We start from the raw sequence: 144,179 nt of genomic DNA, 5'->3' as shown, positions 1-144,179 counted from the left end.
GGAGCAGTCGGTAAACGGAAGAACATTCAAAACGGGGATTTGGCAGGGGCAGGGTGACAAGTCAAGACAATATTTTTCTGCCTTAACCTTTAACCCTTGTATAACGTGGTCCCCACACACACACACGTGTCGCATGGCTTCATTTCCACAAGCGTGTTTAACCAATACAGCCATCGCGCAGATCGGGTACAGCCCACAGCCTCTTACAAAACCGTCATTTTACACGAATTGGTACTCTTTTCTTCTTGGTTCTTTCAGTAAAGTCACGTAGAAGGGAAATAATAAAATAGTCAAATTTATTTCCCTTCTACGTGACTTTACCGAAAGAACCAAGAAGATGAATCCCTGCAGTCACGAAAGCTTTAAATCGAAATTTGCTACTCTTTTGTTCACTTGCACAAGGTGGCAATTATGTCACCAGCTCTGCATCCTGAAAATGCATGAAGACAAACTGCCGCCAATGCATCGTCACAACCGCGGCCGACGGCCTCGGCAAACCCCACGAGTTGACGAGCGCAGACAACCAACGCCCCCCTTTCACCGCGCGCATCTTCACAGCTCCTCGTCCATCACATCCAAGTAGCGGGATTCAATTATTTTTGGAACGGCAAAAAACCTGCCAACGAAAAGAAACGCATGCGGAAGAGAGTTACGGGTTTAAACAAAACTAACCAAAACAAATCTACGTCTATCTTAGGCCAATATTAAAATGCTGACAAGCACCTAAAATCTCCCTCTCGTTTCTGTCCATCCGGCAGTATGAATGGGGTCACCACCAGTTAGTCGAGATCGGCAGGTCGCCTGTGGTTGGGCAAAGTTGTGGGTACGGCCCCCGCCTCTTCGCCAAGACGTATTTTGCCAGCGTGGAAGAGTAGGCCCAATATCCTCAAGGAGAGGTCCTTAAACCAGCAGTGGCATGAGAATGACAATGTGGGGCTGCGCCTTAAAATACTAAAGCCATCTTCACGCAGAACTTTTCTTTAGTAAGGACTCCAAGTAATGAAATACACGCATGAACAATTATTCTCTTGCCATTGCTTGCTGTGCTAGGGCTTCGAGCAAAACAAAGCAATGTTGACACTGCATATTTTATCAGCGCAGTTAAATGATGGAAAAAATTGTGTCTCTGAAGTCGTGGTTTTATTTTTCTACATCACACCGAGATGTTACATGACGATGCTCAGCCAAGCATGACGTCACCGCAGCTTATAGTGACCCATTTGAAAAGTTCTAGCGAGGTTGCCGCTTGTTAAATATTTGTATAAAGGCAGCGGGCGGGCTTGGTTAACGGTGGCATTGTATTCATGCAAGGATGGAAACTTCACACGTGTTTATGATACATTCACACAAGATGATAAATGCCCCACAAGGGAGGTTCATATGCCATACGGAGTGATCTCCACAAGCCCGGTGGCCAAGGAGAAATCCTTAGAGTGGATGGTGGCACACCGTTCGGTTTGGATATTGGAGGGGAGAGGGCACCTACTGCGTGGCAGCTGTGGGATCTTGCAGGAGGGTAGGGGGGCGGTGGCAAGGCGGAGTCGACAGCTTCAGGTCATGACGGCAATTCGAGCTGTCGCTGCTTTCCAATTACCCTTTAAAGTGTTCCACAGAGGTCCATCGAACGTCTGAATATGCACCCCCTTGCGTGTGAACGTGCCGAAGATTCACCTCGGAAGTTATCAAAATACGTACTTTTAATTTCTCTCTCGTTACTTACAATGTCACGTGATAAGTGACCACAGTAGGAAAAAAAATTGGTCACGTTTGTTGCCTGTTTATATCCAGAGGCAAATTAACCCAACATAGTTTGATAAATGTGTGCGTAAATGGAAGCTGACAGTCAAAAAATAGTGAAGTTCTCAAGTTAGTCTCAACAACCTCACATTCACCTTTCCCGAGGTCCAGTTTCCCTTGCACAGTACTGACCGCAAAATAGAAGATCACTAAAAAATCATCATTAGCGTAGTTGTGGAGAATATGAATAATAAGCAGAAAATACGTATTTCCTTTACAAATCCGTCTCTCCACACAGCAAATTAAAATATTTCTTATGCCGATGGGCTGACCGGGTTGTGTAAGGAACACTTTTATTATTTGTTTTACATCGAAAGACAGATAGGAGAGAGTTTTTTTTGTAAAATTGAATTTGTGTAACGTAAGCCATGTTACGGGTGACTGCATGGGGGGGGTGGGACAAAGCTTGAGTCAACGTATTGCTCTATTGTTGTGCTTGCAGGTTTAAGGCACATACACAGGAGGACCGCACGTTGCGTCTGCCCGCAGCAGGAACCAACCCCTCTCTCTCCGGGTAAACATTTACCCTCGGAGGCAGGCCTCACCTCACGGGCAGGGCGGCCAGCATGATGACTGGGAAGACCATCTTCATGTAGGGTATGGGAGAGAAGCCCACGCCGCACAAGACGGTCAGCTGCAGCAGCTGCAGCCCCGTGAAGTAGTGGATCTTGCGCTGTGGCACGCGGCGCACGTAGTGAGTGGGCGGGTAGGCCGTCTGTGCGGGCACACACACACACACAGTGAGACACACACACACAGTGAGACAGACACACACACACAGGTGGAAAACCGCGTCACATTTCACGGCCGGCAGGTGTGACGATAACTCTGAGTCGGCAAAAATCCACCATTGTGTCGATCCACTTATCGGCTCCTTTATGACTTGCATCCCACTGGGATTTTTGCATACAGCAGCATCACTTTAAGATGTTTCTTGTTCATGTTTTTGTTTGTTGTGGTTGCACCCGATTCAAGAGCCGAATGGCTCACAGGGCTATACCTAAATTAACTGAACTGAACCGATTGGTCCATGTGGATGCCACGACGCGTGTCTCACGCCTGCGCGTGAACTAATCTCGGCAATCCGTCTCCCCGGTGCGGCGTCCTCTCCAGTTCTCCTTTGGCTGCCATTCCGCTAATGTCCATCAGCCGTCAATCTGAACAAAATAACTTTTTTTTTTAACAGCCATGATGTCTCCACTATTTACATGTTTTTTTGGCGTTTGTGTGGTTCCCGATTCAGATGACTCTCCTCCCTCAAGTACCTAAATTATACATTGCAAAGCAAAACGAGGGGTTTCGATGACTCGAATGAAACCACTTTCAGAATGCCACGTTTCCTACAAAATGCTACTTCTGTATTTTTGCAATTATTATAAACGGACCCAAGCCGTATCGAGCCATTATTGGTAGAGCTCAACAATTTATATTTTAGTTCCAGTGCTTCATGGCAGCGCAGCGCTCTGTGAGCTTGGACCCTCTCCACCACAATCCTGCACGCGAACTAATCATCATGCAGGCCCTCGTCAGGATACAAATTCGTACAATAATCACCCTATATCTGTCAACCGTTGCTCTAACTGAAATACAAGTGTGCTATATATCAGTCAGAGAATAATCTGCCCGAGCCGACTTGCGCTACAGGGTTGTCATAAGTTAATTGTTGGTGTAGATTTGTGCGATATTTTCGATGTGCCATGTGACGCAGCTGTTTAAATTTCCTTCAATGGTGCACAATTTCATTTCATTTGTTTTGCATTTGCCATTGTGGTGCCGCAGGGTTTCTCTTGCCAGCGAGACTACCCCGGGTCTCTTCTCGCCCGGTTAAACGAACAAAACCCAACACCCCTCATGCACTCCCTTCCCCTGCGAGGCCAGAGTAAAATGATCGTGAACACAACGCTTGGATTCGCTCGCACTCGAAGGAGACGGGCCCTAGAAAGACGACCACGTGACATTGTGACCGTGTCCGAGGGCAGCCGGGCTAAACGCGTTCCCGTTGCCCTCGCAGCGCGAGCTACAGCGGCTTGCCAAAAGTGGGCACGCGGCCAAGTTCGAGCTAAAAACTTGGCAGTGTCGTAGGGTTGCTGCAGAAATACGGGCCAAGACCAAATACCGGGCTCAGCAAAATTGTTAAGTGGTTACGTGATCGCGAGTCATTTTCACGACGGCACAGTATTCCGCTCCTCGTTCTCGACGAGAGGACGACGACTCGGGAGGAACCGCAGGCGAACGGGAAGAGCTCTGCGGTCCTCGACGTATTAAGCAATTATCAGCCAATTAATGATTGGTTACATGCGAGAGGAAACAGGAGCACTCGCAGAAAACTCACGCACGTGAGAGGGGGGGCGGGGGGGCGGGGGGTGGAAACGCTATCCCATACAGGTGGTACAGGTTTAAATCCACATTTTTCATGAAATAAGTTTCACGACGTTTGTGCGATCCGCCAACCCCCTCCCTCGCCGCCTCCGGTGCCGGATTATAGGCCGCCACAGCCCGGCCGAATGTAAATGTGTCGCACAAGAAACACAAACATTGTAGAGCGTGGTCTTCACTCGTGAGTTGCTGGGAAATTCCTTTTCACCACGATAATCAGTCTGGCCGCGTGTGTGTCATAAACAGGATGTTGTTAGTTTTTGATAATTGTTATAATTGACCATTTCACATCAGTTACAATTGGCCGTTTCCAGCCAGTGGTGATTCACATTAATATGACAATGTACCGAGAAATATCAGCACACGCAATTGATTGCACAGGATTCTGTGCCACTGCACATAAATTACTGTCGGGCACATATCGGACGAGCAGTGCAAGAAGTAATTCAAGTAAATGATGGATCTCGATTTTTTTTCGATTTAAAGCTTTCGTGACTACAGGGATTCATCTTCTTGGTTCTGTCGGTAAAGCAGCCGTCCTCAGCTCAGCTGATGGTTCTGTCGGTAAAGCAGCCGTCCTCAGCTCAGCTGATGGTTCTGTCGGTAAAGCAGCCGTCCTCAGCTCAGCTGAGGACGGCTGCTTGCGTTGTGGCCGAAACGTCGTGAGAATTGTATTTTATTATGATTTATTTGTATTATTTTATTATTTCCCTTCTACGTGACTTTACCGAAAGAACCAAAAAGATGCATCTCGATGCTCATAACTTTGTTCTATGAACATTATTCGAGTCCCTTTGTGCATTTACGTTGTTCTATGTAACATTACAAGCTTATTTTTCAAGGTCTTTCTCTCCTCAATTTCAGATAGCCTATCGGTGACATTGCTGCATTCGCATTATTTCTTTGACTTTATATCAACAACTGCAAATCTAATGTAGAGTTAATCAAACATCCCCTATATAGGGCCCAACATAGGCGTGGTAAATTGTCGGTGCTAGTTCTGGCTACCTTCCCACGTGTGCGGTTTATTGCACCCCTGAATCATTAATTCCAGCTGCATTTTGCATGAAAATAATAATTCATTTTACTACATACGAGCTGTCTATTATGCAACTCAGGACCTGTAACCACACAACTGATGCTCACCACAGAACTTTAATTTTCTATAGAAGATGACTGTATTATTACGTAGGTCTATGAAAAGAAAATTCCCTCTGGTCCATTCTCATTTAGATTATGGACATAATAGACCGTAATTTGAACGAAGGTCATCGTGAATAAGAGCGATGCAAACCGAGGGTTTGTGAATTGATTCACACGAGGTATGGCCGTAACACAATAAGGCTAGAGGATCAGTAAAACTTGACTAGTCTTCCTTTACCATGCTGTACAAATAGATTTTGAATTTTGAAAAGCACAATAGGCTGCATATTATGCATGAAAGCAGCAAAACAAAGGGGGTTGATGATTGACAATTCACAAAAAGGTACCCCCCCCCCAAGCGATAAAGAATAAACAATAACTAATGGCAGACACAATTTAATTATGGAGGAAATTGACACGGATCTTAATAGCAAAAGCTCTCACAAACCAAGGCCTACTTAAAACAGAGAAATAACAAGACCTAACAACAAGATATACAATCTACCCAACTAAGATAGAATAATAACGAATGTCATGATTTTTAGCCCTTTGTCAATCCATTGCTGGATGAAGGCCTTCCCACACCGTCGGTGACGGGAATTGTTTGACCGTACTTCGTTGGTGCACAACGAATGGTTGCCCACGATGACGCAAAATATCACTTGGCACCGACGTTGGCCGTGCCCACCCGCTCCACGCCTACCAACACGTTCATGACAAAATATCGGCGATAAGGAGGGAGGCTGCATATGGGAAGATTGCCAATCATATTTCGTAACTCACACGGCTGCCACGAGGATTTTTTTTAAATGGGGCAGAAGTTGTTTGTCACACTGACAGTCCAAACCATTATTTGTGTTTTATAAAGTCGTTAGTATCTATATGTATTCATATCCATTGTTTCAAATATTATAAAGTACGTTTTTCGGGTTAAAAAGTGTAACTTTTGATGCTATTGGAGCGAATGAAACCTTTTTAATGTGCATTTCCTATCCTTGCTTAATGACCAAATTACTTAACGACCGGTTTTCCTGGAACCAATTACCGTCATCAAGAGAGGTCCTACTGTCCAGTAACACGTAACAAAGTCTGTCGCCGGCTCCGAAATGTGTTGGTAATGTCGTGCGCTCAAAATTATTCCACGAATCGTCATTGTCCGAAATAAATATGGAGGCAAGCCATAGCCACTGCAACTCCGCAAGTGGTAATAAAGTGTTTCACAAAACGACCCCAGAAGGAAATTTTTCACAACCCTTTCAACGTACGCTTTTGAGCCGCGTTACCTCAGAACGTTTGGACAATGACCGAGTAGGGGCGTCATACAAGGGGGGCACTTTAGATGCAAGCGTGCCAAGATCTGCTCTCAACTACAGGAAACGAATCCAGGAAACTCATTTGGTGGTTAAAAACAACATTAATGTTCCAGATTGGGTTTTTTTAGTCTCTGTAAAAAACTAAACCGCAAAATTTAAATCATGCAAATTCGAAACCCTTTGCAATTTATAGAGTTGAACAAACTCACGTATTCTGGAATTCATCAAATGCAGCTATTTTTGTCCTAACACTTCATTTGGCCACATTTTCAGTACCGTACATTAATATATAGTACTGCATGAAGAGGCCGTCACGTGACCCTCCTTCCTGCAACCACAACAACTTGCATTTACGTTGCACCGACAATGTTACAAACATCTCCGAGTGCAGCTTTAATGCGTTTAATCCTGGAGGACCCTCTGTCGGTAACCGTCTATGTGGCACAAGGCCAACAACAGCAACGACCTTCAACCTATCATGTCTCCGACTGGGTTTTCCAATTAAGTACACATTCATTTATTTTTTTCGTATTTGGACCCCGACGCCGGCAGACATGGCTTGCTCATTTTTAACGCCCACAGTGATGCAGTCGGTGCGTATTTTTTTCCCGATTAATACACCTGGCGGTATTAACCGGGGTTGATCAGGGGGTCTTGAAAAATCATACATCTCTCTCTGCAACAAGTGGTCAAACACACCACCGCCGCTCGGCCAATGTAACCCAAGAACCAAACGTGTCATTGCAAAACCCAGCGCATGCCACTTCATTACCTGTTCGGTGAACAGCAGAGCCAGACGCTGGAAGAGCTGGTTTCCATCCAGCGACGTGAGTGCTATGTACAAAAAGATGCCATCCAGCACGGGCCGTGGAATCCACTGCAGTGGCAGGGGTAGCAGAAAAAAAAGTGACAAACCCAGCAGCATGTGCGCTAGGAGCACTGGGACGCGTGTCTCGCGCACGCACACGATGCTGCAAGCGTGCACACACACACACACAAACGCGCACACACACACATGCACAAGGTCACGTGGGCACAGGCTGGCGTGAGCGCACAAGCGTTAGCACGCAAAGACATTCCTTAGAAATGTTAATTTCCAACAGTGGGGTCCTGCTAGTCCTTTGGGGTGCCAGAGCAAACATAACTTGGGGTGCGCGTCACCTGAATACAAAAGCTATAATACAAGCCACATAGCTCAATTACATCACAGTCATGTGACATAATAAACGTAGTAGACTAATTACTATCGTTGATAATAACGTCATTGGAATTGAGCTGTTAATTTGACAATGATCCGAGTTTAAGCCTATATTGGTGAACACCTATTTATTTAAGGGAGCTGCCTTGGCGTGATGGCGAGCACGACTGAACTTGCGATCGTGGGTCGGCCGTTTGATTCCATCTCGGCATTTGAACAATGCGCAAGTTGATGACCCCCGCCCCACCTCTGTCCACCCAGCAGTATAAATGGGTAGACCCCAGTCAATTGGCAGGTCGTGTGTCGGCACGAAAGAGCAGAGCCCAAATACCCTCTACAACTGCCTCTAGTGGAGGCCCTTCCACCAGCAAGTGGCACGAGCAAGCAATTGCAGGGCTGCACTCGTGTCGCTTACACACACACAGTAATAGGCTGGTTTACATCGGCGACGCGTTGCTGAAAGGTGCGACGGCCAATATCGAAATGGCTCAAATCAAGGCGATTTTACAGGGTAGGTAGGTGGAGGTGAAGGCCGAGGCAACGGACACGCGAGAGGACGGACGTTGCTGTCAGCGAAGTGTGGGTTTTGAGGCGACGCAAATCGGGTAGCGGTGTTAATAAAGTGACGACGTATATTTGCGAAAAGGGGTAAAAAAAAAAAAAGGACTTAAATCGGGGTGTTGCTGCATTTTTTTTTTTTAAATAACTCTTTCAATTACTTGGGACCCTAAGCTTTTGCTTAATTAGTTTGTGCCCAGCATCACTGCCGAATGCTGATACTGCTTAAAACTACCCGGGGGAATTCAATCGGGCAAGCTCCATTCCCGTAGTTTGTCGCGTTGGGCATGTGCGGTGCCGTGGGCACGCGGCGGTGTGCATCCCCGTCCGCCCCCGTCCGCTCACGTTTCGTCCACGTGACCGTCCTCCACGCGCTCCTCGACCGTGGCGAGCGCGCGCACGTGCAGCGGAGAGTGCGGGAAGGCGGCGTGCATCCAGGGCAGCCCGAAAAGCGAGAAGGTGGCGTTGAGTACGGCCACCAGGAGCAGGTCCCAGTGGTACGACGTGCCCTTCTTCAGCCTGCCGTGGCAACGACGCGCAGCCGACTGTTAAATGGTCCCTGCCTGCGAGCGGTCTCTACGTAGAGGCGACGAGCGTTCGTCATTAAAGTTTATTTTATTTCTCAGCCGACGCTTTCGTTGGAGCTCGTTGACAGTTTTTTGGTGTGGTTTCACGCATGTGCCCATTTTGCATTCGGTAGACAGTGCCAGTGCCTTGGGGTTAAGGAGGTTTCTGATTCTACGTATTATCTAGGTGCGCAACTGCAAACCCACGCACGTCTTGGCTTAAGGCCACCAGAGTCGACGATTTATTTCATCCAGAAGCACCACTATATATCATTGTGACATGTTCACGGGCACCGCACGCGCACATCAAGAGAACAAGTATCGCCCGTGGGCACGACGAGGGCAAACCTGTTGTGCGGTGCGTTGGTGAGCGAGGCGGCCATCGTGTGCTCCATGAAGAAAAGGATTGAGAGCAGGAAGCCGATGCCCATTGCGCTGCAGATAGAGCCCACTGTTAGGAGACTAAGTGGCGCCAGCGCAAAGTAGCTCCCACTCGGAGTGTAGCTGAACTTGAGCCCTGTCACTGCAACACAGGCAACAGGAGGCGGGCGGGGGGGGGCAGACATTACCAACACATTTCGGAGCCGGCGACAGACTTTGTTACGTGTTACTGTACAGTAGGACCTCTCTTGATGACGGTAATTGGTTCCAGAAAAAAACGGTCGTTAAGTAATTTGGTCATTAAGTGAGCATAGGAAATACAAATTAAAAGTTTTAATTCCCTCCGAAACCATCAAAAGTTCCACTTTTTAACCCGAAAAACGTACTTTATAATAATTAAATGGATATTAATACATATAGATACTCACGATATTATAAAACACAAAATTAAAAAGAAACATGGTTAATCAATACATTAATTAATATTTACTGGACCTACAAGAGCCAGTCGTTAACAGGGGAATGGTCGGTAAGCGAACACATTGGGCTCTATGGAAGCGATTAGTCGTCAACAGGGGTGGTCGTTAAGAAGGCTTCTGCTGCATACTTATGTTGAACCTCTTTTCGCACCTGGACGTAGCCAACCATGCCAATCGGAGGTTAGCGCGGTTGTCCACGCACTAACCCAGCGAGACGTTCGTTTTATTCCCAGCCACGGCCAACTTCGAGAGATATCTTAGCTGGCCCTGGGGCCTTCACCTTCGCCGACCCACACTGACGAATGTGGTGAAGTATGTTCAAACAACCCCCGTTTTGGACACGGTTTAGGGCGGCCTTCATTTCACAGTGCTGTCAAGTATTATTTAAAAAATGTTTGATTATAGCTGGATACAACATCCTAATTTGATTAATTATCGGAGTGTGGTGATGTTTTTGTTGTTGTCTACCCAACATAGAAATGTAACTGCACCTCCGATTAGCATGGTTGGCTACATACGACGCTAAAGAAGTTCAACGTACACACGTAATTAATAGGGGCAACACGCTTGGCCAAGCATTTATTGCCATGAAACTGAGGACCCTCTGTTTGTACGCAGTTTTACACCGTAGCCACGGCTGATCTAACACGATTTACACCTTCATCGCGACGGAGCATATTGCACTAAGTGATCAACCGTGAATTTAAATGGAGTTGACTGTGAAGTAGATTGCGTAATCAAGGCATTCAACGGAAGGGAATGGTAAATCTTCTATAGTTTAACACCACTTAAGAGCGGTGATATTCCGTCAAGCCGAACACTGTGAACGAAACCTATGCTGGCTTATATTTGGTGTCAGTGGTAATGTGTTAGCATGCCCGACATACATCCCAAGCCTTTGCAGGCTTCAAGCATTTGCAGGCTTGAGATGTATGTACGTACGTTTAACTTCTTTCGTGCCGTACATAGCCAACCGTGCTAATCGGAGGTTGCAGGGATGTGTGGACCACTCGGCAAGTAATGTAAAGTCAAACACGAACACATTTCTGCCATTACAGGTGTTAATGTTCACATCCAAATACTGAACTGCAGTGCACAATGGTTAACTTGTGTCTGACAAGCGGTGGCCTCGTATAATATGATACGTTTAAAATAGTCATGATGAAGACAGACAGTGCAGCTGCTTCCTGTTAATGCAAATGTACCACTGGTGCTCTACGTTACAAACAGAACGGGTTTTTTTTTTTAAAACTTAGACAACTGCTATATGAGCCACCGCGTTATTATCCTACCCACGAGGTTCGGTAGAGTCGTCTATGTCTGTGCATACCAAACGACTCTACGTGAAAAACGAAAACTCTACAGAGGAAATGCCTGAAACACGTGAGCGGAGCCGTACGGTCAATGTCTCGGAACACGTAGGAGCCCAGGAAGGAGAAGGCGATGACGGAGAGGGGCATGGCGCAGTCGGACAGGATCTCCCGCGCTTGCAGGTGCAGATATGGCCTGCAGCAAGGAGTTATAAATATAGTATGTTTCACGTCAAGGCAGGGTTGTCAAAAGGAAATTTGCCTCAAGCTTTTGTAACACCACAAAATATGTACAAAATTGATTTGAAGCTTTTGTGACTGCAGAAATTCATGACTCTCTGGTTCTTTCGGTAAAGTCACGCGGGTAGAAAATAATAATACAAGAAAACACAACGTTTCGGTCGCAACACAAGCGTCCGTCTTTAGGTGAGAAAAAATGATCTGCTGTTGTGGCTTTAATTAGGCACGGGAGGGGGTTGGGAAGGGACGGGGAAAGAGTTTGGCTGTAGAAGTTCACAGGGGAGAGGAGTGGAGGGTTTGTGGCGTGCAGGGACGGGTCGGGCTGGAGAAATTATTCCATTTTATTTGCTAATTTCTTTTACTTGCTAATTACTCCAGCCCCACCCGTCCATGCACGCCACAAACCCTCCACTCCTCTCCCCTGTGAACTCCCCACGGCCAAACTCCTTCCCCCCCCCCCCCCGTGCCTATATAGAGCCACAACAGCAGATCATTATTCCTCACCTGAAGACGGACGCTTGTGTTGCGACCGAAACGTCGTGTTTTATTTTATATTTTTTCTATATACGTGACTTGACCGAAAGAACCAGAGAGTATGTACAACATTGTAGGGTCACACTTTTAACAATACATGGGCATAACTGCAGATACACAAGCCACTTCTCGTCAGGGTACCATTTATGGCCAAATCACTTCTGAAAAATAGATAGCTCAGTGGGCCTTACCTAGTAAAATAGTTTAGTTTAGTTTAATGACAGATCTGTAGCCATGGAACGGAATGCACACAATATTACATCCATGGAGGAGATGAAACAATGAAATCAGGTCGTGCGCAGGTGCTGGATGGCTTAGAACATCGCAGGATTGTGAGAGTTTGTGGCATTTTGGGGAGGCCTTCATCCAACAGAGGATTGATCATGGCTGGTGCTGATGATCTTGACAATCGATTACCACTCCACCACTGACTGCTAATGAACAACCAAGGATGTCCACTTACCAAACTACTACAAACTAAATCACACAGCGTGGAGAGCCATCTCATAGTTGTGACGTGTGTTTCGTCGAACCAACGAATGCCAAAAGTCCACCGCACTCTCGCGGGCCTCGGGGGCATTGCACAACTTTGCAGGGGCCACGTCATGGGAGAGATGGGGGGGGCACCGAGAGATGGGGGGGGGGGTTGCTCACCGCTTGCGGAATTGGTAAAGAGTGCTCCCAAGCCACACGGTGCCCAGCATGAGGAGCAGGGCCAGCAGGGCCACGTCACGGCTGCCCTTGGGGCCGCCCGAGTCCACCCCGGCGGCGCCTTCCCAGCTGCCATCGCTTGTGTTGTTCCCCGCAGAGCCGCAGCCTCCCGGCTCCCCGGGCAGATAGTTCTGCTTGAAGACTTCACGGACACGCGGACGACCAGGAGACAGCGGGAGCTTTGGTCGGGAAAGCCGTATCGAAAAGGGTCGCCCTCGTTACGCGCAGAGCGCTTGCCACGACTGAACCACGATGGTAACCTTGCCGATCTCGTCAAGGAGCATAAACCATCATGCGGACTGCAGTCATCAGCAGTCATCAGCAGTCATCAGCAGTCATCATCAGCAGCAGCAGCAGCAGCAGCGGCGGCTTTTGGCCGGCCGTCGAACAAAGACGGTCACCGCATCGCGCGCTTTCAGATGCGCTTCTGCGGCCGTCTGGAACGTTCTTCCTTCCAATATTAGGCCACTGGAGCTGTGCACTTTTAAATCTAGATTGAAAACTCACTTCTTTAGAACTGCCTTTCGGTGTTTAGTTTGTCGTCGTCCCCAGCACCTCCGATTAGCATCGTTGGTTATGTACGGTGTGAAAGAACTTGAACATACATCGACAGCAGCACCTGCGCTTAGCGGGTCTGCTCTTGCTACACTCGTGTGTCATTACAGACGTTTCAGAACGGTTTCGGGCAGAAATGCAACAGTCGCTTATAATGTGAATTTATAAATCATTACCACAGTGATAAAATGAAAATATACGTTAAAACCAACTTTGCAATGTTAAATTAGTACTGAATAATTGACCTTATGGTTCTCCAAATTTTGTCAGCTTTTTTGTGTTTACCATTACAAAAACGTGGAAATTAAGGCAAGTATTGAACTCAAAGCGTGCGATGAGAAAGAACAGATATTATGACTCGCATTCCTAAAATATGTCCATCAGCGGCACACGTGAAAAACGGCGAGCAAAATGAAATGCACTGTGGGCGGCAATCAAGATCACTGCACGAGAATATATAATCTAGGTTGTGATGCGAACGCTCGTGCTCACGGAGTGCGGAAGATTAGTTGCCTATCTGTTCTGCTGTCGTATGTGTTTTTTTTTTAAGTACCGTATTACAATCAATGCAATTGTAAAAATAAAAAAACAGAATCAGACCGACACACGACCGCCGCCTCAAGTGCATGCAAACGGGAGAGGTTGGAGCAAAAAAAGAAATTACAAATTATTTTAGCAAGCGAACTCGTTGTAACCGCATTAACGTAAAAGATCATTTAATTCCTAAACTCTTTGTAAGCCTACACACATGTATTACCAGTCCGTAGCTTTGTTTTTGTACACGCTACATTTCTTAGAAAATGTATATCTGCTACAGCTTTTTAAGCACCTCCGATTAGGATGGATGGCTACGTGCGGTGCAAAAGTTCAACATGCGTACGTACACTGTTTTCCATGACGGTTTTGTTTTTTAATGTGGATGTGCAATTGTAGTCGGGCAATAGAACACAACGTACTCTTAATGATATCCTTGATTGCGTCCACCACAAAGGCGATGGAGATGAAGAGTGCAAATATCTCTTCAATAGATCTGCAAGAGAGCCAACACGTTTGCATTATTATACGACAGAAAGAATATACAACCACAATACGCTATGAAGCATATGTGCTCTGATATTGTGGGTGTGATTGATATGTTCCCAACACCAGTGGTTTAAAAATTTCTGAAAATGACCTTGTCCTTGGGCACCAATTGCTACTCAAATTTACCCACCAACAGGGCCAGCAATCTAAAATTGTTTTGAAGGTCGGACAGCTGCAAATTCAAAGTCCTATATTTCTCGACAGATTTCATATTTATATTTGATATATATTCAAATGTAAGCTCTTCGGTCATGCTTCAGCTGAACACGTACCAGGAAATGTCCAGGGCGTTGTGGGAAAAAAAAGTTAAGATTTTTTTTTTTTTAAATCACAGAAATGACGTCCTTCTCTAAGACTCACCGCTTGGAGAGGTGCAGGCGTGTGCTCATGTGCAGCAGGGCGTAGAGTGTCAGGAAGAAGCTGTTCCAGAGGCCGATGCAGGCGTAGTACGCGTGAAAGTCCAGTTCAAACTCATCGCAAATTGTCCGGATCGCTGCATCAAATACGGCCAAGGGGGAAACGCAAAGTACAATTGTCTCTCAAAGGACACCCCCCAAGGGACAACTCGTGTCACTATAACACGTAGGCTTTCGTGACCAATATTATCCATAACAATTATTATTATCCATATTAGCCTTAAGAGGTTTTTTTGGGTGAGATTTACGCCATCCAACCCAAAAACCTCTATTACCGTTTCGCTATTTTGATTGCGATTATGCAATTTTTTTTTCAAAAACTCGGCCGTTTTTACATCAAAATTGGTATCCATTCCACATTTGCGCAATTCGCTTGGACCGTAATTCCACAACGGCAACAAAGGCAGCCCCCCCCACTTCCGCCCTTCCTCAAAGGGGAGCCGCTAGGGTGGCCCGTCGTGGGCAGGACGAGAGTGGGTTTAGGATGGAGCCAATTCGTGCTGAAAAGGTCTATACTCAATTGTGGAAGGTTTCAACCATCATGCGTAATCGCATCAAAGGGTGAGAGGGTAGCGATGGCCCATTCCGCCTTAAGTCACGTGCATGTTAGTTGCCTCTGTTCCACTACACGTTGCGAAATGTTTGCATTACATTCAAAAAGGGCATTATTTGCTGCTCAAATCAGGGCAGAAACAAGCACGAACAAAAAGCGATGACGAATGTGAAGACAATTATGATGATGATGCTCATTTACCCGGCTAGGACTTCTATGCAAATTAAAATCGAGCGAATAGTGGGGACATTGTCAAATGATGCAAATTCGTGACCATGACGCCAGCACATAAATGGTCTTACTCTTGCGAATTACATCACAGGACCGATAACATGGCCACTGTGAAGCAGACTGCGTGCGTATCTTTACAGTTAATACAGACGCAGCATAAAATGAGGGCAGCCGCTGGATTCGAACCGTGAACATTGGCGACAATCGGCGAACGGGCTTCTGCTCGACCATGTCAATGCCTCGTCATCTGATAAAACGACAACAATAATGTTGAAGAAGAAGGTTATGATCAGGATGATGGTGATTATGTTGAGAATGGTGATGCGTAGAATGACGATGATGATGTCGCTGTTACTGCTGTTGCTGCTACGCCGGGAGAGAAGCGGTTGACCTTTGGATTATAAATGCAGTGGGCTCACCATTACAATAAAAGTTGTTTTGGGTTGTTAAACCCGCCACCACCTGACAGCTAATTAGTCAGGTTAACCTTTCTTTGTTGCTCTATCTTGTTGCTCTAACCAGGGCAGAAACTGCTCACCGTACGAATTGTCTGTCGGGTGGTGGCGGGTTTAACACCACATTTATATTTACGCGATCGAACCCAAAAACAATCTCCATTGCGGATAAATATTGGCCGCAAAAGCCCACCATGTGCTAAACTCACCATTACAACAACACGGCGGCATCCGAATGATTCAGACTCACCATATATGTACAGGGCGAGCGGCGCAGTGGTGAGCAGAACAATGAGAGGCTGTCCCGACAGAACCGCAAACAGCACTCCTCCCATGCTCTGCGCCACGAGTGTCTTCTGGACGTCTGTGGGAGACAAGGGAACGGCCAGACACATCCCCAAGGAGGAGGAGGGCAGTGGTTCGTCTCTAATGAACGTGGCAAGGTCAAAGAACAAGTCAGAAAAGGGCACGCTGAGATGGTGTTGGCCATGGATAATAGGTGCAGTGGGCAAAACCTCATCAAATGAATGTGCTGAAATAGGGAACCACCGTGCCGTCCAGTTTAAAAGTCGCTCCGGAATGTACGATGCACCCCCAATTGTGCCAATGGAGTTCAGCTAATCTGGTCAAAGACAAATATCCCTCTCGTATGGCCTCAACAGACTGTTGGGGCAAGTGTTTTCAGGGAGCAATTTTGAAGGCCGGCTCGCCACACGAGGAGGTGGGTGGGTGGCCAGAACCACGCTCGTCTATCTTCGTCTCCCCCTAGTGGCGATGTTTACACACCGCACCAAGCACTTATTTGAGGTCGAGTCGGCCTACGGGAGGCCTAGGACCGGTCCAATTTTCGCCACTGTTATTGGTTGTTTGAGGTCGCCGGGTTGGTAGCGCAGTGCACTAACCGTTGCCCCACAGCTCCACACTAATATGGTCACACACACACACAAACACTGGAGAAGATGTACTACGTACTTATGCTTGTGGTCTGGAGAATACGGTAGTGGAATAAGGTGTCAATCCCCAAGTGGTTCCATAGAGATATCTGTTACATCAACCCCTTCGATTTTACATCCAGATGACAAATTAATGCTACAATAGCAAACCTCGGCAAGTATTACCAACAAGTATTTGCCTCTTCATATTGCGCTGCATAAATGCATGCTGATCTAATACATTATTCACGACTGTAATATAAACGTTCACTGTACAATTTAATCTGCAGATTTGTAGAATTTTTTAACACGTCCTCCAAATAAATTATTACAGAATTATTTTGTACCCATACACCATAATACCAAACCAGTTTTTTTGTAATTGAAAAGCCTGAAACATGTATGTACGGATAAAACGTATTACACACAGTACGTAGCCAACCCGTGCAAATTGGAGGTATGGGGGACGAACAACAAAACCAAACACAAAAAGCTATTCTAAAAAAACTAGTTTTTAATCTAGATGATGTAAAAGTGCATGGCGCCAGTGCGCGATGCAGTGACCATCTTCGTTCGATTACCGTGCAAACCTGCCAAGATGCGGCGATAGATTATTCATGTTTTACACGTGCACACAATACTGCCTCTCTCGCTCCCCGTTGCTCGCCAGCACGGCGATGCGGCCTACCGATCGCTCCTCTCGTGTTGATGTCGTTGAGCGATCCGAACGCGATGGAGGGTAGCAGGCAGGCGAAGTACAGGAAAATCATGGCGATGATGTACTTTCCAATGCACCGGTTTCTAAGAATCCCTGTCAAATACAAGGTTTGCAAGGTTTATAAACTGTACTACCTCGTGCGTTCAAAGTATATTCTTCATTCGAATGCATTTACACCTGAGATTTTGTTTTGTTTTACATACAGAGCAAACAGAGTCGTTTGACACCTCAACATGATGCACCGGCATAGGGCTAAAGCATGGAAAGACCTATTAGACCTCACCCATTAGTTAGCCGGCTCATCATTAGCCCGAAGCTGGAACCGCACTATACGGAGAAAAAAAATATAACGGCGCAATGCCCAGGATTACTTTCATTTGTGTCTACATGCGACGTGACATCATCGTACCAATTCCATCCCACTTCACCAATTGTCCCTGCAGCTGCGAGATCCATAACGAATGGTGTCATCGCAATAGTTGCACCGAGCTTCTTTGCAAAACCAGAAATCCCATGGCTGCAGTGCTGCCTAACACCGTGGCCATAATCTACAGACCTGGCTCAGAGAAAATTTTTGCAGATGCACGAATTCTCCCATGAAGAGAACATGTGACGGGCAAGGTTAGTGGGGTTTTTTTTTTAAACGTCACATTTTCCATCATCTCATCCCTGCACAATAGCGGCGTGATCCGTAACTTAAAAAAAAACAGAATTTTCTCGCACGTCTCTATCATCGAGTAAAATTTATAAAATGTGCTCAAAGGCAAGATGGTGGATTTCTCCACAATTCTGCTGTCGCCTGACGATGCTGGTTGTAATTACCGGCGAAACGACACGGTACTCGAATTGTAAATGTTGTGGGTTTACTCTCCAACACACCGATGTGCTGAACTAGTAACTCACCCGGTAAGTTTTGTTTAAGTGACAAACCTGATTGGCCGTCGGGTGGTGGGCGGGCTTAACGACACATTTATATTTACGCGATCCAACCCAAAAAAAACCCACCCCTCGACTATAGTGCATACCTGTCCGCCAGCACTTGAGGCAATTTCTTGATGGCTCACAGATGGCAATAAAGCCAATGTGTTCATGAGCCAGTGCGGACCTTTTCAGTCATGGCAGTGCACCATGGGGAGCAGGGGGCTGTTGGCCTTCTATTTGGCACTAAAACTCCATGACGGCAATAGAGGCGGTGGACGGGGGTAGGAGGAATTAATTGAATTGTATGAATGCGCATGTTTTATGGTTTGAAAACCCTGTTAAATACATTTTGAAAATAGTGGTGCCACCCACGCTTTGAGCAATGTCCCCGGCTATGGAAACGGATTTTCTCCAGGTAATTGGCTCTCTCTTACAAAGCGAAATACTCACAAATGGAAATGGCCAAACATCGCAATGCAGAACCCTCATGAAAGCGTCCAGCTCGGCGAGGCTTTCTCGAGGGTGGTTTGCCAATCTGATTAACGGCATTATTCTGCAGAAAACTCCGCGTCCATGTGGGCAATCATGGATAAAGACTTGCTGCTCGAGCTTATTGTGCCATGCTATAATCACTCGTCATCGTCACCTCGACCACTAGCATCATCACCCCCAGCACTAGCATTAGCATCATCACCATCACCATCATTACCAAAAGCATCACCATCATCATTATCATCAATTATCAATCCACTATTTGACGAAGATTCCCCCCCCAATGCTGTCAGTCCCTCAGACTTTGCAATGCTAAAAATCTATCTCGTTCCCGTTAACTGATCTAATCCCTCCATCACAGCAGTTTTCATCCTCGGAACATTTTCTTCATCGCCAAATGCTACACAAACCGAACCGCTGGGGACTTAGTCCACGCACGGCACGACAGCGAGCTCGAGCTAAGTTTTTCAGAGTGCAGCAAGACTGCACATCAATGGCATAACCATCAATCATCTATCACTCCATCAGTATCAACCCATTGCCATCAACTCCATCACCACCATTATTGCGCCCGTGTAATTGCAGGCCATGTTACGGCGATAAATAAGTAGTCGTTATTATTCATGGTGGAAGGCTGCGGATGAACGCCGAGTAAGAAGAGGATTTGTTTGTGCCACTCCCATCCATTCAAAAGCCACGGGAACAAAAGTTTCCGGCAACGGCAATTTTTGCGCATGGCGGACCCAAGCCAAAAAAACCTCTATTACGGATAACAGGATTACCTTATAACAGCAGCAATCTGTCTGCGGATAATAGGAATGTCCGCAGAGAGATTCTGGCCACGTTTAACGGGGGGTGTGCAGATTAAGAGAGAGGAGAGCTTGCGCTCTAGTACGAATCCCTACCCAGGCTCACCGGGGCGGTGACCTGGGAAACTCACCGTCCGTGAAGTCTGAGGAGTAGTATGGCAGCCTGCGACGGATGTCTTCCCAAATCCCCATTCCAGGAATAGTGCACACAATACTCCTCTCAGTCTGTGCACACACGGAAAGGACACGTGGTACACGTTAGTTTGTTGTCCTTCCCCCACACCTCCGATTAGCATGGGTGGCTGCGTAGGGTGCGAAAGAAGTTGAACATACATCAAGCACAAACTTATATTGCGTCTCCGACATCTAAGTCAGTGCCAGAGTTAAAGCGAACTGGGACGCCAAATGGTGCATAAAGATTGTTTGCTACCATCAACATTTCCTTATTTTATCTAATGGCCGTTTGCTAAAACATTCGTCCAAATTGTATATTTATTTTATGAACACACTTTTCATAATGTTGCATTAACTTTGACATGTTTTTTCACAGCTGTCTGCCAACAAACCTTCAACCCAACCAAAAACAGCATTGGGAAATCAAACGTACTAAAACACAGATGATCATATGCAGTTTTGCAAAGAAAACCACATTTATATTTGTTTCTACGTGAAAAATCACACTAAGGCAAACAGAAATTATATTTTAATTTTGGAGAATGGTCTGGGATAGATATACAAGTAAATTAGGTTTTGTGCAGCATTTATTCACCAACAGTCTTCATCTCTGCCAGGTGGCATAATCCCAATAAATAACATTAATATAACACCGCACTGCCATGCATGACCAGGAATTGGAAACGCCTCTCCACCCTGTAAACAGCCATTGCAAGGCATAGCATGTTGATAATTAACATTGGAACGAGCAACATGTGGACTTTTTTTGTTAACGCACCACACACTCACTCTTGTGAGTATTATGGAGTGGGGGAGGGGTAAGAACATCGCGTATATGGATCAAATATGGCTCCTAGCTTGGCCTGTGGCAAGGAAGTAACTCGAATCGTATGCATGGGCTGGAAGTAGCCATACCTGTCGACCCCTTATCAGTGTGTACCTTATTATGCATGGATCACCCTGCATATCAACATTGAACCTCTCTGCGGTTGCGAGAACATTTGCATATTTGCATCCTTGTGTGTGTGCTGGAACGCGTGTAACTTTGGTTCAGCGCCACGTGAGATGTAGTCACCCTTACCAGTAGCTTGGACGCAGGATTTCACGACCCGCATTACCGCTGCTCATACAAATGTTGCAGCGTTGTTCAAGTATGCGTGTAGGGAAACTGATGTGTGATCGCGTGACGCATTTACATGCCAAGCAATGTTCTGAAGTCGCAATGAATGGTTGCCGTCTGGCCGTGTGAGTAACATGACTGTCAACCCCTGATCAGTGCCTAACCTTATTAGACCAATTCAGACCATATTTGTCACCCTGTTCCCCTTATAAATCTCAACGTCCATCCTACAATGTCCCATCGCAAGGGAGAAACAAACAAATAGACTTTTTTTGCCCGTATTGAAACGGCTGTACGCCGTATGGACCTGAAAACTCAATTCCCCTGTACGAGAGAATACGGCTAAACCGTGTGGGTTGACTGCTGAGTAGCTCATGGGATCAAAAAACCACAAGGGGCGCAAGAGAGCAAGGATGGCACCAGACGACAAAAAAGTAGCCGAAACAGCACACAAGTGGACAGACGATCGCACCGAAAACTTGCTCATGTCTGGGAGCAAGTTTGTCCAATTAAAGCCACTTTAACAGGCGCCAAATGATAAATGTGCACTTGGTTTAACACTTTTTTCTCACATCCGGAAAGGAAAAGTGGCAAGTTTCACAACGTAACGTGCCGTTGTTGGAGACTTGCAGTGGTGCTGCTGCCATCTTTGGGTTAAAGTAATTAACTGCTGATTCACCGAAATGGGCTTTTCAATGTCATTAAGATTTCCCCCACCCAAAGCGATCACATTAATCGTTCTCTCCCCAACATGCCAAAAAATACATATTATATGTCTTCTACGGACGACTGTCGTTCCTCCGTCGTTGGTACGATCAACTTCAAGATTCAGGAGGTGACAAATCAACCATCCTCTCACTCGTCATTCCATCAGCAGGTTTGTGCAATTCCTATAAGAATATTTACACGCAGACCTAGGTTGGCATAATGAGCATGTGCACCGACCTGAAGAAATTAAAGGGAAATACAACCCAAAAAGCACAAATTATGTGCATTGGTACCTCCCATGTCCCCCGAGTAGTCCAAAGTGAGCCCGAAAGCTTTGTTCGTAGACAAAAAGAACCTTGAAAGTTATAATCATTAAAGCACTCGAGTGACATCACTGCAATATCACTCCCATACATTTTCAGAACATCAATGAAGTGACATCACAAGGTCACACAACGATGGCATATTGGAGCGTAACTTTGAAAGTTTTTTTCTCTTCTCATTACCGGCGATTCAAATATTTGGTCAGGCATATAGGGAAAACGTTTACAATATATATTTTGTTGGCTTGCACCTTCCTTTGTTTGCAAGTATGTTAAACTTCTTTCGCACCGTACGTAGCCAACCGTGTTATTAGCTTCCGAAAGCACGTGATGCGCTTTCAGATGCTATATACACTACACCACTAACACTCTTGGCTCACCACCGAACAAAGATGGTCACTGCGTTACGCGGGTAGCTTCCTCGGTCACCTTACCGAGGACTTGCTGGAATCCTCTTGTTCCTGGAGAGATGGGCTGCCATCGGGCTGATCCGACTGCAAGGTTGCTTTGGGTCGCTCAAGCACGGGCGTGGGAATCCTGGAGTCTCCCTCCTCGTGCTGCGCCGTGAGGTCGTGTCGCCGGAGAAGGAGGGCGTGCTTGAACTCTTCGGGCGAGCGAGCCTCAATAAGTCGCTGACGGAACCCAATGTCCACGAAGATGGTTGCGAAAGTGCGGCCCACCTCAGTCGCCGTCTTGGTGCTTTTCTGCATTCAGACAGCCGCAAATAAAAATGTGCACTTCGTGCATACGCGACAACACAATTACAGGCCACAGGGCTTTTGTGAAACCGTCACGCGTACATTCGCCGACGCATTCGGAGAGAACTGCCGAATTTCTGTGCAAAGTTTACTAAACTAAGATGGCAGATTCACGACGGTGAGCTCAAAACCAAGCGTCGACGAAAAAGACATCCTCCGAAGCTCCTAGACAACAGCTCTCATGTTTCATAAAGCCTGCTGCTGAATACACACGCGCACGCGCGCGCAGCTGCACGCAACTAATGGATACAGGGCGAAATGGATTAATTCAATTTGTCCAGGGTTTATTTTGTATTGAGCAGCGCAATCCTGTTTTTTTCAGATTACTGCAGAACAAACAAACCCCTGGCTTCACAGTAAGAAAGCAAAACACCATAGAGAAGAAGACGACAAAAAGCATGAGTAACTTAACAACTGGTAGAATTTATATCCACTATAAACATTGCATGCGATTCGACAACAAGGCCATAGTCTGGTGTAAAAAAAAAAAATTGATGTGGCCAACCTACCGACTTTGGTGGGGCAAGAACCAGGATAACAAAGCGCACTTCACAGCAGTTCTCTCCCCAGTTCTGTGCCCTTTCCAGTCGAGCGATGCACACTTCCCGGTGCTGCAGCGTCATCTCTGTGCACCTTCAAAAAGCAGAAGCGCAAAAATTCCCGCCCGTCAAGATCGCACACACGGGGGCGACCCGTTCAGTCTTGTGTTATGAGAATAATGGCAGCGGGCTTTGTTGACCAGACTCCTGAGGCTTCAGGGAAATGTGCAAGTTTTTTTTTTGAGGCCACAGTAACTTCAGGAGGCCTAACAGGGCCTTGGCGTACACCTATTTGGGCGACTTCACATCCGTGGCAGGCCGGAAAATTAATGCCGTGTGCTCGACCAAATAACTGCTAAATTAGTCCACCAGCAGTTCTCCACATTAACCTTGTGCCTCGTTGTTAAAACTGTGCGCGAAAGCGCGCACGCACGCAAAAAGAGACATGTCGACATTCACCGCAGCATGGCAAGAGCGGAACGCAGTGAACTAGGATAAGAGGCTTCCTCAAGGCTAATAACCATGTTGTATATGTATATAGTATTCCTATAATGCATAACGAGCAGCTAATCTGTCCATTTATAGGTATGTGTTTTTGTCCAAAGAACCCCTCCTGGACCTCTCTACCAAATTCAAATAAACGAGGTGTCCGTAGAATGTTCGTGTTAGGCAGGTTATGTGAACAGTGCCAATATACTTTTTTTCTACTACGAATATGATCATTCAGTTTGGTAGTCATAGAAATGCTTGTCCACTCAATCGTTTACGATAGCGTGGTGTATAATGTTAGCCCCACAGCCCCATTTCAAAATCACTGGTAGGAACCTCCTGGTTACACCAGCCCACAGGGGATTATTGTGTCCGTCCGTCCGTCGTGCATCCAAAAAAGGGAGGGGTGGGGCTGGGTGGGGAGGGCGGGGAGGGGCTGGGTGGGGGGGCTGGTCACCCCGTGGTGCCCTTATAAAACTCAACGTTTAACCTACTCACGCCGGCTTGTGCCCGCCCTCACAGGCGGGCATATTTGCGGAATACACCACGCCGCCGTTGACCCTGGCCACTGACCGAACAACCCAACGTTCCTACCAACTCCCTCCGCAGGAATGTGTTATACTCCAAAAATTGGTGAGGGCCAGGTGTGTTGATTGTTGGTGAATGGTGTCAGGTGTATCACATCACCCCCATCCATAGCACAGGCTGCCCCCGTGAGCATGCAATGATATATACAGTACTGTGCACATATATACCATATTCGATTTTGACTTGTTTGCATTTGTTCACAAGGGCAAGAAACATTCAGCCTCGAGCCGTTTCACAAGAATGACCCGCGGAGAACCTTTGTAAAAACAAATAAAGTTACAGGAGAGAATACATCATAACGATGCAGACAACGAGGAGCAAACACATTGAAGAAGAACCGCATTCAAGTTATGCGCCACTCAAGTCTAAATAAGTTTTCTGATTCTGAAGTAACACGTCAGGCGATGCACATCAACACCGAAGCACCAAGCCGCGCCAACCTCCGTTAACCGCGTGTGCAGGGGACGTAGAGCGCATCAGAAATGCAACACCGACTCGCGCGCCCTTCGCTCACCACATGTGGAGGAACAGGGACGTATTACATCACGGGAGGGATTTAAAATGGGCCGGGGGAGGAGTTGGTGCCGAAACTGCGGAGTGAGCTCGTTCCTAAAGTGAGGGGCGGCAGCGTGAAATTAAAAATTTTCCCCCACCGGTGTTCGGACTCACTCTGGGTACACTCAGCAGAAGTCGAGAGGCAGTTAAGGCAGAGTGACAAGGCCCGGAGTGAAATGCAGTCACGGAGGTAATTATTAACGGATTTGTATCTTGGGGAGTATTTTTTTTTGAGGATGGCACAGGTGGAACAAGCGTTTCAGGACGGTCTCTGAGGCCGGTCTGTAGATTACTTCACAGGAGTCAAACACAGAGAATGGTAGCTTTGACAATGTCCAGTCAGAGACAGAGCGGAATATCAAATGGTTGTTTCTGGAGAGAAATATTTTTTTTATTTTTCTTAAAAATATGTTCTATACGAGCCTGAAAAGAGATTTCGTAATCAAGGATAACATCCATATATATTAAATTGTAAAAAAAAATATTTTGCTGAGAGTGCAAAGACAATTTAAAGTGGAGAAAGGGGGGGCAGGTGTGCGTCGACTCCAAAACAACATTCATTTCGTTTTATTTGCGTTGCGGACAAGTCTAAAGGACGGCCAACTCTAATGACAGGGATTCAAAAACCCTGTTGGAGTTGGCATCAATGATCGTGCAAAGGTTTATATCCGAGTGGATCAGAAATTTTCTTAGGGCGTTGACACAGAGTCAGAACAAAGTGGGGCCCAGGACATTGCCTCGAGGTGAAACACCCTTCACGCGACGGCAGTTTTATCAGATGAAATGTTGTCCACAGAAACAAGCTGAAAATGGTTAGATAGACGTAACAAGAGACCAAAGATTATTGCCAGGTTGGAGAAGTTGAAGCAGGCCAATCTACCGAGTTAGGATGCCGTGGTATACAGTATGAACAGCTTTAGAGAGGCCCAGGAAGAGAATGATGGCCCACGCTGCTCATCATCAAGACTGCTGGAGCCAAAGTCGAGGGCAGAGCACACCGCCAAAGTCACGCTGTAATTTTTCACGAAAGCCAAAATTGTTTGGTATGCAGCGGATTGTTTGATCGGACGTAGTGGATGATTTGCACTGCGAGTAAATAACCTCTCAAAACATGTTGATGAGAGGGGAAAGGAGTGAAATGGGGGCGATGGTTGTTTGGATCGTCTGTGGCAACCCCCCCCGCCCCCCATTTGCGGAGAGGGGGGCAAACAAATTCATAGGGAACATTGGCTTCCTCCAAGACAGAAGAGGTGTCAAGCGAAGAATTTTGGTTAAACGTGTCCGAATCGGGAGATAAGGGAGGAATTTGAATTCCCCGAAACCCTCCAAGGTTGCTAAATGCTGAAGGCTGGGAGGCTGCATATCAGGAGCGGGGCTGGGTTGGTACGAGCTGTTGAAGATATGGCCAGCAGAGGCAGATGTTGCGAGTCTATTCTCTCGTGATAAGCAGCGCTGTCTCGTGTTGTGCCTGCTCCCCGACTCACAGCACGCAGAGCCACGACTGCTGGTAGTGAAGGCCCGATGGGTTGACCGTTACAGCCTGGATTGTCTCAGAGAGCAGGTGCACTGTGCAGGAATAGTCACACACACAGAACATCACAACGTTAACACCACAACACTCGTTAAGTTGTATTTTGGTCCTCTGATGCATTTCAGGGTTGTACCGCGTGTTGTTCGGCACTGTATGCATATTGGACTTTTTTCACCCTGTACATAGCCAACTATGTTAACCGTCAGACGTTTCGCTCCAAGGGCTGGGGATTTCAGTTCACCATTTCTCGAAGAAGCTCCCAATTACCAGTTCTTCAGGTCGCTGAAGAAGCTCCCACCACATTAAGCGAAATGTCAGACATCATGCAGAACATCAAGCGGTGAAACGTGAACGCACATCGAAAAGCAGCGACGCAGCACAACTAAAAAAAAACCTGCACACGTGATTTGATTTTAATCTGTGGCATGAAAATAACCTGCAAGCAGTGCTTACTCATTATCCCTTACATATGCATATTATTGATAAATATATGCCAAATGTCAACATCCCCTGCACTTGCATGTGTAAAAATGCTTTCATGGCTCATTAAAAAGATAACCAGTGTACTTAATAAAAAATATAGGTTACTAAAGAATTTAATTGGGGACTGTATTAAGTGCATTAACCGTGGTATAGGATCACATTTATGAAAACGAAAGTATACAACGTGAAAACGTTATGCCAAATCGAGATGACACACCCAAAATAAACCCTGAAAAATGCTGCGATTATCTTTCAAGAGCCTTCGTAATATGTTTTGTAAAACACACATTATCCATCTTTCGACGACACATTTCAAGTTGATGACAATTACAGTAGAAGTTTGTTTTATGTATTCACTACGGCTCATTTGGGGTGATTGCACCACAATGTGAAATATATATTTTTTAATGTTAACATCCTTCTCTGCATCGAAAAGGCAGAGGCTACTTCAATTCACATGCTCATATTTTGTTTCACTCATTACACAACTCCTAAGAGTATCAGGTAACCGTCAGACCTACTTCTGTTGGCACTACTCTTGAGCATCACCGAAACGAAACCAACACCACTTTAGTATGTACAGTACAGATATGGGCATCCCCGCACCTCCGTTTGGCGCGGTTGGCTACGTACGGTGCAAAAGAAGTTCAACATGAATACGTGTGTACAACGTACTACTACTAATTTATGAATGTAATCGGTCTTGATAAAAAAGTGGGGGAATTAGCTATGGTCATGTGGTAAAAATCGATGGTGACATCTTTTCTTAATTCAATTTCCAAGATAAAACGTTGAGATTAATATACAAGGGGATTCTGGTAATGTGACATTGATACATTTTATCCGGGTAAACGTTACAACACGAGCATAGATAACCAATGACTAATGTGCACCAAATTAAGGTTTAATTCAGACATTGTAAACATAACGAAATAATCGTATCAGATATTACCGTGTTATTATATTTAAAAGTAAAATATTGCTTTAAAATTAAGTGTGCGTACGCAAGTTAAGGGTGGATACATCTTAAAAAGGTGTAATAATATGCTTAGCAATGGTAATTTAAACACGAGAATTGATTCCGTCGTATTAGGACTCTAACCGGTTACAATCTGACGGTGCTCGGTAAAATAACTTCTGGGACCCAAGAAAAACTTGACAAAGGCGGTCTCGAGAGGGGGAGAGATATATTCCTTGATCTGAGAACTTTGGAGCAAGTTGCATAAATCAGGTTATGTTCAGAAAGAGAGGCCATTAGTCTCGTAAACCTTATGGATAAAAACTAACTTGCCATACATGTTGCAATTATATTCACCAAATTAGGCAAGAGAGCAGATATCTTGCTGGACTATTCTACATTAGCTCTGCAAAAGCATAAAAACAACGGGAGATTAATAACGTCCTGGACATTTGTACAAGAAACCAAGTTTGAAGCTGCACGTTTTAACCAGATTGTCAATGTGATGTTCACTACCTAAACATCTTTCCTTAGATCTACATTCTTGTAGATGCGCACCGTTTATAAACAAACTTAAGTCACAGGACCGAATATTTAAGTTCAATTTCGAGTACTAATTCTAGGCAATTTGAGAATTCCTTTGTTTTTTTTACATTGTTAGAAAATTCTAAAATATGAATGTAATTTATATTGCAGCTGCGAAATCAACGTCAAAGCACTGCACAACATGCGTCCAATTGCAATGTACGTTGATGAAGTGGAGACCAAATAGCAGCAGACCATTTCAACTCAACCACGTGTTCATTTATTGCACAGCTGACAAGCAAGCCACTTGGGCATTTTCCTCCAGGCAGCATTCAATTCCAACACAAACAGAAGCCACCAACCAGTTCCATGAAGAGAAGCCTGGGCCATGTCCGTGAAAAGCGCTCGCTTGAGGAGGGAGCAGTGTGCATCGCGGAGCTCGGCGCACGCGCTATCTTCCAGCACGCTCTCCAGCATGTGGCACAGTGTCGACTCCAACGATCGCGACGGAAGATCGAGCAGCACGGCCGCCTGGCTAAGGAAGCGGTCCACGTCCCGACCTGCGCGGACTTCTTCCGAAAAGTTTTTGATTTTCACGCTCTGCGGACCACAGGCATTTGGGTAGCGAGCATTAGATTAGAGCACGCCACGCAAGTAGAATTGATAGATTTCTGGTGCGCTCCACAGAACGTATTGCTTCTTATTCTTAGTGTGCAATTTCAATTTTTTTGGTCCTAATTGCTTTCCGTTCCACGCCAATCCCAGGTCCACGCCGCATTTCCGGATATCCTACTCGACATTTATCCACCTTTTCCTAGTGCAGGGGTCGGCAACCTACGGCTCCGGAGCCGCATGCGGCTCTTTACGGGCTGCTTCTTGACGATGTGTACGTATGTACAGTATGTACTCAGATGCATTGCGGCTCTTGAAATACTGAATTTTGTACCGAATTGGAAAGAAATGGCTCTTCTTGTTATTTTGGTTGCCGACCCCTGTCCTAGTGCTTCCCTATCTTTTAACTCCTTGTTCTGCACTCTCTTACAAATGTAAATCTGCATTTCTCCTCCCCACATGTAAAACCATCTCAATTAATACTTCATTTTCTCTGTAATGGGTACCACTTACACCGAGGTATCCCTTATTGCATTATGGTCTCGATTATTGCCGACAACTACTTAATGAAAATCATGGGCAAATTATATAACAGATACTGAACATGTATGGATGTATGTCGAACTTCTTTTGCACAGTACGTAGTGAACCGTGCTAATCGGAGGTGCGGGGAAAGAAAACAAACTAAACAAAAAACACGTATACTTCACATATTAGGTTATTAAATAATGTAATGTAAAGGCCTGCTGTTGTGCAGACTGTTAGCTGCACCTACAATGCGTTTCACTTGAGAAAACACTTCTGGATTCAAGGCAACCAATCAATGTCTTTATGCAGTACTTACAAACAGAAGAAGCATTGTGTTTTGCATGCATGGTATTTTAGTAATATAGGTTATGGACCATGCCTAGTGACAATTGATTTCATTTATAGACCCAAACAACTTGTAATGCACACGGTATTCGCTACATCTAGAGGAGAGAGAAGACTCCAAGGAGGCGCAAAGAACCACAGGCGTGCGGGGAAGGCAGCGGCGCAGTGAGCCGGTGCCAACAATTGCCCAAGTTCTGCGGTCCTCAATATATGAAGGTGTTATCGGCCAATTAACAAGTGTTTAGACGTGCGAGGAAACCAGAGGACCTGGAGAATACCCACACACGCGCGCGAGGGGGAAACACTCGATCCCATACAGACGGAACAGGCGGAGCCCCACGTTCCCCGTACCGCAATCGACTGGCGAGACAGGGTACGGAGTCTTGACGCTCGCGGGAAGGGATTTTCACATCAAAGCAGGTGGTGTTAAGATGTTCAAACAGCAAATAGAAACCTTTTGCAAGGAATCATGTCTGCATTAACCACACGTAGTTGTGGTGAACATGCAAACAAACATGCTCTGCTAATATATGGATTGTCCTTGAAACTGATTGGTCTACACTAGAGACAGCCTTATTTAGGGCCTAGTCTTATCAGTGTAAACATCTTAACAACTGATTTATTGCCAGAAAGGGTAAAACCTATTCTTATTTTTTCATACTTTGATACTGGAAAAAAAAGGTCCCATTTTGATTTTCACATCATTTGTGCGATCAACAAACTCTTGCTTTCACAGTGCTGGGGTCACAGGCGCACACAACGACCAATGCCCAAAAATTGGTGTTTATAAATGAGCTGATATTTGGATTTATTTAACTGGAGTACTATTCTATATATTGCAACCACTACTCATACCAATTATGTGCATGAGAAGGTACAGTACCTTTCTGGAAGTGCACAGGAGAGATACATCTTCGGCTTCTATAAATACACACAAACAATATACAGTATCACATTACAATTCCATAAAACGATGTTGCATACATGTGCACACTTGCTGCTTTGCCCTTGTGTATGTTGCCTGAATGCAGGAGCAAACATGGTAAACTGGCCAGGAGGAGAATTCCAACTGCTGGCTTGCATGATGCAATAATTTACTTGGGAGAATTGATCACAATTGACCAAATCATCAGATTCCATGGAAGAACTCGACTGAATGAAGTGGGGCAGGAAAATGCTCCACTCTTTCAACCGTCGGGCCAGGAAAAACGAATCCGCGACCTGCGCAGTGCAAGTCCAGAGTGCCAACCATTACATCACGGCAGCATCTGTAGTCAACTAAAAAAAAATGTGTCTACATACGTGGCGCCATTCTGGCACAAATCTGCCACAGAAAGTGCCGTCATCACATTAATACACAACATAAAAAGTGAAACTTCCATTATAATGTTACATATATATACACACACTATCTATGATTGTAATATGGCATAGGGAAAATAAATTTTTTTAAAAATCATAATCTTTATTTATCCTGGAGAAATCCGATGAGCTATGAAGCTCTTTTCCACAGATGTCCAGTAGGGGCAGGTGAGAATACAACAAACAATACAAAAAAACAATACAAAATGTGTGCCGGCTGAACGCGGCTACAAATTGCTCGAGCGTCGTTAAAAGTACTGACCAGTCGACTGGCTGAGGTCAAGCGGGTTCGGACACAGGACGGTGAAGCTGATGCTCGGACGAGCACCACCAACAGTGATGCTGATGCTGGGCCGACCGCCGCCAGTACGCCGGGTGACCTCTTTCCTCTCCGGCTCCTCTTCGGGGATGCACGGGCCCATGAACTCGTTCTCCAGCTCCATCTCTACGGTGTCTACGACGCGCGAGCAGAAACAACACCGGCGGATTGTTATTTGTGCGCGCTTCTACGTATTCACGCAACGCTTTTCTCTCCATTCCCATTCGTGGAATTTGTGCGTGGAATATACGCTGCGGCACTGTACACATGAAAACGTACGGTCGATGTGGTATCACAGCTTCAGTGTTTCCTGTTGGGGAATTGGTGGTGTAAGTGGTGCGCTATGAGCCAAGTAAGAGGAGTTCAATTCCTGGCTATTGATAACAGGTCCCATATCTCCACTCAGCATCTCCTTAACCGAACCGCATTGACTTGTATGGTGAAGTATGGTCAAACAACCCCCAGAAATGACGTGTGGAGTCCTTCATCCAGCAGTAGATTTAAACAAAGCCAAGTTAACTTCAGATGACTCTTTATAAGATGAAAGCTTACGTTGTATTTGTTATCTAGACGGGTTAACAATGAGACATCTGTAAACCTTCGTAGTAAATATTTTCAAACTGCAGATCTTGCAGTGAGCAATAAATACATTTTCACGCGTACCAAATCAACACAAGCGTACAATGTATAATTCCATACTCGAAAGTACTTGTCAGCATGGTATTATGGATCCATATACCGCTGGGAGACATCAAGACAGAGCCTGAATGCTTGCCATGGGAATCTGTGTACTCGGATGCATCAACACATATTAGAAAAATACAGTGCTTGTACGTAACAATCAATACTGTGTACGATGTTTAAATAATGGAGCTCAAAACAGAATCTACGCTTAACTGCAATTTGTTTTACTGAGATAACGATGTAATACGTATTTCTACAGCAATAGGAAACTATTATACTCTCGACAGTCATTAAAATTGAAACTAAATAAGCAGTGCTTAAATTGATAGGCCAAGATCTTTGCAAAAAGGTGTGTGTTCAACGAGTATGGCGTTTCGCAAAAATAAAACGGACACATGAACACATCTGGACGTTTTTAAATATCGCCACCGCTTCCCCCCCCCCCCCCTCATCATAGCAGAAATTAACCTATTCACTTTCCAGTCGTGAGCAAAACCTGCAATTCGTGGATTAATGCAGGACCGCGTCTTCGCCTGTAATCCCCCGTACACCGCGGAGGATGGAAAACACGTTACTGGCGGACAGACCGCGATCCGTGCACGAGGCTGATGCTGGAGAGGCTGCTGAGCAGAACTGCCGGGATGCTTTGATTTTTTTGAATAATTAATTTAAAGACATGCTTTTTTTTGTTCATGTATGTGCTATAAAGAAGGGTCATCGGCCCTAAGGTCGCTCATTATACATGTTTCATTGTTCGAGTGTTATTTGACGCAGGTGTTAAGAGTTGATTTTGTCACTATGATATGGCTCGTGGTGGAGAATGGGAGAAGTGGTGAGTGTGGTGGAGGGGAGGGGTGGTGGGAAGTCGTGGTAGATGTGGAGGTAAGGGGTGGTGGGTTGAAGAGTGATGGAGGGGAGGAGTGGTGGATGTGGAGTGGTGGATTAGGAGGGGAGGGGAGGGTTGGTGGGTGTGGAGGGGAGGGTTGGTGGGTGTGGAGGGGAGGGGTGGTGGGGTGTAGTAGGGGGCTCGCCTACGAGGCAGATGCCCTCCAACATCAACGGAGAAGCGACACTCACAATAAGCAGAGTGCCCGGCAGATAAAATTCAGCAAGTTGGCTCAGTAATGAGCACAGATGGTGGTGCATCTCAGTCAACCCATGGCGCCTGGGTCTGCCCCTTGACCTGCACCTAGCATGGCACAGCATGGATTTTTCTCCGGGTCCTCCGGTTTGTATCGCCACATTTAGAATCAACATCACGTGTTTAGAGTATTTGGCTGCAATGCATTTCCACGTGATGAACCACTTCGTAGAGCTATAATTGTGGCCGGGTCGCATTTGCAAAAGAGCTGTATAGCTTAGTGTGCCTTATCTGGTGAAATACAAAGTTTAGCATGGCACTTCGCGTGTCCTCAAAGTGCACTTTGCCTGGCACAAACTCCGTGGTGACGTCACCGCCAACGAGTGGCGATCAGCGGCTGTGTTAAGTGTTAAGGAGTTGTGAAGGATAAAACCCCGAATAACAAGGGCAGCAATTTTTTTCCCAATTCTGTAGAATAAAAAAACTAAACTGAAAGGTTTCAAGAGCGGCAATGCACTGTGGGTCCTTGATAAACGCCAGTGACGAAGCCCTTGCAGAGGTTGATGACCTCTGGGTAAGACGAACCCTCAAACGGACACAGGGGCATAAGTCAAGTGCAGGGCAATGTCATTCTTTATTTCCTATTATTGTGGGGAAGAGTTCAAATCTGAAAGTTTTTTTTTTAAATATCCAAATTATCGATATGTAGATCCGTTCAAAAACTGTGTATAAACACAACGCAACCTCTAATAGTTTAATAACCTAGATTTGAAATTTTAGTGACTGCAGGGATCCATACTCTTTGGTTCTTTCGGTAAAGTCACCGTGGGTAGAAAATAAAATAAATCACGACGTTCCGATCGCAACACAAGCGACCGTCATTATTTAATTTATTTTATACTTTACCGAAAGAACCAAAGAGTATAGTTTAATAACCTTAATTCGCATCAGTACACCCTTATAACGAGGTTCAACTTTGCATCCTTATCAAGGTTAATCTTTAAAAATGTATGAAGGTAAACTCGACATATACATGTAGATATGGAGGAATGGGGATATTGCACACGGAAATTATGCAGAAGCTAATCAAGTAAGTAATAACATGACTTGCACTTTAAAATGTGTGGACAAAAGCTGACCATTTTCTTGACCGATATTTAAAGTGAAATATTTCACCGATTTTGTCGACGAGACGAGGGTGATAACGAAAACTTATTAACAATTGACATTTCAAATCAACGTCCTATTTCTCAACGTGTACACTAGGAAGGGTTGTTTACCCCCCCCTACTTAAAATATTCCTGCCTGTGAAAAGATATGCAAAGTACAGTACAGGAAATAAACCACAGTACAGTACGAAACTTTTCATTGTAGCTTTCTGATAAGTGAACACAAACGGGTCACACACACAATCAACGACTGCACACACTGCTAGTATTGCTCAGCACCTATACGACGATTTCCCGTCATGTCACGCAATGCAAACCACGTAATTTTCTACGTTTCAAAAAACACAAGAAATATGCTTTTAAATGTTTGCAAAAGTCGCTTGCTTGCCGGCTGTTAATTCATCTCGAACGCGTGTCAACACCATGTGCATCTTGGCCTAAAACGTGTAAAAACTTACAGACCGCCAATCTACACATTGCTCAATAGAGTACCCTACAGCATCTAATCTTTTCCGACAACTTGCGCACACGACGGGGGTTATAAACTTCGGGGTCAAGGGAGACCACCACCACGGGCGGCGCCACACATACAATTGTGTGTTATTTTTAATCAGTCTGGCTACCGTTAAATACTGCGCAATGAATTAGTTACGGCATTGAGTCGAACCGAAGCCGAGACGATAACCTATCTGGGGCTCCGCTTAACTCCTGCCACTGTGGGTGACTCACGAGCAAAACGCCGTCCACGTTAAACAAGTTAACATTCTTAGACGTTAATTAAGTGGGCACTCAACTAAGCCACTTAAAAAGCGGTGGGCCTGTTGTTGTTCGAGACAAATTTGATGCTGATTGCACAAAAATATACAATTGCCTTGTTCATGCCTTTCCAAGTCCCTTGAGGTCACATTGGCCGTTTATAATAACACGAACTTATTTAATTGGATTAAAGGCACGCTTCTCATTTCGTTTTCGGTTTTATAAAGCAAACGTTGAGCTAAGCTGCTCCAATCTGTGGCATTCCTACCTCCCGTTGATTGTGTTTTTAAATTTAAGCATATTTAATATCCGGTACTGTTAATTACACACTATTTTCCCCTACAATAACTCGACTGTATACGCTTTCACAGTTATGTTTCGTTACAGTTAGTTCGATAAACACGCGTATCATTTGAATACATCTACAATGTACAGGACTGTGCAGCATAAAATGTTTTTTTTAAAGTCACAAACCGTACACTGCTTAACATGAACACCAGCATCGCTTCACTTCGCTAAAGCACGGAACGTCTGGTCAACACGTTGGTCCCAACGGTCCCAGCCATATACCAACGGCTTGTTTCTTCCTCGTGTGTACATTCTCATGGCTGTGCAACATTGAATTATATGAAGCCCAGATTTGAAGCTTTCGTGACTGCAAGTATTCATATAGTCTTAGGTTATTTCGGTAAAGTCACGTAGGTAAAAAATTTTAAATTAAATTTAAAAAAATATATTTTTATTTTTTTACCTACGTGACTTTATCGAAAAAATCTAAGAATATATGAAGCCCCCCTTTTAGTACGGATTATACGCCCGTTGCAATGCGTTTATGACGGTGTGTACCGTCAAATTGTCCATTTGTTAAATGCGTTATCCTGTTGTTCAAAGTTGACGAATATGCAATCAGCAAGTGAGCATCTTGTGGGTCTAATTCTGCAAGGCACATGACCAAGACCCAAATGGAAGCACTATGTCCATGCGTTTGGTTAGCGTATAAGATGACCATTATTGTGTTCGGATGGAATGATCTTGATGAGAAATTTACATACATGTGATAAGTAACTAAGGGGTCTGTACACACTTTTGTAAAGTGTTTATTACCATTTTTTAAGAATAACGATTTGAAGCATCGTTCCACAAAGGATATTATGCGACACGTTTAGTACCGTGTAAAATGCATTTTACCCTGAGAACTCAGAATATCTTTATGAATTTGTTCTACGTCATCTTAATAGATGCATGTTGGAGTATATATTTGAATAATTATTTAACTTCCTTTGGGTTCGGGTTGCACAAGCCAGCCGTGGCATTTGATATATATTATATTAAATTGTTATTTTTGCAAAGACAATACTGTACTGTATATCTGGGGTATCCATACATTGAGACTGCATATCAACATATATTTAGATGTTTGCACAGGTTATACCAATGAAAATTGTATGTCTTACAGACTACTTCTGGAGTAATAGATAAGTTAACAAGTTTCTCAGATAATATAATCAAGGCAAGTGTACGCTTCGTCTTCTATAACGACTGGGCCTCTCTATGTATGTATATATATATAAATCACTCTTCCAATTATAAGTATGAGACACTTTATATAATAATCCCATGATCTCGTCAACTGGATACTTGTGTAAACTTTCTATCCTCTGCCCTGTCCTTCATTGGAATCGTGGTGAAAGTAAACGACACTGCGGTCGACATTTCCTATCCACATCGGCCACTTGAACACCGCGACTAAATCACCCAACACAATGGGACACGCCAAGAACTCATCACATCTCAGATGCCACCGTCGGGCAGAGAGAGCCTTGCTACCCACTGGAATTGGACGACCACCAAAATCTTGGCAAGGCGCTGTAGGAGTATCAACAAAGTTGAGCGTCGCCCCTTCACAAGAGTTCAGTGTCCCCCCCATTTGATCGAGTTGCTTCCACGTTAAGCTCACGACCACTCATTCGTGTCAAAAACAAAATAGAACCCAATGAACGACCGTCATGCAAAAATGTCCCGAAATGCTGCGAGGCTTGTCCTGGTGTGTAGTTAATCAACGTCACTATTTTTTGTTAATATAAAACAACACAATGATAAACACCAAAAAGCGTAAGAAAAACAAACCACCGATACGCTATACACGATCAATCAATCGCTCCAACGGAAGAAGAGAGAAGAAAAACAAATCCGCAAGCAATTGTCGCCTTCGCCAACAAACAAATCACATAAGTTGCCCACAACAAAAAGGACGCTCGTTACCTGCGGCGGACCCGTCGGAGGAGGAGGAAGCCGTGGACTTGTGCTCGTCGGAGCTCCCACGACGAGGAGGAGGGATACTCGTATGGGGACTCATCAGTGCACCCACAACAATCACCCACAGCCCGTGCAGTCGTCAATTCGTGGTGGTGACAGCGGTGGTGGCCTCGCCAACCGGGGGACGGACGGACGCGTTTCACGTGGAATCTCTATCGACCACACCAACCCACGTCGTTCCTCTACCCGCTGTGTTATACACACACACACTTCACTTATATATATAGGGCTGCATGTATGGATCGCCGACCTAGAGTCATCAAGTGGTCTCGCACATTTGCTCCTCCCGTAAGCCGTAACCTTTGGCCACGCACAGATGATTCATGCGACGTTTTAAGGCGCTCACCCACCCCCCCACACACCACCACACACTTGCAGCAACCACGAGGTACAATATATATTAGTGCGCGCAAAACAGACGCATTCGTGGTGTTGTAATATCATAAATGCACGAAGATTGTAAAGTGTCGTGGTGATGGTGGTAGTGGCACCCGTTTAGTTTTTACTTCAATGGCCAGCGCTTGTGGATGGGGGCGATTGCGAATTAAACATTTGGACGCAACTCGCCTCGATTCGAACTCCTAACTAATGTGGCAAAGCGTGCGACAAACTCACCTTTCATCTCTCCGTATCTCTCCGTCTCTCACACTGCCACCAACTTAGTCTGGCTTCGTGTGGTAGTTGCTGCACGAGGAGAGGGCCACGCGTATTTATAACTTAACCTCCATGCGATTGCTTCTGTGCCAAATGCCTCGTACAATTAATTCTGCATTACCGCATTGCATGGGTTTGTGTATGCGCGCGTGTGTGTGAAGCGATATTGTTCATTGGGTTTGTGTGTTGGTGGTGGTGGGGGGGGAACTTGACTTATTAAATACAAGTGGGGCTAACAAAAAAAAACCCCATTACGATTAAACGAGATTATTAAATCAAGGAGTTATTTAATTTGAATGCGATTAGGTAAACTATTATTATTGCTAGCGCCACTCCCATCCGATAACCATTGATGGGGCTTAATTGGTGTTTGTGAATTTGATGTTGACGCTGCCTCACGTCGTCTGCACAACGGTGTCGTAGTAGAATAATAAAACCATTGCGGTCACCAAAACTCAAACATTGCCACCCACGCCTTGTGGAAGCCTCTCATCCGAAAAACGGACTTCATCTTCGTGGTGTGTTCTGCTCTGCATGTGCTTTTGCCCATCGTCTCTGCCCTTTCCAAAACTTCCAGAAAATCCCGAGCTCTTTGTGGTTGTCCTGTTCACAGGCGAGCTCCACACTTTTGCTATCCCTCCGGCGTGGACGCAACGTGGAAACGAAACCACGACGCTGTTATTTGACCTCGCACTTTACAAACGGGGGTGTGTTTACAGAGTCATCGGCGTATATAGAAGACATCACACACTCGAACAAAGGCGACCGTGGAGAAAACGACGTCGCAATTGGTGTTCGAAGCCTCTCCTCCGAGTGTCTCACCGCAAAGTCTCGACAAACTCATCATTTTCGCGTAAGATGTTGGGAGCTCCTTGCTATCACGACACACAACTCTCACTCGGCTCACCCGTCGTGAAGAGGATCATCGTTGGAGACTCGCCGAAGCGGATTGCCTCCACTCGAATGGATTCGCCGCACTTGCAGAACGGCAACACGCCACCCCACCGACCACGAGGACAATGCCCTCAACCTCCCCGCTGCGTGTGGACAACGAGAGTCGCGTTTCTTTATTTAGCTCTTTAATTTTTTTTTGGAGACTGGCCAGACGTGTTGAGCGAGTGGTGGGCGAGCCGGGGCCCTGGTGACTGTTACCCACCCTTCGCCCCACCAATACGCAGGGGGGCCCACCCAATCGCAAATTAGCCCGACTGCACAATGCGTACAAAAGGTGGTAGAATGCGGATGGAATTTCAACTTGCCCAGGGAGAGAGAGATAGGAGAGTGCCACCCACCCCGACTTCTCCAGGAATCGAACCCGGATGTGTTAAGCACCGGCACGCAGCCTCTTGAGACACAAAGATGCAATTGTGCTTGGCCCCGCTGACCAAAGTAATAAAAAATAAACTTATTGCTGGTGCAGTGCGCAGTCAACTGCCCTATGCCATGCGTTAAATAACAACCTCGATATTCTTGGTTCTTTCGGTAAAGTCACGTACAAGGGAAAGAATAATCAAAACTTTACCGAAAGAACCAAGATTATGAATCCCTGCAGTCACGAAAGCTTTAAATCAAAACAACCTCGATGTTTTCTGAATGAAACTCGTGAAACAATGATGGTGATGATAGTAATCATCAGTATCGTTGACGAGAATATATTTTCTAATGATTACTTTGGGTCATGTATAATTTCGCGTCCTAATTGGGAACAACATCGAGTAAGGGGGAGGGTAACATGCCTGTACGATCAGCAGCAGTTCAACCAGCATTGATTCAAGTAAACCTCACTAATTAATGAGTAGATACTTGAGTGTCGAATTTGTTAACAATGTTTGCTGAAATTATGCAAGATGTGTTTTGTATGCCATGATTTTCTTGGTATATGTGGTCAGACAGATATGTGAAGGAGATATTGATTATTATTGGAAATAATAAAATAATAAAAATATAAAACAGTAAAAATTCTCACGACGTTTTGACTGCAACAACAAGCAATCATCATCAGATGTGAAATCCACGGCAATAAAATACAGTCGAAACGTCGTGAGAATTTTTATTGTTTTATGTTATTGTTATTTTATTATTTCCCTTCTACGTGACTTTACCGAAAGAACCAATAATAGGAATCCCTGCAGTCACGAAAGCTTTAAATCAAGAGATATCGCTTGTTGATGACAATGGTATAATCGTCAACGTTTCAAAGGGTTCTGTATTACTGTTCATGCAATAGGATATGGATAATCACTGCAAAAGCGTACATTTATTTAGCACATTTACATTTAAATGACGTTTACCAGAACACGTCTATTTATTAATGTCCCAAATACTCGAGGAGGAATTCTGGCATAATTATTTTTTCTGGAGTTTGTGAGAGAGAAAAGAGTTAGCTGTGGAATATTGTAAACTACATATTTTATTTTATGCATCGGCTTTCACGACCATTTTGATAGACAATTAGCTTATTTTGGGTTAGATCGTGTTAAACTTTGATTATGAGTTTAACTTAGATTATTTATAACTTAGATTATAAGTTTAACATTGCAATGTAAAGCGCCTTGGAAAAGGATCTGTATGAATCCGAATTAGAATACAATTATACCACACGATGTAATTCACAATAAACGAAATATATGTCAAACTACATTTTTTTACATTTATTGACATGCCATCTACAGAGGGGCGATTAAATCAGTTCTTGTGCAGGCAGGTGCTGGGTGGATTACGAACATCGCAGGGCCATGAGAGAGGTCAAGTGGCTTGGAGAGGCCTTCATTAATCCAGCAGTAAATTGGTCATGGCTAATGAACATCTCGATTTAAAGCTTTCGTGACTGCAGGGATTCATCTTCTTGGTTTTTTCGGTAAAGTCACGTAGAAGGGAAATAAAAAAATAAAAAAATAATTCTCACGACGTTTCGGCCACAACGCAAGCAGCCGTCCTCAGGTGAAGAACAGCGTCTTTCCGACAGACCTGTTCTTCACCTGAGGACGGCTGCTTACATTGTGGCCGAAACGTCGTGAGAATTATTTTATTATGTTTTATTTTTCATTATTTCCCTTTTACGTGACTTTACCGAAAGAACCAAGAAGACTAATGAACATCGTTTGGCAAACCGATTGCGACACGGCGTTTAATGAGATAGGCAGATTTTTCACGGGTCACACTTTCTTGAAGGCTGAAGCTATGACCAAGGGGACAAGTATTTGTTAAGCTACTTCATAATGCACAAAGTTCAGACTTGGCCACGACATCATGAACTTGTAATTGACGCACGAGCTAAATTAAAGTGTGCCAAGTTCACACAATTTTTGCTTTGCTCAATGGAAGTGAATGGATTTGCATATACTTTGCATATGATTTACATATATTGTCATTTGTGTTTAACTCAAGACCGTAACAGGTGAAGGTGCAGCCCTCAAAGTTCTTACTCACGCCACTGCTGTCGGTAGGGACTCGACTAGAGGGAGCTCAAGATTGAAAACTGCTTTTGTGTGCTTAGTTCGTTGCCTTTCCCCCGCACCTCCGATTAGCACGGTCGGATGCGTACGGTGCGAAAGAAGTTCAACATACATACACAAGATAGTTCTTCGAGAGCTCCCCCTCTCGTAGAGGCCCTCTACAGCGCCCCCCCTGGAGGGTATGGTGTCCTCCTCTGTGCCACACTGACCTAGACGTCTTGCAACACGTGGCAGTACCCACACTTCACCCCACCAAACGCGACCTGTCGCTCGACTAACTGTGGTGTACCCACGTGCACTGCCGCTGAGTGGACAGAGGTAGTGGGATTAATGAACCTATCCACTGTTTTGTGTTTTGTAAAGAGATAAAACCACCAACCACCGGCATATGAAGTCCAGTTTGAGAACCGTTACACCACACGGCAACATTCCGAAATAGATCACAGTGTTGTGCAGTAAATTGTAATACAAAAGACGTAAGTAACAGGGATCGCACGCGTCTCTTTAAGGACTGCTCCGTGAACTTATTTATCCGGGACCGTCTCGGATTCCCCACATTGCATTGCGGCTTTTGAAATACAGTATTGAGGTTTTATTTATTTTTTACCGAATTCGAAAAGAAAAATACTCTTGTCATTTTGGTTGCTTACCCCAAGACTAAATCAAGCAGGGGTGGAGCGGTGGCACAAATGTTGGAGCACCGCACTATGAGCCTGGCAACCTTAGTTCGATACTCTGCCATGTGGTATAAGAATCCACCATGTGGGATAACAATCCACCATGAGCTCCCCCGACTTAACCAGCTCTCACTGACCAGCGTGGTGAAGTATGGTCAAACATCAATCCCCATTACCGACAACGGGCATGGGAAACGCCTTCATCAGCGGTGGATTGTGACAAATGTCTGTACAAAAAGCAAGCATATGTGTATGAATTGCATGCTTAAAATAGGATTTAAACTGTACCTTTTTTTAAAGAGCTCAGCTCTGGGAGATGGGTGGCTATGTAACCCATCCCTTCTCATCAGCAGGCTGGCCTGTGTTTGTGGCTCAGGTTACATCACGTAACCGATGCAATGTATGACCGAGCAGTCAGCTAAGGCTTGTAAACAGAGGGCAGGCGAATTTGTGTGTTATCTTGTTCCTTTACTGCACAGTACGTGAAGTAAGAGTATATTTAAACATTTCCACGGGATAATATTGTTATGAGAATCAAGTATTAAATACTATGTTGTATATACAATCTCCCCTAGCCTGAACCCAATTCATTACCTTTTCCCCACTATCGCTTTTACCCACTCACGAAGGCTAAAAATCCCTCTTTGTTGGAAGTACTATGACATTTAATTTACATGACCGTAAGTTTTTTCATGTCCATGTGATTTACCACTTTCCGTGTAGCCCACATCACAATGCAAACTCGGCCACACACCCACTTGTCTGGATAATTATCGGTGCAGATATCGGTGCTCTTCTGCACACATAAGATCCGGTAGCAAATTGCAGGAGGTTATGGAAAATAGACATTTAACATTAAGCTGACGTAAGCCTCACATCTCACCGTACAAGTCGCGGTTCAGTGGTTATTCAACACACTTTGCTTCCCATGAACGAAAATTGGCCAATCGTTACGTACAGAATCGTTCTGGAATAGACTTGGTTAAGCTTTGGAGTCATAATTTATCCACTGCTGGATGAAGGAATCCTCAGGCCAGGGCCGGCCCGAGGCATAAGCGAACTAAGCGGCTGCTTGGGGCCCCCTGGCCACCAGGGGGCCCCCGAATCGTTTTTTTTTTTACAATTAAATAACTTAAACAAGTGATATAAATGAATTAATGAATGAATGAATAAATGATTAAAGACAAGAAAATTCTGTCGACAACTGCTGCTTTGTCACGGCTCACGGATGTCACGGCTCATTGACAATTCGCGTGGGCGCGGGCGCGGGCGCGGGCAGGTGCGCGCAATTGTACGTCTATTTTGGTTTTATTTAAAAGATTGCACATTTAATGCACATTTGCAAATAATTTATTTAATATGTTTTTTGTGACCGTTTGTATTCAGAAGTTTTAATAAAAGAGTGAAGTATTTTAAGTGTTGTTTTTATTTTTTATTAATACATAACCTCACTGTATTCGTTTATAATATTCGCTATAACATTATAGTGTGACATTTGTGTCAATAATCTTCTAGCACAGATGAGTCTGCGTGGTGGGAGGGGGGCCCCCAAATCAAATTCTGCTTAGGGCCCCCAAGAGGCTCGGGCCGGCACTGCCTCAGGCAATCAACATCCCCTCATAGTCCCACGATGTAACACTACATCGAGCTCATTGACAGGCATGTCTGATCTTGATTTGAAGCTTTCGTGACTGCAGGAATCCATACTCTTTGGCTCTTTCGGTAAAGTCACGTAGGTATAAAATAAAAGAAATCACGACGTTTCGACCATCATCAGGTGGAACAGATACAGCAGCAGAACTGCTGACATAGGAGAAAGAGCTGCTGCAACAAGAGTTTATATCGGATTTTGGTGGGCTCAACCCAAGGGTAAGTGGGCGGAGCTAGAAAAGGAATTTGTAGGTAAATGTGAATGTGAGAGATTAGCATGTCAATGTGAGACGGTCCCAGACACCAAAGGTAGCGTGGATCCTCCTGTGGTTGGGCCACCTCACAGATATTTAACCTGGTGATGTACTCAGAGAGTCTTAACTAACAGCTGAAATAGGCAGGTAGGATGGAAACATCACAGTCAGTTAAGACTTTACCTGGTAAATAACGTCCTTCCAATGATTACTCAGATTGTATCCATCTTCTCGGTTGAAGTTGTGTCTGTGTTTATATATCTGGCATGTTTGCCTCCTTTGACTGCTACTCCATCATTAGTCTTGACCACCTGTCATTATTCCTCGAAAGTTGGGTGCCGATAAGACGTTTTGTTGGGCGTCTAGGCTAACAAACAGCCTTACAGAACGGGCTTCATGATGTAACATCATGTCAGCAGCACGGCAATGAAAACTAATGTTATGGTCGCATTCAACAAAAAAATAATTAAAGGTAAATTAATTAAGGCACAATTTACACGGTATTAAAAGTTGTTTTTAAATTAATCAATACTCCAAACACAACATTTTATATTGCATTAGTTATATACCAGAGACTTGTGACATCTTTCCGCTTATAAAATATTTTATGAGGACTACAAATACATTGCTTCACATTTTCTTACATACGTTTTTCATAAATCCTTAGCCAAGTGCATGCTTTAAAACATGTGTCCGTGTATATTTAAGATGGTTTCCCACACTTCATGTTAGAACATTTGGATGTAGCCGAGAGCAATGATTTTGCAGCCAGATTACAACACACAGTGAGCAAAAATAAAGTGTACTATTTAATACGTCAAATAGAACTCATTTGTGGTCACCGCAAATCACAGAATAGAGAGAAAGTGAGACGTAGTCTGCTTATAATCAGCACCATTATCCAAGGCCGCGTTTCACAGAGAACGTGTCAAAGTCTGTCACACCCATGCATTTTGCACCAAGGCCTTTCCTTCTCTGTGCCAAAGCCACTAATGGCACCGCACCTCGTCGATGCTTTATACCAGGGGTGGGGAACGTCCGGCCCACGGGCCGTATGAAGCCCCCGAAATCATTTGGTGTGGCCCTGTCAAGGCAACCGCAGGTGGGACTCGAAATTCAATAAATCTAGGAGCAAACCTGGAAAAGCAGTTGCGAGTAGCAACATCATCAATAGCAGCTAACATCACACGCCTCGCCATAGAGAAGCAGTTCCAGTCATCACGTTAGGGGTGAGTTAATTAAATGCTTGACCAAATATACCCTCCACCGCATCTCGCAGCGGCTGCAATGTGGACATGCAGCCGCTTCAAAACTCTCCCTCAACACCTGGTTCTTATAGGTCTCTCTCTCTCTCTCGGTCGCTGGACTCTTGGGAGACCACTCCAATGCCAGTCTCGGTAACCGAGACAGGCATTGGAGTAACCGAGACAGGCACGTACGTCCTACCCAGCGCAACCATTTCTGCCTAACCAAGATGCCCGTGTGACAGACCGGCGCACTACCGGTGGCGGGATGTTAACTACCTCGCCTGGTATGCAGAAGATCGTGGGCCTGATCTGATGCCTGCATGTCTCTCTCTCTCTCTGTGGTCGCGCAAATTTTTTTACTTCCGGTCCTCCGGTTTTCCCCTTCCAGATGTAGAGAGCATTTGGCTGCGATAAATGTCCCCACGAGATAAGCCACTTCGTTGAGACATCATTTTTGGCCAGGTCGTTTCTGGAAAAGAGCCACATAGCTCGGCGGGCTGTATACGGTAAAATAAAACATCGTTTATAATTTTACAGTGTTTACTTTGTTGCGCTGGGTGAGGCGCACTCAAATTTTAATGAGACTGTGGAAACATTTTTTGGCGTGGTGTGAACTTGGACGACCTCTGCGCCGTCCACAGCGAGTTCAGGAGCCGCAGGCTCATGGAGGAGAGGGCTTCTGTTATTCTGTTGACGGCAACTTCAATGTCAACTTGATCTCCCGGAGAACGTCGATGTCCAAGCTGAGCTCCAGCGAGACAGAGCAAGGTGAAGACGAGACGTACATTGGTGCTAAGCTGCAGGTGCCTCCATGCGCTGTGTACAAATAGAAGGTGACTCGGCTCCATCGGGAGCAAGGAAGATGGGGAGGTGCGGACGGAGAACCAGGCGGATACCGGAATGGTTCTAGTGAGCAATGCGTGCTCTGTGAACGAGGCAGTTCACACCATCGGTGATTTCCAGTTCTCAAGACAGCGCTCGGTCTGACGATAACAACACCACCAACACCACTACCGAGGCCAACTCCACGGCTGAGAGATTTCAGTCGTGGTTCTAAACATCGCCGTTCAGTGACCACGACGCGGGAACGGGGCAGAACCCCCCCCCCCACCACCACCTTTTCTGCGACAATCTCAACCACTCACTCCGCTCATAGATGCACATTCAAGCAAACATCTCGATTGGGGGGCGGGGGCTGTTGGACTCAATCGCTTTCTTGAAAACTGCATTTGACATTCAATAATAACAACGAATGCGAGCATTTCCAGGAGTGTTCCAGTGTGTATTTCCCACCCGTGTTTGTTTAATAAATTCAGCTCCTTTTTATTTTTTAATGAAAAAAACGATTTGGGGGATGAAGGTTAGGTTAGGGTTGGCTGGAAGTGCTGAGAAGGGGGGGGGGGGGTGAATATGTCTTTGGTGTGGGTGGAGATGAGAGAGAGTGCACATCGGGTTTTCGTTCTTTGAGGTCTAATTGGTGTTTTGGATCGGGTGGGGAAGTTGTAGTGGGTTTGAGATCAACGCTATCCATATGTTTGAAAGTTGGCAATCCTCTTCCTTGTCTTATAGTTGAGATATATTCATAACTTCTCGATGGAAGCATGTCGGTCGAATGTATCACGGCGGATGGTTCTGGATGTTTTTTTCTCTTTTGCAATGTTTAACGAATGATGTAAGGACAATTTAATGTTATCTTGAATGGGTCGTAAAAAGGGTTATCCCTGCTTCTAAATTGCATACTTCAATAAGGCTTGAAGAGTTTACCTTCTCAGGCCTATCAGTACAGCAGCTGCATTGTCTGCCCGTACCACAACCCACATTTATTGAGACTGCATGCGTTGTACTATGGCTTTACTGCTGCCGTATATATCCACATTCGAGCGTTATCTCTTCCAAATGATTTGGGGCTTGATTTTAGCCGGATCTGTCAGGGTCGTTGACCCGGAATTTCTTTCACCACCGGCACACCACGTCAAGTATACTGCCACGATGGTTGTGGCTGCTACTCACAGCCTTTTCCGATCTATCAGCGAGATGGAAAATATTCAGAATGAAATTAAGCCCTGATAAATGTAAAAATAAGACCACATTAGGAGCTGCTACTTATGTAACTAATATATCAGAGTGCTGCATACCATTTGCACTATAAGCACGCTTGCAAATGTCATTTAAATATTAAGCTCGTATAAATGTTGCTAAATTCATAGCTGTATGCTGGTTTATCGACTACAAAAATTCGTAAAACTCTCAACAATCTGGGCTGCAATGTAGACAGAAGATGCCATTCTGGGCTGCAATGTAGACAGAAGATGCCAATCCAGCAAGCAGGGTTTGTGAACCAATCTGTGCAGTCCTTGAACGTCATACCCACCCAAGCGTGGTGAGTCTTCTCACAGTACTACAGTCTCTTCCCACATCCAAATCACGCTGTAAAAAAAAACTAAAGCAATTGGTGATACATCTCAACACGGAGGTCCTCTGAAAAACATATACGACTCAATGAGGTCTTCATTATTATTATAATGCGGTAATTCTAAAAGCAGTACAACGCATTAGAATAACACAAGCGAATAATCATAACTTAAACAGCTATAATTGCGTTTCATGCCATGTGTGTAACACTGGGCATGTTATGTACAACATGGAACGACGGGAGGAGCGCGTGTAAGAGCACGTGTTTTAGCTAATGATGTCTAAAAACTATATGCTGATGACCTGGTAATTTCAGCTCGTTCTGAGAATGAAATGGAGACTGCTGCTGAACCTGGAGCGTGTCACGAAAGAGTTCAATCCTCACCGCTAGCCGCACCAGAAAACAACACCTCCCTGGGCACTTTGTCATAGAATAACTCCACCCGCTCGACTCTCTCTCTCTGACTACATGTTGTTCGGTTGTGCAGAGGTAGGGACATCGAATGAAACATCTCAATATGTCAAACACTCGATTTTATTGTCTCACGAAAATATCGGTGTGCACTGAAATATCGGAATGAAACGTCGATGCTTTTATATTTTTTAAATGAACTATTTACCAAAAAAATTGCGATGTAAGCGCATTCAAAGGTAATGTTCATTATCAAAGGAAATAATGAATAGCAAAAAATATCAGAAAACCAAGAGGCACAAGGCAATTGATACAGGGTCCACACTCATTCAACAGAAAATGTGCGTCTGCCTTCCAGAACGTGGTCTTTGAACCTATCAACAGCATGTAATGTTTAACACTTTCGCGACCAATATCATTCATAATGTAGTTTTTTTGGGTTAGATCGCGTACATATAAATGTGTCATTAAACCCACACAGCCAATCCACATTGTGGATTTGCTCTCCAACACACCGGTGTGCTGTACTAGTAACGAGTTGGCATGTTCTGTTTACGTGACAAACCTTACTGATTGACTCTATCGGGTGGTGGCGGGTTTAACAACACATTTTTAACGACACATTTATATTGACGCGATCTAACACAAAAACAACCTATATTATTAGGCATGTATTAAGCATGCACTGTACTTACCAACGACGTTTGGAGAGGGATCAGTTTTTAGGTGGCCAACAACCAACGGGATATTTCGTTTAATTTGCCTTTTTTTATCCCAATGTGAAAAACTCAACAACGAAATAAAAACCCCTATGTACGTTACCGATGCTATCGGAGGGCTCAAGATCGATGTGAAAAAGATCGATTCATCAGAACCAAAACATCAAAACTTACCGCCGATGTATCGATGATTTCCCTATCCCTAGCAGAGCGTGGAGGAGTTCTCGTACCTGGGGCCAGGTGCTCATGGTCAGCTTTGGTTTGACATCAGAGCTTTTTGAACTGGCGTTCTTTTCATGGCCTGTACATTGCCGCGTGGAGACTACCTGATCTGTCTCTCCACACGAAGCACCAGTTCCCAACCACAATCTTGCCCTCTATTCCCTGAATGCAAATCATGGACACCTTTAGACTTTATAGGGACACGTACGCTGACGTGACATACTTGGGCTGGCCTACCCATGATTCATCCATCCTGGGTTTAACCGAACTGGATTCTGTGAGCTCACAGATCCTTCAGAGACCTGGACATCGTTCCATCGGTGAGCTCCTCCGCCAGGCGAAGATGCAGTTATGTGTAAAACCCCGCATGCCCATTCAAGTAGCTCGTTTGGCCGGAGGGGGGGGGACGCGGACACAACGCTGCATTGAGATGGGCTGATGGAGTACGGGGGGTGTTGGAATGTGTTTGAGAGAGTGTCAGTGAACGTTTGACGAGAGTGTATGTTATTTGTGAGTGTGAACGTGTTTGATTGAGAGCGCGTGTGAGAGGGAGTGAGATGAGTGTGGGTTTTTTTTTTGAGTCGGCGTGAGAGTGAGATGGTGTGTTTGTGAACGAGAGGGTGAGAGAGAATGTTTGGGTGTGAGTCGGAGAGCGTGTTTTTAGTGAGAGTGGGAATGCATTTGTTCATGAGTGTGTGCGTGTGTGCATATTTTTGAGTTTAAGTGGAGAGTTAACACGCTGCACTACGAACCCGTCGACCCGCGTTCGATTCCCGCTCACGGCCAATACCAGTGACGATTATCTGAACCGGTCCTGGACCTCCTCCCCTAGGTCGACTCAGCCTCAAATTAGTACCTGGTGCGGTGTGTAAACAACGTCACTGGGGAGACAAAGGCGGCCGGGCGTGGTGCTGGCCACCCACTCCTTTGGTGTGCCGTGTCCGCCTTCATAGGTGCTCGCTATAAGCACTTGCCCCAAACGTGTGTTAAGGCTACACGGGGGATGTTTGTCTTTTGTATGTGTGAGTGACATAAGTGCGAGCGCGCATGCGTTTGTGTCTATGCATGAGCCAGAGTGAGTCGTGTGTGAGTGTGAGTAGTGAGTGAGTGCGAGTAGTGAGTGAGTGCGAGCCGAGTGTGAGTAGTGAGTGAGTGTGAGCCGTGTGTGGGCCGTGTGTGAGTAGTGAGTGAGTGTGAGCCGTGTGTGAGTGTGAGTAGTGAGTGAGTGCGAGCCGTGTGTGAGTAGTGTGTGAGCCGTGTGAGTGTGTGAGCTGTGAGTGTGAACCGTGTGTGAGTGTGAGTACTGAGTGTGAGTGAGTAGTGAGTGATTGCAGTGAGTAGTGAGTGAGTAGTAGTGAGTAAGTAGTAGTGAGTAATGAGTGATGAGTGAGTGTGAGTAGTAGTGAGTATTGAGTGTGAGTAGTAGTGAGTGTGAGTAGTGAGTAAGTAGTAGTGAGTCGTGAGTGACCGCTTCGTGTCGATGTCCCCACACACCCCCCCGAGTTGCAGTTCACGCGCGAGCCCACGAGTGGCGTCAGAGCGAGTGTGAGTGTGGGAGTGTGAGTAGTGAGTGAGTAGTGAGTAGCGAGTGGGTGTGGGAGTGTGAGTGGGTGGGGGAGTGTGAGTGGTGGTAGCGAGTGGGTGTGGGAGTGTGAGTGGTGGTAGCGAGTGGGGGGGGGAGTGTGAGTGGTGGTAGTGAGTGGGTGGGGGAGTGTGAGTGGGTGGGGGAGTGTGAGTGGGTGTGAGTAGTGAGTAGCGAGTGGGTGTGGGAGTGTGAGTGGTGGTAGCGAGTGGGGGGGGAGTGTGAGTGGTGGTAGCGAGTGGGTGGGGGAGTGTGAGTGGGTGGGGGAGTGTGAGTGGGTGTGAGTAGTGAGTGTGTGAGTGGTCGTAGCGAGTGTGAGTGGTCGTAGCGAGTGTGAGTGGTCGTAGCGAGTGGGTGGGGGAGTGTGAGTGGGTGTGAGTAGTGAGTGTGTGAGTGTGAGTGGTCGTAGCGAGTGTGAGTGGTCGTAGCGAGTGGATGTATGTGAGTGGTCGTAGCGAGTGAGTGTGAGTGGTGGTAGCGAGTGGGTGGGGGGGGGAGCCCCTCTCGCTCCGAGCTGCCACACGGGGCCAGGAGGAGGAGGAAGAGGAGGAGGGAGGAGAAGACGACGCGTGACGCGTGCGGCGTTCACGCCAAACATCCACATCGGCGCCATCCAACATTGACCGTCACCGACAAGGGAGAGAGACAGGGAGAGGGGCAGGCAGGGAGGGAGGGAGGAAGGGAGGCTGATTGTTCTTCTACTCCAGTACCACCAACCACCACCGCCGCCACTACCAGCCACACTTTTAGCTGCCCCCGGGGTAAGTGTCACGCGTAGATTTGGTGGCGGTTGGAAGCAGCTTTTGGTGGAAGTCGCCTCTCTTCCTTACCCCCCTCCTCCTCCTCCTTCCTTCCACCCCGCACTCATCTCCCCCCTCTCTCTTGCAGGGAGCGAGCGAGCGAGGAGTCGTGGTGGGTGTTGTTGTTGTGTACGCGTCGCCTTATCCGCTCCTCTCTACTCTCGCCATGCGTGTTGTTGGTGTTGTTGTGTTCAACTGGAGACCGATGGATGGACGTCACCCCCCCCCGTGTCGACCATCGTCCGTGTTCGCACGGAGTGGATCTGTTTGATCTCCTCGCTGTGTCTCTCTCCCATCTCATCTCGGGGTTGCACGAACGCGGCTTTGGCAGTCGCCAGCGCTGCAACATTTTGTTGTGCGCGTTGGAACGCGGCGGTGGTGGGGGGGGGTGACGTGGGTCACGCATGACGCAAGCGGATAAGGATGTGCGCACACGTGTTACTGTACGTGCGCACGTGTGTGTTAGTACACACACGTGTTACTGTACAAGCGCACGTGTGTGTTAGTACACACACACGTGTTACTGTACGTGCGCACGTGTGTGTTAGTACACACACGTGTTACTGTACGTGCGCACGTGTGTGTTAGTACACACACGTGTTACTGTACGTGCGCACGTGTGTGTTAGTACACACACACGTGCTACTGTACGTGCGCACGTGTGTGTTAGTACACACACGTGTTACTGTACGTGCGCGCACGTGTGTTAGTACACACGTGCGCACACACACGTGTACACACACAGACACACGTGCACACACACAGACACACGTGTACACACACGGACGGCGGACCGCGTGTTCTGTTCCTCCTAGACGCGCGTTTCGCATCTAGGCCGCAGTTCAACGCTTCCGTGTGCAACACAACAACAGCAGCAGCACACAGACACACACAGACACTAGTGTACACAGACACACGTGTACACACACACACAGAGACACACGTGTACACACACAGTGTACACAGACACACGTGTGCACACAGACACACGTGTACACACACACGCAGTGTACAGGGTGCGGGCAGGGCCAGCGTGACAGCTACTGCTGCTACTACTGCTGCTGCTGCTGTTGTTGTTTACTACTGCTACTGCTGTTGTTTACTGCTGCTGCTACTGCTGCTGTTACTACTGCTGCTGCTACTACTACTGCTCCTACTACTGCTGCTGCTACTACTGCTGCTGCTACTACTGCTGCTCCTACTACTGCTGCTGCTGCTACTACTGCTGCTGCTGCTACTACTGCTGCTGCTACTACTGCTACTACTGCTACTGCTGCTACTGCTGCTCCTACTACTGCTGCTACTGCTACTACTGCTGCTGCTGCTACTACTGCTACTACTGCTGCTGCTACTACTGCTGCTGCTACTACTGCTGCTCCTACTACTACTGCTGCTGCTACTACTGCTGCTGCTGCTACTACTGCTGCTGCTACTACTGCTGCTACTGCTACTGCTGCTACTGCTACTACTGCTGCTGCTGCTACTACTGCTGCTGCTTCTACTGCTGTTACTACTGCTGCTGCTACTGCTCCTACTACTGCTGCTGCTACTACTGCTGCTGCTACTACTGCTGCTACTACTACTGCTGCTACTGCTACTACTGCTGCTGCTGCTACTACTACTGCTGCTACTGCTACTACTGCTGCTGCTGCTGCTACTACTACTGCTGCTGCTACTACTGCTACTGCTGTTGTTTGCTGCTGTTGTTGTTGCAACTGCTGTTGCTAGTGCCGCTGTTGTTGTTTACTGCTGCTACTGCTGCTGTTGTTGCTACTGTTGCTGTTTGCTGCTAATGCTCTTGCTGCTGCTGCTGTTGTTGCAACTGTTGCAACTGTCATTGCTTAGTCCCGCTGTTTCTGCTGTTACTGCCGATGCACAGTGGGTGCGCGGTGCTTCTAAAGGCTGTATATGATATACTCACAGACACTTCAACAGCAGTGTTAAAGGGATGGCGTGAACACGAAAGAGTGCTGCCTTCATGTTTCTCTTCTTCTGCGGGTCATGGTAGTTCGTGGGGTAGTACAGCAGCGGAGAGAGACTGACGCCACGCCGTGCACGCGAGGTGTCCTTCCCACCACGTGAACTCTGACCTGGAAAAGCCCTCTGGCGCCGCGGCTGAACAGAGCGTTACATTGGGGCATCGAACACACCTGGACCATGTCCCGCCGCCTTCTTCTCCACGCAAGGAGAGATTTCGATTTTATTTTGAAGCATTCGCTTCACCAGGATGGGCCCAATCACATTGTCCTGCGGAGGGAGCTGGTAGGAACGTTGGGTTGCTCGGTCAATGGCCAGGGTCAACGGCGGCGTGGTGTATTCCGCACATATGCCCGACTGTGAGGGCGGGCACAAGCCGGCGTGAGTAGGTTAAACGTTGAGTTTTATAAGGGCACCACGGGGTGACCAGCCCCTCCCCACCCAGCCCCACCCTCCCCACCCAGCCCCACCCCACCCAGCCCCACCCCACCCAGCCCCTCACTCCTCACCCAGCCCTTCCCTGCACGACGGACGGACGGGCACAATAATCCCCTGTGGGCTGGTGTAACCAGGAGGTTCCTACTACTTGACTCTTATTTCAGGAATGTCCCGCGGCTGTACGGATGTCACACGGTGCAGTAAAGACTAAGATATACCATTCGGATCGGCCACAAACACCTTTTGTAAACATACATTCTTTACTTCCCCGGCTGTCTATAGAGTACAAGGTGAGTCCCGAATGGATAGCAGCACGACTTTAAACTCGCAGTGTCTTCTTGGTTCTTTCGGTAAAGTCACGTAGAAGTCAGACTCTGTCTTCTCGACAGACCTGTTCTTCACCTGAGGACGGCTGCTTGCGTTGTGGCCGAAACGTCGTGAGAATTATTTTATTATGTTTTATTATTTTATTACTTCCCTTCTACGTGACTTTACCGAAAGAACCAAGAAGATGAATCCCTGCAGTGACGAAAGCTTTACATCGAATTTTACTTGCAGTGTCGTTCGTATCGGATCATATTCACCAGTCACATCCCTCCCGTCGCAGACACACGGAATGAGCCGTTTCATTATTGAGGCGTTCAAGCCCAAGTTTGGAAGTCGCTGGATGAACACAAATTCATCGCTTTCACCGCCGGAGAAATCCGACGGCCAGAGAGACGCGAACGTGAGAATGGCAGACGACGTCTTGCCTCGTGTACTTTATGAGCTTTTTTTTGCTCGTCCAAGGACGACGGGTGTATATTGTAGTAAATCTGAAATATTCAATAGAAAAATTGTTCAGCTCATTATTATTAATGAGGTCGGGGGGGGGGGGGTTGCCCCATGTGGAGTGACGTCACCCGCTAATGGTTATTGGGGAGGGCTGCAGCATGTGGAGTGACGTCACCCGCTAATGGTTATTGGGGAGGGCTGCGGTATGTGGAGTGACGTCACCCGCTCATGGTTATTGTGGAGGGGAGGGGTGCGGCATGTGGAGTGACGTCACCCGCTAATGGTTATTGGGGAGGGGTGCGGCATGTGGAGTGACGTCACCCGCTCATGATTATTAATGAGGGGAGGGGTGCGGCATGTGGAGTGCGTGACCTTGTGCGTTCGTGTAAATTTACACGCGACCATGAATATTAATGAGGGGGGTGGGTCTCTTTTGCAGTAACGTCATGCACGGATGTAGCACTGTGCCGCGTAGATTAATTTTTTGCCGTCACTTTCTGTAAAGTAAAGTCATATTTGAAGCGACTTTGCGTAATAAATTATTTAATTCAGCTCGACCTTTCTCTGCGTTAGTGTAAAAATCCACCCGCTCATGAATATTAATGAGGAGGAGGTGTGATCCACGTGGAGTGACGTCACGCGCGGGGGGGGGTGGGTCTCGTGTGGAGTGACGTCACGCGCGGGACGGACAGACATTTCTGGGTGATTATCGTAGGTAATACTGTTTGAAGGAATTAGGAATTAATGATCGCGTGTGTGTCCTCCCATCTCCGTGCCAACCTGGGAGTGAGCTACAGGGCAGGAGGAGCAAGTGCAGTTATCTTCTTGGTTCTTTCGGTAAAGTCACGTAGAAGGGAAATCATAAAATAATTAAAATAAAACATAATAAAATAATTCTCACGACGTTTCGGCCACAACGCAAGCAGCCGTCCTCAGGTGAAGACCAGGTCTGTCGGGGAGACAGCGTCTGAAAGACTTCACCTGAGGACGGCTGCTTGCGTTGTGGCCGAAACGTCGTGAGAATTATTTTATTACGTTTTATTTGTATTATTTTATTACTTCCCTTCTACGTGACTTTACCGAAAGAACCAAGAAGATGAATCCCTGCAGTCACGAAAGCTTTAAATGGAAAAGTGCAGTCATGTCTTGGGGAATTTCGAAGTCACTGCCAGCAAGTATTCTCTTGAGCCACAGATAACGATTTAAATTTATCTCGCGGCTAATGGAAAACTCAAGACGCGTTATGGAAAAGATGAGAGAGTTGTGGAGTTATAAATTGTAAAACGGATTCGTATAACCCGAGAATACATTGGTATATGCGCGATGAAAAAGAGCCATTGCACGAAACGTCACCTATTTGTATATCCATCCTTTTAAAGGCCACATTATATTTTTGTTCATATTGAATAATTGACAGCCCTTGTCAATCCACTGCTGGATGAGGGTCACTCAACAACATCTCGATTTCAGGGGTTGTTTTACTATCACCACGCAGTGCTGATTGGTGACGGGAGTGCAGAAGCAGGCTTCTGTTCAGACTATACTTGCCACTGATGTCAGCTGTTGCCATAAATCGAACTCGGGTAGCCGGGTTCATAGCCGAGTGTGCTCACCACTGCGCCACCACTCCACCCCAAAATAGTATACAGCATGCCGTAATAAAACAACTGTAATAAACAACAACAAGCGAATCACGGGCGTATTCTTATCATATTAAAACAAAATACAGCTTCGGGATTCGAACTCGTAAAACACAACAAATGAAACGCGTTGCAGGGGCGGCTTAAAAATAAAATGTCACTCCTCGGGTTAAGAATAGTGAATGTTTCTGATGCTCGGAATTCTTGTGGCTGAACTTGGGGCTCCAAAAACGGGGCACAGGTGTGATCTTTGACACTACCACTCTCGAGAGATGTTTTAGGATCAATTACAGCGGATCGAATCTAAATGTACGCCACTTTCCCACTCTTGGCGATGGGTGACTTTATCATTATCACGTGGGTACGACTGCCTTCTTGGGAAGAAATCACGGACCTGGCAATGATGGCATGACATATGTAATTATATAAATACGAAATTTTGTAATAACATTTTTTTATTATGTTTTTTATTTTTTATTTTATTATTTCCATTCTACGTGACTTTACCGAAAGAACTAAGAAAAAGTAACAGATAGGGCTCATATCACGTGATCTCACGTAATATTCAGGACGCTGCCACGGCATCGTTAAGTGGCTCTCCGAACTGGCTCTTGGACGTTCTCCTTAATAAGTACGCACATGTCCTGGAAAAGTGACTGGTAGGGCTGACGCAAGTCATCTGCTTCGGTGTGACTCATCAGCATTGGTGCTAGTAATCATGCTGCTCTGCACAGCGCAGTCTTTCGTGAGTTTAACACGTAGTAGGGCTTTTGCGACCAATATCCACAATATAGATTTTTTTTTGGGGTCAGATCGCAGAAATATAAATGTGGCGTTAAACCTGCCACCACCCGACACAGCCAATTAGGAAGGTTTTTGCACTTAAACAAAACGTGCCAATTCGTTACTAGGTCAGCACACCGCTTGTGTGTTGGAGAGTAAACCCGCAACATTTACAATCCGAGTACCGTGACGTTTCGTCAGTAATTACAACCAGACTCATCAGGCGACAGCCAGAGTTGTGGAGAAATCCTGTTTCATTCGTGCTCGTGCCGTACGGATCTCCGTACGCGATGTCGGGTCGGACCGCGCGTCGTTCGGCATGATGCCCGACGTTTCGCTGCGCGCGCTGGGAACCTCTACGATTAGATTTCCTCGAGCAGCTCCAAACACGTGGAGCAAACCGTCAAGACATCTCGCCGAACAACACGGAAACGCATTGGAGAGCGAGCTACGTCACTTCTCCTTCCCACCACCTGACCGCCCGCCCGCCCGCCCGCCCACACGCTCCCCTAATTGTGCCGGACGTGCGCCGATGTGAGGATATTGACGTTTTACGCTTAAACGATTCGGGCTGAACTTTGAGCAGCTTGCAGGCGTCACTTTTTCCACTGAATGAATTTCCAACGATTGGATCAAAAAGTGGCAATTTCCTCATTCATACATAAACGTAACAAGTAAAGAAAAATTCCACACTCGGAGCTGCCTCTGCTGTGGGAAATTTACGTGCCGATTTATTAATGAAATAACACGAGGTGTCGTTAAAGCACTTCTACACAATGTGGAAGTTCTCCAAAAATGCTGCTGGTGAGCTTCGGTAAAGAACCATTGTGAAAAAAAAAATTGCATTCGGTATTACTGAAGAAATTGGCATGGGCGTAGAGTTGGAGGTCTTTGGCAAAACTTTGTTGTTGCACGGTGGAGCCAGTGCCATGTCACGGTACCCACCGAGTGCTGAACCAGCAAGCGGATATTTATAATTACGTAAAAACGTTCTTTTACAGAGACCCCAGGAAATTCATTTTACTGGAAATTAAATTGTTACTTATGAAAAATGAACACTGCTGGGTTAACGTTTAAGTGGATTAGAGGAAATGTGCAACAAACAAAAAAAGCGGACATCTGACTTGCGATGCTTTCCACATGCTTACAGGTAATTCGTCTGCAAATTAACCGCGTTAACCAACCTGCACTTCTCTCCATTGTCCCACAGGTTTTGGCATCCAGCTGTCCCTCTGGTCTCCTGCAGAGGTGAAAATGAGATTTCCCAATATCAGCAACAGCTAAGTATTGAACGGGGGAGCAGATATCTCAAGGAAGTGCGTGGAAAAAAAGATAATTTCCTCGTCACCCCCTCTTTAATTCGTTGTTGCTGTCGTCACCACTGGCAACACATTTATTTATTTTATAAGACTCCCACGACACCTGGGCTCCGGCATTGCATGGTGGCGGTGGCGATGGCGACGGCGACGGTGCGGCGAGCGCGCGCCCGGGACCTGAACCCGTTCGTGACGTGCTCCCTGTGCCGCGGATACCTCATCAAGCCGACGGCCGTCACCGAGTGTCTGCACACCTGTGAGTGCCGCGTGACCAAGGCCGGCAGCGGCCCCACCGCGTCTCCCCACCGCGTCTCCCCACCACGTCTCCTCCCTACCGCGTCTCCCCACCGCGTCTCCCCACCGCGTCTCCCCACCGCGTCTCCCCACCGCGTCTCCCCACCGCGTCTCCCCACCGTGTCTCCCCACCACGACTCCGCCGGGAATGGTCACGCAACGACTGGGAGGGACCGACTGCCAGCCCGTGTTCGCTCGCTCAGCATTCACTTACTTGTTTCACTTTGGTCGGTCTTGGTCGAGTCGACGACAACCTGGACGTAGTAGCGCAGCTAACCATCGAGCATTTTAGTCATTCGTTGGTTTGGTCAAGCGCTGTTAGCGAGAACCCATTAAGGTCTGTACGGCCGCAAGGAGAGGGCGGTTTGGCCGGCACCACGATCTCCCCATTCCTGTTGTTTATACACCGCGCGCTGGGAATCGAACCCAGGTTCGCCAGGTCGGTAGCGCAGCTAACCACTGCGCAACAGCTCCCTACCCCCCCCCCCCCCCCGCGACCAAAGCGCGTGTGCTTATGGCAAATAACGATGCCCCCCTCTCCCGGTCTCGTCCCCAGTCTGCAAGAGCTGCATTGTGCAGCACTTTGAAGAGAGCAACGAGTGCCCCAAGTGTGGCATCCAGGTGCACGAGACCAACCCTCTGGAAATGTTGAGGTCAGAAAACACGCGCCCGCGTTGGCGTGCCTCTCGCCTTGGTGGAGCCGCTCCAGCTTGGTGCCGCGTTGGCGTCGTTCCGTCTCCAGCCGAGAGGCGTGCCGTCACACGCCGTCACACGCCTGCCTGCCTGCCTGACTGCCTCGGGATGATTTTAGACCGTGCCCGTCATATTCCGTCCAGGAGCGGTGTTTGCCTTTTTACGGTTACTGATCGATAAGCCGGCTAATTTTTTTAGGTTTCCCTCAGTTGATGATTACTAGATTGTTTGCATTCACAGCGAACCTTCAAAGAGGGCCGTCCGAATTGAAATGTGATAAATAATATTCCCGCGCGCTGTAACTCTACTGCTTTCATCAAGGTGTCCCTACGCCACCGTGGGTGTTGTGTGACCTTACTTCGCTGTGCTTGCTGCTAAAGGGTTGTGAGGGGCCGCAGGACTGGTACAGATATCAATCGTCACTAGCTGGTACTGATATAAATCGTCACTAATGTTAGCTGTGGTCTGGATTCGTAATGTGGTGTGCTAACCACAGTTACAACCCATGAGTAAAATAAATGTGCTCACACAATAAAAATGGACGGAATATCACAGACAAGCAAGGCTCAGTTGCTGTACCAGCATGTGGTGGGATGCTGTTTATTTAAAAGTTCTTCGTTTGATTGACTTCAGGCAGGACAAGACTTTGGAGGAAATCATCTTCAAACTTATCCCTGGCCTGAGAGAGTGTAAGTTGAAAATCATCTCAATATACCCACGTGTCATTTAAAATGTCCAGTATTTTCTGAAAGCGATAAGTTACGTGGAGTTGAGTAAATTAGTTAAAATATACGTGTGATCCATAACTTATATATTTTTTTCAGGTGAAGAAAAGCGAGAACGTGACTTTTGGAACGCGCAGAGAAATCAAGAATACCGGAACGGTAAATATTCCTGCAATCACCACCATTTATCTTTTCGAAATGAAGGAAAAAATACAAATACTGCGAGATTATCGTCGTGTTTTTAATGGCTGAGCAGTGGGCACTTTTAAGTGAATATTGACATTCCTGAGACACCTAAGTGGCCAATGTTAATAGTGGGGTGACCTCTCTGTGAAGGCATGGGGTGAAGACCCTAGCTGCAGCAGGTGAAAACAGTGGCAGCTTTGGGGGGCGATGGAGATGATGCCCCCCCCCACTCCTGAGACCCTGAAAATGTGTTTCATTGACATTTACCGTGAAAAACAGTAAATACAATAATAGGGTTCTCCCCCTTTTTTGGCAACAAAACTGAAACCTTTTTACAAGGATTCATGTCTGCATTAACCACAATACCTGCAGTCAAATGCAAACAAAAAAGCCCTCATTACTTTGATATTGCATTGTCTTTGAGCTGTACGCCTTTTGGCGTCCTCTGGTCGAGCACCAATTGGGTCGAGGCTCAAAAGAAAGCCGTCCCTTGGTGAGGACCAACCAGTTTCAAGGATAATGCATATATTATCATAGTGTGTTTTTTGTTTGCATTTGACTGCAGGTATTGTGGTTAATGCAGACATGAATCCTTGTAAAAAGGTTTCAGTTTTGTTGCCAAAAAAAGGGGGAAAACCCTATTATATTTTGGTACTGGCAAAGGAGGTCCAATGATGATGATGAAACAGTAAATACGTTGATTGTTTTTATTTTATCAATGTGGGCCCCATTTAAAAACCATGAAATTTTGGGACCGCCACCCCCCTTCCCCCACCACCGCCTGGGAAGTTTCTAGAGCCGCCTCTGTGCAAACCATTTCCACCACGGCGCTTCGTACGATGAAGTCAAACAATGTTGGAGCAAAAGATAGTAATGTTAACGAATGGGCGTCGCAGCCTTTCTTCGATATACACAGCGGGAGATCGAGCGGATTTGCACGAGCAGGCCAAATCACTGCTCGTACCGTTTTGCGTTTTACTCTCGTTTAAAGTTTGGTCGACGCGGTGCTCCGTCATGCCGCCCATTAGTTTTCGTACGCCGCCCCTTCACCCTCCGGGGCGATTGACTCATCTGGTGTAAACTCAGTTGCGCCGAGCAGCAAGTGAATGCTGGTGGTGGTCGAATGAAACGAGTGAGCCGGCGGTGTTTCAGGTTTCTCGCTGTAATAGGGCCCGCTCTGTGCCGCCCTTGCAGATGAAGAGAACAGGCCCAAGAGGCTAAAGCTGGAGGACGACAGTCCGTGTGGAAACGGAGACTTCCACCGGAGCGACCCGCAGATCGCCATTTTCCTCGACTGCCTACGCAGCAACGGGCAAGGGGGCGACACTGCTGTCGAGGTGACGCCACCCATTGCAGCCCCCAGCTTTGAGAGGAATTATCTTACTCTTTTGGTTTTTTCGGTAAAGTCACGTAGGTAAAACAATAAAATAAAATAAATGAAAACAACTAAATTAAATCACGACGTTTCGGAGGCAACACAAGCCTCCCTCATCAGGTGCCGAAAGGCACAGCAAAGTTATTTTGAGGGAGGCTTGTGTTGCCTCCGAAACGTCGTGATTTAATTTAGTTGTTTTCATTTATTTTATTTTATTAATTGTTTTACCTACGTGACTTTACCGAAAAAACCAAAGAGTATGGATCCTTGCAGTAACGAAAGCTTCAAATCTAGAAGGAATTATCTTGTCTTCTCGGTTTTCCCATTTGCTTTTGTTGTTGTTGTTGGAGTAACTTCTGTTTTAATTGAAGTCGAACTTAGGCACGGAACAATTGACTCCCCCCCCAAATGGGCTTCCAAATTGAGTTCAGAATGCACTTCTTTATTTTTGGCCTTCATTTGCAATGTTTCTTATTTTTTGATGCAAGTTTTGCAATTGCGTTTGCTTCCTGAGCCTCAATGTATCATTCGCAATGTGTTTGCTTGGAATCTTCATCGAGTTTACGAAAAATCTCCCTGCTTCTGCCCACTGAGCAGTATAAATGGGTAAACCCAGTGACCTCATCGACGAGAGAGACATTACATTTCGATTTAAAGCTTTCGTGACTGCAGGGATTCATCTTCTTAATTTATTACTTCCCTTCTACGTGACTTTACCGAAAGAACCAAGAAGAAAGAGACATTAAGACGCAAACCACTGTTTCAGAAGTACTGTCCGAACACAGTGGAGATTTGGCATTTGCTGTTGACAGTTTGTGAAATCTCCAGTATTCTCCTAATGGCCGCCACTCGTTTGTGTGCATAGAGCCTGATGAAGCGCTTCATAAAATGCTCCAAGCGGGTGACTGTGGGGACCATCAAAAAGTTCCTGAGTTTCAAACTAAAACTTCCCAGCAATTACGAGGCAAGTGACACCGCACTCGAACGAAACGCAACGCGGCGCTCACACCAGGCCACAAGTACGGGCCTCTTTACACCGCACGGGCGCGAGGCCGGATTGAACAGAGCGAGAACGGTGGGTGACGTGTGTGCGTGTGCCTTAGCTGGACGTCCTGTGCAACGGAGAGATCATGGGAAAAGACCACACTATGGAGTTCATCTACAGAACCCGGTGGAGAATTAAAGAAGGCGACGTGAGTAGCGGCACTGCCCATGCCGTGACGTGATGAACGTCACGTTTTGCTTCGCAGCGCCGTCACCGTTTGAAATGTAATCGCGCTTCTCGCAAACCAGGTGACTTCTCAGCAGCCTCGATTGCGATTCATACTCGAATAAAGTTAGAATGCGGTACAATAATGGTTGTATAAAGGTGTTCTGGATTTTTTATAGAGATGTCGGATAGAATGACTGATCAAGTGTGCATCTCTGTAATTCCTAATTTATAATGTGTTACAGTGAAGAATGTAATTTTTTGTACGTTTATTTTTCATAGTCGTACCGTATTTATCATACAGACATATGACCAGCGTTGGATATTTTCATTAGTCTAGATTGAGTATTCATTGCAGCACAATTAGCCAAAACAAGCATGGTTAACAACATAAGCCGCGTGTGTATTCAATACCATCGTATACCAACAGCTGGTATTTGTGATGAAGGCAAAGCTCATATTTTTCCTGCATTTCATTAATTCATGAAGTAACCTCGCCATTGCTTTGGTTGTTCTATATTTTAACCCCAATGTTTGTTTGTCTTCTTACAGTCCTTCCCGATGATCTTGCAGTATCGCCCAAAAGTCGACTTCAGCTACATGTGAACAGTTTTTAACAGAAGTATACCTTTTTGCACTAAGAATTGAATGTACGGGATTCCAAAAGCTAGAGTGGTCAGTAAAAAAAAAACCTGCATGATGTTATATATTTGCTATTCTAGAGAGTATATAAGTTTTCATAGCTGGCTAATAAGAAACGAGGCTGGAACTTATGTAGCACGACAAAGGTCAGTTTAAGTTCATATTTTAAATAGTAAAGAGACGAGACATTAGCACTTACATTGAGCCCAGTATCCTTCGGTGGCTGCCGCCATGCTCCCTTCTTTTGAACCAACTCCGCTCTGTGCTCACCGCCTGCCAGTATTTCTTACAAACAACTAGACTGCGTGCTTCTCAAGGGCCTAGGTCGCGTCGCGTGACATGGGACCCCTCCACCCTACGGTGCGTCCTCCGGTGAAACGACGTCGGTGCGAATTCCAATCAAATCCCAGAATGCATTTGAGTGCGGTGGTCGACCCACGTCTCGTTGCGGGACGATGTTTTTTTGTTTGTTAGCAATGTTTGGCTCCCAATGATGACCATCTGCTGTTTGGTCCTCCCTCTGAAGGAGCACATGGGTGGCATTACAATGAGATGACGAAGTGAAGACCTGTGTCCCGACGTGGTTGGAGCAGAGAGAGAGAGAAACTCTTCTTCTGTTGCGGCATTGTGCATCTAGGCGTTTGTGCACGGGGTGGGAAACGTGCCGTAGCGTGGATAAGGAAGAAATAGCCGGGCCGCCACAATCCAGGAGTTTAAAACTCTTTTCGGTGAACAAAAGTCCAGGAATGACTTGGACCACCCTTGTACTTTCACCGGGAATACACTTTTGAGAATCCCATTTAAATTCTGAGTTAGATCTCGTAGCAGATAGCAACGAAAAAAATTTGCTCTATTTACAATTTACAAAATCGAGAGTCGTTAATCAAGTAAATCATGCTGTGCTGTTTAAGACGTAAATACTAGACGTTATAATAAAATAATGAAAGTTAAATAAAAAAAGGTATGAAATGTCAAAAGGCATAAAATTGTTGTAATATTAAGTGCCCAGAAATAAGTTATTTCGTAACAAAAATAACGATATATTTGTTTTACCTGATGTTAACGTTTTACTGTCAAAGACACGAACTGGTTCAGTCTCATTTTGGGATCTTATTGATTGCACTCGGACGATGCGCGGTCAGCTCTGGGGCCCCAGGACAGATTTGACAAATGTGCTGTTCGCAGAGAGACGTCACTGACTTGAAAGCACGGGAGCAAGATAGCTAAATCAGGTTACGTGCAGAGATATGGAGGCACTTTGCTCCGTGAACCTTTATGGATAAAAACGTAACCAGTGGAATTCGATGAATTTCCATGAAAAAGTGTATCTCACATGTTGCAAGGGTGTTCTCTAAATGGCTATTCGAGGACACATCTTGCTGCACTTTTATAGACAGGAAGCAGGTGAGTTAGTACATTGAAAGTACATTGGAAGGTGTTTTATAGGCAATAGTTGCATACTCAATTGTGAGTAAAATTATTTGAACAGTTGACGCCACGTGTGAAGGAAAGGCAAAGCACTTGATTCTATAGAACCCAAGATCAAGCCTGCACTTTTTAACAAGATTGTCAATGTAATGTTGAGGGTCGGGATACAGATACCTGTAGGTATGATCCATTTTTATAAAAACGTGTTTATAGGAAAGAGTAAATAGAATATCAATTTTAGACTTGTTGCAAAAAACAATCTTGTGTAAACCAGTCAAACCTAATATATTTTTGCAGCTCAGTAAATCAATAGGCCATTAAATACAATATTTTGCCCCGTACATAATATCGAGTTTGAAAACATTTGGCAATACTTTGAAAAGTATCAGAGATAAGTGATATAGACACTAAATAGTGGTTCTAAAAATGTAACAATCTGAGATACCCTTTTATGGACAGGTGCTCAGACTTGACCACATCAATGACTTCAAGTGCGTCATGGGCCATAGCATCAAATACCTTGAAGTCAACAAGTTGCTGCTCGCAATCATCACCTCTCGTCCACGAGAGAGGACGTTGAGCCAGGGTGTGGCTCCTTGCCTCCCTCTCGTGCCGCTCACGGAGCGGCGAAACCCACGTGGGGTAACGCAGCCCGTGACACCGCGGGGGGGTAGAGTCCTCGTGTCTGTGAGCCTCAGCCGGAATAAACACCGGGGCCCAGCTCGATACAAAACACCTCGTCCCAGCAGAGAAGCCCTCGTCGTGGGAGGGCCGCGTGTGCACGCTGGCACCACGAGGCACGAGTGACGCAACAGGTGGCGGGGGGCACATGACCTCGGCCAGCGCCAACGACTGAAATTTGGCTACGAAATATTTCACCGAATAAAAAAAATGTTACGGGTAGCGGAGGGGGAGTTGGACCTATGCATTGAGAACAATAAAGGATATTTGGGTAGGGCGGGAAGGCGCGTGATCACCAGGTTTGTATCGAGCTTTGTGCCACTCACACGCCGAGAGGTGCAATGCAGAGGTCGCCGGTTCGATCTCCTGCCCACTGCAGTTGAAACGATGGCCAAATGTTTTCAATCCTCACGCCTCTATCCACCCTGCAGTGTATATTTGGGTACAGCATCGTCAAGGTGGGCGGCGGGGGGCGGGGGGGGGGTGAAGTGTGAGTCTACTCCCACATCTTCCAAGAATTCTGGTCAGTGTGGAAGAATAGGCCAAAACACGCTCTCAAAGGGAGCTGTCCAGCACGCGTGGAGAGGCCCTGCCACCAGCAGCAGCAGCGGCAACAGCGGCAGCGGGAGCAGTACGTTGCAGAGGTGTGGACTCGAGTCATGTGACTTGGACTCGAGTCAGACTCGAGTCATGAATTTGATGACTTGCGACTCGACTTGGACTTGCATAACAATGACTTTGTCCCACCTCTGGTACGTTGCGTGGCCGCCCCTTTAACTTTCACCTCTCGTGCCCTGAGGAAGCGTGCTTGTTCTCAGAGGATTCATGGCAGTGTCAAGACGCGGAGCGGAGTCCATCAGAAGGGAGTGGAGCATGTCGAAGGGCGCTGTGAAGAATATATCGGGCTGCGAGGCGTAATGGCATTAGTCATGATTTATAAAGGCAGGCATGGCGGATTGGTTTACACGACATCTTAGTTTTGCCACTTATCAACGATGTTTTAAAACTACATTCCTTCGTGTTAAACAATATATACTGTAAGCATACATGAATAATTTTCTGCCGGTTGCATTCCCCCCCCCCCCCCATTCATCGCACTTAAGACGAGCAGAGCAACATCTTGAAAGCAGATTCAGCACCGGAGCAGTGCAGATCTTCGAATCGTCGCCTGTTTCGCAGGTGTCTTATCTGTCGGGCACGCGATGGCATCTACCTATGACCGTGAGGAAGATACTACAGGTGTAATGATGCATTTCGATTCATAGGTAAATAGATTCTTGAGGCTCAAACGTCGAGAATCAATGTTTTCTGATTCATGGAAAAATTATACGCACTCATTTAAGCTAATGGAGGAAACCAGAACTGTCCAAGCCAATCATAAAGAGAGAAAAAAACCGATACCATCTGAGACGGTGGAATTGGATCGCATCCCTGACTTGCGTCGAATCGCCGCAACCCCAAGAGAGAATCGCGGCGATCTTGCCGGCGGTGCTGAAGTGGCTGATGAAAGCCAACTTCTCTAAGTTAACTTGTTTTTTTTCTTGATTTTGGCCAAAAAAACGAAACAAACCTAAAAACACTGGCACATGGAATGTTAAATCCACCAGGATTTCAGCACAGAGAACGTTCACGCGTGGACGTCACGTGTGAATCCTCCAGCAGCGGGGGCAGCGTAGCCTAAAAGGTTGTCAAAGGATGCGGCGGTTGTATGCGCCACCAAATACTCTCTATTCACGGAATGCTGGAGCGTGCCCCGTGTTCATCACCGCACAAACAAAAAATGAAGTGACGAGCACTTACGCGTAGGAGAAGGAAAAAAAACACAATGCTCTCATTTTGAAGCGACACCGTTGTTCATTTTAATGAAAGTAATTATTGTGTGTGTGTACGTAACATTAAATTAAATGTCTACTGCCTCAACCAGCACCCATCGGACACGGGGCAGAGCAGTGGCGTGTCCTCTGCCCCGTGTTTCCGTGACGAAAAGCCAGAGTTGCCACTCTTCTTTAGTTTTGGAAACATCGAGCTCTGCCACAATTTCCGTCGACAAGTCGTCTCGCATTGCCTTCCGGAGTGTTAAAGATGAACTTAATTTTTCGTACTGTTAATTTATGTATATTTTTTGTTGTTTTGTAACATGACTTGCAAGTTAGGTGCTGTACGGGATTGAAATTGTTCATGGAAACATCCACTGTTTGAATTCGAGTATACAATAAACAACGTGGTATACAGACGAGTGTGTTTACCTATTCACTTCCTATTTCACGTGCACTTGAACAACTGGAATAAGAGCAGGCACATGGAAGAACAGTTATGAAGGTAATTGGTAAAAATACTAAGCATCAACACAAATCACAACACAGAACAGTTTCATTTAAGCCATAGTAGTCGTTTTATATCGTTTGTATTTGTGACATTTATAGTTTTGCTCTAAACGTTTACAATTCTTTACCAAAATGTGCGTATCTGTTTCTTTAAATAATAGGTATTCAATACTTGAGATTTTTTATTTTACAAAAGTGTGTGAAATATATTCAGGTACCAAAAATAAATGGAAGAGCCCATTACACGAGGTTGCAATGTTATTCGTTTTTTCTCCAGTGCAAACAAAAAAATATAGCAATCGTTTTCACAGTCTTCGAAAACCTTCGCTGCCACACAGCATGTGTGCAATTAGAACTGGCTAAAAGCAAACGTCATGACTGTTGCAACCGGGTCTCAAGAGAACCCCATCCTTGTCCCGACACAACACACAAAGATGAATTCACAGCATTGCTTCGTGTCGAGCCAGCCATGTCATCGAGTGATCTCGTGGCGAGGGAAGAACCGATGCCCGACCCAATCGATGCCGGCCACTGTCGAAGAGTCGTGACGGTAACATCAAATGAGTTGTGTTTTTTTTGTACACACACTCTTCTCTGGAACGTACGGTACACACCGTTTCAAGTGTTAGGAGATGGCCCCCCTCTACCCGAGGTTCTTTGTGTCGATGGAAGCGGGGAGCATTGCAGAGCTACAAGATCAGGTTCAGGAACAAAGGTTATCTCTCAATAAAAGACTGCACGTTTTCCATCACTACTGGCAAGGGAACAAAGTTCACTAATAAGTCATCGCTCGAGGGATGTAAAGGTACAGTATTTTGAGAATGTTATTCAAAACTTAAACGAATTAAAGTTGGGCAATGTTTAATTTCAATAATTGCACAATTAGTATTTTGCAAGTATATCTACAAAACCTCAACTAACCATCCCTATGTTTAGCAATAAAAAAAAACTGGCCCAATCAATGATGTGGCTACAATCGGGTGACAGTCTTAATCTCAGCTTATTTTACATCCCATCCATATTATTCCAATAGCTTCTAGAAATTATTTAACAATTCTAAGGCATGTTTGAAATGGACAATTTGCCACTCTGTTTAGAAGTATTGCTAATAAAAAATATTCAGGCGCTCTTAAAATATTTTGTCGAGCATTTCCATCACCGACATGGACATGGAGTTAGGTCATGGTCTGAGGATTAAAATATGGACATCTTCACGTGCCATGCTTGTGGGATTATAAACCTACTAAAATCTATGGATGACCATAAATAAGTTATGCGTAGATAACTTCCAATAAAATTAAGGACTTCGTATTTAACGATAACGTTTACAGAAATATGCAGTGCGTTAAACGAAGATCATAGGCAATTGTTTAGACTAATTTTGAAGACATTCATAAATCCCGCAAATGAGATATGAGCCAGAGGCTAAAAATGCACTTTCGCAGAAATAGTAGTTTTGACCATTCTTCATAAGGCAACACCACTGCTTATATAACCATCGCTTCCTGTCCATGGCTTAAATGTAAGCTGCTGTATGCATGCAGTGCTGGATTCATAAGGCTTACATCATTTTTGGTACCGTTTTCGTTCATCAGAGATGATCCGTACAATGTACTTAACTGCGCGGCACAACGCCAAATGTATTAAACTCTTACGCAGTTGACTTTTTTTTATTCACATTTTAGTGACCAGTGTTATACAATTTGTTTGCAGTCAGTTTATAACAGATACGCTGCGTAAAGAAGATACTTTGGCACATCGTTCAAAGGAGAATGTACTTTAATACGGCCAATGATTTTCCGTTTTACAAAACATTTAAATAATTTCGTATGGTCTCTATATCCGAGTATCCTACCTATATGAACGCCCCACTTTGCCGTTCAATATATCACTTAAATGGGCCTCTTGCACTCACATTCCATAGCCGCCAGCCTCCCAGGTATGTACTTGTTCCCAGCCTAGCGCGTGTATATAAACAGTCTGATGGTTACATTGATCAATCGTCTGCTGTCTAGTTCCTTTCAAACACACATATAATGAAGGTTGTATCTGACCTGGACGCAAGGCTATTGCTAAAGTCCACGCATGCGCTTCATATTTTGACTCGATCAGTAAAAGCTGCCCTTTAAAATGTTCAGTCTTTATTTAAAGTGTATTTACGACTGATGTTCTGCATATCCTTCCATTTTAACAGCAGCCAGTCGGCATCTGACTGCAGAATAACGTGAGCATCACAAATTGAGCATCTGTGCAGCAATGGGATAGATTCTTGTCGCCGATTTTCCAAAACCTTCCATTCTTTTTTAGCACTGCGTTTGCGAACGAAAAATTATACCACGAGCATTTGTTTTGGCCCATCCGTTGCGATGGCACTTGCAGAGTAAATTATGGCTGTTCTTCTTATGGACACTTAACGCATCGTCCATTTCACCATTCAGGTACATCGAAAGTCACAACAGTAGCCGACGCGGTCGTCGTAAGGCGAAATTGCGCTCGTATTTGTAACTACTTAACCGCCATTCGCATCGCGGAATTTCCTTTGTGTGCGTACCTGCCTGTTCGTTAATAGCACTTAAAAAGGAAAATCTGCGTAATATTATTCAGTAGTAGGTTACATACGCTCATCTAGTTGAGTGCAGCAGCAGCAGCACCATTTATTCTCAACACGAGGCTGGGTGTGGGGCTATGATAGGATAGACACAAATGCCACATGGCCCTCTGCAGGGTCCAGTATTTAACAGGACCAAGCCTATCTTTTTTGAATATCGCCTGCATCATTAAACACCATTTCGAGATAACTTATTAAAATACATTTTTTTTCCACAGACAAAATCAGTTTTGCCTATATCAATACAGAAAATGATTGGCCTTGGAAACTGAGCAATTACAGCCACACAACTAAATACCCACATATTGATCTAAGAGCATGTGCCTATTAGTGTAAGCGTACGCACCATATGCCGTGGCTAGGATTCGGCGTCACGTGCTACCTTAGAACTCACCTGGGGAACCTAAAGGGAACCCCACACTGCTTCACAGCTATCCACTACTGCGACACTAGAGAAAGGCAAAACGTGCACACATTTCACCCAGGATGTGGGAAAGTTTGCGACACGGTAGCAATGCCCTTCCCCCCCACCGCAGCGTTTTCAGAAGTGCGAGAAAGGTTTCCAAGCACACTGACAGTGGTTTGGAGGGAATCGGCTAACACCGTGGAGTTTGCACTTCCAACAAACGTCAGGCCAACGAATGAACGTTCTACCTTCTAAACGGCGTTGTAAAATGAAACGGCAGCCTCCTAAAACGCAGTTGTATTGTATGTTACAGAAAGAATAGGTCTTTGTAAATTTAAATCCGATTAAACGCCGTTTTAAATAGATCGTTTAAACATTTGAATTGAATGTAGAGTACCTACTACGACTGTACTGAGTTCCACATTGCTATCTGGCATGCATTGTTGGTGTACTAATAATACATTTTGCTCTCGGTATAATTTATAATGCTGTATAGCTATTTACACGTGTAATATTCCACAAGTGTGTTCTTTAGTTTCCTGCCTCACGGCAGGTTTACTTGCGCAAATATAAATTTATATTTCTATATGAGGTTATGATGACGTCTAAATTTGTTAAAATATGGGAATCGTATATATTGATAGCCCATTGTGCTATTGTTTGCTTAACCTGTATGCAAAGTAGCTAAAGTGGCGAGATGTTAACTCCCTCGCCTGATATGCAGGTCGTGGGTTTGAGCCCGACCCTGACGTCTGTATATTTGGAGTTTGCATATTCTCCTTGTGGTCGCGTGGATTCTTCTCTGGGTCCTCCGGTTTTCCCCTCCACATTTAGGAACATGCGTTTAGAGTATATTTTACTACTATAAAATTCCACACGATAAGCCACTTCGCTGAGGTGTAATTTGTGGCCAGGTCGCTTCTGAAAAAGAGCTGTATAGCTCAGTGGGCCTTTGTCTGGCAAAATAAAAAGTTTAGTTTAAAAGTTTCATGGCCCATTGTGATGTTGTTTGCTTAACCTGCATGCAAAGTATCTAAAGTACAATTAACCCATGTATTATGACAAAACTCAAGTGGATTTTACTTCTGAAATAATGCAGCTGGGTTCACCTCGGTGCAGTTTGAACTCAACATTTAACTCATGGGCAACTAGCAATGCCGGCTTACTCTTTAATTGCACGTACACTTGTGTGTGTGTGGAGGCGGTGACATAGCCGAGCAGTTTGCAAACTTGTTGCAAAGGTTGCCGGTTCGAAGAGCAGCGGCTGCCCTGGTTAATACTGATGCTGTATTAATAAAACATATATATGCGCCGTCCGCTTCTCAACGGGCTTGAAAGATGCCGCAGTTGTTATTAAAAAAAAGTCAAGTAGAGTTTGGTGGCGTCAGCGTACACATTTTGCCAAATTTGATAATTATTCGCAAACAACCTCAGGGTGAAGCTACTGAACAACGTTTCCTCCTCCTGTAAAACTAAACGCAGACTATAATCGTCAGTTTAGTTTATAGCCTTCGTAATTATAGCCTCACGCCATAAGAATGGCACAAACACCCAAATATGCTCGCGTTGCGATTGGTTAACGTCAACGAATGTACTTTTGAAGGCATAACACAATCAACGTGTACATGTGATAATTTTATAGGGGGAGACAAATGATGGACGTAACCACAGTGATTACGTGAATGTGCACAAGAAAACTGCAACATTTTCCCAATGGGGTGCGTGCTTTCGTGAAAGGAAAAGATAAAATGAAAATAAAAATAAAAATCCCATCTCAGTAAGAATGAACAATATATCTGTGCAAATCACTGCACACTGTTGACAGTGCTGGCTTTTTTTTCTGTTGAAAACAAAATGGTTCCCAAAAACCTCTCTATTTTGGGAAATTATACGTTTGTAGCTTTTCAAGGATGGGCGATGTACTTTAGAACAAATTTGCATTCGGCAGCAAAAAAACCCAAGGGCAAAGCATCACTTACTGAACATATCAATTATTGCCGAGTTACAATGTAAAAGATTGAAAGTTGCCCATTAAGAAGGACCTTATCTGGAAGAACATTTAACAAAAGAGATTCCGTGTCAAATCGAACAAGGTCTGAACAATCAAGACGCCGCAATATCCTCGGACGGGATCCTCGTTGCCTGTGCGCGAGCGCTCGCACGGAGGTGGAATCCCTTCACGCTTCGAAGAGATCATGGTGAGCGACTCTCTGCAGCTGCGCGTTGTACTTGTTTATTTCCGCATTCAGCCTCTCCAGGTGCTCGTCTATGAAAGTTTCCATCACTGCATTAACAGGAGACAAAACTGTCGAGGAAAACAACACACGTTCACACATCAGTACTATTGCACGTCCACTTACCCAACCTTGTGTGTGTGTGTGTGTGCGGGGAGCGGTAGCGCAGCAGTTGGCGAACTGCTGCGCTACGAACTCACGAGACCCGAGTTTAATTCCCGCTTGCGAGCAATAACAGCAAAGAATATTTGAACTGGTCCTGGGCCTTCCATAGGTCGACTCAGCCCTAAATAAGTATCTGGTGTGTTGTGTAAACATAAACACCAGCGAGACAAATGCTCTATGGTGAATCTTTGTCTTTGCAGTCACTACCGCCTTATGCAAATTCAAAACATTCTCACTCTTGTACATTCACAAGAGGCAGTTTGGTGTAAAGGTTTTGAATGTTTACACGGTTAACTTGGGTGTATGGCCCACGATCATTTAAGTCGAGCAAGCAGGACAAGGGAAATGCCGAATGTAACTGGAGTCAAGGTGGGGGTGGTTAATTAAGCATTCTATTAATTTTCCTGTTGCTAATGTTGCCGTAGGCTTCATTTCATACATGATGGAGTTATTCTCACATTATACTCTTAGGTTTTTTCGGTAATAATATTATTATTTCTATTATTTTTATTACTTATTTTTCTTTTTTTACCTACGTGACTTTACCGAAAAAACCTAAGAGTATGAATCCTTGCAGTCACGAAAGCTTCAAATCTAGGATTCTCACATTACACTGATTATTAAAGCTCTTGCTGTCACCAATAACTCAGTATGATTATACACATCGACAATATTCCTTGCTCTGTCGTTCTACTTTATTGTTGTACGTGTTTTGATTTTTGCAATATTTTTGGCGACCCAGGTTACGCTTCCAAAACGAGACTCTATCCTGGTCTCTTGAGTTCTCAATAATAAACCTGAAAATTGAACAGCTTACAAATAGCCAGACGAACACATCGCTGCACAACCGTAAAGCATTCTGACAGACACACACACGTACAGACATCAGCTAACAATATCCCGGAAGCTGTTTTTTTTTACACCCCCCCCCGTCCCCAACATCAGACGTGTAAAACGAATGCTCAAAAGGATACAAGGGTGTTGATTGCTTTTCTCTCCAAAGAAGTTAATGAATTGCATTCCATTGTAAAAGTAGCCTGGTGGCAAGGGCTCCAGGTGTCTTGTGGCCTGCGAAATATAGTACCAGACACGGCCAGAATGAAGTTTCAATGGATTAGCACTCCCCACTTGCAGTCTGCTGCAGTGTGGTTCAGTGTTGTTCGTTATCTTATTTAATATACACCTCCGATTAGCTCGTTTGGCTACGTACAGTGCGAAAGAAGTGCATACATACGCACATTTGTATGCTTATTTGTTCTTTTTTGCCTTGCGTGTACAGTTTTACACGTACATAGTGTGCATGTAGACACAGTGCTGGTGTGTAAAATCACCACATACACAAAGGTCCTGTATTTAAACAGGTGAAACCCCATTTAGAGTGATAATCGTATATACACAAGAGCTGAATGTAATAACTTAAAAAGGCAATATTTTATTACTATTTTGCTGAAGGTAATTTTCATATTTAGGGATTGGGATATTACTCTTTCACAAAACAGCCTACGTGTGTAATTAACATAACATGGTCTTTAACATCCACTTAGCGATTTATTAATTGCTCACAGAGGTCAAATGTTAGCGACAGGAAACCGAAAAGTCAACCGCGTGAAAATTGGCTCGATGGCCTGCAGTCTGACAGCCCGGTGACTCAACTGCCCCGTATCTGCGTGGCGTAGTTATTATTATTGGTGGAATTAATTATCTGCTTTAGAAATATTCAGACCAAAAATATCTCTGTGCGTAAATAACCCTTGGGCAGAACATGCTTCCTTGAAATTAAAAACTGTAATTAGCCATGGCGCCTTAGCAATTGAGGCCGCTAACTATAAAGCTGTAATTTTGGACAGGAGCATAGTTGAACATTTCAGCTCCTCCACGCTGTGCCACAATGCCACTGTTGTATCAATAACACGCAACGCGGTTGTCTGCGCTGCTGGCTGCATTAACGTTGGCATCCCAAATAAAATGTGACGGTAAACATTATGACATTGATCTGCTGTGCATGATCACAGTGTGGAGTAGCGATTGGTTGAGTCTGGAGGTAAGTAGCGTTATGCCTTGGGTGGCAATGCTGTTCAAAGAAACTCACGTGAATGCTCATCATCTCCTTCTGGGTCAGCGATTCTTTTGTCTTTAGAATTTTGGTTTTTGTTATCTGGCAACAAAGTGCAAACAGTCGAGACAATTGATCAAACGTCAACGGCAATCTTTCGATTTGAGTTATCTAAAGTTTACAAAAGCGTAGTTTGTTTGGTTAAAGCATGCATTGCTTTTCATGTCAAGAATACAAGCCTTTCATGTTTAATATCTTAATCAACATGTTAATATAGAGTAAACCATATCCCCAGATAGTAGTAGCAGTTGTCACACTATGCAAGCAGCAATAGTGGGGTAGCTTCCACCCCACCATCAAAGACTAAGATCCCCGGTGTAGCCTTAACACAATTTTGGGGCAAGTGCTGTGAGCAAGCACCTATGAAGGCCGGCACGGGCACAGGAGGAGGTGGGTGGCCAGCACCATGCCCGGCCGTCTTTGTCTCCCTATTGGCAATGTTTAGACATCGCACCAGGTACTCATTTGCGGCCGAGTTGACCCAGGTAAGGCCCGGGACAGTTCAGATAATCGTCACTGGTGTTGGCCGTGAGCGGGAATCGGTACTCGGGTTGCCGGGGGATTCTCACCGAGCGCTGTGCCACGCTAACCACTGCGCCACCGCCTCCTCCCCTCGACACCACACACACACACACATCCCTCCCCAATGGCACGTGCATATTGTTGTGTGCTTTTGAAACAAAGCTTGTGCGACATGCTGGACTATTGTAAAATACCCCAGTGGTTACTGTGAAGAGTTGTGAATTAATCTGTTCAAGTCTCATCTCCATAAAAGGTGTGCTGCGCGAAGGGTTATTATATATCCGTAGTGCGAGACCATTTGCGATCGATGTACAAGAACCACACGGGCACATTCAATCCCGCCAGCACAGAACAAGCGAATTATCCCCGTGGAAATGTGGAGAATTACAAGCGGTACTTCATAAAATAGTCCCCACCACATTTACGCCTCCATGCTGAACAGCAAAATCCTTTGGCCCAACGTGTCACCATTTATTACACGGTCCAACGCTCATCGAAACAAAACGGTTACGCCGACGGCTTCACGGCGGCACTGGCGAGGGACGCGCCGCTCGGTGTGGCACCTGCTTGGCCGAGCGCCGGAGCCAGTCCTTCAGGTATTCCTCTCTCAATCCGCAGCCCGTGAACACCAGGTGGTACCGTCCTTCCGGGTGCATTGCTGTGCCATCGGCAGACTGCCCGTCGCCGCCCACGAGGCCACCGCTGCCCCTCGGGGTGGGTGGGGGCCGTGGGACGGGGCCTTCCTGCGTCGCCGTCAGCGTCAGCGAATTGTTGGCCAGGGTGATGTGGCTCACCTCCACCATCTTGGGCGAGTCTGGGATTGACAAACCGAGGAGGATCAGGCAAGGCCGAAGTACAATGCAGCAGGATGAAGGATGCCATTCTCTGCGTATAAACCGAGGAGAGTCAAGCAAGACTCAAGATAAAAGCGTGTTGACGGATGCCTTGGCTTTTTGCGGGAAAGGCCTTTGTACGAGGCTCCAAGGCAGATTTTAATGAGCAATAATGTGGTTTCATTCTCAACATTTGAACTCGCGTGGATGTCTGCATAATTGCCAACTATATTTTACAACCAACTGCTTTGTGGAGTTGCAACATTCACACTGTGGGCACTGCAAATGTTTAGATAGGCCTCAAGACGAGATTGAATGTTTTTAGTATTCTAAAAGCAAACTCATCTAGTCCAGAAGGCATTGTGCAGCTGCACAAGATGTTAAATGTCATTTTGCCAAAAAATGTTAGAGTGAACATAAGGAGCGAGAGAACGAAAGCATTACCTGAAAACTTCAGCCGGCCTTGTATGCTGTAGATGTTCCCACAAAAAGGGCTTGAAGACAGCATGCCTTTCAGGGCTGTTGAAGACATGCATAATAGGCCTGTTCACACTACGAAGTGCACTTTGTGCACTACACACATGAATACAACATTTGCTGCACACGGCCACATTAGAGTGGCGCTGACATTTTAATTCATACGAAAGTCACCTTAAAGAGGTTCGCATTTGCTCTGAGAAACAAAACTACGCAGCATTAGTGATGGGTAAAGAATTAAGCTTTTTATATCTCAGTACTCTGACAATGACCACTCTTAAATATACTTAACCATCAAGAAAGCGTTGCGTTGACTTTTCAGTCAACAAGAGCAGCAATGACCCTCGTAAATGGCTCCGTTTTGCACGACCCCATTCCCCAGAATGAACACCATAGGTTGAGGTTTTTACAGAGGTAATTTTTTTTATGGCTGTCAGAGTGCGTTGTAAAACACCTGCATCAAATTTGTATTTACTTCGTAAAGATGCGGGGCTGGCTCTCCCGCCTGTGAGTAAGAATACATATTCGTAATAATTCCCAGTCCTCTTTGTTACTCTACTGCTGGATGAAGGCCTCCTCGTGCTGTGTCGGTCACTGGGGATGCTTCACCATACTTCACCACGCTGGTCTCACAGTATGGGTTGCTGTAGGTGGGGGGGGGGGGCCCAGTACCTGGTTCACATAGAACTCTCCGCCCACATTAGCGCAGGGCCAAGTGAGGTCGCTGAGTTCATAATTGCGGTGCACGTTAACCGTTACGCGACTGCATGTCCGGTTAACAGCGCACACACAAGCACCACCTCGCAAAGTCACCGTTTAATAGCTTGGCTCGCCACGTAAGCAGTGGTGCCGTGGTGGCCAGATGTTAACTACCTCACCTGGTATACAGGAGGTTGTGGGTTCGATCCCGACCCTCGTGCCTGCTGTATATTTGCAGTTTGCATGTTCTCCCTGTGGTCGCGTGGGTTTTTTTCTGGGTCCCCCGGTTTTGCCCTCCACATTTTCGAAACGTGCGTTTAAGAGCATTTGACTGCTATAAATTTTGCGCGATGATAAGCCACTTTGCTGAGCTATCATTTGTGATGGCGTGGTCACTTCCGAAAAACATCTTGTACATCACAGTGGTGGGGCCCTTACCTGGTAAAATAAAAAATATTTTAAAAGTAAGCGGTGCACACCTTTGCATTGACCGATGAACAGTGGTTTCTCCAGGGGACGGTTGAAGCGAACAGAGATCTGCTGCATGGCAGGGCACGCCGCACCCGAGCTAAACATGCCACTTGCCCTGCCGACGGAGGAAACAAAAAGTAAACAGTTAAAACTGTAAACGCACACAGTGCGTATAAATACTCTGTATAGGGAATGTATGAACTGAGTACCTCATTACAACCGTCAAGCTGGCAGTTGAAACAAAAATTCTATAGATGCTGTATGAAGTCTTTATATCGCATTATAAATGACCCAATAAAGCTAGGTTTTACATGCAAGAATAATGGAACGGTTAATGTTGTTGCACTCCCGTGTAACTGCACTTGCAGAGTAAAAAAAATCTGATAATAAAAGGCAAAAATGCTGAGTTCTCCACAATTGAACAAATGTATCCGTTGATGCTTCATTGACAGTGCCGCACAAGCATAGTTAACGAAAGAACTCGCATTCGTCAATGTGATCATTTGTATGCTACAAAAAAGGGCCATTGCCTGAAACATCGCCTCTGATGAATTTGCTGAGATTTAGTTTTCCATAGACATCCACGAGTTGAAATTATGTAACCCATTGGAACTAGGCGGCTTTTATTCAAGGCAGACCTGGATCCCAAAAGTAAAACGGGACACGTTGATTTTAAAATGAAGTCAAATAATTGAACCTAATTATATTTGAAAGTTACTTCAATTGGTTTCATTATTTAAACGGTATGGATGTGCATGCTGACAGGGACAGCCCACCAAAACTAAATCCTGTTTTTCATGGGAGACCCAGATTCAGAGCAAATGTGACAATTCAACTTATAGCGATTATCGTGGTATGAAGTCGCACTGATTACACGCGACCCCGTAACAGCACGTCGCAGGTACACCTTCTCCCTCCTCGCAGAGACGTAAAAGCTCAACTCCTCTTCTCATCTGTTTTAGAGTTTTCCGACTTACATTTCTGCTTTTCCATAAAAGCCATGAATGCTATAATTCTGTTCATCATCTCTTAGCAGGCTCTAATCTTTAGAGGTCATATTACTTACATGCAAATCCATACATGCGTATGCCTCCCAGTGATACGTCTTGTGCAAACTCATTTTAAAACACACGTAAAGTCAGCGTACACTCACGTGCCCATTTTTCCAAAGGAGAGGAATGCGACAAGAGGTTTGTTAATCATACATTTAATGCGGTTGCTGTCATGGTTTATGTTTTACGAACTCGCTCAAGCCACCGGGGAACTCTCACGTGCTCGCTTACGAATGCACTCACCATACGTGCGGATCGCAAACACTCGTCTCTCTCTGCTTCCTGCCTCGCACTGCCCGACTCTAGAGATTTTTATCTAGCTGCAGCCTGTACAAATGTTTCTGGTACGTGTCGTGACGGATATTTCAAGATCTGACCCAGTCCGTCCAGTGATCGCCGAGCCACATTGGCTTGAAGTTACCGAACAAATACGTGATAAGGTCACACTCATTACACACAACGTGCTTGCCGCAAATGATCCACAATAGAGCTTGCTGATCTTGTCAAGGAGCATAAACCATCACGCAAACTCCGGTCTTCCTCACAGCAGCGGTTTTTGGCTGGCCATCGAACAAAGACGGTCACCGCATCGCGCGCTTTTGGACGCGCTTCTGCGGCCGTCTGGAACGCTCTTCCTGACGACATTAGGAAGCCACTGGAGCTATGCACTTTTAAATCTAGAATAAAAACTCATTTATTTAGAGCTGCTTTTTGTGTTTAGTTTATTGTCCTTCCCCTGCACCTCCAATTAGCACGGTTGGCAACGTACGGTGTGAAAGAAGTTCAATATACATATATACATACATTTTCTCCCATTCGTCTCTTTTTGCCAATTCCCCAATTGTCAATTCATGAAGTGTCATCAACTCATGTCTATTACACACTCAACGCTGTTGTTGCCAGCCCTTTGGGGTTTTGGCGCCTGTGCTCAACAAGTGCACTTAAAAAAAAACCACACAAAGTAGTGCTAAAAAAGGCGCCAAATAATTTGTTGAATTATACGAGAGCAGCCACGGGGGACGTGCTGGCTTCTGAATGATGACACGCACCTGTCTAGGAATGAATTATTTTGACACTCATCTATGGTGAGCGGACAATCGATTGTAACTCACCAGCCCGGAGTGAGCAAGTGACGAGCACGAACCATGGCCGCATCATTGAAGCTGTTCTCAGACAAAATCATCTCAATGTCCTCGTTCCTGTTCACAAACAAGACGCGACGTGTGAATCCCTGCCAACACACAGGCGTTATTAACCATGGAAATAACATGTCAACGAGATTTAACTACACATATTTGGACCATCTTATTTGACAGGCACTATTCTACTTTACCGAGTGTTGACATCCCCAGCGTTTAACAGCAACTCTCCTTTTTGTATTTGGATTGTCAACCAACACCGGGTAAAAACAACATGTTGCACCTATTGTTCTTTTTTAGCCCCGCCCACCCCCCCAACACGTTCCATTCATTGGCTACCACATTCAGATAAGCCCCTCCCCCCTCCTCCCCCCTTAACTTGTATTTAAGAGCTTGTCTCTTGGAAATTTGCCTCACTTGATACAGCAAATCTAGCTGTGACGGTCCCACCTGATGACGGAGACTTGTGTTGCCTCCGAAACGTCGTGATTTTTTATTTTATTTCTATTATTATTTCTATTATTCTTACTTTTATTATTTATTTTTACCTACGTGACTTTACCGAAAAAACCTAAGAGTACACAGGTGGGCACACCATCAACAACTTTTATCCGGTACTTTTACACACGCTATACAGGTGTGTGTGTATATATATCTTGACTTAAAGCTTTCGTGACTGCAGGAATTCATATTCTTTGGGTCTTTCGGTAAAGTCACGTAGATAGGTTAAAAAAAGTTACAAAAAACTAGGATGTTTCGATGGCAACACAAGCGATCGAAACGTCGTAGATTTTTGTAAAAATATTTTACCTATCTACGTGACTTCACCGAAAGACCCAAAGAATATGTATATATATAGTTTGTACATGTAGTTACACCCAGAGAAATCAACCAGTGTATTTGGGGTTTTTGGTTTGATAGAAATAGGAGAGGCGAAACAATAGCTGCATTGCAAATGTAAAAGGCAACGGTGCAGCCCTGCCATGCTCACGCCACTGATGGCCGAAGGGCCTCCACTAGACGGTATTTGGCCTACTCTTCCATGCTGGCACAGGTGAGAAAATCCATCATACGTGACCTGCTTATCAAACGGTTAGAACTAGGAATATTACCACCATAACTACATAGTGATTGGTAAAGGTTGCTAAATAATAAATAATAATAGAAATTACATTCTGTACCCAAATTTGGAAGAAGTATTTTTTTGACTTCTTCAGAAATGCAGTCATATACCATTGCACAACCTCAAAGGAAAAACATAATTTGGTGATGCTGCTGCATTGGCAGTGGTGCACAAAAGCACACACAACAACAACAATTTAAACACACGCTTGTGAGCAAATCAGCCTGAAAGGATTAAAGTATATATAAAATCGGCGACATTTTGGGCAATGGTCCTTCTGTTACTTCCCGTATTACATGTTGTGGTCATGCCAGGGGCCATGCAGGCAGAATTAACATGAACAATTTTTGTTTCATAATAACCAAACTGTCCGACGGGATCAGGCTGTTTATTAGCCACTTCTGCTGTGGCATCAGGCTTGCATTGCCTACTTGCGGGTGCAATTGCCATTATTAAATGTTAAAACGCATGATAATGAACTCCTCTGTGCCCAGACAATCCAGCTTAGCAACATGTGAAGTAGCAAAACACAGGGCTGTCACCAAATTACGTCACGCACAAGTTCAACTGCGCTGACGGGCAAACAACCGCAATTGCTATAGAATCTTCAGCAATGGCTTCAATTTAAAAAAGTGGTTACTGCTTAAAAGGTTTAAACTTTATTGGGTTGACCCTAATTCAGACTATTATAAAATGAGTCATTGCCATTTGCAGTTCAGCCTCGACAATCACTTCAAAGCCGATGCTGAAAGGAAAACATAAAAACATTGCGTTGGGCGTTAATCATCCACAGACAATATCCGAGCTTCTCTAGGGCATATGATATATATAATGAAAATATTTCAACTAAACGTGTAAATAAAGGAGGAAAGAGGAGGGTCAAATCTAAATACCCGTGCTGAATCTCACCCACCGCTATAAACACAAGCGATTGGAAAAAATACCGGTGCCAAAACTAGAAACGCAAGCGGCAAACCCTTCGTGTGTACGAACTGTACTACAGGAACATCTCCAAAAACCCCAGAACACAACCGTACCCTCCCCACCAAAGTAAGGGAAAAGCTAACGAACAACAACAATCGTCATCTGGAGCAAAACCTCTCGGCAGCAAGAAACAAAGATGGCCGAATTCCGTCAAAAAAACACAAAACGACCTTTCAGTTGAGAAGAACGTTCACCCTTTAGTCAACGAGCTGTAAATTAAAAACCCCCCCTACTAAAGAGCCCTTCTCGGTACCTGCTGACATTGCCGTTCTCTGCCTGGATGAGTGCGGCGCTGGGGTTGACCAGGCGTATCAGCTCCTTGAGCTGCTTGACGCGTGGGTGCTGCTTCTCGTGGTTGGGGCCCGTCAGCACCACGTTACTGGCCCAGCCTGCACGTCCAGATCACCGCAAAGTCAAAGCGACACCCGCCACGTCGTATTACTTGTGCATCGCCTTATTGAGAAGCCAGTCCGTTTCCGAGTCAAAACACCGACAAGTAACTTGCAACGAGATTTGTTGAACTGCAATACAGACAGACCAAGGCCTCTGTTGCCGTATTCTGTTTTGCCCAACTTTGCTTTGACTCACGACATCAGTGATGGGCTGGAGTGAAGGTTGCAGACATCACGTGGCCCACTCTGTCTAATGCCATCCATCAATGCGGTGACTGAACATCGATTGGCAACTCAACTCGGTGATTCTAAAACCTCTACTTTACCGCGGCGTTTTGTTTGCATCATGCCATCCTTAAATTATATTTGTATATTTGTATTTTGCATTAAAATTGCACTGCTTTGTGAAAGAGGGATGGACTTAAGAAATTATTTAAGGTGTAGCTGTATTGTCATTTGCAAACGACACCAATGAAGTTGCAACCAAGGAATGGGCCTGGACGACAGATCTGAAGTGATTTAGATTACATGAGCAACTTGAGCTACTTCGTGCAATGGTTAAATCAGGAGAGGCCGACATGTAAAACATTTTTATCGCACTTTTATTAAGCAAGTATACGATGCATTCTGTTAATAGGTATGTTATCCACCGCAGGTCAGGGTCAGCAATTGTCCTCAAAACTATAAACTGAAACTAAACTGTTTTTTTATTTTACCAGGTAAGGCCCACTGAGCAATATCACTCTATTTCAGAAGCGACCTGGCTTTCACAAATGATTGCTCAACGAAATGGCCGGTCATGTGGAAATGTATATATAGCAGCCCAAATATTCGAAACGCACATTGATTCTAAATGTGGAGGGAAAAACCAGAGGACCCGGAGAAAAATCCGCGCGACCACGGGGAGAACATGCGAACTCCAAATATACAGCAGGCGTCAGGGCCGGAATCGAACCCAAGACCTCCTGTATACAAGGCGAGGTAGTTAACATCACAGCACTGTGGCGCCACGAAATAATACCTTTGAAAGGAAACACAAACTCGAGCTACTTTTCAAAGATTCAAAATCCCCTGGGATTCCCTGGCCCCCAGCCGACGAGCTTCACTCTCAATCATTTCCCGCATGGGACAGGTATTGGAACAGCAACGCTGACATCTTGCAAATTACGTGTTCTGGTTTATTGGCAGTATGACGTAAAATACAGAGTGTTGACTGCACTATACGGAATTTAAACGCTGACATCTTGCAAATGACGCGTTATAGTTTAACGCCAGTAAAATGACATAAAAAGCTGACCTTGTGCGCACTGCTCGAGTAGTTTTGGAAAGGTGAGGCTGTTCAATACACAGAGACACACACACACACCGTTTGAGCATTCTGAGCAGTTGTTATGCACATCTTTTATTGAAACGCTAAAAAGTTAATTTTGATTTCCATCTGTTGACAATGCGCAAGTAGTCCAATTACTCATTTGAAACATGTTTTCCCACTGGATCAAATCAGTATATGACAGGAAAAAAAACCCCTTAGAATATACTGAATAAAAACTGATATAATTACTGAGCCAATAATATCAATATTCGAATACAAATTTAGAGTTTTACAATAAAGTCCCCCAATCATTACTGGGTGGCAAAAGAGTTCTAACTCTTGGACTGTTGAACCTGTGAAAGTGGCCCAGCAGTAAACGTGTCGCCCATGTCAGCTGCATCGCAAACCTCTGCGGTCTTTTTGCCTGCCACATTTATTTGAACTAAATTGTGTTTCACACATCTCCCTTAGTGTTGTAGTTATTAAGACGCAAATTACTAAATACACTTCAGTAGTCGGTGCCACTTGCTGTACTTCATCGACTCTGACATAATTGACATCACAATATAATGTTTTGTTCATAAAGAACAGCAGAGGCAACGTTCACCTGACCAAGTCCAGTTTCTTACTTGTTTGGTGAAATTGATATTTTATAAGGTCTCTTGCGATCGAATGCAAACTATTCAGTATTGCTAACTTTACATAATTGTGAAGACAACCATAACTTGGCGACACGGGCTGTTAGCTCCATTCGATTGCCGTCGCTAGTTTAAAAATGACTCAACTGCAGTATTCCACAGTCAAATGTGGTGCTGGTAACAATAGAGAAAATAACTTTGACACCAAGTGCCCTTTTTTTAGGGTCGATCAGAGGAACGAGAAGGTGCATGACCGACGGCACACTGACAATTGCCACCCTGTGGGTGTGGAGGCTAAAAACATTACACAATTTTTCTAAATTTCGATTTAAAGCTTTCGTGACTGCAGGGATTCATCTTCTTGGTTCTTTTGGTAAAGTCACGTAGAATGGAAATAATAAAATAATAAAAATAAAAGATAATAAAATAATTCTGACGACGTTTCGGCTACAACGCAAGCAGAAGACGGCTGCTTGCGTTGTAGCCGAAACGTCGTGAGAATTATTTTATTTTGTTTTATTTTTATTATTTTATTACTTCCCTTCTACGTGACTTTACCGAAAGAACCAAGAAGACTATTTTTCTATTTAAAGCTTTCGTGACTGCAGGGATTCATCTTCTTGGTTCTTTCGGTAAAGTCACGTAGAAGGAAAATAATAAAATAATAAAAATAAAACATAATAAAATAATTCTCACGACGTTTCGGCTACAACGCAAGCAGCCGTCCTCACCTGAGGACGACCTCACCTGAGGACGGCTGCTTGCGTTGTAGCCGAAACGTCGTGAGAATTATTTTATTATGTTTTATTTTTAACATTTTATTATTTTCCTTCTACGTGACTTTACCGAAAGAACCAAGAAGATGAACATTACACTACATTCAACATGTGCCACTCAAGGTAGAGAATAACAGTTGTATTTTAGGGATTACAGCAGCGGCAACATTCACCTGTTAAGTACATTTTGGCATTGTGATTAAAGGTGATTATCTTTTAACCGAATTCAATTAAGAGTTAAATTCTAGCTATTTATTAAATAGTTGCACATTTAGCCACATCACAACTGTCATAATTTAGGTGTCTAGTGAAATTAAATCCATGTGTAACATTTGTATAGTGCATATTTTTTTAAACATTATATGTAAATACTGTTCATGTATGTTCATGTTGTGATGAGCACGTCAGCACCTGCTCCGAGTCGGGTACTGTAGTCCACTCGTAAGATAAACATTTCTCAGGTCAAGGAAGCTGTTTACATTTCGTTTCATCAGTACTGCTTCCTTTGGAGCAAAACACTAAAACATATAACCCTTTGGAAAAACCAGGGCAGTAAATATAAGTGGGGGTAGTTGTCTACGGCAGGGGTCCCCAACCCCCGGGCCGTGGACCCGTACCGGTCCGTGTCCTGTTAGGAACCGGGCCGCACAGCAGCAGGAGGTGAGAGCGGTGAATCGGCGCGTGGCCCGCCCCCATTAGTTTATTATTGACCACTTCTGTCCGCGCCTCTTTCCCGCACTGCGCACTTGTCTCAGTCACAGTTTTGGTAAGCCCACAAGCTCTAGCCCCGAGCCAAAATGAGTCAAAAACAAACGTCGCTGGAGAGTTTCTTTGAAAAGGGGGAAAGACCCAATGATGAACCCCCGCCCCCCGGTCCGTGAAAAAATCGTCTTCCACGAAACCAGCCCCATGTGCCAAAAAGGTTGGGGACCGCCGGTGTACGGTATTCCAACGAACCAAGCACGGTCAAAATACCACGCGAGTTTCCGTAATGAGGGACCCGATTGCTTCAGCCAGTCACCTGAATGGTCTACAGTAAAGCCCAACGGTTATATATATAATCAGGATGGCACGACTCAGCACAGTAGCGTCTGTTGTATGTATGTTGAACTTCTTTCGCACCGCACGTAGCCAACTGTGCCAATCTGATGTGCCTCTTGACACGAGTAGAGAATTTTCAAGAAGAATTAAAATGCCGGATATCGTGAAACTTGCGTATGAATGCGCCTTACAATGGTGTGCTCATGCTGGTTGCAATAAATGCTCTAATACACACAACACGTGTTTAACTAAACAAATAAAAATGGGTTTTAAACTATACAAATTCAAATTCCAGAAAGATGGTATATATGTGTCTCAATTATTGCCTCATCAGGTTGTGTGCTATTTAGCTCTGCACATTTTCGTTGTACCTGAACAATCATGAACAGAAATCATTAATTTGTAGTCATTTAATAATAATGATGATGGGTAATTCTTCAATTTGACAAGTTTGTACCATAACCGGATTGTTTTACCAATTATCGAGAATAATGTAAACAGGCCATTTCAAATCAGGCTACTGGACAATTACAAAACTATTTAAACGTGCCACCTAAGCTACAAATAGATTAACTGCAAAAAAAGAATGCTTAGGGTAATGAGTATAGGGGAAATGTTTGATCTATAACATCAAAGCCTTTAGTTGCAACGAATGAAACAATCAAAACATCGATATTTAAACAAACTTTGGCCATCTTTCATTGTCATGTTGATAAAGGTGCTCGTGTGCCTTTAGTTGTAACGAATGGAACAATCAATATCAACATCGATGTGAAAGCAAACTTTGGCCATCTTTCACTGTCGTGTTGATAAAGGTGCTCGTGTTTGCAGGTGGGCGCATCGACTCTGTGGTTAGTTCCACCACCAGGAGGCTGTGAGTGGCGTACATACCTGTGCTCCACACATGCAGCCAGAGGGTTAACGCAAGCTGTTATGGCTCCAATTACAAAGTGCGACTTGACACTGGGATCTGGGTGAGTCCTAATTGCCTGGACCACATCCACAACATCTGCAAAGCTGTTAAAAGATTAAAATAGAAGAGAGTGAGTCATACAATCGTCGTATGTATGTAAGTGTGTGTGTGGATACAAATGCATAGAGGGGAGCAGTGGCGCGCAGTGGTTAGGGATTCCCGCTCACAACCTACACCAGTGACGATTACCTGAACCGGTCCTGGGTCTCCTCTAGGTCGACTCAACTTCAAATGAGTTACTGGTGCGATGTGTAAACATCGCCATAAGGGAGACAAAGGTGGCCAGGCGTGGTGCTACTTGACTTTACCGAAAGACCCAAGAATATGAACTCCGACTGCTACTTTTCATGTTAAACGCACAACGTTAACAAGAGCTGTTCATTTTATTGTTTAAGTTTTTACAGGGCATTATATATTTTATAACCCGACTTTACATTAACCAAACTGCTCCTTATGAACGTGGTTTAAATGCCGCACGATTTGCCGTTACAATATAACATACACACCAAGTCCTCGGTGTTGCGTGGACATATATATAGAATATAGAATATTATATATTACATATATATAGAATACTAAGCATGTAATTATGTCCTACATGCCCTCCCTCAATGCAGAATGGCAATGCAGGAGTGCAGCTCAGATTGTGATTAGCGAATTTTAAAATACCGCTCAATGGCATGCTTTGCATAGGGCTAATGCAATCTAAAAATACGTATTTACGTTTCATATTAATGTACAATTCTTACACAAGGTAAGCAAGCCGTGCGAATTGGGGAGAGCAATTAAAATGTCATCATCATCATTAGCCATGTTTATCCACTCCTGATGGCCTCCCCACACACCACCTTGCAATGCCACAGCCCACACTAATTCAACTTGGTAAGAAATTCTTACACAAAATGATTACGCAACTGCTGAAAGAAGCGATTCTCTGTAAACGCTTCCACTGTGTACAAGGCATACCCCCAACATTAATGCCTCCTGTTTCATTTCCCTGTATTTTTTTTTCAATCAACTCCTGAAATATTTCTGATGATCATTCGTGGATAGGTCGTGAAAAACGTGGCTCTTTTTCAAAACATAATTTTCATGCATTCGTGGCAATGTGCATCTAGGAGCACGGCAGAAAGATTCATCCTGCAATCGTTTGTGAAACAGCATTCCTTTACCGCCGTGTAATGAGATCGAAATGTGGAACGTGCCGTTCATCCTTCAAATGGATGAACAGATGGATGGTCGAATGGTTTCAGATCCTCGGCTGCAAGGTGGACGGGGCAGCTGCAGCAGAGTGCTTGAGAACTGGGCACTGGCCACTGGTGTTCTCAGGACTTTTGTGCGCGGTGGCATTGTTTTGGAAAAGGGCTTCTGCCAATTCTAATTGTTGACGACAATTCAATAAAAATGTTGAGATAAAAACAAGGAGGAAGCATAAACCTGTTGGAGTATCCCTTACGCCAGTGGTTCTTAACCTGGGGTGCACGCACCTCCTGGGGATGCGTGATGCCCTTTCTGGGGGTGCGAGATGTGGCCATATTATTTAGAAGGTAAATCATCGAAACACATATTCAGCACGGGCACGTAAGTGCAACTACTTTGTTGCAAAAAACCCTGTGTATTTATTAACATTATAAAACAAATTACGACTGAGAACCACAAGGGTGCAACGCTGCAGTAAAGGTTAAGAACCACTTGCCTTACGCCATCGCTGTGACACATGGCTCGGCTCAATTTGGGTGAGGCCCTTTTTTCAAATGGCGACCCAGCCAAAACACACGTAGCTGACTTATCAAATACACGCCTAAAGCCCACAACAACAAAAAATCCTTCCAATAAGAATTGCACACAATCATCGTGGTCATAGATTTACATCAACTTGGCCAAAACACACGTAGCTGACTTATCAAATACACGCCTAAAGCCCACAACAACAAAAAAACCTTCCAATACGAATTGCACACAATCATCGTGATCACAGATTTACGTCAACTTACTCAACAGTCGCCAATCAACACAATACTTTATCAGAGTGCGATTGCATTGCATCTGGTCACAAGTTGCTGTGCCCTTTATACATCACGTGGCCCAGGGATTACTCAGGGAGCTGCGGTAAAGTACTACACTCAAACCCCTAGTTGCTGGACTTTGCACTTAGCCACACCAAAATTGTCACATAAAACAAATAGTACATGAATTTCCTTTTTGTCAAAATAACAAAATAATTTACACACTGTTTAGTTTGGAAAATATGAAACACATAACGCATAATAAAATGTAATCCGTGTTCGTGTGTATAATATATAAATAATATAGATGCCCATCACCTGAGTGATTGCTTTACGAGGTGCCCATTGCAATGATTATTTATTTGTATTTATCACTACACTTGTTTACCTGCGAGAGCCTCACAGTCTCTTGTTCAGGAGTGTCCTGCAAGGTTTTCACAGGCAGGGAGCTGCTGTATGTGAACCCAATCGAGCAATTTGCAGGAATTTTTTCTTTAAATGGGATGTATGGCCACTACCAGTTACATTGTATGTTCTTTTTTTAGCTATGGGAGGAAACCGCAGAACCCCACTGGAAACCCACGCAGAACAGGGGGGTGAGACAGAGAACATACACAAAAAGAGAACATGTCACACTGGACATCTGTGTAAAAGGGCTTCAGTGCTCATCAGATTCCTCCAGCCTCAATAAAAGACTCTGCTTCTGACATACTCCACACAGGCACCCGAGTCGCGAATCGAAACCAGGCCCTTTTTTGCCGTGACGCGCGAGTGTGACCGATGACGCGCTAGTGTGACCAACGTGCCATCTTGCCGCAACGAGAGGGCGCGGTGTGTGCGCGCGAGCGTCTCCGTCGCTTCAGAAGCAGCAATTACCCCGGAGTGAGCATGAGGATGCGCAGCTTCTTCCTGGTGATGAGCGCGTGGCGGGGGCTGCGGTAGAGGTGCGACTGGAGGACTCCGCTCAAGTAGCGCTGCAGCGCCGCAGCGTTCGGCTCGGCGCCGCTCTCCGTAGCGTTGTGGAGCACGGCCCATCTGCACGACAACGTGACGCCGCTCGTTGTGAGCTCTGGGAGAAGCTCGTGGCACGAAGGGGGGGGGGGGGGGGGGGTGGAGGACGGACTTTGGGAATTCTAAAACGACTAAACTATTTTAAAATGTTACCAGGTATGGCCCACTGAGCTATACAGCTCTTTTTCAGAAGTGACCTGGCCACAAAAGATATCTCAACGAAGTGGCTTATCACGTGGAAATGTAGAGCGGCCAAATACTTGAAACGCATGCCGATTCTTAATGTGGAGGGAAAAACCGGAGGACACGGAGAAAAATCCACGCGACCACGGGGAGAACACACGAACTCCAAATACGTAGGCGTCAGGGTCGGGATAGAATCCACGACCTCCTGCAACCCCGGCGAGGGAATTAACATCTCGTAACCGCGCCGCAAGCAATTCCATTGTTTTACACTGGCATCATCATGAGCAGCCATGATCAACCCACAACCGGATGAATGCCTCCCCAAGCTGTGGTACTCTTTCACGATCATGATGTGATGTTACAATCCACCCAGCACCTGCACACGAACTGATTTCATTGCTTCATCTATACAGTGGATGTCCTCTCTAGCGCGTTCCCTCCCTTGGCTACTACTCAACATGTTGATACTGCAACGAGCCCACGGCGATTGCCACTTAATCACGTATGCTGTTTTGCACCATGGAAACTTGTTTTGCCCTATTTAACCCTCTAAATAATACAGCGAGGTGTGACGTGAAATTTTCGCGTGAACAAAATAACACCTAAAGACACTTAACCATCCAAAAAATGCTCCTTTTGCTAATTCCTGAAGCAATTGATTTATATAAAAAAAAACAGACGCATGGATACTTCAAAGCATCACTTTACTTGTACTTCATATGGCAATGTGAGCTTTCGGCCTTAATTTGATTATTTCGATTAACTTTGGCTGATGCTGTGGTGCACGCTTGTAATCAAATTAATAAGCGAAATGCTCGAGTTGATGGATTGCTTGCAGATGAAAGGGTCTATTTCTACAAAAGAGAATCCTCTTTTGCATAGACAAGAACGCAACATTCTTACGGAATGCAGTAGCAAAACTTTTTTTTAAGCCGCCTCTGCAAACCCTTACGAATTACATAAAAATACAACATCCACTTAAGAGTTATTTATTCATCTCATCAGATATATGAATCATGTCATTGTGATGTTAATTATTTGCGGCGGTGACAATGTTTTACAACAAATTATTGAGGCAAACACAAATGTTAGAGATTCCTTGCTCCATTTTCTACCGTGCCATATATCAGTGCATGTATGTGTAGTGACATGGAATGGGTCACTATGGCGCGTAGAGCTGCTTGCTGGCTGTTGCAGCAGCCCTCTCTGCCAGCAAGTCACGTGATAAGCCGGAGAGATGGAAGTGGGGCAAAGGTGACAGAGGGGGCACGTGGGGTAAAGCCGAGAACCTTCGGATAGGTTCTAAAAGGGGGGCTCGGTGGATAAACGGGGGACCCCGAGCGAAGGTTCGTGGCTGTTGTTTGGAGTGGAACCCGTCGTGCTGCGGAGGTCTCCGTCAGCGTCTTCACCTTCTCAGCGTCGTTGGTCAGGCAGCCTGTTAGCTGTCCTGACCAGAGTGTCGTTATTCCCTGTGCCAGTGAAGGCTATAATAAACTGCCTCCTACTATTAGTGTCTCGGAGTGACTCACTACATATGTATGTATGCATTTTGAACTTCTTTCGCACCGTACAGAGGTGCATGGCATATGCAGCGACTGCCCGTCGCCATACAAACATGGAATTTCAACCACTAGCTCAGGGCTGCCAGCGGAAGATGAGTACGGGCAAGTCCTCGACTTGCGAACGTAATTAGTTCCTGGGTCCCGTTCGTAAATGCGGGTGTTCGTAAGCTCGGGTGTGTTTGAAGTCGAGCACTGCATGTACTACCCTTCCCTCGTTGCCCAGGATGGGGAGGAGACGGTAACCTTCTCACGTGTTTCCTTAAACACAACTAATACCTTTCGATTTATAAAGCTTTCGTGACTGCAGGGATTCATATTCTTGGTTCTTTCGGTAAAGTCGCGTAGAAGGGAAATAATAATATGGTATACAACTAATACCGTCAACTAGGCGAAATGGACGTCGTTAATTTGTACTCAGATATGATCGGTAGAGCTAAATGCCGGGAAAAAAAATCCCTTTTTTAAAGGCCAAAAACCGATCGGACAAGGTCTTTGAGTGTAACCAACTAAATATCGAAGGACTCACAAGCTATCAACGTGAGTCATCATGAAGCCCTCTCATGGCCAGCAGACCTTGGCATTGGCATTTAGCTTCTGAAGGTACAGCATTGCCATACTGAAAGAATAGAATTTGACCAGGTAAAATATTTGGATTTGTGCTGGAACAATCACACACACTGCAAAATTCAGTGTGGAGCTAAAACAATCATAATGATCATTCACCGCATGCCACGCAGCGCAAGATGCACAGACAAAGTTGAGTGCATAATGCACCCAATGGTCAGCAGACACGGACTGGTGTTCACCCCCCCCCCCCCAACACCCCATCAGCCGGTAGATTCTAAAACACAGGGAAGACTCTACGCAACGCAGGGAGACATCGATGCCGACACATGGACAAACGCTCTTCACCGCACGTTTCACTGCACTACCGATGCTTCTTTCCAAGCACATGACTCGCTTTCAAATCCACTGGAGGCTTGTGAAGGCATCGCCGTAATTGATTGTCTTTTCACAAGGGATGCGGACGCTGTAGCCGCACCGCGTTACAATGAAGCCCTATTTTTGGTTCACCGTGACATTTTGATTAATTATTTCATTGCACAGACAACTACAGGGGGGAAAGTGTCACGCTTCATGCGCAGGATACAAACTGTGGATTATTTCACTCCCACGATTTTCTATTTTTAGACACACACACAAGTATGTTTTGGCTCATTAATTTTAAGCATGGAAAAAATGTATCAAATAAAATCTTTCACATTGACTCACTTTTACTTCACAGAAAATGCGAATACATCTTTACAAGCTGAACTTTTGCATGAATGAATACGTTTTTGTTGTGTACAACAACAATACTACAGATTGTAATGCCATTTCAAGTGTGTCAACACAAGCTGTTCATCGCAATTCTCTATGGGGGAATGTGATCTGCAATTCTCTTTGAAGGATAGAGCACATGGCAGAAGCAATACTTCTCCAGCTGATGCACCTTGTACCCGAATGGGAGTAGGCAAGCTACCTTTGAGCCAGCTGTGCTCCGAGTGAGCAGCACGACCAACAGCAGCAGGCTCTACGATGGTTTGCAACATTTAAAACACAAGAAAAATGTAAAACTCTCTTTGGTTGACGACAGTCCACAATGCAAATATATACAACAGCACCTTGAATTGCATTGGTTAATTGGCAAGCGATGCACACGGTGCATCATGCATCGAGCTTTCTAGGGCCCCGTGTACATCGCTTGCCAATTAAACCAATGACATTCAAGGTGTTGTATTTATCATTGCAAGCAGAACTACACTGCAAGTTACATCATCCGAGACCAATTCACCAGGTTCAACAACCTGTCAGTACAGCACAAACCAGGTGACTGCACATGCTACGGTTATTATTGGAACACTTAAACGTCACTAACAAAACAAAGCAAATGGAACAGCATTCTAGTTTCCCTGGAAGATGTTTTAAAAATGCTTATCTCACATATGTACATTGAACTTCTTTCGCACCGTACGTAGCCAACCATGTTAATCAGAGGAGCAGGGGAAGGACAACAAACTAAACAGGAAAAGCAGTTCTAAAAAAAAGAGTTTTCAAACTACATTTACAAGTGCATAGCTCCAGTGGCTTCCTAATATCGGAGGGAAGAGCATTCGAGATAGCTGCAGAAGCGCATCTGAAAGCGCTCGACGCAGTGACCGTCTTTGTTCGAAACTATTTCAACTGCATTTGGTGTTGAATTGGCATGAAACGTCGGGTGTAGGTGTACATGTGGCTGCCTGTACCTATCATGCTCCTTGCTGAGGTTGACAAGAGTAGCACAGAGGCGCTCCCGATGGCTGCCGGGCAGGCCCGTGATGATTGTGATCACCATCTAAGAGGAAACGCCACTCAACGCATACGACGGTCCACTCTTCAGAATTCATTCATTTATCACCTCTCTCTGCGTTCCATCTTAAAACCACTTCCCATGATGAAACTACGTGCCATCCAATTACGAGCTCCCGAGTTAGAATTTATGTACGTAATCAGAATGTACAGGGGAAAGCATGTGGGTTGAAAGTGAGCCCTCGTTTCACGCAGTACTCTTAAATATAAAGTCGCATTTGGACGCTTGTGAATAAATGGAAACTACAAAATACTAAAATAAGTAGAAACAACTTTTAATCATTCATGTGTGACGCATTTGAAGGACTCAGTCATGTTGCTCTAGTTACCCTTTAGCTTTTGTACATGCATTCTGTGTTTGAATGAAATGCTTCAAATTCAAAACACTAACCTTCCCATGGAGGTCTTCGTTGGCTTGATTTTCATTCTCCGATGGATTTATCAGCAATTTGAAATGGCTGGACAGGATGGCGTCCATCAGCACACTGCTAACTTCAAAGTGCTTTAGGAACCTTTGCACAAAAGCACACGCGTAAGAACATTCACACAACGGGCCATGCAAACATAACCCAAGGCCTTGCAGGATAACTACTCAAATGTCATGCTTATGTTTAATAGCTCTACAGTTTCGATTTAAAGATTTCGTGACTGCAGGGATTCATATTCTTGGTTCTTTCGGTAAAGTCACGTAGAAGGGAAATAATAAAATAATATTAATATAAAACAATAAAATTCTCACGACGTTTCGACTGCAACACAAGCAATCGTCATCAGGTGCGAAATCCACAGCAAGAACATTTTCTGGATTTCACACCTGCTGATGATTCCTTGTGTTGCAGTCGAAACGTCGTGAGAATTTTATTGGGTAATATTTTTATTATTTTATTATTTCCCTTCTAGGTTACTTTACCGAAAGAACCAAGAATATATATAGCTCCACAGTTCTGGTTAGTTTCCTGTGTTTTGAAGAATTACTGACAGATGAGACCGAACTATATAGCGGTTTAAAGGTTAGTGAACACTTGCACATTCACAATTTTAATATTAATTGCTAAACCATAAGAACACTGCACATTATGAGTACATCAACGTTCTGACCTGCCCCTGCTGGAAATCTGTGAAAAGAGCTTTATCACTCATCAGATTCCTCCAGTATAAATAATTATTCTGATTTTGATTCTGAGCAACTAAACTGACTTTTCAGACCGGATCATTCGGCGCTGTTATGAATGCAAAAAAGACAATTGTAATCGAGGCTAACGACAGAAGGTGGCCGAGTGGTTCAAGGGCTCAAGAGGGCGGTGGTGATGGCACTGCTGGAAACGAGCTGGAGCTTGAATGCAGGCGGCCATTCACGATTGAACCGGGTTCTCAAAGTTAGCGAGTTCGTAATCAGAATTCCGCTGGGGTCACATGCAACAAACGATGCTTGCAGAGAATTAAAACGTGGCCCGCGAGTGTGCGTTGGCTATTGCATGTGACGTTGAGAAGTAGTTCTGCAATGCGATCTTCCATTGGCATTCTATGAGCCGGGGGCGATGATGCACTGCTTCAAGCTGCGAGAATTCAAAATGGAAACCTTCATCCAATGACAACATTGATAGCATCACTCGAACATAACTGGAGGAAAAGGCAAACAAAGGTGAGACACGTTCAGGATAGGAGGTATGAAACGAATCTTTGCCGTACTTTTCAAAATGAGGCAATGACGTGTATATCGATGGCCGACCAGTCCCCACTGAGTCCACGCACGTGGATGCACGCTTTGTCTCCAGGGCAGTATACCTGGACAATACGAGCAGGAATAATTACACGCTTAGGCCGAGATCACTCGTAACCTCAACCAGGTCCCTCGTACAATCAATATTTCATTCCCGCCTCTTGCGTTCTCACGTGGTGAAATACATCTTGAAACTTGTATTGTTAAAAAAAGTTAACTTTCGAGTTTGCCGGCAGACAATTCATCATGTAAGGACAACAACCACTTCCCCATGAGACATTTTGACATTGCCTATTCATAAAAATGACATTAGTTTGTATCGGTTTTCATTTTTAAACAGCCCGTGTACACACAGACACATCCATCAACGGGGACTTAAAATTTAAGAATTTGTAGCAATCTCAAGTTTTCTTCACGGTGTCATTACCAACAAAAGGGTCTATCAACATTGAGCTTTCAGTAAAAAAACATAATCCATTTTATCACTGACCCAAGTTCCATTCCATTTCCTGTGACCAAACTGTAAACATGCAAGGCGAATCTGATAAGAAGACCCACCATGTTACACAATTGGCATATAAATGACAACGTGTGGTCTTGCTGAACTAAATCAAAAACTGTCAGTGACCAGCACACTTCACGATACGGACCACCAGGAGTGTGACAAACACAGCCTCAACTGAGGGTAAAATCAACAAAATAAAAAGCATGCATATGGATGGATTCAGTGACGCTTTGCCTAAGTTATTGGAGATAACAACGATACGTATAAGTAACACAACGAGATGACGTCGTCACAAGTAGTGACGTCATCGCACGTAATAATACCCTTACCAGCAAAGCTAATCCTTTTCACGCTGGTTTTTCTGACGAAGTTTTAGGCAACCCTTTGATCAAATTTTTTATAGGATACGTCTCGAACAACAACAGCACTTTACACTAAAAATGTTGCCGAAATTGGATCTTCTTTGCACGAGTTATCACGACCATAGTTGGAAAGCATTAGACACCCCCAAACATACGGAAAAATTGTAACTGGGGGCGTTTTTAACAACGCGAAATCTTGAAACACAAACATTTACTGTTGCGCACTCACTTAAAACTCCCTTGAAAAAACTCCCATAAAAACTGACTGCTGGCTTTGTTGCAAAACAATGTAAGGTGTTGACTCAATCAGCTCGTTTGTATTTTATTAAAGGGCACCATATTTGGCAGTGCAGGGAGGCTGGCGTAACATCAAGTGGTTTACAATGCAATTCCTCTCAAAAAATATTTTATTTCATGAAAGAGAAAGGGTACGCAAAGGTGATGTTTGATGACGACTTACAGCTGGGCGTACTCTGAGATTTCTTGCTGGCTGATCATTTTCAGCGCCACACCAAACGCTTCTGCCTGATTTCGCCAAGATGAGAGCACCTTTACACATCATACGCACAACACACAACACCTCCATCAACACTGCGTTCATCACCTTCCATCTAGAACATTCCATCTCATTTGTTCAATTGCGTTTGATTGCTGCATATTTACTACGCGCAGATAACGCCCAGATTAAACCCGCAATCAAGTCGTTTATTACAATTTACGAGCTGATTAAAACTATCACGTCACCTTGCGGCAGTGTCTGACTTGGGATGATTAATCACGAGTACATTTGGTTCTATCCGATTAAATGTCTTTTTGTACGAGTTTATTTGCTTTGTATGCAAATTACATTGCACCATTAGGTTTACAGGCAAATTACAATTGCCGTCACTTGAAGACAAATACTTTACGTGCGTCAATGATTAGCTCTTACTGCTGCTGTTTGACGTCATTTGTGATCCATCAAACAACGCACTGGGCTGTATAGCCATTCCTACAGTCTCTAAAGTGCAATAAAACTTAATAAAAACTAATGAACTTATCAAGGTAAGCCTCGCAAACGATAACGAAGTTGTATCTTCAGCAATCGAAACGGCGGCGCCATGTGAATTAAGCTGCGTTCAAAACGCCACTGCAATGTCACTCGATGATTCTCTTTCGTAAAATGTATAATGTTGACCAATGTAAAACCAAGTCATAATAAAACTAGCAGAGGACGCTTTACTGTTAGAATAACCTGAACCTCTTTAAGAGGCTACTTGGTCGCAAGCCAGTGACACAAACACGGGAGGTTTAGACAAACATAAACACACACACACACACCTCTCTGTAGAATGTCTTGTAGGCTGTTGACTTGGGCATAAGGCCAAAGGCCAAGCTGAATGTGGAGCACGACAGGTGGAAGGGCAGAAACGGCAGCAGTGACCTCTGGTACTCAATCACCACCATGGCCACCACACTGCAGGAATCCTGCGGCGATTGTGCACACGCCGATAACAACCCGAGTTAAAGAGGACACTTCATCAGGTTACCCAAAACGAGGATGCCGGCCGATATAATTATGTGCCGAGCACGCCTCGCGCTACGTTAGGGTTCAATGTAATAGCCGCACGAATATTCGTGTGTGTTTGTGGGGGGGGGAGATAAAAAAAACCCTCGTTCTTTTCAGAGAATGCCATTCGTTGAGGAGTCATCGTGCCCCCACGGTATACCACAGACCTAGCAATCAGTGACCTCGACATCGCCTTGACCCCTTGTAAATGTGTCGTCAACGGATATGCGCAACAACTCCAAACTGCAGAAAGGGTTTTTTTCCTCTTCTATGCAGGCGACAATTGAATTAATCGTGAAACGTATGACCTGTATATCCATCAAGGTCACGAAGCAACTCTTGTTGGGTGCTATGAAGGGCCATTGCCCGGGATGTCGACCAGTATTTAATTGTTTTAAGGCACTGTTATGGATCAATGTGTTGATTGAGAGTTATACTGGTAGGAACCTCCTGGTTACACCAGCTCACAAGGGATAATTGTGTCCATCGTACAGGGAGGGGCTAGGTGGGGAGGGAGGGGCTGGGTGGGGAGGGGAGGGTGGGGAGGGAAGGGTGGGGAGGGTGGGGAGGGGCTGGGTGGGGGGTGGTAGGGGTGAGGAGATGTTGGTCACCCTGTGGTGCCCTTATAAAACTCAACGTTTAACCTACTCACGCCGGCTTGTGCCCACCCTCACAGTTGGGCATATTTGCGGAATACACCACGCCGCCGTTGACCCTGGTCATTGACCGAGCAACCCAACGTTCCTACCAGCTCCCTCCGCAGGAATGTGTTTCTAAGCACTCTTGGGCTAAAAAGAGCCAGTCGTTAGTGAATGGGGCAGATGGAGTTTTAGAAGGGAAGGCAAACTAAACTATATTTCATTGGCACCGTTTAGTATGTAAAAAGGTTACCGGTTAGTTTAAGATAAATTCGATGTGGTACTTACTCCATCGTAGAACTTGATAGCCGTCATGTGGCTCATGGGAAGAATCACGCTGCCATACTTGCGGTGCACAAACAGAATGCCACTGGACAGCAGGGTCAGTTTGCCTGCAACAACAAAGTGCAGCATTTATAAACGGATTATGCTCAGTTAACGACAGCAACCAACACACATCTCATCCTTTTCACCGAATGACACTATAGGACTTTATATTCGAAAACAGACCAAGAACATGTTTTACCCTTCACTGCACGTCGTGAGAATTTTTTTTTAATTGCTTTATTTTATTTTATTATTTCCCTTCTACATGACTTTACCGACCAAGAAGATGCAATTTGTATTGTCGCGATAAGTACCGATGGGTATCATGACTCCACCTTTGGAAGTGTGTATATACAGTGAGACTTTGTTATCCGTGACCCGATTATCCGTGAATTTGTTTAATCAAGGGTCTAAAAACCTGGTTCTCTATTCAAACTATCCGGGTGGCATGGCAATTCAAAGATGCGTGGTCCAGACCACGGTTGAATGGAGTTATTCAGAAAATACTTCCAATTATCCGGGGTCGGGACCACAGATAAATTGAGTTGTGTGGAAAATTCTTCCAAATATGGGTGAAAATAACGATGCAGTGCTTTCTGCACTTAGGGGTGGTCTCTTCTAACGCGATGGCAAGCAAGTTCCCATCCCATACCCACGTCAGGAGAGGTCCTGCAGGCCTGGTAGCCGTGACCTCGTTCTGTGGCGTAAACTTGATATCACAGAATGCCCTCGAAGGTCCCCACGCCCTTGCCTGTTGGCCACGCCCCATTCGATGACATTTTTGTCCACACGTCACGGGTGGGCGGAGCTCTTATCCGGCATTATCCGTGGTCACGCCCCCCCCCGGATATTTGGAACTGGGGTACCCATCTTTAGATTTGAAGCTTTCTTGACTGCAAGGATGCATACTCTTAGTTATTTCGGTAAAGTCACGTAGCTAAAAAATGAAATAAAAATTAATAAAAAAAATAAAATCACGACGTTTCGGAGGCAACACAAGCTTCCGTCTTCAGGTGAAACTGTCACAGCAAAAAATCTGTATTGATACAGACGGAAGCTTGTGTTGCCTCCGAAACGTCGTGATTTAATTTTTTTTTTATTTTAATTTAATTTTTTAGCTACGTGACTTTACCGAAAGAACTAAGAGTATAGGTACCCATCTTCCCCGTCCACCCCCATTACGCACAGATAAACGGAGTTTGAGTGCATAAGTGGAGGGTAAAACACGCCGCGCCTATACACCAAACACAACAAGTCAAGAAAGCAGCGTAGATCTACATGGACATATATCTACGTATAGATCTACCGTGGCATGGGTGAATGAAACAAACAATAAAATGTCACAGAGCAAAGCTATGAGACTCCTCACGGAATGCAGCAACGTCACGTGGTTATGTAATGCTGGTGTTGGGCGGCAATGAAGTGAGTGGCTCCTTTGTACCTTCCTCGGGGCTGCTGAAAGGGCTGCTGCAATGGATGTAAGCCAGATCCGGGCCAGCAATCCGCTTCCCAAGCAGCCCGCATCCGTCACCCTTCAATCGGCGTTCATCAAACAACAACTATCACATGCCAAGCAATATAAATGCAACCAATTGCAACGACGATGCAGCACAAATCCAAACACTTTGTGACAAACAGCTCTCTTTTGAAATAAGCGTACGGAAATATTCTCCCGGATGATGAACCAAATAGCTATGAAGGCTACCACAGCACACGAGGTGGTGGCCAACACCACACCGCCTCTATCTCCCCTGTGCTAACGTATACACACCGCACCAGGTACTCATTTGAGGCTGGGTGGATCTAGGGGAGGCCCAGAACTAGTTCAGATAATGGTCACCGGTGTTGGCCGCGAGCGGGAATCGAAGAAGTCGGGTTGCCGGGTTGGCCGTACAGCGCGCCAACCGCTGCGTTAGTTCTGTTACAGAGCGCACACACGTGCCGAGTTAACCGGCACGTTGAGCTTCCGCCGTCTCATCGTCCGTTCCGTCTCGTAAGCTCCGCGATCGGCCTCAAGGGGCCTTCGCTCACCAAGCCCCATCCCTCGAACCAGACGGCAAGACGAATATCGCAGTTCCCAGCGTCTGGAATTCACACGATACTCTCTTATCGCTGCCCACATCGGTTTCGAACACTTGTCAGAATCTCAAGACTTTGATCTTTCTTTCATGTACTCGCACGCGGCGCCTCTGTATATCCTCTTCAAGTTCAATTTGTGCGTGTTGCAAGTTTTAGAAATGGAATGGAAACGAAGTCATTAAGCGGCAAGACTGCATCACTTTCCACTTAATAAGATGCCTTTCAAGATGCCTTTTAATAATCTACAATAAAGCAAAAAGACAACTCACTTTAATCATTTCTTGTGCCTTTTCAGACAGAATTACTCCAGCTTCTTCAACCTGGCAATAAAAAGGTTCATTCTTTAGAATGCATATTTCCTCCAAAAATATATAATTATAAAGTTCACAAGTTGTCAATATGAAATCGCATGCCAATATCACATCCTATAAAGCCAATATGCACGATGTGACACGGTTGGCAATGTACAGTGCGAAATAAGTTTAACGTACATAGAACCAAACGTATAATAATCTTAAACGACAGTATACATCATGAAACTCAAAAATAGTTTAATATTTTGGCAAGAACAAGATATGAATGGTGAACTGTGATTAACGCGCAAATGCAAATATTATTACAAAAGCTGATTAATGTTGAGCGGATGATGGCAAATGTCTCATCCTTTCATTGAGCATTCCATAACAAATTTCGATTTAAAGCTTTCGTGACTGCAGGGATTCATATTCTTGGTTCTTTCGGTAAAGTCACGTAGAAGGGAAATAAAAGTTTTATTTGTATTATTTCCCTTCTATGTGACTTTACCGAAAGAACCAAGAATATCATTCCATAACAGTTCACTTTAGGTGGTGGCCTCTTGGTGGGGTACATACGTTACAGATGACTCTTAGTGGGGGGGGGGGGGGGTCTAATTATAGACTCTACTTACGAGCCAGGAGGTATAGCGGGGGATGTTTGCGGTGAGGATCGCGCATTTACCATCTACACACAGACTCCCATCTATACACTCACACAGCGGGGACGCACAGAGAACACACAATGCTAATTAGGATGAAGAACTTAAAGTGTATAACTTCTAAGGTAAGATTGCAACAGCAGAACAAAAATCCTGAAATATAACATCATTTAAAAGCATGCATTGTAGCTTTGTCCATTTCAAACATTTTGCCAGAGTGATTTAGCCATCATCTTACAGGGCATGCAGATATAGTATATTGTATCGGGCTTCTCCCCTTGTCCCACAGAACCTGAGAAGAGACCCTATATCACAACCGTTGAGCAGAGTTTTCAGCAGTTAATGCCCCTGACACAAACCCTCCATGCGGCTATTTTTAAATTAGTCCAAGCCAAACTCTGGATTTTTTGTCAAGTTACAGTCTGAGAATTTTATTCAGTCTGCGGACATGAAGAGTTAATTCCGTCAGTATTCTGTTATTTTGGCCATGAAATAAGATCCACAGACTAAAAGTTGACTGCAGTTCCACACGGTGCCATCGACGAGACCAGGGATCGGCAACCTTTCAAAGGAAGGAGGAGGGTCATTGTTTTGTTTTTGTCATTGACTAAAATAGTTCGAGAGCCGCATCACACGCTGAGCTACTTGTACACGTGCACAAACATGGCCGGTACACAGCATATGACAAACACATTCTGACTGAAATAAACAAACTAAGTGATGGACTAAACTGAGCCTATTTCTTCCCCCCCCCCCTTAGTTATTCTTTAACAAATACAGTTTGACTCTTGACTTTGACTGCAGGAATTCATATTCTTTGGGTCTTTCGGTAAAGCCACGTAGATAGAAAAATAATAAAATTATCACGATGTTTCGATCACAACACAAGGAATTGTCATCAGGTGACAAAAAATATAGGTCGGAGAGCTGCCGAGGCAGGACGAATGCTTGTGTTGCGATTGAAACGTCGTGATAATTTTATTATTTTTCTATCTACGTGGCTTTAGCGAAAGACCCAAAGAATATACAGTTTGACTGTTGTACTTTTTGTTGTCACCAAGACATTCCATAGTGAATCCATTCCTTGCAATATTGAATAAATTACCTTTACGTTAATTTGTGTTGAAAATTTTAGTTAAAAAAACGGCTGCTCGCAAGGGGTTGCAGCCAAAGAGGCACTGCATGGGACCGGACCCCCGACTCGCTCAGTTCTCCATCGCCCCCTCCAGCCCTTTGACACCGCGACACTCTTGCTCACCACGCCCCTATTGTAGGAAGGAGTTGAGCGTCCGTCTGTGTGTGTGTGTGCGATTCCTGCTCACGGCCAACACCGGTGACAATTATCTGAACCGGTCCCGGGGCTCCCCTAGGTCGACTCAGCCTCAAATGAGTACCTGGTGCGGTGTGTAAACATCGCCACTGGGTAGACAAAGGCGGTCGGGCGTGGTGCTGGCCATCCACCCCCTCGTATACCGCTCCGGCCTTCATAGGTGCTCGCTAACAGCACTTGCCCCTACAGTCTGTTAAGGCTATATGGGGGATCTTTGTCTTTGTGTGCGTTCGTGTGTGTGTGTGTGCTTGCGCATCGCATCTCCCAACCCCTCCACCCTTGCTCACCTGCAGCCTGCACTGGCACTCGCGAGTCCAGGAAGGACTCTGAGAAAGCCACGGAGCCTAAGATACTGGGCCGTCCCTCCTCCAGGTCCGGGATGTCATACACCAGTAGGCTTGCCTGCACGAACAAAACATAGAATGAAGATCCTCCACCCCGTATAGCCTTCACAGACAATTGGGGCAAGTGCTGTTTTAACGAGCACTTGCATGAACACAAACACACCTCGTATGTATTTGATGGGGATAATTCCCTAATTCAACTCATTGCAACTGTTAACAAGAGGTGATGTTTTTCGGGTAGCCAGATTGTAATGCTAGCACAGTGTTAGTGGCAGATGAATGTTCAGCATGTCATAATACCATGCTCACGTCAGAAATATTAATTGACCAAATCACCAAAGCTCTTCTTCACAACTCCCAGTCTTAATCGGCAACTCCCAGTCGATTAAGATAAGCAGATGTTCAACATTAGAATGTGCTATTTGTTACAGAAAGTTTTTCTTTCGCTCTGTGCTATTTTTTTATGATCATAGATGGCTTTGGAATTTTTTCATCAATTGCCAACTTTATAATTGGAGGTGACATCAACACAGAGACTCAAACCTATTATCTGAGGAGCCGGATGAGTGTTCTGATGTGAAATAATCCCACTCAGATACACAGGCGATCTATTTAATCATAAAAAAATATACAGATGTTAAATTTGATACACACAAAAACACATTCATAAGTAGATAAATGCAAAAAAAACATTCTGCAAAAACACTGCCTTCAAAAAGGAAAAATAAAACACATTCCTGCGGAGGGAGCTGGTAGGAACGTTGGGTTACTCGGTCAATTGCCAGGGTCAACGGCGGCGTGGTGTATTCCGCAAATATGGCCGACTGTGAGGGCGGGCACAAGCCGGCGTGAGTAGGTTAAACGTTGAGTTTTATAAGGGCACCACGGGGTGACCAGCCCCTCCCCACCCAGCCCCACCCTCCCACCCAGCTCCACCCTCACCACCCAGCCCCTCCCCACCCTCCCCTCTTCACCCAGCCCCACCCTCCCATTTTTGGATGCACGACGGACGGACACAATAATCCCCTGTGGGCTGGTGTAATCAGGAGGTTCCTACCAGTATAACTATAATAGCCATTGTTTCGGGCAATGGCCCTTCTTAAGAGCACACAAATATGTCGCTTTTCAGAACTGTCAACCCACTGCTCGATGAGGATTGTTTGGTCATACTTCACTACGCTGCTCAGTGCGGGTTGGTGAAAGGAGAGGGGGAGGGAGGAGGGGTGGTGTAGCGGCATTGGTTCAGATACCATCCACCACGGATGTTGGCTGTGGTCAAGAATTGAACTTGGGTTGCTGGGTTCCTAGTACAGTGTGCTAAATGCACTGCCAAAGAAGTGGTAGTGGTGATGCTGTGTTGGCAGTGGTGCACAAAGCACAGTTAACAAAAGCTTACACTTCTCAACAACACTGATTCTTTCCCTATTAAGTCAGTGTTGTTGAGAAGTGTATTGAACTCTTATAAAAATTCATGGTAATAATTGTAAAAAAAAATCTAAATAAATCCAGCATCACGTGACTTTGTCCTGTTGGCATCGGTAACCTTTGAGTGCAGTATACATAAACGTAAGAATAAATAAAAAACAATCCCTATATGCTTACAGTTTTCACGTGAAATCTACAAGCATCTTCATCCATAGAAAATACCCTGCAAAAATGGTACACATGAATGTAAAAGCAAAATTAAAAAACACATACAAAATTAACCCAAAGGTTATTCGGCAGTCATACATGTTTTCTTTAAATGGACTTCACTCCAAACATAACATGCGACAAGGCGTGAAAAACTAAAGAAATAAAAACATCGGGAAAAGTGAAACACACTAATGTAAGTAAAGGCTACTCCAGCATGCAGGTCACATAGGGGCACTATAGTGTTGAGATGTTAACTACCTCGCCTGGTATAGAGGAGGTCGTGGGTTCAATACCAACCCTGAGGCCTGCTGTACATTTGGAGTTTGCATGTTCTCCCTGTGGCCGTGTGGATTTTTCTCTGGGTCCTCCGGTTTTTCTCTCCACATTTAGAATCAACATGTATTTAGAGTATTTGGCTGCTATAAATTTTCACATGATAAGCTACTTCGTTGGGCTATCATTGGTGTCAGCCAGGTAGTTTCTGAAAAATAGCTATTATAGCTCAGTGGGCCTTACTTGGTAAAATAAAAAACAGTTTTTTAGTTTATTTCAACATTCAGACCGTGTTGTATAGGCACAAAAGTATGGCAGTCACGCCACTCATTGTGTCCCAACTAATGTATTACATCACATTAGCAGTCATATTATGAAATCACGCACTCGTTATATTGTCCCCTTTGGAGTCTGACGGATAACTTTACACTTGTAAAAAAAAGCAACGACAGTAATTAAAAGGGTGGGTAGTCTTACCTCCCCTGGAGGTTTACTGGCTGAATGGTGAATGACAATACAGATCTGTAACAACAACAAAAACCCACACACGTAGGCGCAAATGTGTTCAAGTGTTGAAACATCAACGCACGTCTAACCATTTAAATGCAATCTGATGATGCTGGCATCTTGACGTGAAGGGGGCGGATGTGCAGTTACCTCAAGGTGGTTTTGTAGTTCGAAAGGTCGTACTTGTCGAGGCATGAGAAGAACAGCTGCTCAACTGTTGCCTTGGTCTTGCGTAAAAAAGCAAAATACGCACATGGGGAAGAGAAAGACAAATTAGTATCATCACGAAAGCTTCAAATCTAGACTCATCATTCCATTTAAACGGTAGCACCACATGTTTAGAAGAGTTCATGAGAATATCATTTAAGTAACAGTGTGACTTATTCTCTTGGAATTCAGGCACGAGGTGACATGCAATGGCCTACTGCTGTCGGAAAATGCCTCGAAACAAACAAGACTCCTAGTAATAATGCCCACCCCATACTGGGCAAACACCTAAACAGGCATCCCTGTTCAGTATACAGGCATGCAGGCTTCTTTGCAGCATTTCACAATAGTTTACTTACTAAATAATGCAATTTAAAAGCAACCATGCCCTTAATTCAGATGCTTTTTAACAAATGCACTTCAGTAGTTGCAACGAACCGATGCCAGGTAAATAAACGTACTATTACGTAAGGACACCAATGTTAAAAAAATTAATATTCCACAATCACCTGCCTTGTTCAGCTGTTGAAAATATCCACTTTGGCAATCACTTCAAGGCCAAACTCAGATCGCTGCCACGCCTGGGTTATGTAACAGTGGTTTCTTCCAGAGAGGTCTGACCAATTATGCTTTCTGTCCTAATATATATGTTAAAACCGGTCTATGTCAAAACATGTCTAATGATCACATTGTTTTGGCAACGTTGGAGACATTACATAACCTCAGGTGACATGTAGATCGCACGTAACATGTAACATCAGTGATAAACACATAATGCATATATGTACATACACATCAAAGCACAGAAGTATAGTGAAAATGTGTAGTGCAGTATTATAAATAAAATAAAATCAATAACAGCTAAATAAATACTGACTTAATGGTACAGCATTGTCTGTTGATCGCCAAACAGTATCACTGCAGTCCTTCAACCAGTGGGCCTATGAGATAAAACTATTTAAACTCTTTTGTATTTTACCACTGAACCATGTAGCCCTTTTTCAGAAGCGAAATACTCTAATTACGCGTTTCTAAATGTGGAGGGGAAAATCCATGCGACCACGGGGACAAACTCCAAATAAACAGCAGGCATCAGGGTCGGGACTGAACCCACGACCTCCTGCATACCAGGTGAGGTAGTTAACATCTCACCATATGTTCCCAAAAGCATTTGCTTAAAAAAAATAAGCCCTGGACTGGTTTTAACTTTTCCAAAGGGTAACCCTTGACCATACTCATTAGCACCCAAAACTACTATTTTACAATGGGCTTCGTAGGAACTTTATCATAAGGAAGTAAAATTGGACAAGGAGGCTGGCATAAATTCCAAGAACATTGAGTAGTGTCAAGACACTCTTTCAGGGGAGTCCTGCCAAGATTTCACAGTATGGGACAATGTTGGCGTGTAATCGCAGAGTACATTAGTGTACTGTAAAGATCATTTATACAGAACATTCAATCAGCTGTCAGAATTCTGTTTGGAAAATCACAGTAGGATCCGATGAACATTGACCACAAACAAAAATGAGCTAAGCGCCGATCGCCACATTCAGGCGATGTGTTCGAGGCCCTGGACCGCTCCCATGCTTCATGCTTACGACAGCGATTGATCAGACTCGACGTGCAACATTTCACGTCGCTAATCCACACCGCTCGTGATCGCCACCCGTCCCACGTATGGTTTGAGCACTGCTGCATTCCCCTCGCAGATCACTTTGAAGCTCGCGATGCCCGCTGCGCGCGATCCAAGAAATTCATCGCTTAGTACCGTCATTATAAATTGCCCAAGTGTGAAACAGGCTTCACAGCCTCCACGGCCAGAGACGTTCGTAATAAACACGGCCCTAACGCAAAAGCTTCGGGTGCCGTTCAGTGACTTACGGCGAAAACGTCTCCAGTTTCAGTGTAGTGCGCAATGCCGGCCAACACCGCTTCCACGCCAGAGGCGTACACTCCAGACAGCACCCTGTGCACACGCGCATCGTTAAACAAAAGAGACGAGACGTAATTTAGGATCTTTATATTTAAGGGCAAATCCTTTTCCCAGCTTATAAAATACACAGAAAGGGGCAATACGTTTTAAGATCGGCAGTCTGAGCGCTATACAACTGACGCATTGTGCAGTGGAAAGTTAAACGATGTTTCTGAAAAGCTCAACAAACCTGAGCACTGGGTCCATCTGCTGTTCATTGTTGTTATCTGCAAGAGATCGCATTAATTTTTTTCACCAATTTTTTCAATGAAATTTTTACAAATATATAGCCAGCTATTTGGTGTTTCAACAGCAGGATAATAACTCACCCATGTAAGGTGTGTGAGAACTTCCGAAGAAATACGTTCTGGTGCAGGATAGCGGTCCTTTTGGGTTTGAACACTGGATGATCTAGGGAAGTGGAATAAAACCAACCAGGCAAAAGTGACCACTCCACCCTGAGTGCCCAGTTGACGAAGCCTGGTGTCTCAAAAATTGGGTGACAATTTCAAGTTTTTATGTAAATTCAAACACCAAACTGCATCGTGAGCATAGCCCGCTTCGAAGAGGGAGCGAATTTTAAATATTCCTGTTCTCAAAATGTTTGGCCTCGCTTGCATACATATATATTCAGTGATTCATTTTGTGCAGTGTTTATGCCATTGACAAGTACAATACAGAAGAAATCATTACTTATTATAATACACACAAAGGCTCCGGTCAATCTCAACTTAAAATTGTGCATAGTATTTCAAAGAGAGAGGGGCACGGGGAGATACAAATCATGCTTTTAAGCCACTCGTGTGCAGAACAACAACAACAACAACCTACAATAATGAACGACTCAACCGGCGCAGGAATTTAATTTCGGGCACTCCCTTGGGTCAGCGCTCGATTTATGTTAACGAGTTCGCCGTCTGAGCCTGTGTTGACGTTGTGCCGCCCGACAGCTGCGCTGGGACTACAGCGCCGCTGCCGCTCCAGCCACCAACCATGTGACGCGCGTGCGACGCCGCCGGTCCCGTGTTGCGCAGCAGGTGGCTCTCGGACGGAAAGCTGAAGTTGTTGTCCTCCTCCTCCATGCCCTGCCGCCCCGTCCGGCTACCGAAGAGCACCAGCGGCTGCCTCCTGCTGCTGCTGCTGCTCGCGCAATGAGCAAATTTAAATAACGGCAATTAAACGCCGAACTGCGTCTGTAGCGCTTGTTTGGAACGCGTTAAAGTGGCCTGTGCTCTGTACTTTACAGAAAACATGCTGCGATTGCTAAAGCATGTGCATTCAAAGTTTGAATGCACATGAATGACCAAGTGCTTATTTTGTAACCATGTAATGATTCAATTAAAACGAAACATTAAATAATTTGAGAAAATAAAAAACTGACTGATTACAATTTACAACATTTATCTGCAAATGTAAAAATTCCGGCTAATGTGCTGAGGGAACAAAACAGAAGAGATGAGAGACAGGACAAACTAGACAGTGAAAGCGAAACAAATTCATCAAAATCACTCTAAATCTTGAAGGTTCCTTCAATAGCAGGGGAAGTGGGTATGGATTGCAATGGAGGTGCAATTTTTAGATTCGGAGTCATGCAACTAGGCATGAAACACTGAGCCCACATCATATTTCAATCGTTAACGCACTCACGTTTTACTGGGTATGTGACTCGAGAGCATTCCATGGTTGAAGTAACTTCTGAAAGGCTGGTGGACAAAGACAGTGCGTACATAAATACTGTAAGCTTCCCCGAAAGACTACCCTGAGCAGCGCGCAGTGATGATTCCATCCAGCAGAATTGCAATACATCCATTGATATCGGGGGACCCTATCCGAGGATCGAATATCTTTCAGCGCAGCGCGAAGGTTCGACCAAACAATCCGCAAAAACGAAGCATCGTGGGAGAAAGAGCTGCACGATCCCATTCATTCACTAAAAATCTGACGGTTTACAGGGGAAGCGCGGCACGTGATTAGCGGAAAAGTTAATCCGTGACAAATTGAGAGGTTACAATGTTATGATTTTTTTTTATAAGACCTAAAATGGTGCAAATTTGCCATATGAGTCTGTGACAGAATTTATTGCATTTTCCTGAGACTTGTAAAAAAATTCAGGAATAATTTATACTTCAGAAATCGCACGAATAAAAATTGCAAAGTGTCAAAATATTAAAATTATTCCTCCGCATTTTCCTGCAGCTTTACGACAGCCCTACCCACGTCTAAGGATTGCTGGTAATGGTTTGTGAAGCGTTTTTAATCCGCCGTGAATTAAGGGAGCAGTCACGATCTCGACAAAAATGCGCGAATTACAGGAATTCACAGATTGCTCGAGTTCCGCTGTAACTTTGAATTACTTTCACGTTGATAACCGAGGAGCGGTGTTCAAGATGACCAAGATCACAACGTTGTATGTACAATTTTCAAACTAAACAAGGCTACGCAAGCTTAGATCACATCACGCTGTGTAGTAGGTATTGAAGGGAAAAAAAAAGTGACTTCACCTCTCCGACTTGGGCTTCGGACAAGTCGAGAATGGAAGCTGGGCTCTCGATGTCAAAGTTGGAAAAGAACGTTTTCCACTGCCACTCAAACAGAACGAGTTCCTGAAAAAGTCATCAATGTTATTCCTCTGTGCACTGAAACTTTACACTTTAGTTTTTGCAAGTTTAAATGATTAGCACGACCAGGGTTGCAAACATGACTCATATTTGTGTACAAGTACTAAACAAAACTATTTTAACTTTACCAGGTAAGGCCCACTGAGCTACATAGCTCTTTTTCAGAAGTGACCTGGCCACAAATGATAGCTCAACAAGGTGGCTTCATGTATAGCAGCCAAATACTCCGCACGCACGTTGATCCTAAATGTGGAGGGAAAAACTGGACAACCCAGAGAAAATCCACAGGACCACGGGGAAAACATGCAAACTCCAAATATACAGGCATCAGGGTCGGGATTGAACCCACAATCTCCTGTATACCAGGCGAGGTAGCTAAAGCCACCAAGTACTCAGGTTTTCCTACAACCTAATCACCCTGAATGCACTTGACGTCGTCAGAAGATAAGCAGGTACATCATGGGACCTCCTTTGCGGGTAACAAAATATGAGAATACGTTTTTCCACTTTCATCTGGCAACAAAACAGGTGTCAAGTTGTTAATATATTATCAGAGTATGTTTTTTGTTTGCATATTGTGGTTAATGCAGACATGATTCCTTGTAAAAGGTTTCAGTTTGATGTTTAACAACTGAACACCTGTTTTGTTGTCAGATAAAAGGGGAAAAACGTATTCTCAAGGGAAGCAGGGTTGAGTCTGATGAGTACTTGGACTGCCAGGGAATAGCAGGGTTGGGCTGCGAGGTGGCCACGAGATTGCAGTGCACCAATAGATGATTATATCTATCTGTGCAAAGCTTTGAGTGATACCCCTTAGTATGTGTGAATTTTCTCCGAGCACTGTACTCCAGTTTCCTTTCACATGCCAAGAGCTTGTTTATGGAATTGGTCAAACATCCTCATGCAGCGTCCTCCGGAAAAAGATATGAGACTCAGTCAGGCTTTCTGGGTAAATAACGAACATTATTACAGCTTTAATGAGGTAAAATCCTCACGCCAACAATTAGATGTTGCGTTTAAGCGCAGTTGGCTACGTACGATGCGAAAGAAGTTCAACACACATACATTACACATTGCATATTTTCTCTTTGTTCCTTTTATTTGTAAACTAATTAAAAAAAACACAGTATTTGCAAGTGCCACATTTAACTCCTTTGCTTGTTTTAGAGGAAGTGGTTTAATCCTAAATATCCACATGACATACTACACCAAGGTCACCCAGTGAAAAGGAGATGATGGGTCTCAGTGGGTGCTCAACTGGCTATAAATAAACAATGTGATTGGCAAGAGCTGTAGCGGCAGATATATGTGTATATAAAACAGCCATTGACTCGGTACCTCGGTGATGAGCGATTCGAGAGAGACCGGGTCCAGTCGGCTGTAAACCTCCCACAAATCTTCGCTCAAATCGACCAGCTGTGCAACACACCAAAGCGACGCTCAGCCACACGAATATACCGTTTCCCTCCTTCCAAACCCACAGCGTTAAAAAAAAAACTGGAGTAAAAGGAAAGTGATATATATATGGATTACGGTGAAATATCGATATTTTTCAGCACACGAGCAAAACGGATTGTTTGATTCAGAAAGCAATACATCAAGTGACTGTGCGTCAATGGGGGACTTTCATAATGTGATATTAGACAAAATGGGAGAAGGCAAAAATTGTGAACGCTCTAACGAGGTTTCACTGCATTGATGTCGATCCCTAATGACAATCTTTACCCGTCTGTCGTGTCAGAAAATATAGAATGTGGCACAGGTGGAATTAATTCGATGTTTGGTCATTTCATCTGAAGTAAAGATTTGCTCTCGCTCTCTTTCCATTTAAACTGGAGAAACGTACAAGAAATGGAATGATGACGTTGATGACAATGAATTATTTTTAGTTCTATGCTGTTGGTTTCCATAAAGAAAAAAACCCAGGTAATTGCGGGGTTTGATGTAAAACCAAGGGGAATTTATGGTAGAAAAGTTAGTTTAAGGAACTAAAAATAGACTGCATCAACATTTTCCCAGCAATATTAGCCTGAAATTTTCTATGAAAACCTAGCTATATGTGCTATTAAAAAGTGAAATGTAATAATTAAGGTTTTATTGGATCGCATTATACAACAAAAATTGTAATAGAAAAAATATCATCATTAAAAACTGAAATTCATAAACAAGGAAATCCAGCCATTCTGTGCAACAAGCAAATGCAATCCCATGCACCTCGTGTTTCATTGTGAAGAAGCCTCCTCCACCGAGACCTTCCAGAGCAAAAGCCTGAATCATCGGCCATTTCTCCATCACGAACATATCAAATTTCTGTGGGTGGCCTACATGGAGAGAAAGCCAACCACACAAAAGGGATGCACAGAGATTAATGACAACCTCCGGGAAGAATTTTCCAAAATTTTCAACTGCCCACGAAACGAGTGCTCGTGAATGGCACCTCAATGTATTGATCCAATGGATGGGACATCATGTATGAATGCCACATGTAATTTCATCAAAGTAAAACAGCATGCCCTAAAGGTAGCGCTACATACTTTTCCACGCCATGTGTGGGCAGGATCTCACAGATGCAAGAATAAATGTTTAAAATAATGAACGAATAATGAACGCACACGAATATCCTTTTTTAACATTTGTATATAATAACAATTTGGAACTTAATCTAACTTCCAAACAGCAACGAGCACCACTATAAGACTGCTCATGACAGATGGCCTGTGACTAAAGTAACAATGTAACGGATGTGAAAAGATCCATCTCATGCACAAACCTTGTGCACTGTATGGGACTCCCACAGTTTTGCAGTCTTGCACCATGTTCACGAAGCTTGTGATCTTGAATTCCTCGCCAGCCTCCTCATCCTCATACTGTCCCGAAACAAGATGTGCTCTCCAGTTATTTTACTGATCGTCTGTATAAAGTGACTCACAATAGGCTGCTTGCAAAGAAATGGCTTTAGTGATTGGTGGAACATCCCAAAATGCAATTATCATTAAGAAAAGTCTTGAGCCTCGGTGAGGCTTTGCTGGTGATAAAGAGTCTTTGCCACTTTAAAACTCACACCCAGTGGATGCTTATAATCTTCTGAAGTTGTAAAAACCATTCCTATCACATTGAACAAGACTGATCTCATCTATAAATCGGCTTGACATGACCATTTCAACTGACTTATGGAACGGTGGAATTTTTAAAAGATGAGCTGCGGGAGAATTTTTATTTTTGATGCTAAAGCCTTCTTCACTTCTTATCAGAAGTCACCACTACGGTCCATTTCACACATTTGGCCAAAGTTGAAATACTTTTGGTCACATTTCTGGTGGAGCTCCTAGTTCATCAGTTCTGTTGACCGATGCTCCTGCGTGATTCTGCATTATTCAGTCACTTTTTATCACGACTACCTAGGTTATTTTTCCCATGAACTCCATGCCTTAATACCTCCTGTCAATGTCAAGAGCTCACTCAACCAGATTGACTCTGTCGTCTGATCCAAACTATTTTCAACAACTTTTTTTTTATATGTATGGATTTCTCTTCCTCCTATTTTTTTTCTCCTGACGCTCCACTTTGCAAATCTCTTCCGCTGTCTTTTTCTCTAAGTCCCCGTCACCGTGCTGAATTAAATAAACACGCTCATTCTCATCTGTTATATTATCACAAATGCTGTTTATTGCTGGCCGTTTTGTAATATATGCTACTGGGCCCTGTGCACAGTGAATGCAAATGTGAATTCATTCATATATTTGTCTTAAGGCAACATACTGTAATTTATACACAAATGACGCAACATATTGCAATTCACAATAAAAGCTATAAAATATGGTGCTTGTTCTGACATGTCATGTAGACTTTGTTTTAATCATAACGAAATTATTAGTGTAAAATAACATTAGCTCTTAAAGATGGTGCAATGCCAAAGCAAGATTCTTAACAGAGTGACCTTCACAGTCTATTGACTGATACCATTAGACACATCCAGTCACTACTGCCTATAACGAGTGTGCAGCTTTCACGATATACACTCACAAACGGCGACGTAATGGCAAAGTCAGCTGGGATAAAGGTCACCACGTTACAAACGCTGGACAAGAGAGGATAACAAAATGTCACCGCACTAGAGGGCACACTGCCGCTGCCTTTGTAGGTGCGGGACTATGGAACCCCATTGGATGAGTGGGGGGCATTCCGCTACCTCCATTGCAGTCATGCAGTGGATTTGCAGGTTTCTCCAGCGAGCCACGTACGGAATGAGGTGCGGGTAATTTACGGGGTTACAGTAGAGGTGAACGCTCTCTGGCTTCACCAAGATGATCACATCTGCGTCGCACACACACACAGGCCGCACAACGAGGCACGCGTTTTGTAATACACACGCTCCGTGAAAAGAACAATTGTCTCTGAGCAATAAGGAGTAGATTGTACAATGCTCAAAGGTAAAGGTGGAGCCCTGCAACTGCATGCTCACGCCACCGCTGAAAGAACGGCCTACATTAGAGGGAGCTCGACAAAGCCTCTCTAGGGGGTGTGTTGGCCTCCTCTTCCACACTGGCCAAAAACCGTTGAAGACCCTTGCATCATCATCATCATGTCAAGTGCCAGACTGAACTGGCGGCCTCTGGGTTGCAAGTCCAGTGTGCTGACGGTGACATCATAGAAGCTTCCCACGCCGATTAAAACCAGGATCAATATGAAAACTAGAATGTTGTTCATCTTAACCCTCGCCTGAATGAAAGGAATTACTGCACAGTGCATTGTTGGCAATTTTTTTAAAATTAATCTACCATTATAGCAGTCACATTATTTGTCTGTTAGAATGTGAAATAAACAAGGCACAAAGTAAACAATCATCCATACGTTTCTTGTCGGGGTTAGATCGTTGAAATATCTACTCTGATTAATTGTAAATGTTGTGGATTTTCTCTCCAACACACCGCTGTGCTGTACGAGTAACGAATTGGCGTGTTCTATTTACGTGACAAACCTTACTAATTGGCTGTCGGGTGGTGGCGGGTTTAACTAAACATTTATATTTACGCGATGTAACCCAAAAAAACTATATTATGAATATTGGTCGCGAAAGCCTACGTGTTCAACTGTAAGCAATCAATTGGCATATTTCTAGCTCTATAACACGTGCAGTCACTTTAGACTATAAATACGCACACATGCAGGAAACGTGGCTTACATCATCTCCCTGTCCACCCATTCTTGTGGAGGAAAAAACAGCGTGCATCACCGAGTTCACGGATATCGGTGAATAACCGCACGGACGTTGCACAATTGGTAATGGAAGCAAACGCACGATCTTTTGTCCGGGCCCTTACCGTCCAGCACTTCCTCTGGAAAGCTCTTCCGGTCCAGCTCAGAGTGATCTTGAGCGTAGAAGCCAAACAAGAGGTAGTTGGCCAGTTCGGTGCAACCTTCATTGTATCTGCTGTCAATGCCTTTGAACATAAAACACATACAGGCCAACGAGTTTGCATGTTCTCTCCGTGGTAGTGTGGATTTTTATTCGGGTCCTCCGGTTTTACCCTCCACGTTTAGAAACGTACGTTTATTTGGCTGCTACAAATTTCCACATGATAAGCCACTTCGTCGAGCTATCATTTGTGGCCAGGTCGTTTCTGTAAAAGAGCTATATAGCTCAGTTGGGCCTTACGTGCTAAAATAAAGCAAACATTGCACTGGCAGACTGACTCGACTGCAACAACACCACATACTGTGAATAGCCTTAATTGTCACACAGGAGTATTCTATGGTACTGTGCTGTATTGTAACCTAGCCGTGTGTGGCTGGGCTACCATGGCCTCTACTCATCTGTCTGTAGCCACAATAAAGTAAACTCTTGGATGCAATTTACAGAGATGGAGTATGGCACAAATGAGCAACCCAGTAATTGTTGTACTTAGCAAATGTATTATTTAATATATAAATAACACTATTCTTTGGGTCTTTCAGTAAAGCCACGTAGATATTATTTTCATTATTATTTTGATAATTTTTTCTATCAACGTGGCTTTACCGGAAGACCAAAAGAATATGAATTCCTGCAGTCACGATAGCTTTAAGTCAATATATATAACAATGTACATCCTCGAGTCAATTCACTACTGGATGATGGACGACACATGCCATGTTGGTCATGGGGGGTTGTTCAACCATATTTCACCATACTGGTTATCGAGGGTTGGGGAACAAAAAGCAGAGGACCTCTACAGATATCACTGGGCATTGATGTAAGCCATGACGAGGAATGTAACTTAGGCAACTGGTTTTATAGCACTGTGCGCTCACCATCATACCACCAATTCACCCACATATGAAATATGGGAAATTACCATCATGGGAAATTGATCGTTGTCCAACTATTTTGGAACTAAATTAATAATAAAAGAGACTATTCCCCAGTTATTTTTCATGCTCACTCGATGACAATGGTGCACACCCTTAAACATGTTTCAGGTTAACGGTTATATTGCAGCTTAAAAGAAGAGCAAGTGTAAAAAATTGGTTCATGTAAGACAAGTTTTATTGAAACATAATGTGAGTTCATGTCCACATCACAGTGGGACTTAATTAAATGTGAAAGCCACTTTGCCATAATTTACACGTGGTATGGGCAAGGGAGGTGCCATGAAATGACACGTGGTATGTTTTGATCGGCAGTCCTAAAATCGCGGACTAAAAAAGGGACACTGCTGTGCTTATCAACCTTGGAATATTTTTTTTAAATAATACAACATCAAGTCAAACTACTGCAGGTCAACAACGTGAAACTTCCAGAGTTTTAAAAAGCCGTTCATGGTTGCATAGTTCCACGAGTGACTATGCAGCAATCGACAAAATGTTCCCTCAATTTCGATTTAAAGCTTTCATGACTGCAGGGAAAAATCTTCTTGGTTCTTTCGATAAAGTCACGTAGAAGGGAAATAATAAAATAATAAAAATAAAACATAATAAATTTATATACTGTAGTATAATAAAATAATATAATAAAATAATAATAAAATAATGCTATAAAATAATAAAATAATAAAGTTTTATCATAATATGATATAATAAAATACTATAATAAAATAGTATAATATAATTTAAAAAAATTTTTTATTTTATTTTATTATTTCCCTTCTACGTGACTTTACCGAAAGAACCAAGAAGATGTTCCCTCAAGTTTAGTTTCAATTGTTGCATTCAAAACGTTACAATGAGGGGACGTTGAAACTGACAAAAGCAGTTTGAATAATGTGCTTGGCATGGGCCCTGGTGCAAGGAATTAAATGGGGCTTCACTGCCCACCGCCGCCCTCCCTCTTCGTAGCCCGGCCGGAGGGGGTCTCCTGTGGGACCTGGTGCAGCTGCACAGCCTACCAGAGGTCGCAACCGGGTACCCGATACCCGTACCCTACCCGATACCCGGCTATCCGTACCCGGCCGGGTACGGGTACCCGTTTGCGACCCTGGTGCGGCCGGGCACGGGTACGGGTAGGCCGTGAGTCACTGGCGAGTAACTATTTGTCACTCATTTCCCAACGTCTTGTCTCTTCTCACAATTCAAGTTCCTAGAATCAACCCACCCGCGCCTGCAACATGGCTTCATCCCAGAGGTCGCAATCAGGTACCCGATACCCGTACCCTACCCGTACCCGGCCGGGTACGGGTAGGGTACAGGTACGGCCGGGTACGGGTACGGGTACCCGTTTGCGACCCTGGTGCGGCCGGGTACGGGTAAGGAATCAAAACCCGTTTGCGACCTCTACCGCCTACACTCTCGACAGTTGCACCACTGAGGAAGTGCCACCGTCCTCTAGCGTATTCACTTGCTCTTCATCAGATTAATGTGGGGCGTAGTTCAACGATCATTCCCTTTGAACGTAATTACAGCCGGACGGAGTTGTGTTTATATTCTGTGCTTGTTTTTGTCGTACGGTACAGTGTTGTCCAAACCATCTAGATCTGATAGAGCTCCATCTCACTGGGAGGACTACAAACACGATCACTGGATTTTCAGCGACTAAGACGCCACAGCATGTTAGCACAAGGCCTTTTCAAGGCATGCAACGATGCACATCCCAATGATTCCATAAACAACATCACAATTTAGGGCTGTAATTCAACTTTTAAGAATAAGCTTACGCAGATTTTTTACATCTCGTTTGCATCGTTGTCCATTATGTCTTGTTTGTACGGCTGTTTGCTCCATTGACTTTATTTTAACATTGGCATATAATTTGCATGCGATTTGCATTAATTATAAACGTGGTGAAACGCCTCCAGTCCATACTATGGGGGAGGGGTGCTATCCACATGCATCCACACATTTGACTCCTCTCATCTGTGTGAAGGAGCACAGATAACCAGTGAAAAGAGGATTCATTTCCCACCGTATCCCAGTTACTTCTGTTATCCTAACCGAGTGTGGATAATAGCATCAATGACGGACTTCCAGTCGACCAATTCCAGGTGAAATTTGATCAGGAGAAACCCACGTACAAGTGCAGTGAAGAGAACGTTCCAAGATGTCCGTTATCTTGGGGGGTAAAACATGACGTGTAACAACAGGAAGAATGGACGAGTGGATAACAGGGAGGTTCGCTGACCGATTAGGAGTTGCTGATAATAGGAAGGGCGATTACTAAGAGGAGTGGACATGAAGTGTTTTATTGTAATTGTTTCACAAGTCAACAATTTAAAGCGCGTATTGCAAGAATCGATTTTAATGGACAAATCAATGATTCTCTACGTGCATAGTTTTTTCCCCCTCGAAAATCCTTAAATGGTTGAGTGGCGGCACAGGTGGTCAGCACACGGCACTCCGATCCCGGTGAGCTGCGTTTGATTCCCAGCCACGGCACACATCAGTGGCCAGCGATACCTGAACCTGTCCTGCCTCCCCATCGCCTTTCACCAACACACACTAACATGGTGAAGTATGGTCAACTAACCCCCCCCCCTCCCTGACCTATATGGAATAAAAAGATCTTCATCCACGACTCACATCAGTGGCCAGTGATACGTGGTGAACCTGTCCTGCCTCTCCATCGCCTTTCTCCAACACACACTAACATGGTGAAGTATGGTCAACTAACCACCCCCCCCCCGCCCCCCTCCATGACCTGTATGGAATAAAAAGATCTTCATCCATTAGTGGATTGAGAAAGGGCTCGTCATCCCCCCCTCCCCAGGGCACCAATGTACATCACAGTACGTTGCTGCAGTCTCATCAGAACAGGTCGGCAATAACAGCCGCCCGACTGCTCCTAAACAGGCCCCGTTGGGCTGCGACACTGGAAAGCAGCAGGTACTTCGTTTATCGGAAGAAAAACTGGGAAATGGTTAAACGCTTTATACAAAAAACACTCTGGCTCAAATTTACGTGGAATAGCCGTTCAGGGAAGAGAAATGCTCACCCAATATGCACAGCAAAGCATCTGGTTTAGAGTCCGAGTCTCCCTGCAATATTTGCTGCACTCGGCGAAGCCTGCTGCACCTGCAAAAGACACGTTTCACGATGCTGTTCAATAAAATACAGAAGTCAAAACAGCTGTTCATCTCAACTACTGACCAATCAATTACAGTACTGCGATCGAAACGGGTGTTTGGCGCTTTCAGTTATTTCCAGTAGATTACCGTCGCGTATAGCATTTGCAGCACACGCTAATGTTAATTCCATTAGAAAACCATGTTCGAGATTGATCATGGAAAATTGAACGCTGTAGTTGATTTGTTATGCTTGATGTTCACATACACTACAATGAATATCGAATAACTTTCTGAGAGTATGCATTGTATGTACTGTATTGTATTTATTTGTACTGTACAGCATACCTGTCAACCCCCTATCAGTGCCCTACCTGACTACAGACCACTTCAGAGCTTATTGGTCACCCCGTGTCCCTTATACATCTCAACGTTCATCCTACAAAGACCCATCACAAGGGAGAAACACTAACAAATAGACATTTTTGTTTGCCCGCATTGAAACGGCTGTACACTGTATGGACCCGAAAACTCAATTTCCCTGTGCAAGAATACAGGTAAACCGTCTGGGTTGACAGGTATGGTACATATTCTTGGTTCTTTCGGTAAAGTCACGTGACTTTACCGAAAGAACCAAGAATATGAATCCCTGCAGTCACGAAAGCTTTAAATAAAAATATAGGTATGGTACAGTATTCACTACAATCAAAACTGTCACATTGCAGTCTTTGAAACAAGATGATGTTCGCAAGCATGAAACATTCAATACTACATTTTTATTATCGTAGCCGTACCTGTCAACCCATACGGTTTGCCCGTGTTCGTCTACAGGGAAATTGAGTGTTCATGTCCATACGGTGTACAGCCGTTACAATACGGGCAACACATTTTTTTTTTGTGTTTCTCCTTTGTGATGGGACTTTGTAGGATGAACGTTGAGATGTACAAGGGGCACGGGGTGACCAATACGGCCTGAATTGGTGTGTAGTCAGGTAAGGGCACTAATAAGGGGTTGACAGGGACGCAATTGTCACACCAAACACGAAAGTTAGAGAGCACATTGCTCTGTGCGTGCCTCACTGTTACAGAGCTCGATTTAAGCAAAAAAAACCTCAACACTTTCTTTAATAACACTACCTTAAAATAAAATACATCATTATATATGTAACAGGTGACGTTATGGCCCTTTTTTATAGCACCACATGATCTGTTACATTCGAGCAAGGCACACTGATACACATCCTGTTGTGCGAGTGCATCTCAATAAACTATTATTGGATCTAGCCCAGAGAAGTCAGCATTAGATTAATGCTGTTCGAGCATATAAGTACCGTACAACTTTCATGATGAACATCCAGGATACTACCCTGACTGATACATTGCTTAAGTAACTAATTACTAACAGTGATGACTGAATTCTATTTGTTCTTATACAAAATACTGTCTTAAATGTTGTATTAAGCATATATATGTTTTACTGCAAGACACTCAAAATTAATGAGCAGAAATACTGCAACATGCTAGGGTGGTGCATATTTTCCTTATTTTGTTATTTGTTTAGAAATGTTACTTATGTACATGCTATAGAGATCTTACACGACTGTATTGTACTTTAATTCGAATGACCACAATCATGATGTATGGAAAAATGCCTGCAGAAATGTAACTTGTGCCCTACAAACATGCAGCTTGAATAGCCAAGGGCACTTTGTATAAATAGTGAATGGGGCAGGTGGGTTTCTCAGTACATTATTGTATGCACAATACAGTACCTGTATTCTACAGTTGCTAACCCTGCTAAGCATGACTGCCTCTTGGTTCTGTAGTCAAATCTGCAATACTTTTGAACGCAAAACACTCATTAATGGTCAAACATCCCGATCCAGCACCACGGTGGAGCATTGCAACTTAAGTTTGATCCCCGACCATGGCTAACATTAGTCATGAGTGATATCCAAACGACTGGCACTGTCGTCTTGGGCTCCCCATTCAGAGGTCGCAACCGGGTACCCGATACCCGTACCCTACCCGATACCCGGCTACCCGTACCCAGCCGGGTACGGGTACCCGTTTGCGACCCTGGTGCGGCCGGGTACGGATACGGGTAGGCCGTGAGTCACTGGTGAGTCACCGTTTGTCACTCATTTCCCAACGTCTTGTCTCTTCTCACAATTCAAGTTCCTAGAATCAAACCACCCGCGCCTGCAACATGGCTTCATCCCAGAGGTCGTAATCAGGCACCCGATACCCGTACCCTACCCGTACCCGGCCGGGTACGGGTAGGGTACGGGTACGGCCGGGTACGGGTACCCGTTTGCGACCCTGGTGCGGCCGGGTACGGGTAAGGAATCAAAACCCGTTTTGCGACCTCTGCCATTCCCCGACTGTCACTGAACAGCGTGGTGAAGAATGAGCTGGTCAAACAAGCCCCATTAATTCAGCAGTGGCCAGAAACGGGCTGTAAAATATTGTTAGCACAGCACTGTATATGGTAACGTTAGATCAACAGTGCATTGCCATCACGGTGGCTAAAGCAATTCAGTGATTCGTCTTTGGTAAAATGCCACGAGGAAGAATCAAATGCACAAAGGCTGATTGAGCAGCAAATTGGACACACAAGTGGGTTAAGCCAGTGGGTCTCGGTGGTGATGTTGGACCACACAGATGGTGGCCCAACGCAGGGGGAACACGGCCACAAAGCTGTGACTGTGACAGCCCCGAGCAAGCAACGCCTATCTTATGCAGCGTGACCAGGTTGCTGGGCAACTTGCTGTTTGTGGTTTTAACAGTTGCTAAGTAGTAGTAAGGATAAGGGTTTCTTTCTAAATCAACGGTCTGTTTTGTGAGTATTCCTGCAACAGATGTAACCGCATGGGCTCCACTCAAATCCGATTCAATTAACAGCGAAAATTTACATGCAATAAAAGTTAACTTTCGCTATTATCCAGCATCATCCTTAGCGGTTCCAAAATGCAACACAATCCATCTCTCAAGAAGCTCCATTAATCTCAAGCTTGCATTTCCGTAAACATTGTGTTAATGAAAAAAATGTTTGCACATTCGTATGGGATACACTATACTGTAAAGGACTGTATTACAATAAAACAGTGAATGTGTTTTTGTTCTAAAAGCAAGACTCTCCTCAACGTGCCTAGCAAGGCGATGTTGAAGAATCCTTGCCAGGACCTTTCCGGCACACTGAGGAGTGAGATGCCCCTGTAATTGTTACATTCTGTGCGGTCCCCCTTCTTAAAGAGGGGGACCACCAGGGCATTCTTCTAATCCTGCAGAACCCGTCCAGTGATCCAGACTGTTATGATGTCATATAGGGCAGTCTGTGCACAACTGCCACCCTCTCTCAGAATTTCGCTTGGGAGATCATCTCTGCTGTCCAGTGCTTTTCTGGTCTCAGACTCTGGATCGCCTTCAGTACTTCAACAGATGGCATCTCAGCCAGCCACTCACAGGGGGTGACTTCTTCTTCCAATATTTGAGGCACCGCAGCCTCGGCAGGGTCATCCCCACTTTGTCCCACATTGTTTTCCAGGCTGAAGGATTTCCCCTCCACCAGGACCTCACAGAAATGCTCAGCAAATCTGCAAACCTGTTTCTGGGGGTCGGAGATTGGATCACCGTTCTTTCCCCTAATGATGGTAATAGGTGTGGCGCTACAGGTTACTTTTTTGATGGAATTAAAGAGCGATTTGTGATAGCGGGCCATTGAGGCAGACTCCATCTCCTCAGCAACCCGCGACCACCACCCATCCTTGCAGCACCTCACGGCTCTATGAACCTCCGAGCGAAGGCTGCGGTAAGCCTCCTCATTCTCCGACGTGGGATGCTGTAGCCATGAGAGTGGGCCTGTCGCTTTTTCTCAGCCAGCATGAACACCTCCTCTGTCAGCCAGGGTCTCTGGGGAGGTCTGGACCGTGTACCCAAAGCAGCCATTGCAGCTGCATGAGCTACAGTCCTAAACCTCGCCCATTTCCCCTCGACATCAGGAGTGTGTACGTATACGTACAGACCTGCATTTCCTTCCCAAGGCCAACTAACAGATTAATGACTTGAATTATTGTGACGAGACAAAGACCATCAGAAAATCAGGCAAGCCCACATGGCAATCTGGGCCCCTTAATCATTAAACAAAAAAGTCGAATGTAAGCCACCGCAGTGAGCGATTAACAGTAATTCTTCTGGGGAGACAGAGTGTGAAAGCACCCATGAATACATTAATCTCAGCCCTTTTGATTGCATTCATTACTGTATTAGACAGATACATATAATGGACCCTTTTTTACATTAGATGCGCTTTGTATCAGATATAAAGTGATGGCCTCTGCAAAACTAGCAAAGCATTATTCTGTAGCGGATATCCTGGTAATCCACTATTGAATCACAAATAAATATGCAAAACACTACAAGACTGTTGGAGTAAGACCATTTACAGCAATGGTGTAACATAGTAATGGTGTAATCAGTTTACTGCATGGCACCATTAAAAACACAGATTTTAAATATACTACACTGCTTCGACAATACAGGAATGAGATACATCCTGTGCAGCACTTGTAATTAGAGTAATTGGCCAGTTCACTAATAATAAACCATGCTTGGATTATGCTTATTCATGTGATTAAATATCCCTAAAAAATGAACCGTTAAGGTACATTATTAACGACCAACGAACTTGCGACCTGATAACAGTTTCTGCATTTTTTAAATAATGTAATTTCCTTTTATTGTTATAGTTTCTGGCCGGGGGGGGGGCAGAGAACAAAAAGGAAAGACCGTCTCAACGAATTGTGACCAATATCCCTTCGGAGAAAACGGAGAAAAAAATGAAATCAGGCGTGGAGATTAAAAACAAAAATTCAGCGGTGGCTTTGTGAATGAATCTTCGACCAGCGGAGGTGACTCATTCACGCGGCACAGCAACAACGGGACTCAATAGAGCTAATTACGGATTCTCATGACCTCTACGGTGCTACGAAGCCTGCGTGGCTGATAACATCGGGCAAAAAACACTTCCAAGTGGCACCGCGTCATTGAAATTTAAATGGAACGTGATTACTGCATGGATCAAGATGCTATCGGGAAGGGCCATTGGCCGAAACGTCGCCAGTGATATACTTTTTTTCGTTCAAGGCCACAGTGTTATTGACGAATGTGTTGCGTTTTGGTGTTATTTATATGTACAGCACAGGACGTTTGTCAATCCACTGCTGGATGAGGGCCTCCCCAGGTCGTGGAGATTATTTGTGCATACATATAATATGTAGACTACTGCATCATTTGCAGTGATGTCGTGTACATTAAGTGGTCGCAATGTATGTATTGCAGTCGTTGGTACTGTCAAAGTATATTGTAGTGTTTGTAAAATGCAACACTGGTGAACCTGCGTTTGCATCGCAGTTGTTATTTACACCACAATACTGTATAATCATAATCACCACGAGCCATGACCCATCCACTGCTGGATGAAGGTCCTCGCCATCTCTCAAGAGTTACCGCTTCGCTCGAGTGCATTACAGCACATACAACATTGGGATAGTGTCACAAACATTATACACACAAATTAACATGTCCACAAATGCACGTCATGTAACTTTTTCGCCTGATGAAGACTGCTTGTGTTGCGATCGAAACGTCGTGGGTTTTTTTGCTTTTATTATTTTACATTTATTATTTTTAAATTTTCTTTTCTATCTGCGTGACTTTACCGAAAGAACCAATAATGTCATACACCTGTACTGTACGCAGTGTACACAATTACAAAATCACACGCATTTGCACTGAAGTATTTAACGTGCATATACTGGACACATTAAAACAAACCCACGTGGAGTAACTGCTCACACGTTTACACACAACCTCAACATTCACTCAGCGGTGGCGCCAGTAAAATGTCAACGCTCGTCAGACGCAGCAGGGCATGTTGCATGGCTGCGTGTGTGTGTGTGAGCGGCTTAGGTAAACAACAACAACAACACGAGGTGAGACAACTCCCGTGGTGCTTCGGCAGAGGGATCAGTGTGGTGGTCCTCTTGTCAAAGTAGGGATTCTTCTTCTCGTCTCCTGTCCAACCTATACAGCCTCTTCCCAATATTCTGCACAGGACCATCGCTTCTGGTGTTGGCATTGCCATATCTTGCGGGAAGTGCATGTGGTGCTGCAGGTCATCGCAGGAGAATAAATAAGGAGCCATTCCCCAAAACGTTAACCCGCCATACTATACGACGTAATATATACACTGCATTATCATGCCTGTCAACCCCTTATCAGTGCCCGACCTTATTAGACCAATTCAGACCTTATTGGTCACTCCGTGCCCTTCTCAGTCTCAACGTTCACCCTACAAAGTGCCATCACAGGGGAGAAACACAAATAGACAAAAAAACACGTTTTGCCAATATTGAAATGGCTGTACGCCGTATGGACCTGAAAACTCAATTTCCCTGTACAGTACATATGTAGTGAGTTTAACTGAGTCGTAGATGCACTTCTTGGAGGCAACACATTTATTAAAACCAACACACGGGGTACTACCCCTTAACAAGATAACACCCTATGGTGGTGGACCACCAGGCTAACTGCATTAATTACACTGGGAGTAGCTACGACGGACCGGACCCTCGCTTGGGTCCAGGTCCACGTGTTGGTGACCCTTGTAGAACGTAGATTCTTCAGGATGAACAACAGCAGCCGGTCCCTCTGGGGGCCTGGCTTTTATCCTCTGCGGCGTGGCTGGCCCCGCCCTTAGCCACGCCCACCTTCTAGAACCCTCGAGCAGGATCTTGACCCTGACACGTGACTACCCCTAGCCCCCACCTGGGGGCCCCTGTGTAGACTTTACCGGTCACGTGTCCTTCGGGGTCAACCAATGCCATGGCCCTTAGCAACGCCCATTCCCATGGCCGACACTCTCACACCCTAGATTTGAAGCTTTCGTGACTGCAAGGATTCAAACTCTTAGGTTTTTTCGGTAAAGTCACGTAGGTAAAAAAATAAAATTAATAAAAGTAATAATATAAATAAAATAATAAATCACGACGTTTCGGAGGCAACACAAGTTTCCGTCATCAGGTGGGACCGTCACAGCTAGATTTACTGTATCTTGACCGTCACAGCTAGGTTTACTGTATCTTGATACAGTAAATCTAGCTGTGACGGTCCCACCTGATGACGGAAACTTGTGTTGCCTCCGAAACGTCGTGATTTATTATTTTATTTATATTATTACTTTTATTAATTTTATTTTTTTACCTACGTGACTTTACCGGAAAAAAAACTAAAGAGTACACTCTCACACCCTATCCTATAGGGGTGGGCACTACACGCAGAGCGTGGTGCCTTTCAGCGCTGTCACGCAGTGCTCAGCGTGCTCCTATATGGCCGGGACTGCACCCCAATACACGTGGTGCCCGCGATATCGATACATCGCACGCCGTGCCTCTCTAGGGCCGACATCACACAGTGACATCCGCGATGTCACTACACACGAATACGGGGTAAACCGTATGGGTTGACAGCGATGCATTATATTGCACATCACCTACTACTGTATGTGCGAATGACCGAAACGTTTTCAATCCACATGCTGAATCGACAATTCCCACGACCCACGTGGTGGGCGTTATTTGACCGCACTTCTCCATGATGCTCACTGCGGGGGGTAATACAAGCGGGGAGCATAGAAGAGCAGTACAATATTGTATGCTCTGCGCAGCCCTCTGCAGCAAGCATCTTAGCCACCCGGCGTGAACGGTGTCCACCCAAACCAATCTCGCCAGAAGCCAACCCTCTTGCTTGGCTTCTGTGATCCGACAAGCAGGGAAGCGTGCCGGGTGACGGATGACAGGCGACATAACATCACACGGCATCACCACCGTGATGTGCGAGTGAAGCGTTGACTCTCGACGAACAGAAGCACCAAACACGAGACATCGTTGACCAGTTTATAAATCCTCCACGTGAACGTGGCCACGGTGGTTTTTGTTGCAACTGTAACATACAAACCGCTCTGTAGAAGCCCTGTTAACGAATTAAAACCGCTCGATACACGGCTCCCAAGCAATACATCAAACGTGTAGTCATAGGCAACGCAACATATCCAGTAATTTATATACAGTACTGATATAAAACACACACACGCGTGTCAATTGTGTCTTAATAGGACATCGCAAACACAGGGCGGATTAACGGTGCGATTTAAAACCACCACCACCACCGCGACATCTCAACCTTCTTCAAACGCGCTACGGTGCACACATTGACGCCAACTTACGTGGTGGACCGAGTAGCCGCGTCGCCTTTAGCGCTCCGCCGCATCGCAGACGCTTGCAGAGACATCGCCACGCCGCCCGCTCGTTATTTACCGCGACTTTTAAAGGGACGCCGCCATTGACACGCGTCACCGTGGAGTGGGCGAGTCCATCACGACGGGGGGGGGGGGTGGAAGTCCATTGGACGAAAAAAAATCACGCAAACACCGCGTTCGGGATGCAACCTAATTTAACTTGTGTAAGCAATTTGTGTGTAAGCAATTTGTAAAGAATGCGAAACAAAACGGCCGTCTGTTTGGCTAAAATCGTTAACGATTTTAAAGAGTTGTGGGAGGGCTGGGGGTTAGAATGATCACCGCCGCACAAACCCCCCCCCCCCCAGCGGTGCGAGTGGTAGAGTCCCGGGTTGCCCCAGCGACGCGCACGTGTTGTGGCCGGGATGAATCGCGCATTGGGTGGATGGCGGTGATGGTGGCGATGACGCTCAAACAACATACGTGGCACATAGCGGCGGGGGGGGGGGTCTCCCAACTGTAGCCCCCCCCCCCAAAGTTTCGCCGTGAAATGTTTTTTTTGCGAATCGAATATGCATGGAGGTTTCCCCGTTTAAAAAACAAAACGGACCGTTAGAATGTACAAATGGTCCAATGGTGGTGAAAGAAAATTGTTTTAATTTAAGCCCATACAATCGCGTCCACATTGAAATGCAACCTATATTTTTAAAGGATGCCTTGAATCTATTCCAGTATTACATTTAACGTATTGTTGGTAGTGCAAATCGCTCGTTTTTCATGATTGTGCTTAAATTATAAACAATTCATTTTGCACGCTACTCTTACAGTACTGGCTGTGGCCAATCAACATTCTAAAACTTTATATTCAATATAACAGTATTTCCACTACAAAATACTGTAATTGGGTGTTAGGGAATATTAATTACTCCCACAAGCCGTCGTTGAATAAACTGAAATCTCGTTATTTTTCTCGAGCCATTTAAAATGCTTAATTCCTGCTATCAATTTTTAAGCACAATTGTTGCAGTTCCAGGTTCAAGTTCATTTATTAGGTATAGCCCTGTGAGCCATTCGGCTCTTGAATCAGGTGCAAATCCATTTGGTACAACATAACATGCGATGTGACAATGTAAAAACATCTGCCTGCACATGCAAGACCAAACTTTCACTTAATTATGTATATTGCATTACCACATGTTGGGTGTTAAGATTACCAAATGCTTCACGGCATATACCACTTATAGTAATTCCAAATGCAGGACATCAACTGCTGCGTAAGGGATTATGTACACATTCTTGGAAGGTCAACAAAATAGAATTGAACCAAAACTAATTCATCAGCAAGGCATACACGATATTCAGAACAATTCTATAATCAATTACTTTACAATTCTAGCATTCATGGCTCCATCGCTTAAAGCCTAGCGACGTTTTATAGACGCACTGAAAAAAACATTTATTTACAGAATTTAATATTTAAACCTAAAAATATCCCTTTAGAAATACCTAGGCTGCGACCAAGGGGCAGTCGAGTGTTTGACCAGACACCATCATAGCATCCCAGTGATATTGCTGCATTAAAAATTTAAAGCCATGAAATCTGGAACTTTATGATGATGCACCTAATTTCAAATATCCACGTTCTACTTGCACTTGGGCCCTCACGGGAGAGGTGCTTTTACCCTGGCTATTTTCTGTGCCAAGCCAGAACCAATCCGTGATACGCTGGTCTCGAATATTATTCTGGTTTAGGGTCAAGCAGGGCCAGGGGCCGGCCTAATGACGTGTTCATTGCTTGTGCATTCGGTACTCCTCTCCATGCATCTCGACTCATTCAATGCGTGTGATGTCAGCTCCATGGGCTTGGCTTCCGCCGTGTAAAAACCTGGCATTTCCCAAACTGCGCCCGGCCGGCTGAATCTGAAGGGTCCAGCACAGCTCGTTTTAACAGTAGAATAAGAGGTACAAGTATTTTCTCATTTACAAAGATTGAAAATTGTATTGGAAAGCCCAAGACACACAGCCTGGGTACATAGCAGATATTTATTTGCTGGGCTGCATCATCCTTGAATAGCTGCACTTGAGCATGTTTATTCAGGGCAGTGCAGAAACATTTGACACGAGGCTAATCTTTAAAATGGAACACTCCATTAAAGCAAATATGAAACATATATACACAATCATAACCAAGATTTAAATCTGTACCCGTGGTACCTCACTTTTGATTGCCATTTCGGTAACATATTAGACATGATACGGTCCTTTCAAATCCATTCAATTTGCACAACTGTGTTGTTTCCATTACAAGTACACGCCTTGACACATTTATCCACGTGACCAACTATATCATGTGGGTACGCTGTTCTATATTACACACACAATTAGTGTACATGTTCCTGGGAATTTTCAAAGCATTTTCACGTTGAGGAGAGGTTTAGTGGAGACAGCTTTGGCATGGAGGTACTTCCAGAGAGGTCCAGGGACGTATCCACATTGCTCGCCTCCCCCTCAGCACGCAGCTGGGAGATCTGTCGCAGTAGAGCCTTCCCTTCTTCCCGTGTCTGCTCACCACACAAGACAAACATCCTCTGTTTAGCCTTATACACATTATTGCCATGAAGTGCCGTTAAAATTAATCTATTAAAGCAAAGCCTACACAGCACTCAACAACCCTGTCTCTCAAGTGCTAATATTACACACAATGCACTTGATACTCATTTGAAGCCAAGTCAAATAAATTAAACCAGGGTAGGCCCAGGCCAAGATCAGAATCCAAGTGCATTGATAATATCCTTCAAATTTGCCATCAGGCACTCCGACAGCCAAAGGTAAGTCTGAGTTATAAATAAATCGTGCAACATCTCTCGTAAAAACAAGGCTGCATTTTCAGCACTTCAACAGCACTCAGTCCTATGTAAAGTACATCGCATAGAGCGCGTGTATTTCTCACATCGTTGTAGCTGCAGCATCTCCGGGCACACACGGAAGCATCCTCCCAGCGTTTGCACTTGAAGTAGTAGTGTGCGAGGTTGCGGAACGCTACACTCAGCTCCTCGTGCTCGAGTATCTCCTGCCGGAAAAACAAACGCATCAAAATTACAGGTCCCAAAAATATTTTTCATTTAAGGCGAACCTTGCAAGCTCTATATTACTTTATTCTTCATATATTAAATCAAGGCAGTTATATAAAAAAAGCATTTACAGGCCTACGAACAGTTGCTTCTAGATTCTGCTAAACTTAAAACAAGCCAAAAATATGGATGTGTTGAAATGTTATGCTGTCATGTCACTATTTTGAGTTTATCATAAAATAGAATAATATCTTCCTCACTTTCAACTCGTATTATTTGCATGCTTATGAAAAGTACGCCTTCTATGGAGAACACATTCTTGACATTTCTTAACAGAATGTTGCCATTTTAAAACACAGCCATGTGAATTTGAGTGCTAAAAAGGAGTAAAGCAGACGAACACATTTCACAACCTATGATGGCGAATTCAACGTGAGCTTTTCATCTCACAGCTGAATAAGAATGAATGCCCATGCCTATTTGTGGAATGTTCAACAAAATAGTATTTGGGATGTATTTAGCACATTTGGGTACATTGTTCTTCAAGAGTTGATGTGTTGTTTGATGTTAGAATCATAATCTTTATACTGGAGAAATCCAACGAGCTATAAAGCTCTTTTTAGAGGAATGTGTTTGTACAGACATGAACAATGTACAATGCAAGTCGACTCACCCCTTCACACATGTCCTGTATATACTTGTAGTAGCAGTGGGCGGCTTGGTCGCTCTCACCCAGACGCTCGTGAAGCCTAATGCGTAAAAAATAAATAAACGACAATTGAGCGATTGTCCAAGAAGCATTACGCTGCAATGAGCAGGTGTGCCGCTTGTTTTACAACCTGTAGGAGTTGTATATGCAACTGCCTGCGATTGTTATTATAGTGATAGACACCGAATACTGTTGACATGTTACCCGCCTTTTTTATTTTGTAACAGTTTTACCTCTTGCACAATCTGCATTTCACATCAGCCTAGTTAAAATTTTCATAGTCTATTTTGCCAGGTCCTAGGCACTTCCCACAAAACAATTAACAACAATTCCCATATCTGACAAATACCAAGAGACATACAGCAATTGCTGAAGTGATGCTATTGGTCACTCACTTTGCAAGCTTCATGAGGGCTACTTTTTCCACATCTCCAACCGAGAACGCTCTCCAGTAGCACTGTCACAGACAAACAGCACCCACGAGTTCAGCGCTGCACGATTTACATAGGAAATGATTTATAGCGCTGCATTACTTTGGAAGATTCACCATTTTATTAAAAATTGTGAATGCTGAAGAACTCATACCTTTTTAGCTTCCACTAACTTTTCCAGCTTTTCGTAACTCTCGCCCATAGCCACCAGCATTCGAGAATCGCTCGGCCTTAAAAAGATCACAAATTTAGCGAGCGTACGACACTTTAAATTACTGTTGCAAAGCAGGACCTTCATTGCGGAAGAAATAAAGTATTTTTAAATGATTATGAAAATAAAGATCAAATACCATTTCAAAATTAACAAAGGACCACTACAGTCGCATTACACCAAGTCCACAAAATGCAAGAATATTTGTAATGAAGGATGATGATCAATTTTAAGAAATATATCCTGATAGCAGAGATAACGGTTTGTTACAAGTGGTTAAAGTTAAGATATAACAAGCGGATAGAAACGAATGTTTACACATTCAAAAGGGAGTGGATATACCTGAGCTGGTGTGCCTGCCGGTAGTAGTAGAGGCAGTAGAATGGCATCTTGAGGATCTCGTAGGTCTGTCCAAGGCCGTACCACGCACGATAGTCCCGTCTGTTCACTTCGATTGCACGCCTAGCAACAAATAGAGACAACCAGCAACAACATAGGTGACCCTTCCTATTTTTGTTGCTTTTCCAGTGACGATTGACCTCAAGCTCAATTGCTAACCTTAAAGAAAACGTCTGATTTTGGAACACTGTATACCGTGACTCGGGCAATGATATAGCTGAAGCCTCTTTGAAAACTACAAACTACAATGCTACAAAGCGCACTGCCATATCTGGATATATTGTTCATTTGAAATACCACCAAGTCGCATAAGATACTGAAAATAAACCCCTCAACAATTCGCGCATAAAAAAATCAAAATTGTTCGGAAACTCGCATAATTACATTGAACATAACCGAATCGGCAACTGCCTTTTATACAATGGCCAGTAGGGGGCGAGATAGTCATTGGCTGAAGTGAGGCAAATTAAATAAACACATTTTTAGTTTTTTCCTACCTACGTGACTTTACCGAAAGAACCAAAGAGTATGGATTCCTGCAGTCGCGAAAGCTTCAAATCAAGATAAACTATTTATTTATATTACGTGAATAATTAACCAGCCTAGATCAATCCACTGCAGGACGAAGGCCTCCTCACATTTTAGTCATCCCACGTGGGCCCAAACTAATCACTCCACCTCCACGGTGGTCATGCTATGGGACGCGTTTTCCCCTTTGGCGACTACTTCATCATCAGTTCTAGTCCAACAAGCATTATACTTTCCAGCGGTGTCCTACTCAAGCCCACTTACTTTTCACAAGTCAATGCAATGTCTATAATTTACGTGTATTCACCGATCTATGTATTCCTTATCTCAGCGTAATTCACAGTATCCGTAACCCATGCTTGGTTGCACCGTTTTTTGAGCTTTTGGAAAAAATGTGTCAGTATATAAAACACCGATAATATTCACGCATTGAACAAAAATATGAAGAAAATATTATTGATTAACAGTGAAATAATGTTAAAGTGAACGTATGATTTTTTAGTTATCAAGCACTGACAATGCAACAGGTTAAAGATGGAATCCCGATACCGCGTGCAGCACCTGTAGGCCTGAATGGCAGCGGAGGTGTTCTTCATCTCCATGAATTCGTGGCCAATAAGGGTCCACGCACTGAGGTACTGTGGGTTAAGCTTCAGCGCACGCTGGAAGTACAACGCAGCCTTCTCATGCTGTGTTCGTAAGCTGTAGTAGTTTCCTACAAATGATGAAAGTTCAGTAATTAACACTATATACACGATCATATTACGCACCTCCACAATGTTGACACATAGAGAAAGATGCTTTCTAAGTTCGTAATTCAGTGAAGGATGTACGCTACACAATGCTTATGCCATGGCAGGGGGGGGGGGATAACGCTTGTAAATTAAAGTGAAATTGTAAACACTGGTAAAACAGGTTGGGAGTTGGGTGTAAATGTGAAGTTCACTGTCAAATAGATCAAATGCAACATGTATAAAGGTAAGAGGAGTCACGAACTGTACAGTTCCAAGGAACAAGAGTGAAATTTACCAATGACACAACAGGTCTCCACACGATACTTGTCAATTTCACAAAGACTGTGAGCAAGGTAACTTAGTTCCGGCTTCTTGTTCTGGAACAGAAACAGGACACGCATTTGCTGTGTAATTGAACCTAGTAATGGTCGAACACAAAACAATGTGACTTTACCGAAATAACCAAAGAATATGAATTCCTGCAGTCATGAAAGTTAAGTCAAAATTGAATGCGATTTTACATTCCAACAAATTTTGGTGACCCTGTCTCTTTAAATAATCAAATAATGAGCACTAAGTGAACTGGAAATTCAGGGATTTGTCTGGGTTAATAAACAGCAGCTACAAAAAAAGTAAAAATGGTTCCACACTCAATTGAGCATGGGCAACTCACCTCCTCTTCAGAGCCCTGAGCAAGTGGTGGAAAGTCCACATTCCCACGACAGGGATGACTTCCCATGCAAAAAGCAGGGTTGACTTCCCCACACAGCGATACTAATTTTATCAACCCCAGTAAGGTGAAGAGCACTATTGCTGTGCCAACAGACTGGACATAACACCCTCAATAGGGTTACATACTTTGAATATGGTGTCAGGCCTAACTTTGATTTGTGAGATGACCATGAAGCAGAATGTCATTGGGCTTGGAGGATAAAAAAAAAAGAAATAACGGGACCAGTGCACTATTTATTATTTATTTTATTTTATACCTACGTGACTTTACTGAAAAACCTAAGAGTACAAATGAAAGAAACTCACCTTCACATACAGCAAATTAGAGTACGTGTCCATGTTCTCTATCCTGTATGGGTCGCGTTTTCTCAGATCGGAGAAAAGAGCCAATGCATTGTCTATATCTGTTACAAGAAAAAAAACACATCAAGGATTACATTTTCATAACTTAAGTCAGGTTTTGATAAAATCTCATTGTAGAAAAAGTAGCCTTGTTAAGAGTATCAGGATGAAGTGGATACAAAAACAGTTATTAAGTTAACTCTCCAGCCACCTGTGGGGGAGACTATACAATAAAACATATAAAGTGGATTTTAAAAGTGTTTCTCTCATGTGCCGGCCGACACTTGCCTCGTATGTTATGGTAAGCCACGGCGATCTGCGCCACGATGTAGGTGCTCCTGCTGAAGCCAGCGTCCAGCAGCGCCTGGTATTTGAGCAGCGCCTCGCTGATGAGCTGCAGCTCCGTGTACATATGGGCCAGGAAGAACTCGCGCATCCAGTGGTCCGGCAGAGAGAGCGACTTCAGCTGGAAACAGTCATCCGCAAGTATGCTGCATGTGAGATTATATCTCGAATAATAACCACCAGATTTGATTGTTTTATATATATGTGATTTAGTGCACTAGTTAAGTGGACTAAATCAATGTATCAGTATTTAATAAAATTACCCGAGAACCTTCTTACTGATGGTATGCACACGGAACATAAAGCAGTGATAGAAAAATACATTGAACAGAAAAAAAATTAGTCACAGGATCTACCAACACCACGTATGACTCCTTTACCCTGTAGTTTTTGGCTATTTACCTTGTCCCTATCTGTAATAAGGCAAGAGAGCTCCTGCCAGGCTCCCCAGTGCAAAGGGGTAGCGTGCGTGGCCTCCAACAGAATGGTAATGGCCTCTGACCCTAGATCCAACTTCCGCAGCACTACACCATACCTGTAAAGAAAACATGTTTTTCAATTATTCAAATGGTATGCAAGTATTTATAGCAGAATCAAATATTATAGTGAGGACGAAAATCATGCTTGTAAACTGTTACGACAGCCAGGTCTGAGCATGAACCGATTAATATAATCTATTATATTTTCAAACAAGTATTACCATTTCCCCTTTCATTCTGTGCCATGTGCTCCATTTCTAACGTGGTGACAGTTTCCAGTTTTAATCATTTATCAATAACTCAGAAGTGCAGCCGATTAAAATCACTTGTTAAAAAAACTCTTCCAATACACTTAATGAATGTACCCCCCCAGTTCCCTCCCCCATAGGTCAGCAAGCAACCAGAAGGACGTGATACTGAACATCGTCACACGTGCAGTAATTGTGATTTCAGTTCCAGACTAAGCTATTGGATGATCAAGATAAGCCATTACAAGCAGCTGTCTATGGAAATCAAGGTGCATCCCAGAGGTGGTACGCACATGTACAGGCCGAACCCATCCAGCTGGCCTTCACGGTGCTTTTTGGCAAGTTCGACACGCAGCTTCCGCAGCACCCCGTTCTTCACCTCCTTCTCCAGAACCCCTGAATTCCAGACAATTTAACATACAGTATGAAGGAAAAACACCGATTACATTACTTAATTAATACTGTAAAAAAAAAAAATGAAATATGTATGTAGAGCTTAAGTTCGCACCGCACGTAGCCAACCGGAGTAGCCGAGTATGCGGGAAATAAAATATACAAACGTGAATTCTCACCATGACTGTCGAGCGATTCATCCTCTTTCTTTTTTTCTCCAGCCTAAATTAAACAAACGACATGTTAATCTTGACAAGTAACATCTGCATTGTGTTTAGTCTAAAAAAGCAACGCAATTATGAAACGATATCATCAGAAAAACATGACATGCATCCCAAACTCCACATCAATGGCATGCGAAAATATACATGTTCTTACTAGGTATCGTGAATACATTTGCAGGAAATATGCTTTTGGACTCCGGCAGTCTTTCAGGCTGTGTGCTGCTCTGTCAAACTCCTTCAGATCAAAGTATGCTTTGGCCACTGTATACACATCAAAGTCAGCCAAGTCTTCCTAGAAAGAAAAATAAATGCAATCATTAAAAAAAACGTGCGTTTAAGAGATGAAGTTAATAAAACGATCACATTTCTATTTTGAAATAAACATTACAGAATACTTTTTTCTTACAGCAGTAAAGGGTGCAGGGGTCGGGAATCCATCTTCTGCTTTCAGTGGGTCTAAGCAGAAGGCAAGCTCAGCGGACCTGCAAAGAACCACGAGTAGGGTAGATAGCTCAGTCATTATCATTCAACAAGTGTCTACTGCTTGTTTAGACTAAACATTGAACCACTTCTACGGGGAAGTTTTAAACTTATCTTCTTTTTTCTCTCTCTCTGACTACTTGCTCTCTCTGCCTGTGTCCTCTCTTTGGAATGTTCACACTTAAATTCTAACTTAGCAATCTTTGAAATACGTAATCAACCAGGCTATGCGTTAATTGTGTGTTGACCGACCCTCTGTGTTGTATTACATTTCGATATTTTACTAGGTTATTTAATTTTAGTGTGTCCTCCTGATTTTCAGGCTTGCTTGCCGTGTCATCGCACTTGCAGCACCACGTTTTGTTGTCCACTCATTGATATGCTAATTTTTTCTCTAACCCCCCTCCCTCTCTCTGCGTCCGCCCTCCTCTGTCTATTTAAGGCCACCCCATAGAGACGACCACCTCTCTCTGTTACCTGTGTTGCTCTCTCTATGTATCTTGGTGATATCTGTCTGCTAATATGTCTCTCTATAGTTTTCTGGTTAGATTTTATGTCGCTATTTCATTATACCTGATGATGATTGCTTGTGTTGCAATCGAAACGTCGTATTCTATTATTTAATTTAATTTATTATTTTATCTTTAGATGTGACTTAACCGAAAGAAACAAATAATAAGTGTCTACTCAGCCTGCCATCACAAGTATTGCTCTGGTTGTAATAAGACGAGCACCGCATGTTTAGACTAGAGCACTCCGAGAAGTCAAAAGTGGTTGTGATATAGTGCACTGTTGCACTTTAAGAGAATGTGGAACTTCCACACACTGTCGAGAGAAATCTAAAAGTTAGAGGAACACCACAATGCGTGCGAGTCAAACGTGTTACAGACAAGAGTACATGCAAGTAGATGAACACAGACGGAATGAGGCCAGACGGACAGTCGCCGAGGCGCTGGCTGACACCAGACCGGAGACGATAAAAATCGCGGGATTCTTCCAAGCCGAATTTAAGGGAAGGTGCTGGGTGGAGCTCACGTTAAAACCAACCACATAAAACACGAGGTACAGCGTTGGCAGATCTGCATAGAAGCATAAAGATAACTTTTTTTTTAATCAGAAGACATGCGCCTTCAGCAAGGGGAGACAGCAGAGGGCCTGTTGTCCCCCGTCTGCATCTCTAAATCTGTGCTTCTCAGCACGCCTCCGCGTCACTGTCGCTTTGTACGTCTCAATTTGTCTGTGAGCTTCATCTGGTAAGATACAAAGAGTTTATAGTATTATTTTTACATGTTTTAAAGTTGTTTTCTCACCTTCCCTATACTTTGCACTCCTATCGTTTTTTTGTTATTGCATTGTTTGTTGTTGTTGCGACGTTCTGACCGCATGCACCCTATCCGGACATCAGTGAACATACAAAAAAAAGAGCTTTATAGCTCCTCGGATTCGAGTAACCGAATAAACAATTTAAAATTACGATTCTACCGCAAGGCCTCAGCCTAGGCCTCGACGCGCTCAAACCACACACACGCGAGCCGGCTTACACTCACGGCTCCCAAGAGATCAAGGTAAGGACAACCTCACCCCACCGCACGCACGTACCACTTGGCGCTGTGCAGCAGCCCCCTGTCCCGACAGAGCTGCACCACGGCGAGCAGCTCCCCCTTGATCGCCTTCAGCTCCGCGCCCAGCCTCAAATGCGCCGCCATCTCTCTCAGCGGGGGGGGGCGGGGGGGGGCTCCCCTCCCGACAGGCTCCGCGGCGGTGACTCGCTCACTTCCTGTCCTCCCACCCGCGACTTCCGGCAGCCCTTCGCGCGCTTTTTATTTTTGTGGGACGGGCGGGTTTGGGGGAGGGGCTGTGTTAGGGGAGGGGCGCAGTGGGGGGAGGGATTGGGGGGAGTGGGCGGTGTGGGGGGAGGAGCGGGGTGGGGGAGAGGTGGGGGGAGGGGCGCAGTGGGGGGAGGGATTGGGGGGAGTGGGCGGTGCGGGGGGAGGAGCTGTGGAGTGGGTGGGGCGGGGTTGAGGGGAGGGTCGTGGCTGGGGGAGGGGTGGAGTGGGGGGAGGGGCTGTGTGGGGGAGGGATTGGGGGGAGTGGACGGTGTGGGGGGAGGAGCTGTGTAGTGGGCGGGGCGGGGTTGAGGGGGAGGGGCGAGTGGAGGAGGCGACTGCACAAAAAGAGCTTTGCAGCTCATCGGATTCCTGCCGCATGGATTCTGATTCTGGGGTCGGGGCGAGCGGGGTGGAGGCCGAGAAAGTCGCGTGGCTCTGGGGAACCAATCCACGTTGCCGCTGCCCTTGCAACATGTTCAATGAAGAAGGGCTAATGCCTGAAACGTCGCCTATTATATATGTATTTTACGGATATTGACGTATGTGTTGTTGTTTTGTTAATTGTGCGTATGCGCCACTGTCAACGCAGCAGCAGCGGCATCAAATAACATAATCCGTCCTGTGGCGACATCCCCAATGATGGATTACAAGCTGCAATTGGGGACGCGTGCCGCTGGATGGAGACGCAGCACAACTCCTGGGGGGGGGAATCATTTAACCACAAACTTCTTGACCACCACCCCCCGGGGATGGGTGATGTGTCGAGTCGGTGTTTATTGGGCCACTGCCAGCGCGTTGAGTCCCGAAATCAGCGAAAGGAAGGAGCGATGCAATCATCAGCCCTTGCGTAGTCGACCGCTGACATAAGAGGGTCGTGGATTGACCCCGTGGCTGCTGCTGATGATGATGAAGACGATGATGATGATGACACTGATGGCGATTAAAGTACGAGCGTGTGATCGAAGGGTGACTTTTTAGTGCAAAGCAGAGCGCAATAGACGGAGATCATCACACATTGATTTCCGATATTCTCATCCTGATGTTTGCTGTCTTTTCTTGGATTTTCTGTTTGCACATAGCCACTTTAAGATGTTTTCTTGTTCATGTTTTTGTTTGTTGCGGTTGCACCCGATTCAAGAGCCGAATGGCTCACAGGGCTATACCTAATACATGAACTTGCACGTCTTCATAGTTCATGTTTGTTTAATCCTGGGTGGGGGGGGGGGTTATTTGCCCCCTTACTTGAATTCGATGTTTGTTATTACTCCTCTTTGTTTTTTTCGGTAAAGTCACGTAGGTAAAAGCGCTTGTGCTTTCGCTAAGTTGTCCCCACCTGAAGAAGGACCCGTGTGTTGCGCCCGAAACGTCGTGATTTATTTAATTTAAATTTTTTTACCAGCGCGACTTTATCGAAAAAACCCCAAAGAGTATGAATCCTTGCAGTCACGAAAAATTCAAATCTCGAATTAAAGTTTGTTATTACTGTTTTTGCCCCACTTAGGTTGTCAGTAAGGGGTGATTTAATAAAATTAAAATAAACTCGTCGATTCGCTGACCTTACCTAGACGTTGAACTCCTATCGTGTTTTTCTATTGTTTGTTTACACATTCGCGTGCCCCTAACTGGACACCTGTGAAAAAATTACTTTATAGTTCTTTCGGTAAAGTCAAAGAACCAAGAAGATGAATCCCTGCAGTCACGAAAGCTTTAAATCGAAATTTAAGAGCTTTATCGCTCATCAGATTCCTGCAATATAAAAATAATAATCTGCTCATCAAGTTGCTGTATTTTGCAACGTCGTGTATGCTTGTTTGGTGATGCATGGGACGAACAAGACCAACACACCTGAGCAGATATTAAGCAGATATTGTCCCATCATCTTGTTGGAGAAAAATCGCATAATACCATTGGCAAGTACTGTATAATCTATCAAGGGTGTAACGATTCAGGAATGAATATTGATTCGTAGGCTCGCGGTACAAACATCAAATGTCGCGAATAGCAATCGATGTTATTCATTGAGTATTCGTGGAACGGATTCACGTGAACCCTCCAGCCAGCAGAGATCACTACATTTACCACAATTATTAGAGAGAGAGAGAGAAAAGGCACGATTAGAATCGAAAATATGAATTGTAACAATGTTTTTAATTCTGTGGTGGGCTAATAAAATCAGCCATAATTATCAACGTTGCAATACGCCAGAGCAGTAACCAGAGTGATGAATCTCACCCTTGCGCTTTGGAAGGGTCTAATGGAACCTTGGTATTTGCTTCGGGGAGGCCACCACCTCTCAGGTATAAAACACTGGTAATGAACCCTTCACATTTTATAAGCCGGCCCTTGAGGACAATGCAATCTGGATTCCTCAACTCCCACTGCAACCACGTGTGAGAGCAGTCTTCTCCTAGCAGCAGCAAAGTAGTTCGCAGTTTAGCAAGCAAACCCACTCTATTAACACGTTAAGCATATGCTGCTTCAAGCATGGTTGACCTTGCAGATCATTTCGATATGCACATTACTGTGCCCTATCCTCTATGTGGATCACTCAAGACCACACAACACTACACGGAGTGTAAATGTAAGGCTGAGCCGACCTGGGACTGGTCCATATACCACGTGCATTGACGTCCGCCGTGGCTGGGATTTGTGTTTCCAGAGCAGGAGGAGCTTGAGAAGAAACTCCATAAACAGTCGCAGGGAAATACATCGGCTCGGGTAAAGAATCTGCAGAAACAGCAGCAGGCGAAGGAGCTGCGGTGGTGAGGGTCGGTTAATGGAAGAACTTTGTGAACTTTGGAAATCTGTGGTGCAGCTTCATACAATAAGAACGTATATCTGAAAGCAGTTGTAACATAT

At 44.7% G+C, this 144,179-nt stretch overlaps 4 protein-coding genes across 8 annotated transcripts; 1 reads left to right on the top strand and 3 right to left on the bottom strand.

Annotated features, from left to right (window-relative positions):
- Positions 1-348: 348 nt before the first annotated feature.
- SLC4A11 (solute carrier family 4 member 11) lies at positions 349-39,366 on the bottom strand. 3 transcript variants are annotated; one of them, XM_078861235.1, is made up of 19 exons: positions 39,256-39,366; positions 31,632-31,823; positions 30,891-30,928; positions 28,885-29,122; positions 26,510-26,591; positions 23,364-23,487; positions 22,531-22,800; positions 19,903-19,996; positions 17,520-17,642; positions 16,150-16,263; positions 14,605-14,737; positions 14,118-14,191; positions 12,550-12,748; positions 11,211-11,317; positions 9,300-9,474; positions 8,731-8,904; positions 7,402-7,600; positions 2,343-2,512; positions 349-616 (listed from the first exon to the last, which is right to left on the bottom strand). In XM_078861235.1, exons 1-19 carry the CDS (start codon positions 39,272-39,274, stop codon positions 553-555), a joined length of 2,589 nt encoding a protein of 862 aa, XP_078717361.1. In that variant the 5' UTR covers positions 39,275-39,366; the 3' UTR covers positions 349-552. The 3 variants fall into 3 exon arrangements, with proteins under 3 accessions (XP_078717361.1, XP_078717362.1, XP_078717364.1); XM_078861236.1 differs by lacking the exon at positions 39,256-39,366 and adding an exon at positions 38,310-38,369; XM_078861238.1 differs by lacking the exon at positions 8,731-8,904.
- An 11,994-nt stretch (positions 39,367-51,360) lies between these two features.
- Positions 51,361-68,166, top strand: PCGF5 (polycomb group ring finger 5). 2 transcript variants are annotated; one of them, XM_078861670.1, is made up of 9 exons: positions 51,361-51,739; positions 58,601-58,962; positions 59,557-59,653; positions 60,327-60,382; positions 60,518-60,577; positions 61,799-61,941; positions 62,845-62,943; positions 63,083-63,172; positions 63,742-68,166. In XM_078861670.1, the coding sequence occupies exons 2-9, from the start codon at positions 58,830-58,832 to the stop codon at positions 63,793-63,795; spliced, it is 732 nt and encodes a 243-aa protein (XP_078717796.1). In that variant the 5' UTR covers positions 51,361-51,739; positions 58,601-58,829; the 3' UTR covers positions 63,796-68,166. The 2 variants fall into 2 exon arrangements, with proteins under 2 accessions (XP_078717796.1, XP_078717795.1); XM_078861669.1 differs by lacking the exon at positions 51,361-51,739 and adding an exon at positions 55,966-57,924.
- A 1,859-nt stretch (positions 68,167-70,025) lies between these two features.
- DNAAF9 (dynein axonemal assembly factor 9) lies at positions 70,026-130,845 on the bottom strand. 2 transcript variants are annotated; one of them, XM_078861665.1, is made up of 37 exons: positions 130,154-130,845; positions 121,800-121,879; positions 117,718-117,837; positions 116,586-116,710; positions 115,167-115,263; positions 114,611-114,717; positions 113,735-113,812; positions 112,280-112,381; positions 111,426-111,481; positions 110,771-110,918; positions 110,108-110,189; positions 109,969-110,005; positions 109,688-109,772; positions 107,750-107,826; positions 107,570-107,614; positions 106,787-106,832; positions 105,128-105,242; positions 103,484-103,554; positions 102,825-102,875; positions 101,918-102,008; positions 100,438-100,541; positions 99,283-99,429; positions 98,423-98,511; positions 97,065-97,160; positions 95,767-95,887; positions 95,273-95,361; positions 91,105-91,263; positions 88,141-88,266; positions 84,780-84,817; positions 83,344-83,479; positions 80,957-81,043; positions 78,801-78,907; positions 77,590-77,664; positions 76,876-77,126; positions 75,767-75,832; positions 74,652-74,745; positions 70,026-73,562 (listed from the first exon to the last, which is right to left on the bottom strand). In XM_078861665.1, the coding sequence occupies exons 1-37, from the start codon at positions 130,216-130,218 to the stop codon at positions 73,456-73,458; spliced, it is 3,570 nt and encodes a 1,189-aa protein (XP_078717791.1). In that variant the 5' UTR covers positions 130,219-130,845; the 3' UTR covers positions 70,026-73,455. The 2 variants fall into 2 exon arrangements, with proteins under 2 accessions (XP_078717791.1, XP_078717792.1); XM_078861666.1 differs by having other exon boundaries at positions 110,771-110,915.
- A 49-nt stretch (positions 130,846-130,894) lies between these two features.
- CDC23 (cell division cycle 23) lies at positions 130,895-141,206 on the bottom strand. Its single transcript, XM_078861664.1, has 16 exons — positions 141,091-141,206; positions 139,418-139,493; positions 139,166-139,303; positions 138,967-139,009; positions 138,688-138,790; positions 138,070-138,202; positions 137,611-137,788; positions 137,287-137,384; positions 136,544-136,625; positions 136,076-136,229; positions 134,930-135,049; positions 134,531-134,606; positions 134,341-134,402; positions 133,910-133,985; positions 133,116-133,235; positions 130,895-132,726 (listed from the first exon to the last, which is right to left on the bottom strand). Exons 1-16 carry the CDS (start codon positions 141,195-141,197, stop codon positions 132,583-132,585), a joined length of 1,710 nt encoding a protein of 569 aa, XP_078717790.1. The 5' UTR covers positions 141,198-141,206; the 3' UTR covers positions 130,895-132,582.
- Positions 141,207-144,179: the final 2,973 nt, after the last annotated feature.

Source organism: Lampetra fluviatilis, chromosome 12, assembly GCF_964198595.1.
Source record: "Lampetra fluviatilis chromosome 12, kcLamFluv1.1, whole genome shotgun sequence".
Taxonomy (NCBI): domain Eukaryota; kingdom Metazoa; phylum Chordata; class Hyperoartia; order Petromyzontiformes; family Petromyzontidae; genus Lampetra; species Lampetra fluviatilis.
Note: the sequence above shows the minus strand (reverse complement) of the source record. Positions and strands in the feature narration are given on the sequence as shown.

Coding starts and splice junctions, on each gene's coding strand:
- SLC4A11 (XM_078861235.1), bottom strand. Junction 11,318..12,549: donor CTTTACCAATTCCGCAAGCG/GTGAGCAACCCC, acceptor TCCTTGCTGCAG/GCCATATCTGCACCTGCAAG. Junction 8,905..9,299: donor ACCAACGCACCGCACAACAG/GTTTGCCCTCGT, acceptor TTGCCACGGCAG/GCTGAAGAAGGGCACGTCGT.
- CDC23 (XM_078861664.1), bottom strand. CDS start 141,197: ATGGCGGCGCATTTGAGGCTGGGCGCGGAGCTGAAGGCGATCAAGGGG. Junction 137,385..137,610: donor GGCTTACCATAACATACGAG/GCAAGTGTCGGC, acceptor TTCTTGTAACAG/ATATAGACAATGCATTGGCT. Junction 134,607..134,929: donor CGGCAGGCACACCAGCTCAG/GTATATCCACTC, acceptor GATCTTTTTAAG/GCCGAGCGATTCTCGAATGC.
- DNAAF9 (XM_078861665.1), bottom strand. CDS start 130,218: ATGTCTCTGCAAGCGTCTGCGATGCGGCGGAGCGCTAAAGGCGACGCG. Junction 106,833..107,569: donor CCAGTAAACCTCCAGGGGAG/GTAAGACTACCC, acceptor CCATTTTTGCAG/GGTATTTTCTATGGATGAAG. Junction 102,876..103,483: donor CCCGCTATACCTCCTGGCTC/GTAAGTAGAGTC, acceptor TTTTATTGCCAG/GTTGAAGAAGCTGGAGTAAT.
- PCGF5 (XM_078861669.1), top strand. CDS start 57,710: ATGATGCCCGACGTTTCGCTGCGCGCGCTGGGAACCTCTACGATTAGA. Junction 57,925..58,600: donor TGTGCCGGACGTGCGCCGAT/GTGAGGATATTG, acceptor ATTGTCCCACAG/GTTTTGGCATCCAGCTGTCC. Junction 62,944..63,082: donor AACTTCCCAGCAATTACGAG/GCAAGTGACACC, acceptor CGTGTGCCTTAG/CTGGACGTCCTGTGCAACGG.